General features: G+C 40.2%; 2 protein-coding genes across 5 annotated transcripts; one reads left to right on the top strand and one right to left on the bottom strand.

Annotated features, from left to right (window-relative positions):
• The first annotated feature begins 11,999 nt into the window (after positions 1–11,999).
• LOC127436555 (microsomal glutathione S-transferase 1-like) lies at positions 12,000–15,177 on the top strand. The gene is made up of 4 exons (XM_051690824.1): positions 12,000–12,125; positions 13,461–13,590; positions 14,079–14,176; positions 14,259–15,177. Exons 2-4 carry the CDS (start codon positions 13,474–13,476, stop codon positions 14,503–14,505), a joined length of 462 nt encoding a protein of 153 aa, XP_051546784.1. The 5' UTR covers positions 12,000–12,125; positions 13,461–13,473; the 3' UTR covers positions 14,506–15,177.
• Positions 15,178–74,870: 59,693 nt separating this feature from the next.
• Positions 74,871–131,963, bottom strand: LOC127436554 (LIM domain only protein 3). Of its 4 annotated transcripts, none has more exons than XM_051690822.1 (4): positions 131,778–131,963; positions 124,507–124,720; positions 88,968–89,093; positions 74,871–76,906 (listed from the first exon to the last, which is right to left on the bottom strand). In XM_051690822.1, the coding sequence occupies exons 2-4, from the start codon at positions 124,710–124,712 to the stop codon at positions 76,801–76,803; spliced, it is 438 nt and encodes a 145-aa protein (XP_051546782.1). In that variant the 5' UTR covers positions 124,713–124,720; positions 131,778–131,963; the 3' UTR covers positions 74,871–76,800. The 4 variants fall into 4 exon arrangements, with proteins under 4 accessions (XP_051546782.1, XP_051546783.1, XP_051546780.1 ...); XM_051690823.1 differs by lacking the exon at positions 131,778–131,963 and adding an exon at positions 128,526–128,665; XM_051690820.1 differs by lacking the exon at positions 131,778–131,963 and adding an exon at positions 127,593–127,899.
• Positions 131,964–144,179: the final 12,216 nt, after the last annotated feature.

Raw genomic sequence — 144,179 nt, 5'->3', positions numbered from 1 at the left:
TAATTTGGAGAATTGTGAAATTTCATTGGGTTTCGAAGAAATATAAAGTTGGGTATCGTCGGCATAACAGTGGAAACTTATTCCATAATTCCTGATAATATCTCCCAGGGGAAGCATATGTTAAGAGAAAAGCAGAGGCCCTCCGTTGGTTTTCTGTGTATGAGCCAAGGAGCTCTAAAAGCAGCAGGCTTCGACACAACACTGGCCCACACATTCACAAGTGCTGACATTTGAAGTGCACAGCACATGCAAATTATATATTTATCTCATTAAATCACAGCCTTTGCAGTTTAATAATCATGACAGACCTCGTCACAGTTGTTGTTGGTGCGTCCTACGATGTGAATAGTGGCCGATCCTCGAAGCACATGGCCGGCCACAGGTGTCGCACATAAACTGGCTAGATGTTGTTATTTTTAAGGTATTGAGCTTTCGGCGTCTTCGTTTGTCTACCGCAACGGTGATCCGGCTGGGCTCAAAGGAGTGTATGGCAGTATGGCACTGTGCTCCCCATGATGTTCTGTCTGCGACCATCTCTTCAATGTCATTTGGGTCCATGTTGCATAGACTCAAATTGGTTTGAGGCCATCCTTGTAACATTTGAGTTGCCCTCCTTGAGAGCGCATGCCGCTCTGGAGCTGGCCATAGAAAACCTGCTTCGGCAGGTGTGAATCTGCCATACGTACAACATGTCCAGACCAGTGAAACTGAGCAGTGAGCAGGAAGGCCTCAATACCAGTGATGCCACAGGTCTGGAGTACCTCAGTATTTGGGACTTTATCCTGCCATATGACATATGCAATATGACGGAGACAGCGCATATGGAACTGATTAAGTTTGGTTTTCTGCCGGCGATAAATGTTCCAGGACTCAGATCCATACAACAGAACTGTGAGGATGACTGCCTAATATACTGCCACCTTTGTGTCCAGCCAGATGCCGTGTTCATCCCATATTCTCTTGGACAGTCGACCGAAGGCAACACTAGCTTTTGCGATGTGGGCACTGATGTTGGAGTCCGCTGACGCATCAGCTGCAAGAATGCTACCGAGGTAGCAGAACTTGTTCACCGCTTGAAGCATGACTTCTGTCTTCTTTAGACTGACAGTGAGCCAAACCGGGAAGCTACAGTACTGAAATAATCTAATAGTATCTGAGCTTCGGTAAGAGTGTGCGCCATCAGTACACAGCCATCTGCATACTAGAGGTCACGCAGAATTGCGGAATGTGTCTTTGTGCGAGCCTGAAGCCTGCGTAGATTGAAGACACCGCCATCTGTATGGAACTGGATTGGAATGCCCATGTCGCAGTCCTTAAAAGCCACAGACAGCATCATGGAAAAGAAGATGCTGAATAACAGTGGGGTGAGCACACAGCCCTGTTTGGTGCCACTAGAGATGTCAAATGGGTCAGACAGCTCGCCATCGTCCAGCACCTGACCAAGCATGCCATCATGAAATGAACGGATGATGTTAAAGAATTTCGCTGGGCATCCGATCTTACACAGAATAAGATAGAGAAACTTGAGTCAAAGGCTTTCGTGAGGTCAGTAAAGATCATATAAAGATCACGGTGTTGTTCTCGGCACTTCTCTTGAATCTGCCTAATGTTAAACACCATGTCCATAGTACCACGGCCTGCACGAAATCCACACTGACTTTCCGGGATGATGTCACTGTCATAAATGTGTTGTTGGAGCCGGTTCAGCAGAATACGTTCCAACACTTTGCCTACAATGGAGAGCAACGAGATGCCGTGATGGTTGTCACAGCAGCCTCTGTCCCCCTTGCGCTTATATATGTAAACAATCAGCACATCTTTAAAGTCTTGAGGCACAGCTTCCTCGCTCCAAATTTTGCTGAATAATGCATTGAGTGCGGCGAGAAGAGATGGTCCACCTTCCTTCAGCATCTCACTTGAAATGCCATCAGAGCCCGGGGATTTACCAGAGGGCATCTGCTTAATGGCATGTGCAACTTCTTCCTGGATGGAATATCATCCAGGTCTGAGGCCATTGGCCGCTGCGCTATGTCGCTAAGCACTGATTTATCAAAGGCAGCTGGCTGGTTCAATACCAATTGAAAATGATCGACCCAGCGTCTGAGGATCTCAGCCTTGTCCGGAAGTAGGGTTCCATCAGTGGCACGTACAGGTGTAGAACCAGCTCTCGTGGGCCCATAGACTGCCTTAAGACCGTGGTAGAATGCCTTCATATCATATTGGTCTGCAGCAGACTGAATTTCCTCAGCTTTTGACTGCCACCATCTGTTCTTCATTTCACACAGGCGGGTCTGTGCTGCATTTCTTGCCTGAGTATATGCTGACTTCTTCGCAGTGCTGGATGTGAACTGCATGCATGGTGTTCAACAGGGTTTGTGCTTCAACATCCTGATTGTCAAACCAGTCCTTATGTTTAGATGTGGTGAAGCCGAGGACTGTTGTATGTGATATCCCTGATTTTGGACCATGTCTCCTCAACATTGATGGCAGTTTGATTGTCCAAGGTGCTGAGCCTGTCAGAAAGAGTCTGACAGAAGTTAATATGGCATGAGTCAACACGAAGCTTAGAAACATCCAGTCGCTTCCGCCTTTTGGCTCTATGTCGACGTGATGGAGCTAGGTCCAGAGACATCACACTACGCAGCTGTCGGTGGTCAGACCAACAGCTTATACCGCACATGGCTCTAGTTATATGGACCTCCCTGAGATGCTCCTGCCAGTGATGATGTAATCCAACACATGCCAGTGCTTTGAATGAGGATGTTGCCACGTGGTCTTGTACTTGTTCGCCTGCTGATAGAAGGAATTTGTGATCGCCAGCTCATGTTGTGCACATATCTCCAGCAGCAGAGTGCCATTTGTATTCTCATTTCCCACTGAGCGTTGCCTCAAGACTTTCGGCCATGCAATGATGTCATGTCCCACACACGCATTAAAGTCTCCCATGATGAAGAGCCGGTGTTTATGAGGCACTGAATGAAAGGCAGTGTTAAGGTGTTCATAGAAAGACTCCTTCCGGTCATCACTGGCAGTCATTGCGGGTGCATAGGCACTAATCAAGACAGCACTGTTACCACTCCTGAGCATCAGCTGCAAGGTCATCAGCCTTGGCGACAGGCCGCGCGGTTGCGCTTCTAGGAATGATAGCAATGATGTCTTCACAGCGAATCCAACTCCAGCCTGCCTTGGCTGACTTTCGGGCTGCCCAATGCAGAAGAATGTATATTCCGGCTATCAATGAATAATGACTCGTGCACTATATGAATTGGAATATAGTTAACAAGTCATATGCACTGCTTTTATGTGCATTAATGTTGTTGCAGCTGTGGTCACTAAGAATTGCCGTTTATGGCAAGAGCTGCATTTTTTCAAAAATGTCTATTTGTGTTCCACTGAAAAAATAACAGCATATGACTTTGGAGCACCATGAAGGTGAGCAAATAAAGACAAAATGTTATTTTTTGGGTGAACTATTTCTTTAAGAACATGCAAATGTTTGTATCAAATTCCCTATCTGAACACCACTATGCGTAAGATTGCCAGAAATGCAAGAAAGTTTTTTTTTTTCTAGTTTCTTTATTCATCTCTTTTTCTTCCTGACAGATAAATCTGCTGGGATTCTCTTTTATTTCTTACACAAGAACATCTCTAATTTCATCAGCTCTCCTGACTGACAAGCATCATTACGGATAAAATTATCTTGGTAATTATCCTGCCGAAAAGAGATTTATTTCCCTTTGTGAGGAGCAGAGTGGATCTGTGGGGCCACGCAGTGATGTACAGCGTGGAGACGCTTTGTTAAAATAAGCATCCTAATAAGTCGAGCCCTCCTGCGGAGCGCCAGGTCCAAGTGTTACACCTAGCATGAGCACCCGCTTTGTTCAGATGTGCATTAAGCACGAACATGGCATCGTCTGTGTTTGGAGGGCCACTTATCGAGGAATTCACAGTCCATAATTATCTTAATTTGCACCCTGGAGCCATATCCGATATGAGACCTTCCACCCATGACTGTTCTCACTTGTAGGCCCGTGCCATGGAAAGGTGTCAAGCTATTGTCGGGAATATGAGTAGATTAACAGAGAGTTCATTGACTGAGAGTATGTTCATGATAAGAGCAGATGAGATACTTAGTTTTTGCAAAAGTTTGCCTGTAGTTACTTACAGTAGTTGAAAATTGGAATAATAACTTGAATGTACCTGAATGCACAGTCTGGCTGTAGGTCATGTAGTTGTTGTACAAAGGAAAGTCTTATCTCTTGATTTGTCCAAGTAAGTTTAAGTTTGAAGTGACAAGGATAACAGCAATATGAATTTTCAAATGATTTATTACTGCAGTTGGCAGTACACAGCTGCAGTTCTTTCTGTTTAAAAAAACATCCCCTTTAACATTTACATTTATGCATTTGGCTAACACTTTATTTTGATCTCCTTTTTAAATGGAATGTATTATATATGCAGATTAACTAACTGAATTAATCGCATATATAAATATTTGCTGAGAAAAGCCCTCAAATAACAGTAATTTAATATATAATGATTAAATTATTATAAATAGTTATATTTAAATAATTATAATATATATTATAAATATAATTCAGATAATTTAAATGCATTACATTGTTGTGGCAGACGAGTGAAGCATTGATAAGACAAAACAAAAAGTGGCTTTAGAAGGAAATTCATTGTTTACTTCCATATTATTTTTGTAATTAAAATTTTTTATTGATTCAAAGAAAAAACCCAACAGAGAAAAACACAACACATACACACCGAATCAACATTTAACTTTTAACCCCCACTAATATCCCTCCCCAAACATCAACCCCACCCTAACCCACAACGAACACCCCTGTGGTCACATAAAATAATACTCACACAAACAAACAAACCAAAAATAAATAAATAAAATATATAATAAACATACATAAAAAACTTCTCTCTCCTCATCCCTTCCCTGAGGGTTCTCCAAAACCACCAAATACCTACCCCACTTTCTGAAAAACAAGTCCCCAAACCCCAGCCTTCTACCTGCCATCTCCTCAAAAGCTGCCACCCTCCCCATCTCCGCACACCACTTCGGAAATGATGGCGCTCCGTCCGACTTCCAACCCCTTATAAAATAATTTGTCTGCCAAACATAATACTAGTCAGAATCCAATTGTTTATATATTTGTCCCCCAAATGTATGACCGCCCCATCGCCCAAAATACAAAGTCTGGGGCAAAGTAAAATTTGAGCGCTCAAAACGTTACACAAATAACTCTGAACTTCAACCAAAAATCTTGGATCTTCACACACCCCCAAAAGACATGGGTTGTGTCTCCAACTTCTGATTGGCATCGCCAGCAGGTGGGTGTGTCTTTAAGACCAAGCCTATATAATCTAGAGGGGGTCTTACTTCCATATTAAACATTAACCCATCATTGGCCTACAGTCCACAGCAATCCATTTTGCAATTAAATTTGTCAATCCATCTGTGAGAGATTCATTATAAGGGATTTTCTAGGTACGCATCAATGTACTCGATTCAGACAGATACTTTTGGAGCGTCTCACTTTGGTCACGTTGCGTCATAATCACAGCATTTTTAGGTCATTTTGTTGAGTTTAAAACATGTCTTGAGATCTCTGCATTCAAAATTGTGCTCTGTCCAGCTGTGTTTGAACGCAAGAACGTGTCCATCCTCATCTTGTTCTTTCACTAGTTTCAAGCAAGCCTGAGTTTGGTTTGTTGCTTGTACAGCTGCGCAGTGGCAATACAGCTGGATTTTTGCTTCCTGCCCCCTGCTGAAAACAGGTGATACCTAAAGCTTGAATATCTCTAATGGTAGGGATATTCCTTATTACGGCCTGGGGACTTGATTAATTGCATAAATATTTTACACATTAAATTTGATAAAATTCATCACAATGAATTAACATGTTTAATTGACAGCTCTATTTATTCTATCAGTACGTGTGTTCCCTGGAAATCAAACCCATGACCTTGGTGTAGCTAATGCCATGCTGTAACAGTTCAGCTACATGAACAAACAAAAAAAACCCTAGAAGAAAAAAACATTTGACATTTCGATTAATATTGTTTTTTTTTAAATATGTAATAACTAAAATAAAAAAGTGCTTTCATGGTAGAAATGTTTCAGAATGACTTCTGAGGCTTATGTGTTCTATTTTCATAATAGATCATTAGCGCACAATTGTACAGGTTCACTAATTCTGTAATCAAACTAAAATGTTAGGTGAGGCTGAGCCATTTACGATCATGAACATTAGTTTTTGCCTTAATTAAGTGTAGAACAAGTGCCTTTTTTCATAATGGCTCTGCTTGTTAAGGGTCATTGTAGATGAATAGTTAAAGCCTACAGTATCTGCAGAACAACTTTCAAAGTATATAAGGCAGCTTTTACCTTGCAACATCCTTGAAAAATCGGTTGTATTACTCAGATTGGTGACATTGCCAATTGTTTGCAATTGCAGATGGAACTAGACTTACAAGTGGTGCCTGCCTTTGCACAACTTACCACCACAATTCTAGGGTGTTGTGGATGGTCACCAGAGCATTGCCATCCAGTTGATTAAGCCAGCGCCACACTAGCAGACTCCAAACAACTTGATTTTGGCTGAGGGTGTCATACATGCAGACTGTTTTGCTGAGATCTCGCTCTCTTCACTTGGAGGTATGACACCCTTGCAGATACAAAATGGCGTTGGGGTAACAAACATACCAACTCCTCGCAACTCTCTCGCTCGGATTCCCTGTCACGTGGAGCTCATGAGTAACACTGAGTGAGCATAAACAATTGTAATAGAATGATTTTGGTCATTGTCAGACCTGTTGCTTGCTTGATTTGTTCCAAAACAGCGGATTAAATAGTTACAATTTACTTCATGGTTAAGTTCGTTTTCACAAGGTAATATTTCAAAATGTTCCTGTACTCACGGTCACAGAGCTCTCTCTCTCGCCCTCTTGCACCCGCACACTTGCACACACACACACTTGTGCACACACACTTGCGCACACACACACATATACACAGAAAGAGAGAAGCCACGTTTTCATCTGTCAAAAAGTTGCTGACACCATTCTACCCGTGTCTGTTCTGCCGCTATCCAAAAGAGAGAAGCGATTGTGATGATCGACATATATTTAATATTTTGATGATGAATTACAGTGATTTCTTCTCTGTCCAGGTGGTCTCGGACCAATTCTTTTAGTGCGGATCCAAGTGCGATTGCTGAACCAAGGGAGAAAATGCACCAGGTTCCGAAACAAATGCTTCAATCAAGCCAGGTGTGAAAACGCCCTTTAGAAGCGATTCATTGAGTAACTTTACCTTGTGAAAGTGTGTGTTTGTGTATTTATCCCCTTGAGGCTTGAAATAGAACACGTATGTCCATATGCAACATTCAGTGAGTTAGAAATTTCATTCAATAAAACAGACTGTTGTGGCTACGCTTTCTTATTTTTGTGTAAGAAATAAAGGCAGGAAAAACGCTTGGTGACAGAATCATTATGGATTACAATCAGTGTTTGTGATGATATGCAGCTTAGTGTGATGAAAATGGACCAGAGTAAAAAAGATCAGCTTGATGTCAGGTCTTCAGTAAAAGAAGTACATTGGTCACTTGACGAGAACACAAGAGCCCGCCCCCGGAGACAAAGCGATTTTTTTCAAGCAAGCCTGATGTGCTTTTTCAGTTTTTGAAGCCATTAACTCAGCAGGCGTTCCAGATGGTCAAGTGATTAACGACCTCCCACTGGCAAACCTAATGCATGCTCCTACCCTGCCTGGCTGGCGTCTAGTTAATGAAGCTCACACCTGATTATCACTGGAAACATCGGCTAGTGTGGCGCAGGCTTAAGGTGTTCTGAGTGGTTTTTAGCATGATTTGTGGTTGCTAGGGTGTTCTGGGTGGTTGCCAAGGCATTGTTAGGTGGTTCCTTACTGGCCCAAGTCTAAAGAGCCCACCCCCAGTATGATATTCTGCCCTAGATTTGGCTTGGTTCCAGTAGGCAATCACCTAGCAATAGTTTAATACTTAATAGGGTTTTTTCAAATTGTACAGTATATGTATGAGCAATAGTAATGATGATACTTGCATAAGTCTCCACTACACTGTTTTCGGATCATTAGGCAGGGTGAAAAGTTGGCTCGTTATATGATTTTTTTATATGATACTAAATATTTTTAATATTATGAACAAAACAGAGTGTCCAAAGTGTTTTCTTGATTAAAATAAAACTGTCTTTCCAGTGCAAGACAAAGTTATTGATAATATTCCATAAACCTATTAATTGCTTTCAGGATGTCTACAGTATATAGACATCTTCATCATTCAACTTAGCCTCTATCCATAAGTTCTCAATCACTTATAAAAATGAGTCACCTCCAAACACTGATTGCTCAATGGGTAATTTATGGCGTATGCATTCACTAAGGCCATGTATTTGTACATACTCAGCATTCTGCCTTTGAATGCCCAGGCGCAGTGTATGTGACAGTGCAGGGAGTAAATGTAGACGCCGCCTTGGGTCGATAAAAAAATGTATGTGCTCGGAGCCTAGGAGGCATTCAGTAATGAAATCAATAGCTGTGCTTGGCTCCTAGTATTAAGATCATTGGTCTGGCTGTTATTTAGTCATCGTTGTCCTACAACCCGAGTGCAAGTTGGCTACCAGTGAAAAATCAATAAAATGACACCACAGCCGGGATCCCAATTACTGGTGAGACTGGTGAGAGATCAATTCATGTGTTGGCCATTAAGGGGTCCTTTTGGGAAATCATCCTGCATTATTTGTGTTTGTCTCTTGCTCGTAAAAGCTCTCTCTCTCTCTCCCTATGTCTCTCTAAAACAGAGTAAATTATACAAAAACAGTAAACAAGAGATTGTATGGCCAAACACATACCATAGTTATCTTGTTTTGCTTTGCCTTATGGGTCTAACATATCAATAGTCCAGCCGTAATGTGTATTATTAGGTTGTTAGTGATGTGTTTTGTACTAGATATGATGCATTTTTGAACTGTTGCCTTCTGGACGGCGCTACAGAGCACCAGAAACGTCAGGCACAGGAACAGTTTTTTTTCCCTCAGGCTATCCATCTCATGAACTGTTAAAACCGCCCCATTGAGCAATAATTATGTGCAATACACAGCTAGTCTATTTATATTCATCCAATATACCATACCTCTTCTGCCATACATTCCCTTGCATCTGTATATAACAGATTTGTATTTGGATATATATATATATATATATATATATATATATATATATATATATATATATATATATATATATATATATATATATATATATTCTTATTGTGTATTTCTATATATACTTATATTTTCTATTCACTTTTTATTTTTATTCTATTTTTTTTATTATTATCTCTGTTTTGTTGTTGTATTGTTTGTGCACTGGAAGCTTCTGTCACCAAGACAAATTCCTTGAATGTGTAAGCATACTTGGCAATAAAGCTAATTCTGATTCTGAAAACATAACAAGACACATATGAGAACATAAAGTAACATGCATGTTTTCTGTTCAGTAGAAGAAATTAAATGCTAGTTACAAAATGGATAGTTCCGACTCGAAATTCTGATTGCATGTACCATGTTCTAAGCCACTGTAAAATATATATGAATGTACATATGTGACTGCACAGTCTTTATTAATGCACCAGGTTGCTTGGTAACCGTAAGCAGCCTACAGTTATCCACATTTTGCATGACCAAACACTGGGCGGCACCATGATAATTGTATTATTGCCACTGGACTATTTTCTGGTTTCGGTCTCCATATGCAGCTATGTAAAAACTACAGAAATAAGTGATCCAGATGGAGAACAACAACAATTTTAACTGTTAATTGGAGCAAAAATTAGTTCAGGCTCAACTTGTGCTGTTGTTGGCTGCCATAACAACTCGAAGTAGTTAAAGCTATCAATGTAACTGACCTTGGCTTTATGTTATCTACACACTTTTTGAACAGTCATTGTGACTTTGTAAAGTATCGGCACTATGGAGCCACAAGTTTATTTGGCAATTTTTGTGTTTTCGCTAAAAACATAAGCCAATGCAAGTGAAATCACTGGAGACCGGAAAACGGAAACAGGCTTCTGTTATGAATCGTGGAACACTCCCATGTTGAGGAAAAAGGTGGACCAAACTATATTACTTGGCGAAACATTTGTTGATTTTGATTATTATCTATTAATGAATGTAACTATTGAACTATTGAACACTGGTGTTTTTTTAATCATATTTTAGTTATAAAAAGTTATAAAAATAGCATATGGCAAAGTAGCATATATATATATATTAGTATATATGTATATACAGTATATAACCCCAATTCCGAAAAGGTTGGGACAGTATGAAAAATGCTAATAAAAAAAAGGAGTGATTTGTAAATTATATTCACCCTTTGCTATATTGAAAGCGCTACAACTGTACATTATATTAAATTTTACCTTGTGAATTTCATTGTTTGTTTGAAAATGTCCACAGAACTGCCGCTCACTGGATGTTTTTTGTTTCCGGCACCATTCAGAGTAAATTCTAGAGACTGTTGTGCGTGAAAATCCCAGGAGATCAGCAGTTACAGAAATACTCAAACCAGCCCGTCTGGCACCAACAATCCAAATCATTGAGATCAAATTTTTTCCCCATTCTGATGGTTGATGTGAACATTAACTGAAGCTCCTGACCAGTTCTGTGGACGAAAAGGCCTTGTTGATGAGAGAGGTCAACAGAGAATGGCCAGACTGGTTCGAACTGACAAAGTCTACGGTAACTCAGATAACCACTCTGTACAATTGTGGTGAAAAGAATATAATCTCAGAATACTATTCTGAGATGCGGGTTGGCGCTGTTTTGGTGACACAAGGGGGAGCTACATAATATTAGGCAGGTGGATTTAATGTTGTGGCTGATTGGTGTGTGTGTGTGTGTGTGTGTGTATATATATATATATATATATATATATATATATATATATATATATATGCGCCAATTTGCCATAGTCCACTAATGAAAATGTTTTTTTTTTTTTTATCTAATGCAGTTTTTTTTTGTTTTTTTTATTACAGTATACTATCAGTATAACATTTTGAGAGAAAAGTTTATCTTAAAAACTTTACATGATTTATTTATTTTTAAAGAAATTTCTTCATTTTGCTTTAAATTAATGACAGCATGCAAAACCTGTTATTCTCCTCTTTGGATCTTTTTAGAATGGAGTTAACATTGTCAGTGTCACAAATGTGTGGGACTTAGAAAAAGCGCAGAATCTCTATGCATGCATTCTTATGCATTTTACATCGTAATGTTTCTTTGCTTTACAATTTTCAAAATTCTAAAAGATTATTTGTTTATTTCAAGGTTTAATTTAGTTTTTAAATCCCACATTTTAAATGTGGATTTAGATTTTGGAACCCCACTGTCTGAGAAGACAAAATTTACACTCCAACCTTTTAAGACTGCGCTCATTTGCAAAGTTTGGACAAGAGCACTACAGAAAAATAATTGGCCTCTGAGATTTTGAGATGGATCAGTATTGATTGCTTTGCTTGGGGAAAGGTGGGGCCACATGGGTAATTGCAAACATTCTTTCTGATAGTGTTGCAGTGACTCAGCAATATTCACATAAACACACCATATTACTGCCTGGGTAGAAGGCAGACAAGATGATATTCCAGATAAACTGTGGTTTGAATTTGTATTAAACTGCAAACCCCCCCTCTCTGCTGTGCTAAAGGTGACAAACAGGCTTGAGAAGTAACTTAACCATAAAAATGCATGCACTTGCCAGCAGTATTACTGTATGCATTTGTAGAAAAGGCAGTTATTGGGCTGTTTAATTTAGCTGTATAACCTTATTGTACGGATATAATTTAAGATTATTAATCCACAAGTTTACAAGATATTAAATGGTTAAACTGTCATAACTACAAGAAAAAGAGAGAGAAAGAAATCACTTGAAAGTTGAACGAACATGGAGAAATGCATTGGCTTTTGTCCAAGTAGGCTGTCATACACTTTAACTTACGCCATACACTGCTGAAATACCACGAGGGATTCACTAACACTTGTTATCCAAGAGAATCGTCTTCGAGGTAAGCATGCAGCAACATTTACTAAATTGCGCTGATTTAGATTTCTACATTTTGATTTGAAAGGTGATATGCAAAGCTCTGATCATAAATTAACTGCGCGCGCTGCATTATATTCGATATGCTCGCGTGCAGTGTAAACAGCTCCGTTGATTTGGGAGTGATTTAATTTCGCGTCGCGCAGCTCGGTATCAGTATCCGAATCTAGAGTAAAACGTATTAGAAAGTGAAAGAGGCAACAATGGACGACTGTGAGGAACTCGTATGGAAGTTTCTCGTCAAATAAGAGCATACAAATACTGTTATACCATTGCCAAAATGTGCATCGTTAATTAGCGTTTTGTTTATTATTTGTATATTAACTTATACGATGAAAATATAACCCTGAGCAAGTTCAATAAAGTGGCATTTCCTTTAGAAGGAAACTATTAACAAAACTACTGGTTACATTTCACTGATGACATTTAAAAGAATATTCCGGGTTCAGTACAAGTTAAGCTTAATCGACAGCATTTGTGGCATGTTGATTGATTACCACAAAAATTAATTTCGACTTGTTCCTCCTTTTCTTTAATAAATGCAAAAATTGAGGTTACAGTGAGACACTTCCAATGGAAATGAATGGGGCCAATTTTTGGAGGGTTTAAAGGCAGAAATGTAAAGCTTATAATAATAATAATTAAAAAAAAATTAATGTTGGCTTACATTAATTCTTCTGTTAAAACGGATGTATTATTTGAGCTGTAAATTTGTATAAAGCATGATTTTTACATTCATGTTAGGGTTTGTTGACATCGTCATGGCAACAAAGTTGTAAAATTGGCTATAACTTTACACAGAAAAGGTTAGTAAGTGATTTTATCACACTAAAATCATGTCTACATGCATATTGTTTATGAATTTTGGCTATACTTTTAAAAAAAGTGAGTATTTTAATGTTCAAACATTGGCCCCCATTCACTTCCATTGTAAGTGCCTCACTGTAACCTCAATTTTTGCTTTTATTAAAGAAAAGGAGGGATGAGTCGAAATTGTTTTTTTGTGGTAATCAACATTATGCCACAAATTCTGTTGACTGAGCTTAACTTGTATTGAACCCGGAATATTCCTTTAATAGGCTATATTGAATAAAACAGGATCCCCAACATTAAATGTGTATGTCTAGGCTGTAGGCCTATATGCATTTCTGAGATATCTTACTGCCTGTTGTGCTAATTTCTGCCATCTCTTTGTTATTGCTCATTATTCAAATTTTGCAAGCTTTTGGGGTTATTGTTTAATGGGTTTAGTTTACTTTTGTTTAGTAATCTTATATGTTGCCCTTGCATTCCTTTTCAGGAAAGTTTGGGAAATGGCCCATCTGATAAACAGTGATGTGTTCCTGGCCTTCTCCACATATGCCACCATTGTCATCCTCAAAATGATACTCATGTCCTTCCTGACTATATACTTCAGGATGACCAGAAAGGTGCACTCTGTTTAGAAAATTATATGCAAGAAGTGACTGATTCATTCTGCATATCAGTATTAACTTGTCCATTAAATGTAATGCAAGAATATAAATATAGCTTGTCTTATATAACTTGACACTTTTTCCCATACTCCTGTTTGGAAACAGTAATACTGCAATACTGTAAAAAAATGGTAGATTTGCCCTCTTGGCTTGTATAATAGTGATAAAAGACCCAGTCTGCCCCATTGATTATACAGTATGTGTTGCATTTTCGAAATTTTTTAAAACTGTCCATTTATTTTGTTAAAATTATGATAAACTTTAATTTATAGTATATTATATTCTCAATGTTATACCTTAATTGCTGTTCAAGACACATAATGACTAAACATTTTATTAAATAGTCAGTAAAAGGTCATAATTGCTAAAAATAAATTCATAAATCAGCATTGTACTGTATTTGAGGTAAGTCTTAACCAAAAGTCGTTCTGTTCATTATACAGGCCTTTTCAAATTGGGAGGACACCGCAGTGGGTAATAAGAATCCAGAGGAGAGAAAGAAGATGCTTCAGACCAATCCTGATGTAGAGCGTGTTCGAAGGTAATAGCAAAGGACCAGTCAAACCAGATTTAAACAGTCAAATGTGATATTTTCAGCTATTTTCACACCTCTTTTATCACAGATGCCATCAGAATGACCTGGAGAACATCATTCCTTTTGTGGTAATTGGTCTTCTGTATGCCCTCACGGGGCCGGATCTCTCCTCGGCTCTGTTGCATTTCCGGGTGTTTGTGGGCTCACGTATCATCCACACAGTGGTCTACGTGATGGCTCTGCCGCAGCCCAGTAGAGCTTTGGCCTGGATGGTGGGGCTATTCACAACTTTCTCTATGGCCTACAGGGTGCTCACCACTGCTCTCTTTCTCTGAAAGATAGCACTTACCTCTTTTGGAAACCTTTTGTTATTGTTTACATGCTTTTTGCAGTCTTGCGTGAAAGAAGAATCTAATTTTGTCTTTTTTTAAATTTTTTATTATTCAGCTTTTCATTAATCTGTTGGCTTTCTGTGCAACACTCCCAGCAATGTCCTTTATAGCAGATAGCAAATCTGAAACACCACTTTATACTGCTGGATAATCTTTAACAGCTCCTGGCATGCACAGTGGGATGAATCTAATTTGATGCTGTACATTGAACAGACATTTGTTTTGGTGTGTTTGTGTGTGTGTGTGTGTGTGTTACTTATTAATCACAAACTTTGAATAACTACTTCGGATTGTCTCAGATTAGTAATAATTAATACTATGAATAATTCATAACTAGGCCTATGTAAGTAACTGGAAACTACCTAAATTTGTGCAGATATTTAGCAGTTCTATTTCAGTAGTTAAGACATGCTTCAATGATATCATGAAGCTGTTTAATTTGTAGAAACTTCTTTCATGCAGTGTGTTAATGCTAATGAACACTAACATCATTAAAACTTGATAGTCATTGTCAAAAGATTTCAGTAATCTTTGTGTTTTTTTTTTTTTTTTTTTTTTTTTTGCATTTATTAAAGGATTGACTGGAGTAAATAAAAGGAAATGTTTCTGAAATGGGTTGCAAGGATCTTAAATGTGTTTAATGTTGCAAGTGTGAAAGAAAGCAGTGCGTGTTTTACCCACTAGAGGGAGCTATCTGAAAGCCCAAGTAGAAGCCTATTGATGTTTTATTAATGTTTGTCTTTTGCCAATTTTTAGAGGGTTAAAAAGAAGAAATGTGAAGCTTATACTTTTATAAAAGCACTTTAATTAAATCTAAAACTTGTGAATTATTTGAGCTTTAAAGTTTAAATCATAATTTTTCAGTCGTTTTAGGGTTTGTGGCGTCATGTTTTCATGTTAAGTAAGCTGCAAAATAGGATATAACTTTAAACAGAAAAGGTTAGTAAGCAATTTTATCACACTAAATACGTGTCAACGCATATTTTTGATGTCTTGCGGCTATACTTTTGAAACAATGAGTATTTTAAACGTTTGCGGATTAGCCCCATTTACTTCCATTGTAAGCGCCTCACTTTAACCCACATTTGTTTTGTTTTGTAAAGAATGGACAGACAATGAAATTACTTTTTGTGTTAATCAACATTATGCCACAAGTGCTATCAACCTGTTGAACCTAGAATATTCCTTTAATTAATATGAAACACATCCATAATTGTACCCAATACTTGTCATGCAAACACCTTTTCTACTTTGTTCAGTGTCTGATTGTATTCTCCCTCATCAGATAAATTAAACTATTTCAAATAGCCACAATACATCAGATAATGCTATACGCATTATCTTCAAGTTATCTTCAAAACACGCGCCAACAGACACCTAACAGACTATGGAATGATAATGTCATTTTCAAATTTAAATGAGTATTGCTTTTCTAAAGCACCATTAAAATATACTACATTTAATGCTTGACTTATTTTTTTACATTATCTTGATATGTTATGAATAGCTTTTACATGTTTTCCATGCCACTGCTTATGAACCGTCCAATCATTGTAGATCCATTGGATCTACAATGATTGTCCAGTGCATTCAGACCCCTTCATTTTTTTCCCAACATTTTGTTGTTGCAGCCTTATGCTAAAATGCTTTAAATAGTTTTTTTCCACATCAATTTACACTCCATACCCCATAATGACAAAGCAAAAACCAGATTTTTGATAACATATTCAAGTCTTTTGGGGAATGATGCGACAAGCTTTGCACACCTGGATTTGGGGATTTTCTGCCATTCTTCTCTGCAGATCCTCTCAAGCTCTGTAAGGTTGGATGGGGACCGTCGGTGGACACCCATTTTCAGGTCTCTCCAGAGATGTTAGATTGGGTTCAAGTCTGGGCTCTGGCTGGGCCGCTCAAGGACAACCACTATTGCGTTGTCTTGGCTGTGTGCTTAGGGTCATTGTCCTGTTAGAAGGTGAACCTTTGGCCCAGTCTGAGGTCCTGAGCACTCTGGACCAGGTTTTCATTAAGGATATCTCTGTATTTTGCTGCGTTCAGTTTTCCTTCAACCCTGACTAGTCCCCCAGTCCCTGCCACTGAAAAACACCCCCACAGCATGATGCTACCATCACCATGCTTCACCGTTGGGATGGTATTGCACAGGTGATGAGCGGTGCCTGGTTTCCTCTAGACATGACGCTTGGAATTGAGGCCAAACAGTTCAATCTGCATTTCATCAGACCAGAGAATCTTGTTTCTCACAGTCTGAGAGTCCTTTAGGTGCTTTTTTGCACATTCCAAGCAGGCTTTCATGTGTCTTGCACTGAGCAGAGGCTTCTCGTGGCCATTCTGCCATAAATCCCAGATCGGTGGAGTGTTGCAGTAAGGGTTGTCCTTCTGCAAGTTTTTCCCATCTCCACACATGATCTCTGGAGCTCAACAAGAGTGACCATCAGGTTCTTGGTCACCTCTCTTACCAAGGTCTTTCTCCCCCGAATGCTCAGTTTGGCTGGGCAGCCAGCTCTAGAAAAATTTCTATATGTTCCAGCTTCTTCCATTTAAGAATTATGGAGGCCACTGTGCTCTTGGGAACCTTCAATGCAGCCGAATGTTTTTTGTAGCCTTCCTCAGATCTGTGCCTTGACACAATCCTGTCTCTGAGCTCTGCAGGCAGTTCCTTTGACCTCATGGCTTGGTTTTTGCTCTGATATGCATTTTTAGCTGTGAGACAGGTGTGTGCCTTTCAAAATCATGTCCAATCAATTGAATTTGCCACAGATGGACTCCAGTCAAAGTGTAGAAACATCTTGTAACAGGTAAAGGACAGGCAAGGAGGAGGCGGGAACCGGCTGAACAGTAAACATAATGTTTAATGATAAAACTCAACATAAAACAAACATAAACGAACACAGACACACATGCAGCTTGGCCGCGTGCGTCTCTCTCTCTCTCTCTCCCAAACCTGCGTCTGCCCTTTATCTTGCTCTCCCACTGATCAGCTGATTCAGCGCTGGCTGTGCTTCATCATGGCCTGGCCAAGCCTTCCTCCTCGTCACACTCCTCCCCCGCCCGATTCAGGCTGGGGTGCCACCGGTCTGACCAACTCCACCCCCATCTCTGGAGGGGAGATGCTACCCTTTCGGCAGTTCTGTCAGCCGGTGGTCCACCCCGCCTCCTGTGAACCTGGGGGAGAGACGAGGGGAGGCATGGGGAGAGGGAATGGGCGAGCGGAGACATACAGAGAGAGTGAGAGAGAGGAGAGAGAGAAGAACTTGCTCGCCAGCTCCCGAACGTGCTGTCGCCCAGTCCACAACCGCTCCTCTGGCCCCTGGCAGACAGAAACACTCCTCCCCTTCTCGGCAGACGGCCGCGGTTCCTCCGGCTCTCGGCGGCTGGCAGCGACCCCTCCGTCCCCAGGCAGACGGCCACGGCTGCTGCCCTGGTGGATGGCAGTGGCGAGGACTCCGCGACAGCGCATCCCTCCTTCCTCCCAGGATTCAGCGCCACTGTAACAGGTAAAGGATGGGCAAGGAGGAGGCGGGAACCAGTTGAACAGTAAACATAATGATTAATGATAAAACTCAACATAAAGCAAGCACACACACACACACACACACACACACACACACACACACACACACACACACAGCAGCCGCCGCGTGTGTCTCTCTCTCAAACTGGTGCCTCCGGCTTGCCTTTATCCCCCTCCTGGCTGATTTGGACAATTCAGCACCAGGCGTGCATCCTCATTCAGGCCGGGGACCCTCCGGCTTGACGTACTCCCCTCCCCTCCCTTCCTGTAGGGGAGGTGTTGCCCTTCTGGCTGTTCTTCTGCCGGCAGGTCTTCCCCGCCTCTCTAGAGCCCTAGGAGAGATGAGGGGAGGGAGAGGGGAGAGGGAAAGAGCGAGGGGGAGAGACAGACAGAGAGAGAGAGAGAGAGGAGAGAGAGAGTAAAACTCACTCGCCGGTCCCAGGAGACGCCGTCGCCTGGTCCTCAGCCACTCCTCCACCCTCTGGCAGACGACAGCCGCTCCTCCCCTGGCGGGTGGCAGCGAGTCCTCCGACCTCTGGCGGACAGTAACGGATCCTCCCCTTCCTGGCGTACGGCAGCAGTTCCTCCGAAACCCGGCGGCCGGTAGCGGCGAGGACTCAACGACAGCGCATCCCTCCTCCTTCCTAGGTTTGGCACCAATGTAACGGGGGTTCACAGGATGGGCAAGGAGGAGGCAGAAAATGGCAGAATAGTCAACATAATTTTAATGACATAACTGAACTTAAACAAACATAAACACATAGACACACACACACAGCGGCCGCGTGTGTCTCTCTCTCTCTCTCTCTCAAACTGGCACCTCCGGCTCGTCTTTATCCCCCTCCTGGCTGATTAGGACAATTCAGTGCCAGGCGTGCCTCCTCACTGCCCGGCCACACCCTCCTCCTCATCACACATCTCAAACGTGATCCAGAGAATTGGGATGCACCTGAGATAAATTTCAAGTGTCACAGCAAAGGGTCTGACTACTTATGTCAATGTGATTGTAACACAACTTCACAGCAGAAGGGAAGGAGAACACAGGGAAGAGGGTTTTCCAGGCTCAGGTAAGACGTTTAATCGGCCACTTCAATGCTTTACAACTTCACAAACTCATCATCTTCACAGGCACGTAGTCACTTAAACACATCAGCTTCACAGGCATGTAGTTAGTTAGACACATCAGCTTCACAAACACAACAGATTAAACGCAACAGCTTAAGGAACACCGTGGCCTTCCTTGTGCCAGACTCTCTCTCTCTCCTCTGCTGATGGTGTGGCTGCTTATATGCCGCTCTCCCCATGCTCACTGGAATTAGAGACAGGTGTTAAACATAATCTAGCTCAGGTGCAAGTGCCCTTACCACTTTCTCTCTCTCCGGATGGATGCTTGACCACGCCCCCGCTGCCACATATCCCCACTGCCTTAGGCCAGGGAGACATCCGGCCTGTCTACCACTCCCCCCATTTCTGGAAAGGAAGTCGGTGACAGCCATCTGCGCTCCTGGTCTGTGGACCACCTTGAACTTAAACGGCTGAAGAGCCAGGTACCAACGGGTGATCCGCGCGTTGGTATCTTTCATGCGGTGGAGCCGTTGGAGTGGGGCGTGATCCGAGCAGAGAGTGAAGGTCCGCCCCAACAGGTAGTACTGGAGAGTGAGGACCGCCCACTTGATGGTGAGACACTCCTTTTCTACGGTGCTGTACTTAGTCTCCCTCAGCGAGAGCTTGCAGCTAATGTACAGCACCAGCCACTCCTCCTCCTCCACCACCTGTGAGAGTACGGCCCCCAGCCCTCTGTCTGAAGCGTCTGTCTGCAAGACAAAAGGGAGAGTGAAATCGGGTGAATGTAAAAGCGACCCCCCGCAAAGTGTGGCTTTAACCTGCGTGAACACCTGTTGACACTGCTCCGTCCACTGGACCGGGTCTGGAGCTCCCTTTTTAGTGAGATCAGTCAGCAGGCTGGTGAAATCTGAATAATTAGACACAAATCTCCTATAAAAGCCAGCTCCAGGAACTGTCTCACCCCCTTTTTTGTCTTGGGCCTCGGGCAGGTTGCAATCACCACAGTCTTGTCAATTTGGGGACGCACCTGCCCATGGTCCAAGTGGAACCCCAGATACTGTACCTCCACCTGCCCAATCGCACACTTCTTGGGGTTTGCTGTGAGTCCCGCTCGTCGCATGATCGCTGTATGTGCCACTGCCAATCATTGCTGAAAATGATGATGTCATCTAAATAGGCAGCGACGTAAGCCGAATGCAGTCTGAGGATTCGGTCCATGAGATGCTGAAACGTAGCCGGGGCTCCAAACAAACCGAACGGAAGCATCACAAATTGGTGTAATCCAAATGGTGTGGAGAAGGCTGTTTTTTCATGGGAAATTGGTGTCAAGAGGATCTGCCAATAACCCTTTGTCAAATCAAGTGTCGAATAAAATCGAGCAGTGCCCAACCGATCGAGCAACTCATCAATATGATGTGGGTACGCATCAAATTTAGACACCGCATTGACTTTTCTATAATCCACACAGAACCATACAGACCCGTCGCTCTTAGGAACTAGAACAACCGGGCTGGACCAATTGCTGTGGGATTCCTCTATAACACCCATATCGAGCATTGCATCCAATTCTTCTCAGACAATTTTGTTTTTGTGCTCGGGCAATCGGTAGGGACAGCTATGTACCACCACCCCCGGCTCGGTCTTGATGTGGTGCTGGATGAGGTTCGTATGACCCGGTAGAGGGGAAAACACATCTGCAAACTCCTGTTGCAACTTGGCAACCTCTGCGAGTTGATACGGTTAGAGGTGGTCTCCACGCAAGTGACCGGGGTGAAAAGATTGTGTTTTGTATTCACCTCCGGCTCGAGCTCTGCCCTCTCCGGAACAACCAAAGCCAACATCACAGGGACCACCTCCCTCCACAATTTCAGGAGGTTGAGGTGATATATTTGACGTGTACCCCCTCTATCGGTTCACTTAACCTCATAATCGAGATCCCCCACTCGTCATGTGACCTCAAAGGGTCCTTGCCACTTGGCGAGTAATTTGGAGCTTGATGTGGGGAGTAATACGAGTACCTTATCTCCTGGTGCAAATTCCCACAGCCGAGTTCCCCTGTCATTACAGTCGGCTCTGTCGTTCTTGAGCTTGGGGCAAATTCTCCTGTGTTAGTTTCCCCAGAGTGTGAAGTTTTGCTCTAAGACCAAGAACGTATTGAATTTCATTATTACTGTTTGAAGGTCCCTCTTCCCAAGCTTCGTGTATGACATCAAGCATGCCGTGCAGGCACTGCCCATACAGCAGCTTGAATGGGGAAAATGTCATGGTTACTGGTGTAACCTCCGTTCCCTGATGGAGGCAACGAGATGTTGGTGTCGATGTAGTGACACTAGGGGTCACTCTTGGGAGCCCGAGACACCTCTGGTCTTTGATAAAAGGCCAATGAAAATTGGCGAGTGGTATTTGCATGCCACTCCCCCGAACATACGGGTATAAAAGGAGCTGGTATGCAACCACTCATTCAGGTTTTACGCTGAGGAGCCGATATAAGGTCCGGCCATTTCAGCGGAAAGTTCAGCATTGTGGCAGGAGGGACCAACGTCTCGTTCCCTCCATCAGGGAACGGAGGTTACACTAGTAACCATGACGTTCCCTATCTGTCACTCATTCGATGTTGGTGTCGATGTAGTGACACTAGGGGTCCCTATACAAAACGCCACAAGGCTGAACTGTGTTACGTGAACTGGCGGTGTGTGGTGGGCAGACTTGCTGTGTGCCTCATAGCCAGCACACCAGGTTGACACGTAACCTCCCCCAACAGTGTCAAACGGCCCTTTTTGGGGACAAGTCGGCTACCCAAAGATAGAGACAGGCTTAACCCAGTCGTGGCCTCTTCTCCCCTTCTTTTTTTCCCACTCCCTAAAAAAGAAGGGGGATTATCTGACTGGGCCACCAGGTCTAGTCGGGGGGTGTCCCTCCCAAGGGGAGGACACCGCGGAGACCACACCTCGCCCCAAGAGAGGGGGGGATATTTAAGTGGAAGAATATGTCACATGGTCTTTCCAACCATATGAAGAGCCTAAAAGGTAGATCCTGCCCAATGGGGGAGGAGTTACAACAACATGGAGACTGGGGCAGAGGGGCTCTGCCCAAGGAAGACGCAGTTTGCCAGCAGGGAAACGAATTAGCGGAAGATATAGATCGCATGGGGTTAGCCTTACAGGGAACCGCCACGTGTGGAGCACCTACCCCAGAACCGGACTCTTAGTTAGCGCGTGTAAACTCGACTGCCACAGGGCTTGGAGGAAGTCAACCGGGGAACAAATTTTGTGAACATTACTGGGAATTAACAGTGCACGTCTTCAGCTCAAAAGGAGGTGGAAGGTGCTATGTGCAAGCGATACACCTGGCCGGCTATCCCGGGCTTATCCGCTTGTTGCGTGCCACTACCTGGGACGAAAACCGGTTCCACCCGGAGGTTGTAGAACCTTGCAAAGGTGTTGGGTGTTGCCCAGCCCACTGCTCTCCAAATGTCTGTTAGAGAAGCACCCCTGGCCAAGGCCCAAGAAGCCGCTACACCACGGGTAGAATGGGCTCGTAGCCCTACCAGGGGCGGCATGTTTTGGGCAAGATATGCCATAGTTATGGCGTCAACGAGCCAGTGGGCGATCCTCTGCTTGGAGACAGCGCTTCCTTTCCGCTGTGCACCAAAAGCAGACAAAGAGTTGCTCAGAGATTCTAAAGCTCTGCGTGCGATCCAAATAGATGCATAAAGCACGCACCGGACACAGCGATGACAGGGCTGGGTCTGCCTCCTCCTGGGGCAGCACTTGCAGGTTCACCACCTAGTCCCTAAAGGGGTGGTGGGAACCTTGGGCACATAGCCCGGTCGGGGTCTCAGGATCACGTGAGAGTAACCTGGACCAAACTCCAGGCACGTTTTGCTGACAGAGAACGCTTGCAGGTCACCTACCCTCTTGATGGAAGTGAGCGCAGACAGGAGGGCAGTCTTCAAAGAGAGTGCCTTAAGCTCGGCTGACTGCAAAGGCTCAGAGGGGGCTCTCTGTAGACCCTGAAGAACTACAGAGGTCCGATGAGGGAACGAGGCACGGCCTGGAGGGATTCAGCCTCCTGGTGCCTCTTAGGAACCTGATGATCAGGTCGTGCTTCCCTAAGGACTTACAGTCGACTGCGTCGTGGTGTGCTGCTATGGCAGCAACATACACCTTCAAGGTGGAAGGGGACAGCCTCCCTTCCAACCTCTCTTACAGGAAGGAAAGCCCTGATCTGACTGCACATCTCTGGGGGTCTTCCCGACAGGAAGAACACTACTTAGCGAACAGACACCACTTAAAGGCATACAGGGAGCCCTAGACTGAGTGATCGTGTCTACCATCACAGGTGGGAGACAGCTTAGGTCTTCCGCGTCCTGTCCAGGGGCCAGACATGGAGATTCCAGAGGTCTGGGTGCGGGTGCTGGATGGTGCCCCTTCCCTGAGAAAGAAGGCTTCCTCAGGGAAATTTGCCAGGGGGGAGCTGTCACGAGGACCATGAGGTCCGAGCACCACGTCTGGGTGGGCCAGTAGGGTGCTACCAGGACGACCTGCTCCTCGTCCTCCCTGACCTTGCACAGGGTCTGTGCAAGAAGGCTCACTGGGGGAAACGCATATTTGCGAATGCCAGGGGGCCAGCTGTGTGCCAGCGCATCTATGCCGAGGCTGGCAGTGGGGAGGATTCTTGGGAGGTGAACAGGTGCACCTGTGCCTGTTGAATCAACTCCAAATCAGCTGGACCACCTGAAGGTGGAGTCTCCACTCTCCCTTGAGGGTGACCTGTTGTGATGGCGCGTCCGCCGTAGTGTTGAGGTTCCCCGGGATGTGAGTGGCTCGCAGCGACTTGAGGTGCTGCTGACTCCTTTGGAGGAGACGGCGGATGAGTTGTGACATACAGCGGGAGCGCAGACCGCCTTGGTGGTTGACATATGCTACCGCTGCCGTGCTGTCCATCCGAACTAGCACGTGCTTGCCCTGGATCAATGGCCGGAACCTCCGCAGGGCGAGCAGAATTGCCAGTAACTCGAGGCAGTTGATGTGCCAACGCAGCTGCGGACCCGTCCAGAGGCCGGCGGCTGCGTGCCCGTTGCAAACAGCGCCCCAGCCCATTTTGGAGGCATCTGTCGTGACCACAACGTGCCTGGAGACCAGTTCTAGGGGAACACCTGCTCGTAGAAATGAGAGGTCGGTCCAAGGGCTGAAAAGACGGTGACAGATTGACGTAATGGCCACGCGGTAAGTCCCGTGGCGCCATGCCCGTCTCGGGACTCGAGTCTGGAGCCAGTGCTGAAGCGGCCTCATATGCATCAACCCGAGCGGGCTGGCCACCGCCGAGGATGCCATATGCCCCAGTAGCCTCTGAAAAAGTTTCAGTGGAACCGATGTTTTCTGTTTGAACGCCTTCAAACAGGCCAGCACCGACTGGGTGCGCTCATTCGTAAGGCGCGCCGTCAGGGAGACCGAGTCCAACTCCAAACCGAGAAAAGAGATGCTCTGAACCGGGAGGAACTTGCTCTTTTCCCAGTTGACCCGAAGCCCTAGTCGGCTGAGGTGTGAGAGCACCAGGTCCCTGTGTGCGCATAACACGTCTCGAGAGTGAGCTAAGATTAGCCAGTCGTCGAGATAGTTGAGAATGCGAATGCTCACCTCCCTTAACGGGGCAAGGGCAGCCTCTGCGATCTTCGTAAAGATGCGAGGAGACAGGGACAGGCCGAAAGGGAGGACTTTGTACTGATACGCCTGACCCTCGAATGCGAACCGCAGGAAGGGTCTGTGTCGAGGAAGGATCGAGACGTGAAAGTACGCATCCATTGGGTCTACCGCCACGAACCAATCTTGATGCCGGACGCTCACTAGAATGCGTCTTTGCGTCAGCATCTTGAACGGGAGTCTGTGTAAAGCCCGGTTCAGTACTCACAAGTCCAAGATTGGCCGCAACCCACCGCCTTTTTTCGGTACGATGAAGTAGAGGCTGTAAAACCCTTTCTTCATCTCGGCTGGAGGGACAGGTTCTATTGCATCCTTCCGTAGGAGGGTAGCGATCTCCGCGTAAGGTAGCAGCGTTTTCATCTTTCACCAAGGTAAAGTGGACACCGCTGAACCTGGGCGGATGCCCGGCGAAGTGAATCGCGCAGCCGAGTTGGACGGTCCAGACCAGCCCTCGTGACGGATTGGAAGGCGCAAGCCATGCGTCCAAGTTCCGCGCAAGGGGGACCAAAGGGACAATGTCATCGGATGTACCGGCAGGTGGGGCCTCGCGGCGGGGCGGAGCTCGAGGTGCCACACCACGTCGTGGCCGTGCTGAGTCTAAGGACATCGAAGCACTTACCTGGCTCCTTGTGACCACCCCCGGAACAGCCTGGGACAGGGGAGGAAGAGGCCTGTCCTCGTGACCCGTGGAGACTGTCACATCGGGGGCAGATTTGTGCCACAGCTGGGCGCTCAGGGGCAGGAGACCGCCGCTGGAGCGCCAACCTGCCAAATGGAGTGGTGGACGGTGGTCGTGATGCCAGCCATACACACCGGATACGTGACCCAGGGAACAAGGAAACCACTCTTGCTGAGCTCTTGAGTACTGCAGCCACTTGGGCATGCAGCGCAATTAAATGCAAAAGGTAACAAAAAGATGAAGATCTGCTTACCAGCTCCAGAGCAGCGGGTTTTGTTGTCCCTTGGTCGCCCATCTCAAGGGCGCTTTGAAGCCTTTCACGGGTTCTGGGCGGCCGTGAGACGGGTGGCGTCTACTTCCTGCGGTGGGCTCCACGCCGGGGCTGGGCCGAAGGGGTAGGCTGCGGCGGAGCCGGTGCAGTCACCGCAGGGGGACGCCCTTGGCGATGAGTAGACGGGGTGCGGGATCTTGAGCCGCGCCGGGGCAGGATATGCCGGCTAGCATCCATCTACTGCTCTACCATCGAGAACTGCTGGGCAAAGTCCTCGATGGTGTCGCCGAATAGGTCCGCCTGGGAAATGGGGGCAGCAAGGAATCGTGTCTTGTCGGCCTCACCCATCTCGACCAGGTTGAGCCAAAGGTGGCGCTCCTGGACCACTAGTGTGGCCATCGTCCGCCCGAGAGACCGCGCCGTGACCGCCGTCGCTCGGAGAGCGAGGTTAGTCGCCGAGCGCAGTTCCTGCATCAATCCCGGGGCGGAACTACCCTCATGCAGTTTCTTTAGCGCCTTGGCGGACTTGCAGGAGAGCCATGGCATGCAGGGTGGAGGCGGCTTGTCCAGCGGCACCGTAGGCCTTGGCCGTCAGAGACAATGTAAACCTACAGGCCTTGGACGGGGGCTTTGGGCACCCGCGCCAGGTGGCGGCGCTCTGCGGGCATAGGTGCACCGTGAGCACCTTTATCCACCGGGGGATTGCCAAATAACCCTTGGCCGCCCCACCATCGAGGGTAGTGAGGGCGGGGAAGCTGAAAAGATCGGGACCGGGCAGTAAAAAGTGCCTCCCGCGACCTTGTCAGCTCTTCATGCACTTCCGGGAAGAAAGGAACCGGGGCGGGGCGTGGCTTTGAGCGGCGCTGCGAGCCCAGGAACCAATGAGCTACGAGGGTTCAGGGAAGAGCAGTGAAATCCACTCTAACCGACGCTCGCGGAAGTTTGGAATGTACAGATTTTGCTGTTTCGGAAGGAAATTGGTACTTTAGTTCACCAAAGTGGCATTCAACTGATCACAAAGTATAGTCAGGACATTACTGATGTAAAAAACAGCTATTTCACTATTCATCACTATTTGAAAAAAGTCATTTTTGATCAAATCTAGACAGGCCACATTTCCAGCAGCTATCACTCCAACACCTTATCCTTGAGTAATCATGCAAAATTGCAAATTTTTGTAATAAAAAATCACTTACCATTATATCAAACACAACTGAAAGCTATTTGATTCGTTAAATGAAGCGTAACATTGTGTTTGTTTTTGAGTTGCCACAGTATGCAATAGACTGGTATGTCTTAAGGTCAATATTAGGTCAAAAATAGCAAAAAAGAAACAGCTTTCTCTAATCAATGTTTTGAGGAATGAAGGCTATAAAATGCTTCAAATTGCCAAAAAACTGAAGAATTCATACAAACGTGTAAACTACAGTCTTCAAAGAGTAAGGAAAACTGGCTCTAACAAGGACAGAAAGAGATGTGGAAGGCCCAGATATACAACTAAATAAGAGGATAAGTACATCAGAGTCTCTAGTTTGAGAAATAGACGCCTCACATGTCTTCAGCTGAATGCTTCATTGAATTCTTCCCACTCAACACCAGTTTCATGTACAACAGTAAAGAAAAAACTTTTGCAAAGAAAAAGCCACTTTTGATACAGAAAAAAGAAAGAAAGGGTTAGAGTGGGCAAAGAAACAGACATTGGACAACAGATTATTGGAAAAGAGTGTTATGGATCTTAACCCCATTGAGCTTTTGTGGGATCCGTTAGACTGTAAGGTGTGTGAGAAGCCACATCTATGGCAAGTGCTACAAGTGTGGGGTGAAATGTCACCTGAGTATCTGGACAAACTGACAGCTAGAATGCCAAGGATGTGCAAAGCTGTCATTGCTGCACGTGGAGGATTTTACCTTAATCCTGTGTATTGAATTAGCATCTGTCTTGAGACTGGGTGATAAATACGCATCCATCTCCACATCAAGGTGAGGAGTGACAGTTTTCAGCATCCTCCTGCTTTATCCCTCTCTTTACATGGGCCCTCTCTTGGTGACACAGTAAATACTAGTACTTAGCCCCAAGGTCGCCATGGCTGGCCATGCATACAGTATGCCCTGTAAAGGCTTTTTCTCATTTGTTTTGGGTCTGTGCCCAGCTTCAGGGTGTGCAATATTTCAGTCAAGCCAAGCATTTTACAATCTGGCCAGTTGAAGAACAACTAAACCTTGCTCTGTGATCAATAATGACTGATCCGCCCACAAGGCGCTCTTGGCTGGCAGTAGGGAAAAGCCCTGGCCTGGATGGGATGCTACTTAAAGCCTGCTTTTGTTTTTTTGTTTTGGGGGTGGCATCTCAAGGTTTTTGGAATCAATCTTGAAGCTGTTCCACACATGGACTTTTCTTTGAATTTCTGAAAACAGAGAGAAGACTCTGACTGTGCTTTTTCCAATTTGCACATATTCCTGAATCAACACCCTTGTTGGTCCTAAATCAACCAATAAGATTTTAGGGTTAAAGGGGGAGTTTACCCACAAATGAAAATTCTGTCATTATTTACTCACCCTCCTGTTGTTTTAAACCTGTATGACTTTCCTTGGACACAAAATCCCAAAGTATACTTCTTTTTTGACGTGAACGCTCAGTGCCTGCGTACAGTCGAACGCGAGCCTGTCAAAGTATACTCTATTTACTGTGTGCGCATACACAGGCGGTTGGCGCATGTGTGCTACGACTGCTATGAGACGCTGGACAATTTCTCTTCAGGAGTTTAGACCCTTAAAGATGTCTTTATATTCCTTCAGGCTCGAGTTATACAAATGCAAGTATCTCCTGACCTCCTCACACACACGCTCTTGACATGCACGTCTACTATTGTTGTTTTTACCTTCGTCTCCTTTGGTTTACTTGTGATTATGTCGTCTTCTAGCTTTTCTTTATGACAGTAATGGCTCAAATGTGAGTTTTGCCACCTTATGGATCAATTCCAGGTGCATGCGCATTTTGCGCGTTTAAAGATGCATGGTCAGAATTTTTATTTTTGGGTTTAATATTAGGTTTAGATTCTTATACACCATTCTTTTTAACCCATCACACCCTAATATTTAGGGGTATTTTATGGCTAGGACTATGTTTATTTGAAAGGAATGTTGTACCAGGACCAACAAAAGACACTGATCAAGGAATATCAAATTTACGGTGACCCAAGACTGACACAGGCTCAAAAAAGCCACCCGTGTTAGCGATGATGGTCTACATATACCGAAAGACACCTGCTCTCGCATTGCATCTTCATGTCTAATGGTGTATTCCACCCACACTGTTTGTATATTACAACAGACATCATATATTTCTTAGATCTTCCCAATACCTTATTGTAAGGCTCGTTAACTGTACAGGCTCTTAATTAGGCTGCACTTCAAAGTCATGGCGTGGGCCAGTATCAAGGTTTAGCAGAGATTTATATCACACAATGGCCCCATGTGTCCTGAAAAATTAATGAATGCTTAACAGGGATCCGACTTATGGGCGACAAGGCACAATATAAATCAATGTGAGTTTGAGCCTCGCTGTATCTGCAGGACTACACATTTTTAGAGCATTTTTGGAGGTGCATAGGTGGCTGATTGTGGATGCTGATGGTCTCTTTGTCATCACAGAAAGTTAGGTTGGGGGGGAAGATGTGAACGTGTGGTCTTGTAAGCCTTCTGCTATGATGACATGTGATCTCCACCACACACACATAACTTGTGAATTTATGTGAAGTGATTATGGGTGTAGAGATCAGCCGTAATCACGTTGATACGACATGATACATTATAGAACGCAGGTCAGGACCATGCAATCGACTGAGGACTGCTTTCTCAGTAGAACAGACTTGAGTGGAATGCGAATATATTAAGGATTAACTAATGCCTTTCGCATTGCTGCTCTCCCCTCTGCCCTTCATGTCCACCAAAGCCCATTACTGTGCTCACAGAATTGCATTTTTTATACTTGTCAGTGCCATTTATACACAGGAAGTCATATTATCTTATGTGGGGTAAAACTCACATTGAAATAGCCACTTGAAGGGGCAAATAAATCTACCTAAAATGCTCACCGAAGCAGATGCCTCAATGATTTAAACATAATTATCTCAACATATCGCCTTATACTGTAAATGGCCTGTGGAGCAAAAGGGGCAAAATCATTTACTTGCCCTCATGTTATTCCAAACCAGTATGACTTTCTTCCAGAACACAAACTGTGATGTTCAGCATAATGTTAGCCTGAGTCACCATTCACTTTCACTGTATGGAATAAAAAAAATGCAATGAAAGTGAATGGTGACTGAGGCTAACATTCTGCCTAACATCTCTTTTTGTTTTCTATGGATAAAAGAAAGAAATAGGGGGTTGAAACAACATGAAAGTGAGTAAATGATGACACAATTAACATTTTAGGGTGAACCCTCCTTTAAAAACACCTGTCTGCCTTTTTGTTAGTGCCCCTGGGCAGCTATTTTTTATGTACTGTAGGTAAAAAGTTCCTATGTACTTTTAAATAACATATGTCCAATCAGCAATAAAATCTGACAACAATGGTATTATAAATGTTGCTTCTTAAGCTCAAATAACACACACACACAAAAAAACCCCCTGCATTTTTAAGACTTGTCCATTTTATGAGCATAACAAACTATATCAGGGTCAGTCAGTGAAATCGGTGCCCTTTGTGTTTCCCTTATTAACAAATGTGTAAACAATGACTTTAACAATGAATTGCTGATGCCAACTTTTACATGTTATTTTAGGCAATTTTCTTAACACATCAGCAAAAATCCAGCAACTTTATTTTTTTGTGATTAACATTTTTTATTGATTCATACAGTAAACAAAGAAAAACAAAACATATATATATATATATATATATATATATATATATATATATATATATATATATATACACACAGAATCAACATTTAACCCCCACTATTACCCCTCACACACACACACACACACACACACACAAATAATAATAATAATCACACACATTTATAACTATACCTCTCTCTCCACTGCCCCTCCCCGAGAGCCTTCCAAGAATGCCAAATAATTGCCCCATTTCCCAACAAACAAATCCGAGATCCCCAGTCTTCTAGCTGACACTTCCTCGAAAGCCGCCACCCTCCCCATCTCCGTGCACCACTCCTGAAATGGGGGCGCTCCAGCCGACTTCCATCCCCTTAAAACAATTTATCTGGCGATCATAACACTTGTTAGGACCCAATTTTTTGTGTTTATTCCCAATATTGATGACCGCCCCATCACCTAAAATACAGAGTCTGGGGCAAAATTAAATCTGAGTGCCCAATACATCACACATAAAACTCTGAACCTTCAACCAAAATTCTTAGTGCTTAACACATGACCAAAAAACATGGGTTGTGTCTCCATCTTCTGATTGGCATCACCAGCAGGTGGGTGTGCCTTTAAGACAAAGCCTATACAATCTAGAGGGGGTCCAATAGAATCGATGCAAAATCTTGAATTGCACAAGGCGCACCATTGCATCTCTAGATGCAGAGTTGATGTTTTTTAGAATCCTAGCCCACACTCCCTCCTCCAATAACAAGTTTAAATATTTCTCCCATAATCTCTTGATAGAAGTTAAAGCTCTGTCCCCCAGACTCTAAATTAGCAGGGAGTAATACACTGATGCCTCATGACCTTTTCCAAAAGCAGTAATCACCACTTCCAGAGTATCTGCCACTTTAGAGGGGTGTATGCTACTCCCAGAAATAGTACAGAGCTGGTGGCGCAGCTGTAAAAACCTAAAGAACTGAGATCTGGGAATCCCAAAATGTTGAACCAAATTTTCAAAGGATCTCAACACTCCACTCTCATATAGGTCACCGAGTGTATTAACATCCCTCACAATCCACTCTCACCAGCAGAAAGGGGACTTATTAATACATAATTTTGGGTTCAACCATATGTTTGAAGCAACATTTAAATAAATGTCCAAATTAAACACTCTGGACACTTTTGTCCATACCGAGTGCAAATGCAAGATAACGGGGTGTAATTTAACTTCTCCGATTAGTTTGATAGAAAGGCTTTGCAATACGGGAAAGAACGTCCTGTTCAATACAAAACCAGGGAGGGGTTCTCTCAGGTGACCAATGAGCCAAATGTCTAGGACAGAATACATAATAATAAAACAAAATCTTGGGTAGGTCTAGCCCACCTTTGTCAATTGGCCTATGCAACTTACCGAAATGTAATTTAGGATGTTTACCATTCCAAATGAAGGACTTCACTATGCTATCAAATTGATTGAAATAAGAGAGGGGGACATCTATAGGGAGAGACTGTAGCAGGTAGTTGAACTTTGGAATACAATTCATTTTAATAACATTAACCTTCCCAATCATAGATAAATGTAATGAAGCCCACCTGCCAACATCACTCTCAAATCTTTATATTAAAGGGTCAAAAATAACTCTAACTAAATCACACAAATTTGCTGGGAATAAAACACCCAAATACTTAATGCCCTGTTTGGGCCACTGGAAGGCACCTGTCTGAAAAGCCGTTACCTGGCAGTATGCTGTCAGAGCCAGAGCTTCGGATTTAGACCAATTAACTCTGTATCCTGAGAACTTAGAAAAGGAATGAATAATTCTGTGGAGGTAAGGCATAGATCTAGTAGGGTCAGAGACGAATAATAAAATATCATCTGCATAAAGCAAAAGCTTATGTGCTACACCTCCTGCCACTACCCCTGGAAAATCATCCTCGTTTCTTATCGTGGCTGCTAATGGTTTCAGGGCAAGGCAAAACAATAATAGGGAAAGAGGGCAACCTGCCGGGTGCCCCATCCAGAGTAAAATAATCTGAAATTAATCCATTCGTTTGTACTGCCGCTACCGGGTGTCTATAAAGTAACTTAATACAACCAAAAAAAGTATTCCCGAACCTGTACATTTCCAAAATCTTAAAAAGATAATCCCATTCTACCATATCAAATGCCTTTTCAGCGTCAAGTGAGATGGCAGCTACCAGAGTCTGATCATTCGCCACTGACCACATGATATTGATGAAACGCCTAATGTTATCAGAAGAGCTACGGCCCCGAAGAAACCCCACCTGATCTTTATGTATAAGAGATATCATTTACAGAACTTTACTTAATCGGTTAGCCAAAATTTTTGACAATATTTTAACATCTAGCTGGATCAGGGAAATTGGACGGTAACTATTACACTCACTTGGATCTTTGTCCTTTTTAAGAATTAGACTGATCCGGGCTTGCATCATGGTTGGCGGAAGCTTTCCATTCTTTAATGATTCTGCATAAACTTCTAGCAAAATTGGAGCCAATTCTGTAGCATAAGATCTAAAAAACTCAGTGGAAAAGCCATCTGGCCCCGGAGCCTTGCATGTAGGCAAGGCCTTAATTACCTAACCAAGCTCCTTCAAGGTTATCTCAGAATTTTTATATATACAGATATATATATAGCCAGAATCACTGAGGGAATGGTAGAAAAAGGCTTTCTCTGTTTTATATATGTATATAGCCAGAGGTTTTCCTGCCTTGTCCCCTGACTCAAAGTATTTCTGTCTTTCCCTGAATAGCCAAAACTCCACCTTCCATGACAAAATAGTATTATAGCTGTATTTCAATCAGGTCAATTCTCTGAGGCCATCAGACGACATTTGGCGCTTGAGTTCTCGTGCTTTGGATTTTTTGGTGAATGAGGCATACTGTATGATCCAGCCCCTAAGAACCACCTTAAGTGCCTACCAAGCCATGACCACAGAGAATACTGAGGACCAGCTGGTCTCCATATATTTCAGGATTTTGCAAAAGGGATACATTAAAGTGCCAACGATAAGATTTCCTTTTCTCCATATGTGACAACACCTCTAAACTCACCAGGGCATGATCTGAAACTAAAATGTTTCCAATTGAGCAATCAACAACAAATGAAATGAGGGACTTAGATATACAGGTGCATCTCAATAAATTAGAATGTCATGGAAAAGTTAATTTATTTCAGTAATTCAACTCAAATTGTGAAACTCATGTATTAAATAAATTCAGTGCACACAGACTGAAGTAGTTTAAGTCTTTGGTTCTTTTAATTGTGATGATTTTGGCTCACATTTAACAAAAACCCACCAATTCACTATCTCAAAAAATTATAATACATCATAAAACCAATAAAAAAAACATTTTTAGTGAATTGTTGACCTTCTGGAAAGTATGTTCATTTACTGTATATGTACTCAATACTTGGTAGGGGCTCCTTTTGCTTTAATTACTGCCTCAATTCGGCGTGGCATGGAGGTAATCAGTTTGTGGCACTGCTGAGGTGGTATGGAAGCCCAGGTTTCTTTGACAGTGGCCTTCAGCTCATCTGCATTTTTTGGTCTCTTGTTTCTCATTTTCCTCTTGACAATACCCCATAGATTCTCTATGGGGTTCAGGTCTGGTGAGTTTGCTGGCCAGTCAAGCACAACAACACCATGGTCATTTAACCAACTTTTGGTGCTTTTGGCAGTGTGGGTAGGTGCCAAATCCTGCTGGAAAATGAAATCAGCATCTTTAAAAAGCTGGTCAGCAGAAGGAAGCATGAAGTGCTCCAAAATTTCTTGGTAAACGGGTGCAGTGACTTTGGTTTTCAAAAAACACAATGGACCAACACCAGCAGATGACATTGCACCCCAAATCATCACAGACTGTGGAAACTTAACACTGGACTTCAAGCAACTTGGGCTATGAGCTTCTCCACCCTTCCTCCAGACTCTAGGACCTTGGTTTCCAAATGAAATACAAAACTTGCTCTCATCTGAAAAGAGGACTTTGGACCACTGGGCAACAGTCCAGTTCTTATTCTCCTTAGCCCAGGTAAGACGCCTCTGACGTTGTCTGTGGTTCAGGAGTGGCTTAACAAGAGGAATACGACAACTGTAGCCAAATTCCTTGACATGTCTGTGTGTGGTGGCTCTTGATGCCTTGACCCCAGCCTCAGTCCATTCCTTGTGAAGTTCACCCAAATTCTTGAATCGATTTTGCTTGACAATCATAAGGCTGCGGTTCTCTCGGTTGGTTGTGCATCTTTTTCTTCCACACTTTTTCCTTCCACTCAACTTTCTGTTAACATGCTTGGATACAGCACTCTGTGAAAAGCCAGCTTCTTTGGCAATGAATGTTTGCGGCTTACCCTCCTTGTGAAGGGTGTCAATGATTGTCTTCTGGACAACTGTCAGATCAGCAGTCTTCCCCATGATTGTGTAGCCTAGTGAACCAAACTGAGAGACCATTTTGAAGGCTCGGGAAACCTTTGCAGGTGTTTTGAGTTGATTAGCTGATTGGCATGTCACCATATTCTAATTTTTTGAGATAGTGAATTGGTGGGTTTTTGTTAAATGTGAGCCAAAATCATCACAATTAAAAGAACCAAAGACTTAAACTACTTCAGTCTGTGTGCACTGAATTTATTTAATACACAAGTTTCACAATTTGAGTTGAATTACTGAAATAAATTAACTTTTCCACGACATTCTAATTTATTGAGATGCACCTGTATATAAAAAAAAATCTATTCTAGAATAAATCTTATGGACTGATGAAAAAAATGTATAGTCCCTACCAGATGGGTTCAAAAGTCTCCAAATATCTGTAAGACCAAGATTTTTACACATCCTGTGAAGCGTCAGTGTTGCTCTAGGGGGCTTGCACACTTTTGCTTCACTATGATCAAGGACTGAGTCCATCAAAAGATTAAAGTCTCCTCCCAATATTTTATCATGAGGGGTACCAGCGGCTTGCAACATCTCTTCAAGATCTATAAAAAAGCCCTGATCATCAACGTTAGGTGCGTAAATATTAGCCAAAATAAGACTTTGCCCCTGAATTTCTGCTAAAACAATAATGACTCTTCCTAATTTATCTTTAATCTGTTTGAGACATTTGAATTGTAGACGCTTATGTGGCACGAGGGGGGGACTGAGAGCTGAAGGAGAGAGATTCACTACTGTGAATGCAGCCAACTACGCCACCTAGGGACTCTCACCCAAGGATTTATACTAAAACAGACACTCCAGGCTCGTTATACCCAGTGAGGACTGAGACGGTTTAGAAAATCAACAATATAATATTTTTTTAATATAAAAGAAACAAAATCAACATAAAACATCAGGAGTCACAGATGAAACACTCAATACATTCCAATACTTTTCAATTACCTGCAAACTGATAGGCGAGAGCATTAAAAAAGGAAGGTCCCCAGACCAACCCAAAGAAAAAGAGGACCACGCCCTATACTCACACTAGTGCCCCACGCTACACAACCAAATAAACTTGTATTCAAAGGTGAATCTCACAGCACACCATGACGGGGGAGGGGGGCAAAATACCCTCTATTCAGCCTCCCTGGGGCAGACCCACAGCACTCCCTAAAAAGATGGATATTAAAAGTTATTGATTAATAACCTCACTCCAAAAACAAGCAAAAAAATAAATAAAATAAAATAAAATAATAATAATATTTTCACATTACCACCATCGGTGACTCCACAAACCAAACTGCTCCGTAAAAGCAGCAGAAAATTAAGCACTAAATATACAAAAACAATTCCACAATACCAAATTAATAACCATTATAAAACCAAATTCAAAACAAACATCATAAGACCACACAAATGGAAAACAAATAAACAAGAACAAACAAAACCCAACAAGGACAAAACAGCAGCGCAGCCCGGATCTGCGTTCCCTTGTCAGCACACGCTCACACCCTTCAAGGCTGAAGATGAACAGAGAAACACGCCCCTCCAACTTACACACACACCTGCCGCAACAGCATATAAACATTCAAACATAAACATTAAACCCAACACTGTGATTACAACACACCATATTAAACTCATACTTAACGGTGCCGGAGTAACACACACAAAAGGTCTGCATGCTCTGGAACACCATCACACTTCCAGCTACGGAACACAGGCTCACAGTTACGGACACAGAGATTTTACAAATATAGAGCGCATTCCCACTGCACACACACATAGATTGTGTATCAAAAACAAAATTATGACCACATTCCAACATTAGTGCAGCAATCAAACCCTGAACTTCCCCCAGACCCAAACAAACAGAAAAAGGAAAAACGTGCACATTAACCCCGCGCACGACAGCGCCAACTGGCGTCCATCCCTCTAAACTCAAACAGTCCATGTACACCTATGAGAGCCAGAATTACACAACAAAAGATAATCTATAAAACAAACTCCAGCCATTAGGCGGAATAAGCACAAAGAATGTGCAGATTCATCCACAAAACTGTCACAAAGGAGTGTTACTCCACAAAACAAATTCCAGCCGCTAGGTGGAACCAGCACAAAAAGAAACAAAAAAGGCGTTCAGTTTCCTCGAACAGTCAAGTGAATGAGCAGTGAGTCGGTCCACTTGGCTGCAATGTGAGTACCACTAAATAACTTACTCAATTGACTTTATGAAGGACATCGCTTGCTGGGGACAGGTGAATGTGAAAATCTGGCCAGGCACATCCTTGCAAAAGCGACCTTCCTTTGATGTAAGAGTTTCTTGCATTCGTTGAATCGATCACATTTCTCTCTTGTCGAGTTCGCAAAGTTTGGGAACAAGAAAATGCTGTGGTTCTTCCAAAAAATCCTTCCTTTTCTCCTCGCCTCTTTGTCGGATATCTCAGAAATTTGGCCAGAATTGATCAGGACCTGTCTCCCTCAGTGGATTGCCGAGCCGGAACCTTGTGAGCTCGCTCGATTTTCAGCATATGGCCTGTTATGTCAAGCAGATTTGGAAAGAGCCCGTCCAGGAATTTCACCATTTCCTGACCTCCTTCAGCCTCAGGAATTCCGATGATTCAGACGTTATTCCACGGCTACGGTTCTCCATGTCCTCCAACTTATCCCAGACATGCTCCAAATCCACCTTGGTCACTAGCGGATTAGCAGATAGTTCCCTCTCCGATGACTCCAGATAATCGATCCGTTTCTCGACATCTCCCACTCTTGTAACCACCTAAGTGAATTTCATCTCCATGGCAGTGATAGATCGATGTATTTCAGCAAGATCCTCCAAGTCAGCAATGACCTTCATCAGCATTGCCGACATATTCGTCATTTCTCGCCGAATTTCCCTCATTTCTCCAACCAAATCGACTCCCGGGCTTGGGGCTCGCTCAGGGGTGTCAGCTTGAGCACATAAGTGTCTTTTAATGTCTCCAGGGCCCGAAAATTTTGAATTCTTTGACATATTGTCCTCCTAGAACAGTTATGGAACAGAGTGTATTGAATCTCAACGGTTTATGTTATTAATAGTGTTAAAACTAGCAAAGTGTGCAGAGCTCGCCGTTCACACGTCCGAACCTCACATGGCATCACGTGACTCCCCAGTAACTTATTTTTAACTGTTTTCTTTTTTCATTTTCTCTCATTATGAGGATGTCTTTTGGCCTGTCCCCAGCCCTGTGCTTGCAACTTCTCCTTAGGTATTAGCAAATATGCACAATTTGATTGCATTTCTTTGTTGGGTTAATGTTACCATATGATTAAAATAATGTACAATTCCATAAATACACACATATACGTAAGTGTCTCCTAAATTTTTTCATTACTTTATCTTGTATTTTGTTAGGTTTGTTAGTAGGGGATAATCTTAAAATGTGTTCCCTATTACCATGATTTTGTACAGAAAACAACTAATAATTAAAATGTGACTGTAAAACTGTCAATCTGGTTACTTTTTCAAAGGCATAGCTGTATCGCAACATATAATTTTTTATTTTTTTTTATTTAGCTTGAGATGGCACAGTACAATGTATTAACACTTCAAGACATTCCTTGTCTGACAGAATGTTTAAAATTGTACAGAAATTTCTTTTAAAATCACCCTTTTGAAATGGAAAAAACACAAATTTCGCCTAAATGACACTTCTACAACAACAATGAGAGTTACAATTTCTCACAAACATTTTTCTATGAGTGGTACGTCTCTTCGTCCTTTAAACTGTCTCTGCTCGCACCTCATTCCTGAATCCCATTATAACTGCTACTAAGGCAACGCCCTGACCATATGTACTCAAAGCATTGGATAGCATGACCTTTATGCACGTGTTTCAGTAAGAGATTTTGAGAGTTGGAGCTCGGGGACTGTTAGACTTGGCTGGGGTCAGCAGATCTCTTATGCTGATCTTAGTGATTGGATCACAGGTGATTACCATAAGCAATTTAAATGATATTGATTTATCCTCCCGACTGCTGTAATTGAACACCACGACCAAGCCCCTGCACCCTCTCCTTCTCTCCACTGCTTGCCGTTCACCACCTTTTTCTCTTCTCTCGCATTATCCTCTAAAGTAAATGCATTTGGTAGCCTGAGGAGCATCCATAAAGAGGGGAGGATTGGGTCTTGAAGGGCCAATCAATTGGCAGTTTGCCACGGCAACAAGGGAATTGTTCAATTAATATCCTATCTCTGGTTAACTTAGCTGCTTAGCATCCTGGCTCTCCTCACATTATACACAGGGAACATTGAGGTAGCAGTGGGACCTCTCCTCCAATTTGGATGCAAACGTCCTTCTTGTTTCTCATATGGAAAAGAATAATAGAAGAAAATGCTGTTTCCTGAGAGCTCCCTGCTAGATAACCCCCCTAGTGTAATAACCTTGGGAGTTAATCAACTTCTTTTAAATCAAGCGGCTAATTTGGACGATAATTATAAATTGGCATTTAGATAACATTGACTAAGCACTTGATTGAGGCAACAGGACAAAAAACAGAGCTAATGGCAATTCTTCTAATGAAAGCACAGTTAAATACATTTCTGTATCTCCAATAGTCCACCATGCTCTTACATGGAGCTATATTTGGCGCTCAGATCAATTAATGAATGGAAAAAGTCCACCTGGGAGACTCGCTCGTGCATTTTCCATTTTTCACCCACCTTTCCAGCACCTCGGAAGAGTGTGCAAATTTCTTGTTTTAATATTTTAGCGCTCTGACTTAAGCTTCAGAGAACTCTGCAGGTAGCACACTAGATCATCCTGACATTTCAAAGTACTGAATCCTTTGGAATAAAGTGTTTTTTATTTCATTCTATTAACATAATTTATGTTTGTCAGAGAGCCCAACTCTGTGGAAGTCAAGTGGGGGGTGTTGCCATAATTCATCCTCACATAGCCACATGTGTGTGCACATTTGTGTGTGTTAGAGACATGATAACAGCAGTGCGTGAGACTTGAAGACATTCAACTTCATTACTCAGGTCTGAAACATTGATGAGGCAGAGAATAGTCTTCGCTCAAAGCCACCCATCACCATTTGGAGTCTGTTGTCGTGAAAAGGACAAGCACTTTTTTGCCTTCATACAGCACTGTCAGGGTTGATGTGATGTCATCTCGATTTAAGCCAATCAAAGTCAGGGACGCCTCAATAGAGTGCATTAGTCTAGTTCCAGAAGAGTCCCATTCATTGTTTCCATAGGGGAAATTGATCATCAGTGATAATACACTCACTGAGCACTTTATTAGGAACACTATACGAATACTGGGTAGGGCCTCCCTTTGCTCTCAAAACAGCCTCAATTCTTCATGGCATGTATTCCACAAGATGTTAGAAACATTCCTTTTAGATTCTAGTCCATGTTGACATGATTTCATCATGCAGTTTCTGCAGATTTGTCAGCTGTGTATTCATATGCACATTATCAGCAACAATACTCAAATAGGCTCAAATCAAGCGATGATTGATTGGTATTAACGGGCCCAAAGTGTGCCAAGAAAACATTCACCACACCATCACACCACCGCCACCAGCCTGGACTGTTGACACAAGGCAGGGTGGGTCCGTGGATTCATGCTGTTGGTGCCAAATTCTGACCCTACCATCTGTGTGCCTCAACAGAAATTGAGATTCATCAGACCAGGCTATGTTTTTCCAACTGTCCAGTTTTGGTGAGCCTGTGCCCACTGTAGCCTCTTTCTTTTCTTGGCTGACAGAAGCGGAACCCGACGTGGTCTTCTGCTGTTGTAGCCCATCTGCCTCAAGGTTCGACGTGTTGACCATTCTGAGATGTTGTTCTACTCACTACAATTGTACAGAATGGTTATCTGAGTTACCGTAGCCTTTCTGTCAGCTCAAACCAGTCTGGCGTTGTCGTCTTGGAATATGCCCGGGCCATCAGGGAAGAAAAAAATCCATTGATGGGATAACCTGGTCATTCAGTACATTCAGGTAGTCAGCTGACTTAATTTTATTGCTGCATAATGTTGCTGAGCCTAGACCTGACCAATTGAAGCAACCCCAGATCATAACACTGCCTCAAGAAGCTTGTACAGTGGGCACTATGCATGACGAGTGCATTGCCTCATGTGCTTCCCTTCTTACCCTGACGTGCCCATCGCTTTGGAATAGGGTAAATCTGGACTCATCAGACCACATGACATTTTTCCATTGCTCCACAGTCCAGTCTTTATGCACCCTATCAAATTGAAGTTGTTTTTTCTGATTTCTTGTGGCCACACAGCTGTTTAGTTCCAATCCTGTAAGTTCTCATCGTATTGTGCATGTGGAAATGCTCTTACTTTCACTATTAAACATAGCCGTGAATTCTACTGTCGATTTTTTACAATGTGACTTCAAGCATTTTAGTGATCTCAGATCACGATCATTCCAGATTGTTTTCCGACCACATTTCTTCCGTGAACCTGATGGTTCACCACTATCCTTCCAGGTTTTAATAATGTGTTGTACAGTTCTTATATATATATATATATATATACAGTATATTGATTCTAGTTTTATAATTAACAACTTTAAATCATTAATTTTATATTTCACTATAGTTTTTAATTAAATTACATCATTTGCAGTGCATCATGGGATTCCAGTTCATTCCCTCATTAAAGACGTTATGTACACAGTCTTGTACACAGTGACCAGCAGTGCTGGTCTTTTCAACAAGGTGCTAACTAGATTCAGCTGTACTCAGCTAACCTACAAACTTGACAGTCTTAATGTCAGCATGACGTTAAAAGTGTAGCACACGAATTACAAGCCTTTACATCAACAATTTCATCTCAAAACATTCAAAACTTCAATACTGTTGTATTGATTAGAGCAAGGGTGTCAAACTCAGTTCCTAGAGGGCCACAACCCTGCAGAGTTTAGTTCCAGCCCTGCTCCAAAATGTCTCCTTGTAATCTACAAGCACTCCTGAAGACCTTGATTAGCTGTTTCAGGTGTTTAATTAGGGTTGGAGCTAAACTCTGCAGGACTGTGGCCTTCCAGAAATGGAGTTTGACACCCCTGGATTAGAGCATATAGGTTCTTACCACAGTTTTGTTGCAGATCTATTCAGTTCTCTACTATGTGCAGCAGTGGACCTTCAATACACTTGTTTCATGACTCTGTTGGGCATACACACATCAGATTCGAGTCCTTGTGCCTCAACAATGGTAGATGATTCAAGTGATGTAGATTCTCTGCACACCAACAACTTAAAACACTTTAATGTGAATGTTTTTTAATGTGAGTTTCTCACCGAAATTGTAGCCTCTGCAGAACATTCTAGACTTTCTCATGTTTTGTGGCTCATTGCTTTAAACCTCTCAATTGTGCTCAAAGTTCTAGTGAGATGGTATAAACTGCAGCCTAGATGCAATGGGATTGTATCTCAGCATCAGAGTGGCTATCCTTCCATGCGGCCATGATCAGAGAGAAGGTGCTGAAGCCGTTCAAATGCCCCTGTTTGGAGCTCTGCTGCCTTTTGAGGGAAAATCAATAACCTGCAGGCAAGCTAATTAACTGAAAATCATTTAGCCCTGTTTTAGCAAAACATAAAAATGTGGCTGTTATGAGGAGCAGAGTTAATAATAGATAAATCTTCCCAGTTTTCTGAAAGAAATAAAAGCTGCTTCAGAGGCTGTGAGGTACCTGAGGGAGGCTGTTGGCAGCTCAATCACTCTTGAAATAGCATTCAAATCCTGTCAGAAAACTTCCTTTTGGAATAGTCGGTACTGGACACAGCTTGTACTAGATGTTTTAATGGACCTTAAACAAGGTAGACACATGTTTAAGTTTAAATGAAAATGTACCATATGATTATAGTTGTAAACCTTAATGTTGATCGTTCAGCCTATGCAACATTGAAATTTCCAAAGGATTTTGTCCAACTCTGTCAATTATAGCCTTGGACCATAACAGACTGTACTGTAGGTTACAAAGGTGTTGCAGCATTGTACTTACATTTTGGAAGCACACTCCACTCAAACTATTGAGTCTGGCAGAGAATACATTGTTCCAGTGTTGGAAAATAATTTCGACACCTTAAATTTTGAATCACAAATTAGATTTCTTCCTAATGTGACAAGTAATTGTGGTTTTAGCAAACCCCATTACAGTTAGAAGTCCAGGGAGTCGAAGGCACGGCCTAAAAATTCCAAACAGAGATTTATTTGGTCTTTGTGTACTATGCTTTTGCTCACCCTGTGGCACTCACCAATCAATAATTGAACAGACCGAGGATAATAGCTTCTACTCACACCACACTGTTTCTGAACATGCAGGAACACAAGAGAAACTCATCTGTAGGTGAAATAAATTGCTGCTTGAATTCCAAATGCAGCCTCTCTTTGAAGGATAGAGAACTTCAGAGCGACCTACACTTTGTAATGTTTGCCAGCACTACTTGAATACCTATGGCCAAATTCATTTCCTTGGATTCTAGTTTCTGTCCCCATACAAACACTCAAAAAATTCACTTTTCCTATTATTAGGTTTACAGAATCCTCCCCTTTACAAATGTGTAAAAGCAGTGATAATAACTTGGGTAATGATGGCAATAAAGGTGCTGTAAGTATTTTCAGCCATTTTGCTAACTCCCACTAGCCAATGATTTAGACTGCCTCCACCCCAACTACATGTGCTGTATCCAAAACTTCACCCTCCAAAGACACGTCAGCAACTAGGGTTGCCAACTGTACCGTATTAGTGGGTATGTCCTGTATTTTCGCCTAAATGAAGACATCCCATCCGTGATGCCTGTTGTCTTGTATTTAAAGGGATAGTTCACCCAAAAATGAAAATTCTCTCATAATTTACTCATCCTCATGCCATCCCAGGTGTGTATGACTTTCTTTATTCTGCAGAACACACTGGAAGAAAATAGAAAAATATCTCAGCTCAGTAGGTTCTTAAAATACAAATTCACAGACAGTGAGCCTAAACATCATCCATATGACTCCAGAAGTTAAATTAATGTTATCTAAAGTGATACAATCACTTTTGGTACGAAAACAATCAATATTTAAGTACTTTTTAACTATAAACCATCGTTTCCGATCAGCAGCAGAATACGAATTCACGAGAGAGTTGAATTCACATGGTTTCTCATGTAACAAATTCGTGTTAGCATGTTACGGATGTAATCTCATGTTTTTATCTCAGTTGAGACATCCAGGATAAGAACACAAACACGCCATTATGAATAAAGAAACAGATAAATACAGATCAAAACCAACTAAGCTTCTGTAGAGCTTTCCTCCTTCACAGTTGTTAACAGCGTTGCTCTTCCGGGTGTGTCCCACAAGCGGCAGTTCTCACGTGAACATGCCAATGCGATTATGTCACACGCGCTTACTGTTGCTGACCAGAAGCGATGGATGACGTTTATGCTGATTGTCTGTTCTTTTTGGAGCTTCAAAAGTCCACTTGCATTTTAAAGGTGCACTCAGTAAATTTTTCCCCATTAAAAAAGTTTTACTTCTATAGAAATTAATTGTAATTTTGAAACATATGTATAAAATCATGACCACTCACATAAAATGAGGACTCCAGTCAAATCAGTAATCTTATAAAAGCTCTTTTATACTACATGAGGCAGGGGCACCCTCATGGGGACTGTCATTTTAAAATCACATGACCAGCTGAATACTACTCCAGTAATCTCTTGTTATTGGACACTTACACTATTGGATTAAATTTATCATGGATGATTGTGAATAGTGAATTTCTACAACGGCATCTGTCTAGGTGTCACTGTAAGTCCAAGATGACACGAGCAAAAAGTTACTGAGTGCACCTTTAAGGACCTACCGTGCTAAGATATTTTTCTATTATTCTTCAAATGTGTTCTGCAGAAGAAAGAAAGTCATACACACCTGGGATGGCATGAGGGTGAGTAAATGATGAAATAATTTTCATTTTTGGGTGAACTATCCCTTTAAGCGGCGCCATTCCTGCCCTAGTCGGACAGTGCAATGTCCGGTATGGCTGTACTGAAGACATTGTGTTCCGTATTGAAGCGTATTGAATGTCCTCAAAGAGAACACCCCATCACTTCCAGTCAGACGCCAAAACGTTAAAACATTTTATCTAAACATTTTTTAAACAAAATATATTTACATTAGAAGGAATATTACATAAGATATTAAGGGGGGAATTTACTAAGAATAAATTGCACCTGGTAAAAGTGCAGTCTGCGCTGGTTTAGCACTGGTTATGCAAACGCGTCCATAAAATCTCTACTGAAAGCATTTTGCACGCACAATTCCGATGTTGATATTCCAATATAAAATGTACACAAACATCTCTTTTAAATAAAATGTAGTTACTAAAATATAGTAAAATTTGGTTAGTAATAGAACGGTGGAAATTGCAACTTTTGTGAATTTGCACCGTGCTCAGAGAAATCTAACAAAATTTTGTGTGGTTTACACTTAAAATGGGAAAAATGCCAATGGAAAACAAGTTTATTTTTCTTATCCCACTAGCAAATTAGCCAAAAAATTAAAATAAATAAATAAACAAATAAATAAATAAATAATAATAATAATAAAAAAAAATAAAAAAAATATATGTGGAGATGGGGGCATGGTCAATCGACCTTCTGTGGAGAGTGAGGAAGGCGGTAAAGATTGACACCTGGGGCAAATTATCTCTAACAGCTGTTTTGTGTTGCAGTGAGAGCTAGAGAGGAATATAAGGGCAGTCCAGACACTGGAGGGTAGAGAGAGCGACACACGAAGCCATCTTGTGTGTGTGTGTGTCATGGTCCTGTCACTTTGTCAGGTTGGGTTTCTGTCTGATGGGACTTTGGCATCATCATCCCCTGTCTGTCTCATGTTTCATGTACGTTCTTTGTGTGAGCGCACGGGTCCGGTTGTTGGTTACCACCGTGGGCTCTCCGGTGATGTCACGGTCCTGTCACCTGGTCAGGTTGGGTTTTGTCTGACGAGGACCGTAGCATCATCGTTCCCTGTTTGTTTTGTTCCAAGCGTGTTCACGTTTTTGCCCTCAAGTGTTTCAGGTGCTGCTGGCATGCGGAATCAGCATTTCCATTGGAAACCTGATTGTTTCCTAAGCTGATCATGCCAACTTTCTGCTGTGAGCGGCACCTGTCCCTTGTTTGTTCATGCCTATATTAATCCCCTCGTGTGTCATGTCCTTTGCAGGATTGTTAAATGTAGTTAGATGTTGAATGTTTAATGTTGCTCAGTGTTGACTGAGTTTTGAGCATTGTTGTTTGATGTTGAGTACTAACCTCACACTCTCTGCCTAGTTGGTCCTGTCTCGTGTATCTGTTGGTTGCCCGTGTTTCGGGTGTGTGGTTGCCCTCCATTTTTGCTGCGTGTCAGCTGGTCTTCCATGGAGGATACCTCGTCTCTGCCCACGTGTCGGGAGTTAAGATCGCCCATCTCTGCTGGCCGTTGTTCTGCACCTCACTGAGCTTCAGCAAAGGATTCTACGAATCTGTTCCTCAACCCAGTGACTGCTCATTATTGCTGTTAATAAATCCTTTGAACTGTTCCTCTGCTCTTGGGTCAGTTTGTTCTCATTATCGCTCATTACAGTGCTTTAAATGTTCTGCTGAAAAGCACTATTTTGTGTAATGCTGAAAAGTGTTGTCAATAAAAGACTCACATGGACTGTTCACCTGGCCCCCGCTTCCTACTTCATAAGTAAGAAAAGGGTACTTTCAAAAAGACAAATATACTGGGCCCTATTTTATGAGCACTAGCATTAAGCACAGCGCTATGCCATAAGTCATAAGCGCAAAGTCAGTGGGCATGGCCATTAAATTTTTGTATTTTCATGCAAGCATGCGCTAAGTCTTGTAGCAAGTAGGTTTGGCAAAATCGCCCGCGCAACGCACAAATGGGCTGAATTAAGTGCAATTGAATTCTGAGATTCTTCTCTGGGATTTCCACCGTCTGCATCGTACTATAGTCCATTCCCTGTCAAGCACCAGCGATATAAACAAAGACAGCACATAAGGAGTAGGTAGTGTAAATGGACTATGTTATGAATTAGAGGAATAGAAAATGTGCATTAACTGCATCCTTGATGAATGCCAGGCATATCTATGTCAGTGACATGCTCCTTTTATATGCATATAAAATGTGATTCTCTTCTGAATTTGGATGTACACTCTGTTAAATTATAAGGAATGTAAGTATTATTAATAATTTTCATCTACTGACACACAAATCATGGCTAGTATTAACGGTGATTGTATCCGCATGCACTTCACTTCTACCGGTCGATTTTGATTTAAAAAATGTATGTATTCAAACACTTAAAAAAATAAAACAAAAATATTTCTAAAGTCAAATTACACTTTAAACAAAACGAAAATATAATCAGAATAACGAAGTGGTACAAAAATCATACCGAATCCAAACATTTTAGTCTCCTCCTTCCACCGGCCCCTTTTGCAGTGGACTTTTACTTTTCCACCGGCCCCTCAACAACAGGTGGAAAATTACTAGTAGGCTACAAATTAAATCATAAATACAACTGTAAATATACAATTATAATAATACATATAAACATAACAATAAAAATAATAATAAAAATAATTGAAAAAATAAACCATGACCTCTAGAAAATTTTAATACAAAACTCAAGTGATTACCCCTGAATAATTGTGATCTTTATTACCACCTGCTGGTGGAATCTCCAAACTGCAAATGCAGGAACTGAATTTGAACTTTGCACCGAGTTAAGAAGTTGTATTGAAACATCTTAACACAACAACCTGTTTCTCAGAAAAATAGCATATTGCGCTTTGCTGCACTTCATTTACCTACAGTGTACCCACAGTTTGCGCACCTACACCCACAATAGCGCAGACACAAAAATAGAGCCCACAGTGTGAAACTCAAACACAAAAAAAGGCCTAGTGTGTTGTCTGATTCTCTAAGTTTTCTCATTGGCTAAGAAAGTGTGGGACACTCCCCTGACTCTTATTATGCTGTTTATAGAGCCAAGGCTTGCCAGAGATAGGTGCCATTTCTTAGGACATATATTTCAGTGATATCTGTCAGGTAGTAGACATTGTATGCATGACATTCTCAACAGGATCACAGTACATATGGTGGCTTGCTTGAGTTGTACTGAATGCAATACTATGGTAAAGATATGTTTTTGGAGATTGTGGTACAAACAATGACAGAAATCCTCCTGTAGACAAAAAGCGATGAACTCAGTGAGCAGGCAGGCAGGTGATAACTGGACACCATTAAGTGCACAGCCTGCAAAAACCACAGTGAGCTGCGAAAAAGCTCCATTACTTTAGGGTAAAGAGGGGTGAAACGCAGAAAGGCACTTTTCTGCCAGTAACAGGCCTTAATGTGGTGCAAATGTGCCAGCGTGCATTGTCACCTCTCAATTTGATGCACTACCATTTAGCTTGACAGACATGATACACTTATTGCCCATATGCACCTGCTTTGTTACCACTGACACTGAACAACGGCTCTAAAGAATGGATTGTGTAACATCCATCATTCCTTTCAAAAAAGCCTTTGGCGTGTTTGAGCTTTTTCCTAACATGGAACACAAATGGTGAATTGTTGAATCCTTTGCCATATTTTTTTTTTTTTTTCCCATGTAAATGTGGACTTGGACTGTCAAGCTCCAAAATGATTAAAAAAAAGTACCTATAAAGGAAAATCCAAATGATTTGCACATTATATTCCAAGACTTTGGCGCCCATATGATAGAGTTTGAGTCAAGAACAGACTAAAAAGTCATTATTAATTAAAAATAGTCCCCTCTAGTGGGCTTTTAACCGTTGCAGTCAAATATTTGAATCCGTAAATTGAACTTGATATACGGATCAGTCCGATTTGGTAAACAAATCATTTAGATTGATTTTGTAAACAGTATCAACCAATTCTATGACAAGATCAGACTCAAATTATCAAATAATTCACTCACAAATTGGACATCACTATTGTCATGAACTCGCCAAGGAGAGCTAGGGAGGATGTCAAGATTTACAGTGAATAACAACTTAAATTTCTCACACAACATTATTGTATGGTTTTAGAAGATTTGGAATATAGCAAATTTCGAATGTACCACTTTTATGATGCTTTCATGGTTCTTTATTTCCTTTGTAAAGCTTGAAGCCCAGTACAATTCTTCAAAATCCTCATTTGGTGTTCCACAGAAGTAAAAAGTCATAGGTGTTTGGAATGACATGAGGGTGAGTAAATAATGAGAGAATTTTCAATTTTGGGTGAACTATTCCTTTAAGCCTAACATACATTGTGTTGAGCGTTACAAAATAGTTGAGGACTGAAAGGAGAACTGGAAAAGAACCAGCAGAGAGAGAGAGAAAAGGTAGTTACATTCTGAGTGCTTATTACTTTACTTCTCTCGAACCTTGGCAGCGAGTCCCAGGCATAGGGTGGAAGATTAATTTTTGACGACACAATCGATCGAGAGAGATTTTTAGCCCCTTCCTCTCATCTCCCCAGCACAGACACATCTAATTTGTTGCTTATCTTATACAGAGTTTTGCGCATTGTTAAATCATACCTTTCAGCTGTTTAATATCGCCTGCTGCCTCTCCCACGTTCCATTCCGGCAAGTGTGTGCAAACACTTGATATTTTACCCACCTTTAAAAGTGAGATGGCAAATGAGGGATCAAGACTCACAGGGTGTGAACTGAATTGTTCTCATCTTAATATGGCCTCCACCTACTGCTCTAAGTCTCTTTCATGACAGAGGTGCTCGTATGAAATGTTGATGTGGAATCTCCGGCTTTCTTCGCACCAACACTCGTCTCGTTCTCCTTCTCCCTCAGGTCTTTATTCTCCCCCTCTTCCCCCGGCAATAGATCGGATCTCCTCAGGGGAAATCATTACATGGCATCATTACTATCCTAACACTTTCATCTACCAGCCCTTGTTTCCACCCCTCATCATTTGATTAAGTTTAGGGAGGAGAGTATTGTGGAAAAAATAAAAAGCTTTAAATGGCAAAGCTAATAAATAGCTCCTCAAAGACACTTTTTTTTTTTGATTGGGTGCTCATAGGGTATCAGTAGTTCAGTATTGTCCAGAGGGACACTCTTCCCCCACGTGGTTCTCGTTTAGAAGAGAAGTGTTGTGATTGTGGGCGGAGATTAGGCCTAGCAGATGTTCTGCGATTCCTTGCTCTAGTTGCAATGGAAATGAGTGTTGTGGGTTGCTTCAGGGAGGTCATTTGTGTCTAGTATTTCCAGTTACAGTAACTTTATTTCTTTAAAACTAAACAACAGATGATAAAATAAATTAGATTGCTAGCTTGTGCACACATCATCAGTAAGTCGTGGGTGGTTGCCAGGGTATTGCTTTGTGGTTGAAAAGGTGTACTGTGTGGTTTTTAGTTTAGTTTCTATGTAGTTGCTAGAGTTTTCTGAGAAGTTGCTAGGTTGTTACCTAGTGGCCAAAATCAAAAGACCCCCTCTTCTCCATCCACAGACTCTACACTAATACGTTTTCGGTTGCCACATTTAGAAAACGCTATCTATTACCACATACTTTAGAAAACGATGATGTTAGGAAACTAAAAACAAAGTTTTCAAATGTAAATGGTTTAGTTTGAATGTGGCCTAAAATGCTTGAGTTCCTTTCAATATAAGTCAGTGTGATTTCTTTTGCCCAGTTTATCGTCCACCAGGCAAAAATCATATCAAGTCTAGCATCAATAAAAGTTCTCAGCAAAGAACATAAGAGTTAAGCTCAATTTACAGCATTTGTGACATAATGTTGAATACAAAAAAATTATTTTCCACTAGTCCCTCTTTTTATAAAAAATCGAGGTTACAGTGAAGCACATACAATGGAAGTGAATAAGGTCTAGTTGTGGAGGGTTTAAAATCAGAAATTTTTAAACGGAGTGTCTATTTACACTAAGTGCAAATAGCCCATCTTGTTGGCAAAGGCTGTTTACACTAACTCCGCCCACCATTGCTGAGACCAAGCTCAAGACAGCCACGAAAAATGTCTTAGGGGTCAACTGCTGGTCAAATGAAGGCGGACATAATTTAATTTTTCACTATGGGGCAGAAATGTTGACCTGGTTAATGGGTTAGATGTTAAATGTGTTAAGAGAACAGAAAATGGAGTGACGATTTGTGCTCCAGTAGTCTGGTTGAAACAGATGTGTTTACATCAAACTGCACCCTCACATGTTGCTGTAGTAGCTCAAAGTTTTAAGACGGTGTGGGGATGTATTGTTATGCTGGTGATCCATGTTCAAATCCTGCCTTTTGTCATACTTTTCCCCCATGTCTCCACTCTTAATATTTCCTATAATACTACTTATGATAATAAATAAAAATGATTCCTCGCACTCTGAATAAACAATAAAAATGCTGCAGTGATGCCACTATACTGTATGTTAGTATTTAAACAGGGGTGTAATAGTATCTGCCATCTAACGCTATTTGCACTTAGTGCAATGAAGATGCTTTTTGTTGCTTTTTACACTTAGTGTAAATAGCATCTATTGCTATTTGCACTTAGTGAATAAAACTTACATAATTTATTCTGTTAAAACTGATGTTTTATTTGAGCAGTAAAGTTGTCTTAGTCATAGTTATAATGTCGTTTTAGGCTATGTCCATACTAATGCATTTTCATTTGAATTGCATCTTTTTCTCTACGTTTTGGCCTTCCGTACACATTGATACTGTGTTTTTGACAACGAAAACTGAGCTTTTTAAAAAGGCTCTTCCAAGTACATAAATTTGAAAATGCCGTCTTCACTTTGTAGTGTGGACAGGGAAAACGGAGACATTGGAAAATGATGACATATATGTTTTCATGTGACACAGTCATGTGATCCATTCAACCCAAAAAAATCAAGATGGTGGCCCATATTGTAGCGGCTTTGTTGTACCCGATATCCACTTTGATAGCCTTGTTAAAGATAAATGTTACTTTGTACAACCTTAACATAGCACTCCTTCAAAGGCGACGGGAAGTTTACTCGAAATTGGTGTCCGGCGGCGGAACTCCAGGATTATTGCATTTTAAACTGTACATGGAACAGCTATTTTCCGCATGAGCAGTAAGGGGAATTAAGCGTTTTCATACTTTCAGTGTGGACGAGTAACTTTTCGAAAATATTTGGAAACGGCAGTGTGGACGGAGAGCGTTTTGAAAAAGAAAATGCAGTTTTCACATTTATCCAGATTAATGTGGGCATAGATTTAGGTTTTATAGTGTTGCATCATCATTGCAACCAAGTTGTGAAATTGGATATAACTTTACCCAGAAAAGATTAGCAAGCAATTTTCACGTCATGTTTATGTCTTGTGGCTATACTTTTTTTTTTTACACTTTTTTTTATATATTTTTTTTATTCTTATTTTCTCCCTTTTTCTCCCTATTTGGAATGCCCAATTCACACTACTTAATAGGTCCTCATGGTGGCGCAGTTACTCACCTCAATTTGGATGGTGGAGGACAAGTCTCAGTTGCCTCTGCTTCTGAGACAGTCAGTCTCAGTCTTATCATGTGGCTTGCTGTGCATGACACAGCAGAGACTCACAGCACAGGAGGGTCATGCTAATCTCCGTGATCCACGCACAACTTACCACGTGCCCCATTGAGAGCGAGAACCACTAATTACGACCACGAGGAGGTTACCCCATGTGACTCTACACTCCCTAGCAACCGGGCCAGTTTGGTTGCTTAGGAGACCTGGCTGGAGTTACTCAGCATGCCCTGGATTCGAACTCGTGACTTACAATGGAAGTGAATGGGGCGACTCCAGGGGTGGTAATCAGCGTCAATAATTGCTGAGCTACCCAGGCCCCTTGTGGCTATACCTTTGAAACATTACATACTTTAACATTTACAAATTGGCCCCATTCACTTCCATTGTAAGTGCATCATTGATTATCATTTTTGTGGTAATCAACATTTTGCCACAAATGCTGTCGATTGAGCTGAGCTTGTATTGAACCCAGAATATTTCTTTATTAATAACTCTTAGTATGAGCAATAGTAAAAGTAATGCATGCTTGCTTTTGCCAACGACTCTAAAAAAGTGTCGGAACATTAAAAATAGATATGGGCAAATAGAATATTATACAATATTTGACATGGCTCCATTTGTTGAACACGTTACTGTGGTCTGTTGCAACAATTGTTGTGTCCAGGTACTGTGTGAATTGAACTTGTGCATAGTTTTGCTGAGAGGTGCTCAAAGGTGACGTCCAAAGACAGAAAATATCTTCAGCTTATTTTCTAAAGCCTGAAGTGTGCTGGCAATAGTAAAGCTTTCAGACAACCATCCAAGAACTAATCACTCACATTTAGAATTTGCTTGAAGGTTCAGAGTGAGCAACACTCACACAGCATCTTTCTAATGCTGTCTTTGCCCAGCCCACGTATCTGACCCAAGACCAGAATGCACAGCAGGAGTGTGGGCTGACTTTTCCAGCTTCATCCAGAAGTCACGGGTCACTAGTCGAGGAGGAAAACAGACGTCTTTTATCACATTACTAATATCAACACATTTAACTGACAAATAAACAAACAATAGTGTTGAGGGGAATGCAACGTCCTTTATTTTGCTGGACGCAAGCTATAAGAGAGTGATGCATAGTGACACTAAAATAAAATACATTTTAATAACTTATGTAATGAAAAAACCCTGCTTTGTTTATACATAAATCCAACATAAATTCAAAATTGAAAATATTTACTCTCTTATTTGACATTCCTAGTCTTACATGGAGCATTTCTTCAATGCATGTTATTCCCAGGAGAATATGTTTGTCTTCGTATTCTTTCATTAGAATAAAATAACTTGATCCGCATCTGAAACAACTTTCTTTTCGGCTGATGACACCATCCCCTTTTATTATTCTCCAAACACCTGTCAGATAGAGACCACTTTACGTTATACAATCACTTACTGATGGATAAAAACAAGTCCTGCCATACTTTTTTTTCTTCTCACTGAATATACTATTTTACTTACCACATATGTGAATGCTGTTTCATATTAATCTCAAACAGCACTATTGTTTTTGCAACTTGTTAGCTTAACTTTTGCCATCCCAGAACAAATGCTGTGTGCAGTCCAAAAAAATACAGAAGAAAATTAGCATTTTCAACCCATGGGTTCCCTCTGGAATTTCCAATGGGTTTTTTTAGAACAGGTCTGTAGTTAACATTTCTCGCAGAGAATTCCTCTTTTTGTTCTACAACATAAATTAAACATTAAGAGTCATATCTCAAATGTGAATTGTAAAGCAGCTGATTTTGTTATTAAAGTTGCAAAATAAGGACTATAACTACCACAAGCATGTGATTTTCCACGCTTGATGAATTAGACAACCGCTCTAGTTCTTATGTAGCAACTTGCTAGCAACGTACTTTTTTTTTTTTTTAAACACAGTGGCTTTCAAATTCACATTTGAGGTATGACGGTTTATCATGATTTATGCTGAAGAACAAAACGTGAAAGTCCCTTCAAGTAATTTTAACCACAAATCTTAATTCACAAACTCGAAAACCACTATTCTAACACATTGGAAATTTTCAAGGAAACCCATGGCAAATTAGTCTTCAGGGTTGGCATACAGTATATATAGACATCATCACTGATCAGTTCTATAGCGGAATGTTAGCTAAAACTTCTTTATTTCTTGATGCTAGCTCACAATCTATGATCAGTTAGTCATGGATCAGTGATTAGTCACCAGGTCCAGTGTCAAGCTAGCACCAGTCTCATCAGGTATTACAGCTGTCACAATTTATCGGTGGTCAGTAATTATATGGCTCCACTGCCCGGCGGAGATTCCTGTGTCAAAAAGGATGCTGTGGATCAGCAGGGTCCACTGGTCCATGGTCTCCTGAATGCCCATTATAAACGAGCTCACCAGTCTGATTAGCACACTATATTATTTTTTCCCCTAGCACACTAGTGTGGATAACGTCATGGTTACTTGCATAACCTCCGTTCCCTGATGGAGGGAATGAGACGTTGTGTCGATGTAGTGACACTAGGGGTCACTCTTGGGAGCCCGAGACACCTCTGGTCTTTGATAAAAGGCCAATGAAAATTGGCGAGTGGTATTTGCATGCTACTCCCCCGGACATGCAGGTATAAAAGGAGCTGGTATGCAACCACTCATTCAGATTTTATGCTGAGGAGACGAGACAAGGTCCAGCCATTTCAGCGGGTAGTTCAGCGTTGTGGCAGGAGGGACACAACGTCTTGTTCCCTCCATCAGGGAACGGAGGTTACGCAAGTAACCATGACGTTCCCTATCTGTCACTCACTCGACGTTGTGTCGATGTAGTGACACTAGGGGTCCATATACGAAACGCCACAACTGGCTGAACTGTGTTACGTGAACTCGCGGTGTGTGACGGGCAGACCACTGTGTGCCTCATAGCCAGCACACCAGGCCGACACGTAACCTCCCCCAACATAGTTATCAAACGGCCCTTTGGGGACAAGTCGACTACCCAAAAGATAGAGACAGGCTTACCCAGTCGTGGCCTCTTTTCCCCTTCTTTTTTTCCACTCCCTAAAAAAGAAGGGGGATTATCTGACTGGGCCGCCAGGTCTAGTCGGGGAGTGTCCCTCCCAAGGGGAGGACACCGCGGAGACCACACCTCACCCAAAGAGAGGGGGGCATATTTAAGTGGAAAAATACGTCACATGGTCTTGACGACCATGTGCAGAGTCTTCAAAGTTGATCCTGCCCAACGGGGTAGGAGTTACTACAAACATGGAGACTGCGGCAGAGGGGCTCTGCCCAAGGAAGACGCAGTTTGCCAACAGGGAAATGAATTAGCAGAAGATATACATCGCATGGGGTTTTACCTTACAGGGAACCGCCACATGCGGAGCACCTACCCCAGAACAGGGCTCTTAGTTAGCACGTGTACTGGGCCGGCAGCGAGTCTCTCTGAACACTCGACTGCCACAGGGCTCGGAGGAAGTCAACCAGGGAACATAGTTTGTGAACACTACTGGGAATTAATGGTGCACGTCTTCAGCTCAAAAGAGGTGGAAGGTGCTATGTGCAAGCGATACACCTGGCTGGCTATCCCGGGCTTATCCGCATGTATTGCATGCCACTACCTGGGACGAAACCGGTTCCACCTGGAGGTTGTAGAACCTTGCAAAGGTGTTGGGTGTTGCCTAGCCCGCTGCTCTGCAAATGTCTGTTAGAGAGGCACCCCTGGCCAGGGTCCAGGAGGCCGCTACACCCCTGGTAGAATGGGCTCATAGCTCTACCGGGGGCGGCATGTCCTGGGCGTGATATGCCATAGCTATGGTGTCAATGAGCCAGTGGGCGATCCTCTGCTTGGAGACAGCGCTTCCTTTCTGCTGTGCACCAAAGCAAACAAAGAGCTACTCAGAGATTCTAAAGCTCTGCGTGCGATCCAAATAGATGCGTAAATTGAGCACCGGACACAGCAACGATAGGGCTGGGTCTGCCTCCTCCTGGGGCAGCGCTCGCAGGCTCACCACCTGATCCCTAAAAGGGGTCGCGGGAACCTTGGGCACGTAGCCCGGTCAGGGTCTCAGGATCATGTGAGAGTAGCCCGGACCAAACTCCAGGCATGTTTTGCTGACAGAGAACGCTTGCAGTTCTCTTACCCTCTTGATGGAAGTGAGCGCAGTCAGGAGGGCAGTCTTTAAGGAGAGTGCCTTAAGCTCAGCTGACTGCAAAGGCTCAAAGGGGCTCTATGTAGACCCTGAAGAACTACAGAGAGGTCCCATGAGGGAACGAGGTGCGGTCTGGAGGGATTCAGCCTCCTGGCGCCTCTCAGGAACCTGATGATCAGGTCGTGCTTCCTTAAAGACTTACCGTCGACTGCGTCGTGGTGTGCTGCTATGGCGGCAACGTACACCTTCAAGGTGGAAGGGGACAGCCTCCCTTCCAACCTCTCCTGCAGGAAGGAAAGCACTGATCTGACTGCGCATCTCTGGGGGTCTTCCCATCGGGAAGAACACGACTTAGCGAACAGACACCATTTAAAGCATACAGGCACCTTGTAGAGGGGGCCCTAGCCTGAGTGATCGTGTCTATGTAGAATGCTTAGGTCTTCCGCGTCCCGTCCAGGGGCCAGACATGGAGATTCAAGAGGTCTGGTCGTGGGTGCCAGATGATGCCCTGTCCCTGATAAAGAAGGACCTTCCTCAGGGGAATTTGCCACGAGGAGTGTGAGGTCTGAGAACCACGTCTGGGTGGGCCAGTAGGGTGCTACCAGGATGACCTGCTCCTCATCCTCCCTGACTTTGCACAGGGTCTGTGCAAGTAGGCTCACTGGGGGAAACACATATTTGCGCAGGCCAGGGAGCCAGCTGTGTGCCAGCGCATCTATGCCAAGGGGGGCCTCGGTCAGGGTGTACCAGTGCGGGCAGTGGGAGGACTCTTGGGAGGCGAACAGGTCCGCCTCTGCCCGTCCGAATCGACTCCAAATAAGCTGGACCACCTGAGGGTGGAGTCTCCACTCTCCCCTGAGGGTAACCTACCGTGACAATGCGTCCACTGTAGTGTTGAGATTGCCCGGGATGTGAATGGCTCACAGCGACTTGAAGTGCTGCTGACTCCAGAGGAGGAGACGGCGGGCGAGTTGTGACATACAACGAGAGCGCAGACCACCTTGGCAGTTGACATATGCTACCATTGCCGTGTTGTCTGTCTGGGGGTTTTAATACAAGATGGCGCCGAGTATGGCTGCTGCGTTGCGAGCTCCGACACAACATGGTAGTGTTTTGTTTGTTTTGTTTACAATTCTTACGTTTTTTGTCTTGAATGTTGACTGTCTTATTGTCTATGACAGACAAACACTTTTGGACATTGGTTCAGCAATTACACACCGTAAACCGGACTTCACATTCCTCAATGCCGACCCGCTGTTTACAAACACGCAAGCAGAGCCCTTTGTCTGGGCAGCCTGGACGCAGAAACGCAAGAGGAAAAGGGGAAACAGAGCCGGTGTTCTCATCAGAGTAAGACGGCGCACAAATCGACCCCCGCTACCCAGTTTTCTACTGGCAAATATTCAGTCTCTGGATAACAAGCTCTGCAGCTGAAAGCGTGGATCTCTTTCCAACGAGTGACGAGGATTATCTGCCTTACGGAAACTTGGATGTCTGCTGAGATTCCAGACTCAGCCATTGAACCCACGGGGTTCTCCGTGCACCGAGCGGACAGAGCAAAAGACCTCTCAGGTAAAAGCAGAGGTGGTGGTGTATGTTTTATGATCAACAAATCCTGGTGTGATCAGAGGAACGTACATTCTATCAAGTCTTTCTGCTCTCCTGATCTGGAATTCCTCATGCTTCTGTGTTGACCATTCTGGCTACCGAGGGAATTCACAGCGGTCATTATCACTGCTGTGTCACAAGCCGACACAGACCGGACACTCAAGGAACTGTATGGGATTATAAGCAAACAGGAAACCACGCACCCTGAGGCTGCGTTCATTGTGACCGGGGACTTTAATAAAGCCAGTTTCAAATCAGTTGCACCAAAATACCACCAACACATTAGCTTCAACACACGAGGGGACCGGGTTTTGGACCATTGCTACTCTCCCTTCCGGGATGGCTACAAATCCCTCCCCCGCCCACCATTTGGCAAATCGGACCACACTTCCATTCTGCTTCTGCCCGCTTACAGGCAGAAACAGAAACAGGATGCACCCGCCCTCAGAACGATCCAGTGCTGGTCGGACCAATCAGACTCAACGTTACAAGACTGTTTTGATCACACGGACTGGGAGATGTTCCGGTCCGCCTCTGATGGCGACATCGATGTGTTTCATCAGAAAGTGCGTAGAGGACGTCGTTCCGACCAGAACAATACGGATCTATCCGAACCAGAAGCCATGGATAAATAGCGATGTTCACGTGGCACTTAATGTGCGGACCGCCGCTTTTAATTCCGGGAACGCGGAGGAGCATAAACAAGCCAGTTATGTCCTCCGAAATCAGAACAGCAAAACGCCAATACAGGAACAAGATTGAAGGACAGTTTAACACCACCAACTCTAGAAGCATGTGGCAGGGAATTAACATCATCACAGACTTTAAAGGGAATAAAAACTCCGCAATGAACACCGCTGCCTCTCTCCCGGATGAGCTAAATACTTTTTATGCTCGTTTTGAGGGAAATAACACCGCCCTTGCGGAGAGAGCTCTCGCGGCCGTAGCTACAGAGGTTAGTTCACTCTCCGTCTCTGTAGCGGATGTAACTTGATCCTTCCGATGGGTGAATATCCACAAAGCCGCGGGTCCAGACGGCATTCCGGGCTGCGTCATCAGAGCGTGCGTGAACCAGCTGGCTGGTGTTTTTACGGACATTTTCAACCTTTCCCTCTCTTTGTCTGTAGTCCCCACATGCTTTAAAACATCCACCATTGTGCCTGTTCCAAAGCAATCAAAAATCACTTGCTTAAATGACTGGTGTCCTGTTGCTCTGACCCCCATCATCAGCAAATGCTTTGAGAGACTAATCAGAGATTACATCTGCTCTGTGCTGCCTCTCTCTCTAGACCTATTGCAGTTTGCTTACCGCAACAACCGCTCCACTGATGATGCCATTGCATCTACAATATACACTGCTCTCTCTCCCACCTGGAAAAAAGAACACTTATGTGAGAATGTTGTTTGTAGACTACAGCGCAGCATTCAACACCATAGTGCCCTCTACCTCAATGTCAGTAAGACAAAGGAGCTTGTGGTGGACTTCAGAAGAAAAGACAGAGAACACAGTCCCATCACCATCAATGGAGCACCAGTGGAGAGAGTCAGCAGCTTCAAGTTCCTGGGTGTCCACATCACTGAGGAACTCACATGGTCCATCCACACTGAAGTCGTTGTGAAAAAGGCTCATCAGCGCCTCTTCTTCCTGAGACGGCTGAGGAAGTTTGGAATGAACCACCACATCCTCAAACGGTTCTACACCTGCACTGTAGAGAGCATCCTGACTGGCTGCATCTCCGCCTTGTATGGCAATAGCACAGCCCACAACCGCAAAGCACTGCAAAGGGTGGTGCGAACTGCCAGACACATCATCAGAGGTGAGCTTCCCTCCCTCCAGGACATATATACCAGGCGGTGTGTGAAAAAAGCTCGGAGGATCATCAGAGACTCCAGCCACCCGAGCCATTGGCTGTTCTCACTGCTACCATCAGGCAGGCGGTATCGCAGCATCAGGACCCGCACCAGCCGACTTCATGATAGCTTCTTCCCCCAAGCAATCAGACTTTTGAACTCTTGATCTCCCACAATCAAAATACATCAGCACTGCACTTTATTACTCTTACTCTTATATCTCACGGACTGTCATAAATTATATTATTATTATATTATATTCTTCTTAACAACTTACTATCAACCGACAGCCTGAATTTCAATACAGTACAATACAACCTACTTTACATTCTATATATACTATATATACTTTTTTTATTGAATAATGTGTATCTATATTGTGTGTATTTTATACTGTACAGTGTATGTTATTATTTGTATATTGTGTTGTGTGTAAATATGTGTATATTAGACTATAAATTGTGTTGTGTAAATTTGATGTTTACTGTAAACTGGTATATGTCTCATCACTGTCACGAATGCTATGTTGATCGGAACTGCACCCAAGAATTTCACACACCATTGCACTTGTGTATATGGCTGTGTGGCAATAAAAGTGTTTTGATTTGATTTTGATTTTGAACTAACATGTGCTTGCCCTGGATCAACGGCCGAAACCTCCGCAGGGCGTGCAGAATTGCCAACAACTCGAGGCAGTTGATGTGCCAATGCAGTCGCGGGCCCGTTGCAAACAGCACCCCAGCCCATTTTGGAGGTGTCTGTCGTGACCATGACGCGCCTGAAGACCAGTTCTAGGGGAACACCTGACCATAGAAATGAGAGGTCGGTCCAAGGGCTGAAAAGACGGTGACAGACTGGCATGATGACCATGCGATGTGTCCCGCGGCGCCATGCCCATCTCGGGACTCGAGTCTGAAGCCAGTGCTGAAGCGGTCTCATATGCATCAACCCGAGCGGGGTGGCCACCGCTGAGTATGCCATATGCCCCAGGAGCCTCTAAAAAAGTTTCAGTGGAACCGCTGTTTTCTGTTTGAATGCCTTCAAACACGCCAGCACCGACTGGGCGCGCTCGTAGTCCAACTCCAAACCGAGGAAAGAGATGCTCTGAACCGGGAGGAGCTTGCTCTTTTCCCAGTTGACCCGAAGCCCTAGTCGGCTGAGGTGTGAGAGCACCAAGTCCCTGTGTGCACACAACATGTCCCGAGAGTGAGCTAGGATTAGCCAGTCGTCGAGATAGTTGAGAATGCGAATGCCCACTTCCCTAAACGGGGCAAGGGCTGCCTCTGCGACCTTCGTGAAGACGCGAGGAGACAGCGACAGGCCAAAAGGGACCTTGTACTGATACGCCTGACCCTCGAATGCAAACCGCAGGAAGGGTCTGTGTCGAGGAAGGATCGAGATGTGGAAGTACGCGTCCTTCAGGTCTACTGCCGCGAACCAATCTTGATGCCGGACGCTCGCCAGAATGTGTTTTTGCATCAGCATCTTGAACGGGAGTCTGTGTAAGGCCCAGTTCAGTACTGGCAGGTCCAAGATTGGCCGCAACCCACCGCCTTTTTTCAGTATGATGAAGCTCATCATCTTTGCGGGCTCCGAACAAGAGGTCAGACTTGCCGTGAGATGAAAAACAAAAGACAGCGATCATGACCATCCGAAGTTGAGAGATAACGACTGCAACCAGGAATAACACACAATCGGAAAGGCATCTTTAAAAAGACGCATCTTTAAAAAGACGTTCCGTGTGTGCCGCTCTTTTAGAGAAATATACTCTTTTAGAGAAATAAACTCTTTCAGAAAATATACTCTATTTTTTCTGCCGAAGCACCCAGGGGCGTTCTCTGCAGTGCACCAGTGCAGAGGAGGGAGAAGCCACTGAAACGTGCCGTCAGATCCAGCAGAGGTGAATGAACAGTAGTAATTCAGCTCAGTGAGCATGACTGTTCGGCTCCGAAGAGAAAATCTGAATGAGTGGTTGCATACCAGCTCCTTTTATACCCATATGTCTGGGGGAGTGGCATGCAAATACCACTCGCCAATTTTCACTGGCCTTTAATCAAAGACCAGAGGTGTCTCGGGCTCCCAAGAGTGACCCCTAGTGTCACTACATCGACACAACGTCGAGTGAGTGACAGATAGGGAACAGTACTGGTATAGACAGCTTACTGTGTTTAGAGCTTGTGGTCATTGTTTTTTATACAGTTTTCACTCTTGGATCAATTGCTTGGATTGAACCCAAATTCAGCTCCACCCCATTCCCCTTGCACCTTCAGATTACTGTTCACATTGTATTATTTGGGTCTTTACTGCAATATGGAAAAACTGTAAGTCTGATCAGTTTGAAAAGACAGACCCACTATCTTTTAGGTGTCTTTAACTACTATGTACTTAATTTGATAGAATGGAATTATTATGTACATACATGTTGTTGCATTGTACTTACATTTAAAGTACATGAATTTAATTACATCTGTAATTACACTGTTAACATTAACACTAAACCTAACCCTACACCAACACTTACTCTAAAACCTGACCCTAACCTTACCCATACTTTTACTCCTAAACCTACCATACCTCAACCTCAGTAGCAGCAAGTGTAAATCTTGTGTGAATTTTGCAGAACGACATATAGGTACTAGGGCTGTTAATCGATGACAATTTATAATCGAATTAATTACATAACATGGTAATTAATTAATCGAATTAGTCACAATTAATCTAGTAGCTTAAGAACTCTCTCTATATTGTTTGTTTTATTCTCATATCATTGAACAAGGAGTTGACAGCAATCTGTTTTGCATTAAATTTGTCAATGTATCCAGTTCTCACAGTACGCATTCTTTTGTTCCATCTTCGCTAGTTTTAATTGTCGCTCAATGTAGACATGCCTCAGATGGATGCGTTTGGATTGCTCACTGGTATTCAGAGTCATAAATGCCACATTTTTAAGGATGCTGTGTCAACTAAAAAGTAGTGGAAACTTTGAAAATCACGTCTCAAGATACCTGTATTCTGTTGAGTTTTGCCCACCTTTTGTGCTTCCTCCTAAGTGAGAGGTTCTCATTCTGTGGCTGCACTGCTTGTGAGGTTTGTTGAGGCCCACTGCCGCTTATTGATGCGGCTCATAAAAACATATATACTTGAAGCTTGAATTGCTCTTATGGTAGGAAAATCTATACTTTTATTACGGATAAAAGTATGGGCATTTTTTAATTGCTCATTTTTTTTATGCTTATTTTTTTTATATAATTATTTGCACTAAATAAACGTGTTAAATTGACATCCCTAGTAGTTACACAATAAAAAACATTGTATTGTATGTATTTAATGTTAGTAAATAGTAGTTAAAGACACCTAATGTAAAGTGGGACTGAAAAGATATAGCACACTATGTTAGAACAGTCTGAAGGTCTGTGCCAAATTTGGTATGCTTTAAATTTTGGTAGCTTTAAAGCTAAGATGCCTTACAGTTAGAAATTTTGGTCTTCATTTAGGGATTTTGGAAAAACCCTTTGTCAAGCCAAGATAATGTGTGTCTGTGAGTATGCAAAGATGCTAAATATATGTTAAAATTAGGACAGATTGCTTTCATACCCACTGGGAACTGAATTGACCACCTTTTTAGCAAACTCGGATGCGGTTTGCTAGTGCACACCCTAGTGCGTAAAACCGATTTCACACCAACCAATTGTCAAATGCACGTGGGTCCACACCAAAATCCCTATTGTGAATGCATCCTCAGTGTTGACTTCATGCTTTTAGAGTCAACTTCAGTCACATAAATGTAGTCCTACATGGGCTCAAATCACACTAGTGAAATCCTTGGCTGCAAACATAACTTTCACAGATGTGGTTGCACACAAGCACTCCCCCTCTAAATACGGCCATAAAAGCCAGGAGTCCTCTTACGCACCTGAAATAAAGCTCTCGTCCACCGAAGGCTTCAGCTCGACACTCAAGGCCACACGTATACGCTGGTCTAGGTCTTCAAGCTCTAATGCCTATCAGATCAACATTCTTCTCATATTGCTCATCTGGTCTTTCACTGTGTTCTCCTCTAATCACAAGCCCATCTCCCACAAATAAGTCTCAGAGGAGACTTTGCACTTGTTTCTGTTGCTGATAAAGATGAGGTAGTGCTGTTCTTATCTCACTGGACCTCAGTTTAACAGGCTTTAGCCGGTTCCCATAGAAGTGCTGCAATGTTTGATTACTCTTAAATCACAGAACTCAGACCTCAGCTCTCCCTGTTACCTCAGCCATTTCAGTCCAGCAAAATAAGATGTTTCAAGTCGTTATGCCTGTCCAAAAACACGCAGGCTTGAGGAAGGAACGGTAGAAAATTGCCTCAAATAATCTCAAATATTTGCTTTGAAAGGGTGTTGTGAGGGAGTTGTCAGGAGTTACGTGTGACTCGCACCCCCTGCCGAATACAATCAACTCTCCAATGTAGTATAAATTAGGTAAAATGGGAATTGCCCATCATAAACGGCTAGAGCTATACTCCATTCCAGCTGAGTAGCTTTACTTGAAAGCGGGTGTTAACCACGGAACTGAAATAGCCATTAGTGGTGCTCTGCATGGGTGCATCACTTGTAATCCTTATTCATTGTCCACAAATATAGATATTTATCTGTATATCTGAAGGTTAGCATAGTATGTGCTGACATGATGACATGCTAAGAGTGATGTGTAGATCTGGGCTATGTTCCGAATGGAATACTAGCATAATGTTTACTGCATATTATGCAGTATACATTGAAAACCGTCTGCTATGCTACAGTAAATGTCTTCAGGATCCCTTGAAATTTCTTGACGAGTTCAGTTTTCTGTCATGTGTTGATATATTTCCTATTGAAACAGGAAGTTTGGGTGGTATCTGTTGAAGGGCTCATCCATTTTGTTAAATAGCCAGTAGCTTTTAGTTTATGTCACAGCCATGAGTCGTGATGTGGTACTTGCTATTGCTAGTCAGAAGGTGGTGTTATTAGGGGGAGGGAACAACAGGCATGGACTAAAAGCAACAAAACCTTTAAGTATTGACAGAATTATTTAATTATCTCTTAAGAAAAAGATATTAAAAACTTTAGCTGATATACTTCTGGTTCATTCATTACACTAGAAATGGAAGGTCAAGTTAAGCACATTGTATTGTATTCTGCACCATGTTTTCTGTTGTCGAAGGTCATCTAGGTATTCCATGCAAAATTGCACATGCTGTGCACAGTAAACACACTTTATACTGCAAATAGTAGTGTGCGTGGAACTTAAATTTGGCTCTTTGTGTAATTATATTTGTGTGCATGCATCTGTATCCTTATATCTGTGGCTGTTTCTCTGGCATGTGCATTTCGGTGTCATTGCTGGGTCTCTATGGCGTACCAGTAGTGGTCCATCTGGTATAGGTTAGCATGCCACATCAAAAGAGAGAACTTCACAAGGCTTTCGGACTCTAAATCTCACTCCGTCGTTTGTCGGTGCTTTGCTATCCAGAGCACATTACTGATAATGGCAGACTGCCTTTGCAGATCCGTCTCTTTCGATAACACGTCTTGCATTCTTTAAATAACAGATCACAGATCAGCTGAATGAGCCGCATGGAATAAATTGCCAGTGACATTTAAGTGTGCTTAAGGTGAAATAACTAGCATTCTTGCCGCCTAACAGGGTATGATGTGAGCCACTTATGTGCATCTGCAGAGTTGAGATTGACGCAAGGATGGAGACAGAAGCATTTGGCACATTCAAACCTTCTTAGATTATTAAATCAAATAGATTTTGTAATGAAACTTCCAAAAAGTGTCTTTAATTTGCACAATTATTGTAGTAAAATTTTTTTTTGTTTAGAATGCTTAGGGATCAGTGTCATGCTCAGTAGCAATTTTGCTTGATTAAAAAAAAAAATACATACAAATTTAAAATAATTTTATTTTTTTTATAGATTATATTATTTTCATATTTATATGCTGTATTTTTTAAATATATATATATATATATATATATATATATATATATATATATATATATATATATATATATATATATATGTATATACGGTATGCCAGTCCTGGAGCAAAAATTTAAGCAGCTCGGCTTTGTTTGATGGCTTGTAACCATCCATCTTCCTCTTGATCACATTCCAGAGGTTTTCAATGGGGTTCAGGTCTGGAGATTGGGCTGGCCATAACAGGGTCTTGATCCGGTGCTCCTCCATCCACACCTTGATTGACCTGGCTGTGTGGCATGGAGCATTGTCCTGCTGGAAAAAACAATCCTTGGAGTTGGGGAACATTATCAGAGCAGAAGGTAGCAAGTATTCTTCCAAAATAATCTTGTACGTGGCTTGATTTGATGCATCCTTCACAAAATCGAATCTGCCCGATTCCAGCCTTGCTGAAGCACCCCCAGATCACTGGTCCTCCACCAAATTTCAGAGTGGGTGCAAGACAATGTGGCTTGAAGGCCTCTCCAGATCACCGTCTAACCATTAGATGACCAGGTGGAGGATCGTCATTTTCTGCAAATAAATGCTCTAAATGACAATATTTTTATTTAGAATTTGGGAGAAATGTTGTCAGTACTTTATAGAATAAAACTAAATATTTCATTTTACTCAAACACATACCTATAAATAGTAAATCAGATAATAAATGTAATGGTTAACTTTAATTTAAATTGTAATTTTAATGATAATTTTAATGGTCTCTTTTTGTGGTCTCTTAATTTTTCCCAAAGCTGTAGTAAATATACACAAGTATATATATACTGATCAGCCACAACATTAAAACCACCTGCCTAAATATTGTGTAGGTCCCCCTCGTGTCACCAAAACAGCGCCAACCCACATCTTAGCATTCTGAGATGCTATTCTTCTCACCACAGTTGTACAGAGTGGTTATCTGAGTTACCATAGACTTTGTCAGTTCAAGCCAGTCTGGCCATTCTCTGTTGACCTCTCTCATCAACAAGGCGTTTCCGTCCACAGAACTGCCGCTCACTGGATGTTTTTTGTTTTTGGCACCATTCTGAGTAAATTCTAGAGACTGTTGTGTGTGAAAATCCCAGGAAATCAGCAGTTATAGAAATACTCAAACCAGCCCGTCTGGCACCAACAATCATCCTTGCGATTATCTAATCAGCCAATCGTGTGGCAACAGTAAAGTGCATAAAATCATACAGATACGGGTCAGGAGCATCAGTTAATGTTCACATCAACCATCAGAATGGGGAAAAAAATTTGATCTCAGTGATTTGAAGTGTGGCATGATTGTTGATGCCAGACGGGCTGGTTTGGGTATTTCTGTAACTGCTGATCTCCTGGAATTTTCACGCACAACAGTCTCTAGAATTTACTCAGAATGGTGCCAAAAACATCCAGTTAGCGGCAGTTCTGCGGATGGAAATGCCTTGTTGATGAGAGAGGTCAACAGAGAATGGCCAGACTGGTTCGAACTGACAAAGTCTACGGTAACTCAGCTCTGTACAATTATGGTGAGAAGAATAGCATCTCAGAATGCCATTCTGAGATGCAGGTTTGCACCACGAGGGGGACCTACAAAATATTAGGCAGGTGGTTTTAATGTTGTGGCTGAATGTTAATGTTTTGGATGAAACATCCATCATGATCTATAACTCTGCATAAAATTGAATAGCATCAACACTAATATTATTTTTTTGTTTCCATGTCTCAACCTTGGGATTATATCCCGAGGTTACCAGAGCCAGCCAGATCCAGCTCCTTTCCTGCTTGGTGTCGGACTCCACTGCTACACTACCCGTCAAAGGTTTTGAAACACTTACTCAATCTTCATTATAATTTTTTTTCCTTCACATTTTAGAATAATAGTAAAGTCATTAAAACTATGGAATAACAAAAATGTAACTATGGGAATTATGTTGTAACTAAACAAAATCCAAAATAAATAAAGCATCTTCAAAGTAGTCACCGTTTGCCTAGAATTTGCAGACATGTACTCTTGACATTTTCACAACCAACTTCTTGAGGTATCACCCTGGGATGCATTTAAACAGTATTGAAGGAGTTCCCATCTATGTTGGGCACTTATTGGCTGCTTTTCTTTATTATTTGGTCCAAGTCATCAATTTCAAAAACATTTTTTTTTTTTTTTTTTTTTAATACAATTTTAGATTAATAATGAAACAAATTGATATGTTGGCACAATTATATTTTTGTCTACAAAACTAATTTCAAACATTTAAGCATACGCCTTCAGATCAAAAGATTTTTAAGATCATGAGAAACATTTCGGTCAAGTGTTTCAAAACTTTTGACCGGTAGTGTATGTGTCGCTGAAAGATGACGACAAACTATAGCCGGTGCTAGCCAAACATCACTTCAGTCTTTTGACTTCAGAGGATGAACTGATGCCAACTCCAACTGTAAGACATCGGATACTTCATATGCCACTGCCTGAACTTTGGATTTAGGATGGACCCCACCGAACCTCACCGAAATGACCTGCAGTTTGAACTGCGATGCACCTCATTAATCTCTGCCTGCATCACCTTTGTTAGTTGGCTGATGAAGGCATTGCTGGCATTTAAATGATAGTCTGTGTATTCCATTTCAAGAGTGTAGTACATCAATAGACAAAGGACAATGCATCTATGTGAACTTCTGCAGTTAATCCAGGATGGACTTCAAAAAGACATTAGTCATTAATCTTAAAGTTCAAACAAAATCATTTTTTAAATTAAAAAAAAATAAATTTAAACAATGGACCTTAATGCTTAATTTACAAATTTAAAACCATGACTTGCACTGCACATAAATAAGTAATACTGGCATTAATTTCATGTTGTTTAGCCAGAGGGGAACTGGCCCCCACAGTGAGCCTGGTTTCTTCCAAGTTTTTTTTTCTCCATTAACCAACATCTTATGGAGTTTTGTGTTCCTTGCCACAGTCACCTTCAGCTTGCTCACAGGGGTTCTAAATACAATTATTATTTAATTATTTAATTTTTATACACAATTTACAATCATATTTAATCAAACTACACAATGATCACTCTAAGACTTTATAGATATTTCAGTTAAATCTTTTGTTAATGAATGATTTCCTGTAAAGCTACTTTGAAACGATGTGTGTTGTGAAAGCGCTATACAAATAAAAATTTGACTTGAGTTGATATATATATATATATCATATCATATACGGTATAGTGCTGTATATATATTGAGGACGAAACCTGCAAAAACAAAAAATAAATACAAACACAAATAAATAAATAAATCTGCATATTCATGCATAAATAAATATATAAATAATTAAATGTGCTAGGAGATATACAAATAAATAAATAAATGCACTAATCAATGCAAAAATAATACAATATAAAACATAAATGAATGGTTGGGGAAATGCAAACTGTTACAGGAAATGCAAAACTGAAAGTTGATTTTTATTCCACATTTCTAGATTTATTTAATCATACATTTATTTCTGTTTGCTGTTGTGTATTTACTTTTCCTTTGCACAACATGCTAATGAGAGGATGTCAACAGCTGTTCAGGCATCACAGTCAAACTATCGATACCAGGTGAAATGGTTTTTGGTGGGAGTTTGCAGTTTCACCATGGTGAAGAGAAAGTCGATAGCAGAGTTGCTCCGCGAGGCAGCGAATAGTTTGGAAAATCATAAAAGCAAGATCCTTTACTTTTATTAATTTATTGATTGTGAAAATTGTCCTTATTAATGTTATAGTTAAGTGAAGCACTTTTACAATGATCAGCCAATGGTGTCATAAAGTCCGCCTACTGATGTTTGATTGACTTAATCTCATTAGCACATTGCACGAAGGAAAAATAAATACAGAAATAAAAGAATGATTAAAGAAATATAGAATTAAAAATCAACTTTCAATTTTACATTTCCTTTAACATTTTTGCATTTCCTCAGCCGTTTTATACTGCATTATTTAGCATTAATGGGTGCATTTATTTATTTATTTATGCATGTATTTATGTAATTATTTTTATTTATATATTTATTTATGCACAAATATATGGATTTATTTACATATTTATATGTGTATTTGTGTATTTATTTATTTTTGCATGTTTGTCCTCCATATATATAAAGTACATACAGTATACTATATATATATATATATATATATATATATATATATATATATATATATATATATATATATATATATATATGATACTTACATTTATTAGGAGATCTTGTGAAAAAGTATTTTTTTTTTTTTTTACTTATTTTGCCTAGGGCACTAAGGGAGCCAGGATTGCCACTGGTGCCCCCTCTAGAAAAAAAGTGATGCTCCTGGGTGGCGAGGCGTGTGTGGTGTGTGTGTGTGTGTGAGGTTAGGTGTGGAGTTTTCATGGTGTGTGCATCTTAATTACGGCCCCTGAAAGGTCTTTAATCTTGTACCATGTGTAGTTTGTTGTGTTAATGATGATGGTAATGGCATAAGCAGTGATAACTGAATCAATGTATCGTGGCAAAAGTCCCCACAAATGGCTCCTCTAATCTAATCTACGAGGCTTGCTCAAGCTAGATTAGTAAATATGATGTTTGATTTAGGGAGATTTATAATTCAGGTTCATTTCCAAGGACTTGCAGGGTAGAAACAGGGAGGTCTGTAATACCTGGAGAAAGCTATAGAGTTAGCATTCCCATTAATCTCAATGGCAGTTTGGCTAGTGCATAAGGTAAGTGATTTGAAATTTACCATCTTTGCTCATGGGCACTCCGCATCTAGGTTTTTTTTTGCCAGTCATCTGAGCTATAAATGTCATGTGACTAATCACTCTGTAGCCACAGGTAAATTACATCATGACAACGCTGATTGGCTACTGGCACCATAAGAACACACAGTCCTTAGCCCTTCGCTAGCGACTATCCTGAGTTTTGATGTGAAAGTCACTGGCAAATCATGTACTATAATAAAATGAAATATTTATGATTTGTTTGTTGCGTGCAAGATTTTTATTTTGTGAGAATACACAACTACTTTTGACCATTACCCCCCAACCCCCGCCCCACTGGTCATGTCCAGTCCCTGTATACACTGGCATGATCAGTGTTTTTTTGTTGAAGATAAAATTGTGTTTTGCCAATACCAGCTAATGATCTTCTAATCTGGAATGGAAAACAGATCCTTGAGTTCCTTACCGGCTGCTGAGTAATCACTCTGTGGGCTGTTTTCCACTGGGTAGCACAAACTCGATTTCTACCCAAAATTCTTAAGTCCATTATCGCTGCAAAAAAGAACTAATGACCCAACGACGGGAAAATATATTTGCCGTGGCACCCATCTCTACGAAGAGACCGAAGGATAAGGAGTCATTAAGACAGCATTATCTGGTCCAGATAGCATTGGCATGTCTACGCAGATCATTATTTTCGCCCCTGGAGCCGTTTGCCAAACGAGAAGAGCCGTGCGAGCAGAGCGGGCGCTTAAAAATCGGCGGTCTGCTGCGGTGTGTGTGGGGGAGAGCGGCCTGGCAGCTTATCCTCTTTCTAAATACCCCTAATGACTATTTTATAAAAGACACTTGCTTTTAATTTTAAGTTTTCTTTAGTCCAATTGCACAGACCTTTAACAAACACCCTTGTGAAAAGCACTGATAAAACAATAACAGTGTGTTAAATAAGGCACAGTTTGTGCTATGCTTTCAGAGAGTGATCTTAAGATCAGGTCTCTAAGCATTAAAAGAGCTGATGAAGGACTTTTTAGGAGAATAAAGACTAGAATTTAGTGCTGTGGAATCTCCTTTGAGTTTTTATAACAGTAGGTTGTACACCGTGCATTCCTATGAGGTCTTTTCAATATACAAGTTATACATTTTATTGGCCAGTTGATGCTCTTTCATGGCTTAGGAGAATTAATGTTGGTGTCAGACATGTTTTGTTAAATTATCAACTTTGTCTTGGATGTTTTTCCTAAAATGCCTTATAAGAGAAACAAAAAGACAAGAATGACACACAGTATGTGTATAGAACTATACGATTACAGTTAATGGCATAGCTCAGATAATGTGTACTTGGAAATATTGATGAGAAATGTCTGAGTTCATATTGAGATCTCTGACTTTTGATTGAATGCCTTGGCAAATCTGAGATGGAGACAACATTGAGATCTCCTCTGAAACTCTAGAGGAGACATGTGTGAGATTATTGAGATTTTTTCCCCTCAAGAGACAAACCTGATATTCAATAAACTTGGGCATTGAATTTTGAGTTAAATTGATTTTTAATGCTGGAAGGATTGGAGAGATATTGGAGAGAAAAACAAGAATTTTCACAATTATTGTGGGTAAAAGAAAAACAGACTGACTGTCATGTTCAGAATTTGCTGTTTATTATAACAGTAAAATAATAATAAGTGTTTATTTATTTATATTAATATAATATATATATTTTTTAATTATATTATGACTTATGGTTTATATATTTTGATTTCTTACCATTAATATAATTATATTTTTATATATATTTTATAATTTGTCATATTATATACAGTACGTCAGACTGTGATCCTAGGTCCCCTGCACGCTTATCAAAAATGTAAACCCTGAAACTTTAAGAGACACATGAGATTATAGGGATTTCTGAGGGGGAGACTTGGGATTTTGTTCTCCATTTAATCTCATTGCTGTCTAGGAGAAACAACTGAGCTATTTTACATTCAACATTTTTTCCAAAAAAATTTTCCTACACTTTCAAAATATGTTTTTTAATTGCATGTATGCATCATTTCCCCCAAACAGTTCCTGTGAGACTATTCTAAATTATCTTTCAGTAATCAGGAAATGGCAGAGTGAATATTATTTCACAGTCACATCACTCTAAATCCAGGAAAAAGGTGTTACAGCTAACAGTGTGATTTCATCATATCTTTCTTCAAACACCTCAATATATGAGATAATTACTGTAAATTAGTGAAGTAGATTCTCCTGTTCCAGACTGGATTGTTATCTATTGAGGTTTCAGAGCAGTTTCTGCTTTTTATCTAAGGATTTAACAGCTTGAGTCTAATCAAAGACATTTTTCCTTCTGTGTTTCAGGCTAAAGAAATTCAATTAGTTTAATTGGTCTGCTAATTATAGGCTGTAATGTGATGTGAGTGCTGCTGTTGTCAAACTTCACAGGCCATTTTAAACAGCCTTCTTAATTACAGGGAGAACTTTAATCTCAATGTTTCAGTTGTACAGGTGATGAGGATATTCAAGCAATATTCTGGCTTTGTTTGCAAAGCAAGCTACAAAAGGTTTTAAATGGTTTGAGTGGGGGCCTAAGTGAGAGAGTGGAGGTCCGTGTTTAGGTTTATTGGTAAGAGATATTCCATGCTTTAGTCGTTCATATGTACCATAAGAGATTTTATTTTCCATGAACGTGTAAATGTTAAAGGGATGACTTTCTTTTATTCATTCTACTTAAAAGGGGACATTGAATGTTTGTGACACTGTTTTCTGTATACAATGAAAGTGGAGGATGATTTTTACTGCTAAGCTCCAAGAAGGCAGAATAGCACCACAAATTATGTCATCATGGCATCTGAGATATACAGTATTCTAAGTTTTCTGAAGCCGTTGTTTGAGGAACAGACTTTAAGTTGTTAAAGTCTTTACATTTTTTACATTTAAGTAGTTATTCACTGATATTTTTCCCTTCGCCCTGTACCTTACTGCAGCCTCAATTTTTGCTTTCTTAAAGAAAATGAGGTTCTAAATTAATTTTGTGGTAATCAACATTATGCCACAAATGCTGTTTTGAGCTTAACTTGTTTTGAATCCTGAATATTCCTTTAAGAGCTCCTGAAACAAACACTTAAACACTCAGTATTTCTCAGCAGGACTCGTAGATCTATTTCTTTCCCTCTTGCCCTTTTTCCCTACCTGTAGACTAAAGGGGTGGGAATTTTTTGAAAATGGCTGACAAAATGACAAATTGCATTTATGATCAATCATGGAGCCGGAAGTACAGTATGGTCTGGTGGATGGGCTAATGGAGTGGAGACCGTAAGGTTCACCACTGGCTGCCCGGCATCTACAGTGCTGCCCTTGAGCGAGGCACTTAACCCAAATTGCTTCAGTAAACACTCCGTCGTAGAAATGGTTTCAAAATTTTACATTGGCAATCTTCAAGTGGTGACCCAAGTGGCTTATCATATAAAAGTAAACAAAAATGTTCTTAAATATTGAAAATTATTATTATTTTATGAATTTATTAAGCCAATCATTTTATGAACAAAACACATTGTGGTTGTCACTAACCATGTATATCCTTATTGCAAGCACACTCGGACTAAATGTCTGGTTTCTTTTGATTGGAATAGTGTCACACAACCTATCCATGGCATCTTTCAAATTTGTCTAGTGGCAGAAGAATGCACGGCCTTTGATATCACCAACAAAAGATATAGGAAGTGCTTGCTTCTTGCTTTTAAAATTTTTATAAACTATTTAATTTACCATTTGATTATAACACTACGAACGATTATATCATTAAAGCATTTTATAATTTTGCATTTAGCATTTTTTTTTTTTTTTAGAACAGACCTGTGACCAGTTTTAGGTCACGGCCCACCAATCGAGAACCACTGCTATACCCTCTTTTTGTGGGGGGGAACAAAACAAAACAAAACAAAAGTCACCACACAGTTCTAACACAATAAAACTGTATTACATTTGTCCTTAAAATGATTACAGTACAGTATTTACAGTCCTAAAAATAAACATCTCATGCTGGATAACACATAAAAAGAAAATCCATATACAATAGCAAGCAAAAAGGATTTTTTTTTTTTTTTTGTTTTTTTATATGTACAACCAACATTTACAAATTAAGTTTGTCCTCATATTTTCTCTAGGCTATGCCCTCAGTTTCAAAAGGGTAAACACAGCAAATAAAAGGATTATCAAGGAATAACGCCTCAATGTATTAGGTTACAGTGGTGATTTTCTTGCGCTTGAGTGTCACCTTGTAAACAAAACCTGGAAAAGATCAGGCATTCAGGTGTTCTGTTGTTGCCTACAGTTTATGCAACCTGACTGTGTTTTAAAGAGGATTATGCAAGCTGATCAACATGAGCCGCACAAAAAATACGACATTCAGAAACTGACACTCGTCACATCTGGAGAGAAGATGGTTGGTGACTGAGCAGTGATTAAATTTAGGTATAAACATGTGAGGGATAGAGCCTTGGAATTACGCGCAATGCAAAAAGCCTATTAAATAAATACAGTGAAGAAAGTAACAACCCCCCTTGTTTTTCAAGCCCACCAAACCCTGTCACATATGTGCCAAACCCAAATGTTTTAGTGTTCTCTTTTGATCCCTAGGGTCTTTTAGGTATAAAACAGGGTGATAAAGTTTTGCAAAGTTTGAACAATTTCACTAATGAAATCACATCACTAGATGTTGATGATGTTCCGGTCAGAAACTGGGTTCCCACACCTTTTGACCAATGATATGCCATATTTTACCATTAATTTTCCAATCATTTGTGATTAGTAGATAATAATAATAATACAAAATATTTGGTAGCACTTAACAATAAGGTTCTATTTGTAAAGATTAGTTAATGCATTAGGTAATGTATCATGAACTAACGATGAACAATTTTTTTTTTTTCAGCACCTGTTAATCTTGGTAAGTTAATTTATGAAAATACAATTGTTCGTTGTTAATTCATGTTCATATTGCATTAACTAATGTCAATGTATTCAACTGCCATAAAAGTATTTCATTGTTATTAATGTTAACAAATGTTGTTAGCTAATGTTATGAAACACAACATTATTATTAAGTGTTTCCAAAGACATTAGACTCGAATAGATCAATTTCTAGCCAAATAAATAATTTAGAACTGTGAATAACTATTAAAATCTATATTAACAGAGACATTTCCATGACTTTTCCAGGCCTGGAAAACACACTTTAAAATTCCCTGATATTTCCAGGTTTTCCATAAATGTGGTAAGAGTTAAGTCTGGAGAGCTGAACACTGCCTTAAAAATTAAAGTGTAAGGATGGCTGGCTCTGGCTGTTCTGAGAAAGGAAAAAAGTATGGAAAATAGTGATAGAAAGAAAATGAGGAACCCCATTCAACCTGAGATCTTGCATTGACATGGCTCCCTTTCTCCTTACAAACTTGTTCATGCCTTTTCACCATTAAATATCTAGATTGATTTCTATCTTTTTATAAACTCTGCGGTCCTCACCCTGTATAGGAAGTTGAAATGGCATCATTGTGATTTGGACAGGGGTTTTGGAGTAGGGCTGTATTTGTCTGTGTGTGTGTGTGTGTATGTTCACAAAAGTTGGGTCTTCATAAGGCCATCAGGCAGCGTCATTAAGACCACAGTCAAGGTCCGTGACCACTTTTTCGAGGGCTCCTAAACTTTCTCCCACAAAAAAACATCTCTATGTCTAATCTGTACAGTATCATCCCTTATCAGGGTCTTCATATATACAATGTGATTGGGGACAGGGGCTGGAGAGGACACTAGTGCTTTTTGTGTCTGATTGCATGTCCCCTTCAGGTCCTCTCTCAGCTCTCTCCCCTCATATGCCAGGGTCGAAGCGGGGTCAGCGGACTTGCGGCGCATAGCCCTCCTTCATCAGCCCTTCCTCGTAGTCTGTCTGGCACAAGATCATGTTGTTCTTCAGGAAGAACTTGTCTCCAACACAAAACCTGCATGGGCAAAACAAGGAAAAAGGCAGTTAATTTAAGGATGTTTTGTTAACTACATGCACTTTTATGCAGTGTTGGATGTAATCTGATTACAAAATTATTAGGTACTATAATCTAATATTCAAAAGTAAAAAAGTAGTGTAACACATTAGATTAAAAAACAAAATTGTAATAAGATTACAGTTACTGACTTTTAATTATTTTTACATATATTTCCAAAATAATTTGTATAATACATGTAAATATGAATTCATATGTTTGTGTTTCTGTGCAACAATGAACAAGGAGGAAATATAGACATTATTTTATATATTTTATTGTTTTACCCATCTTCCTAACCCAGACTTTTAATCTTAAAAGATAATTAAAATATTAGAATTTTAAATCTGATAATCTTAACAAAGAGTGAAATCAACATTAACCATTTCAATATTTAATGAGTGAAATGACAAATGTCAGTAAAGAGCATTCTTGAGATGAAATATGAGACGTGATGTGTTAAAAAAACAAAAAACAAACAAAAAAAAAAACTGGAAAATCAAGGTAAAAAGCTACAATTTTTTTATTGTGCATCACAATTTAATTTCGTCAAATTATGAAAAAAGTACAAACACTATTAAATTGTGTGTAATTTGTGTGTATACATGAACAAATTTTATCAATGAAAATATATAATTTGAGATGTGGTGGAAATGACATTTGTTGGTTCAGACAAATTATAAAAAGACAGAATTCTGCTGTGATGCATGTTATGTCCACTGTTGGACATTGTTAGAACATATATTTAACTAGTGTGAGTGTGAAAACTGAACTGTTTTAATGAGTTTTCTATAAATCCACAAGGCCAAAAGTGCCAATAGTTAAAGAAACAACCGTAACACGAGAGGTAAAAAGAAGTACTCATTATTACCGAACGTTGTAGTCCTCCCCATAGACCGATGAAGACATGCTATTGCTAACTCTCCATATCCCACCCCCTCAATATTAGTATGTGTCTTGTCCTGAGGACACATGGCTTGGATAGAGTATCTATAGAGTGTATCATAAGAGTACACAGCATCTTTTTCACCTGCAGTGGTTTCATAAATAAACCCCATAGACGGAGCGCAGACTCCACTGCTTTAGCGCTGCCCAACGGGCCACTGTCTCACTTGACCTTTTGGAAAGAAGATTATGTTGGTCAGGCAGAAGAGAAAGACAAAAAGAACAGCGGAGCAAGGGAACGAGAGTGAGAGTGCATTTAGTGTGTCGAGTTGTCCCGAGGGCTGCTTATCTTGCTCGCAGTGAGAGTTCGACAAGGTCGGCGTGCCAGCGAGTGCTTATGTTTACTGGTGTGGATGGCCATTGTTCCCAACCCAATCCCTCTCTCCCTGATTTATCTTATGGAGGACTGAGAAAAGAAAGTGTTTGAGTGTGCCTGCTGGTGCCTAAGAGTCCATCATCACAATTTTAACTCGGATTGAAAGTCTATGATGGAGGCTGTATGTAAAATGCAATTTTTCAGCAAACAACACAGAGATATACAACCCCCTTAAAAGTCCCAATCTATCACCAATTAGGAACTTTAAAACAGTGAGTGAATTACGCAATGACTTTCAGGGTGGTGGACATTTTATAAGGGTTTACCTAAATTTTCATCTCTGCACAGTTACTGTAGCTAAACATCAACTTATTATTATTATTATTATTATTATTATTTTTAAAAAATAAAACAATTACATTTTCTGAAGACAATGGAAAAGGACAAAAAGTCCTTTTATTGATTCCCCCCCCACCCTTACTTTTTAAGATTACTCCTCATAATTTGCACCCTACTTTTAAACCGTGTTTCAAAAAGTTTAGAACTCATCTAAGAACTATTACCCTTTCCATCATTCTTGAATATAATGAGTGAGCGAGAGAATACTTCGTAAACGGCTCTCTTCTTTCTTCCTCCCTCCCTCACAAAAAAACAAAACAAAACAAAAAAAAAACATGAAAAACGTTCTATTCGTTACACATGGCAATGTCAAGCAGGAAGGCACAGCCATTAGTTTGGAGCAAGTATCAACAAGTAATATCCATTAATCGCGCTTGCTGACATGGAGATTAACACAAAGCAGAGGTGTGCTTAATGTAATGGTGTCATTCACTCCAATAAAAACGTCCTGTTTAAATGACACATTCTTGCTAAGAATCCATTAGTGTCTCTCTTCTGTGACATGCTGCCCCTCTCCACCTCCTCTTCTGAGCACCTCCATCTCGCTCGTCCTTTCGTTTTCTGTCTCCCTCTCTCTCTCTCTCTAGGCTAATAGGATCTTTCTATGTTTATTTACAGCCCGTGTTTTCTGTTCCCTCTTAGCCTTGTCGCCGCCCTGTTTCACAACGCCCAAATTGTTTCTGCTTGGTGAAATGTCAACAGCGTTTGTGACATCTGTGTGCCAATTATGACGAGGATATTGCAGTCAGCCCATCAGAGGTAGCAGTAATAAATGCCCTTGTTCTGCCCTCCGTCTTTCTGCGTGTGCAGTCATTACCGATCACCACATGTTCCGAACACCTACATTACCCTTAGCTTGATGCATCCCCCCTTGCCCTCCCCGTTCAATCTCTCCTCCCTGATGAGGTCAACTTCAGATTGCTTTAATTGCTTTTTAGTATTTTCCATCAAGTGGAGGGGAAAAAAGTAAATGTGCCTGATATAAAGAGTTTGTCAGGTATGACCATTTTCAACCATTTTTATGTGTTTTCACAATTAACTATAGGGCTGTGCAGGTACATACAATTGGGTCCACTTTGGGAGTCCACATGGATTTGGAATTCAAAATCTAATATAAACCTGGAAATAAACAAAGTTTTGGGATTTTAAAAAATGTAACAAACAGAAGCTTTATGATGTAAAATGAATAAGAAATATTTAATATTATGACCTAATCACTAAGTCACTAATCGAATAAGCAAATCTGTAACATTTACCAAGTTAACACCTTTGTACAAAAGGTCAGATTTCCTTGCAACCACTGAAGCACACAAGATGCTCTTTGAAACATTCTCAAATCATACTGGAATAGCATGGATTTTCACTCAGATTGCTATGCTGACAATATAATTTTTTAACACACACAAAAAAAGGTATTAGCTAAGAAGAATGCAAAATGCAGGAATTTTCACTAGTGGTCTCAGACTTCTGGACCCCACTGTATCAATATATTGTGATTCTTTTCCCTCACAATATTGTTTCAATAATTTAGATCCTCGCATTGACATGATATGATGTGCATTCATATTTCCTAAAGTTCAGCTAATGAAAGAATAGGTTTCATTTGTGATTCTATCATGCTATTATGATGTATTGAATTGTGACACATGTATCGCATCATGAGGTAGTTGTTGATACCTACAGTAGCATTAATTAACAATGCCTCTTCGTTCTCCCAGACTCTCTTTCTTTTCTTTCTTTGACGTTCCCCCATTTATACCTCGCTGACTCTGTCTCTCTCTCACTCACTCTTTCTACTTTTCCTCAGGTGTGACAGTAATGATAAATATGTCTATTGAGACCCATCTTGTTAAAGAAAAGATGGCTTCCAAGTCAGTGGACTTAATGATGTATGGCTTCATCAGCTATTTGCCTCTGAGGTCTGTGTTAACTAGAGTAGTAACATTCCTCTTCTGTGAAATAACATGCTGGAGCTGAGTGGCCGTGAGAGCACTAGAAAGAGTGAGTGAAAAAGAGAGAGAGGAAATTAATCAAGAAGGGAGGTCTATAGATAGAGAGATAAGAACAAGACATTATAGGACAGAACAGAATGGAATAGAATGGAACTGAATGCGGAAGCTCAAAAAATGGAATGCAGAGACTGTATAATGGAGGAGGAGACCACTCATAGGACTTTACAGCCATCATGGCTGTAAGAATGGAAGTCCCACCTTTCAGTAAAAAGAGCCAATCACCTTTTTGATATAGGCATTATCTTTGTTTGTTTACTCTAGAATGCACATGTGCATTAGTTTTGCTAGCATGATTTGAGCTTAAGAGGCTAAATTTATGATACAATTAATGTCCAAATTTATTGCTAATTTAAAAGATATTATCAAAATGCATCTTGACAATTTTGGAGAATTCGGTCTTTCAGTTCAAATAGGTAGGAGCTGTACTTGTATGCCTATCATCTAGATAGAAAATCAAGATGGACGCAGAGTGAGCTGACTCGCCTTAAATACTTGCCCATGAAATGGCTTGGCGAGTGCAATTTTTTTTTCCTGTTTTGACATTCCAATTAAATCAGGTAGTTTGAGCAGGAAATATTGATGTGCTTGTACTTTTTTTTTTTTTTTTAAATAGGCTTACGTCACAGCCATGAACCTTGATTTGCTACCTGCTATTCAGATGCAGGTAGTGTTATGGGATGGGATTGAAAGGGAGGTTTAAATACGTAAATCTATATGTGAATTTTGCCAATGTTTAGGAGTACACTAGCATATAGTGGATAGACATGGACTAAAAGCCACAAAACTTTGGGACGCAATGGCATGGTTTCTTCAAATGAGTGAAGACTAGAACTGAGGTACACTGAACCCTCTGAGAGACCACTGTCTATGGTGTACAGGCCGAAACTGCAGTCCTTGAGCATGCGTGGCCCAATTTGGTTCGAGTTCTCCAGACACTTCGACAAGGACAGTGACCTGTACTAGTGACCTCTCTACCCTGCCACTCAGGCCCTGGCCTTCTGTGCATCTCCTGGGAGGTCTCTGAGCAGTGCAACCCAGGCTCATCACCAGGAACTGGGACTTCTGAGGCTGGCTGATGAGGCCCGAGCGGACGACAGGCTAACGATTAGCTGTCCCCCCAGGGTTGATCTGTGGCTAACAGCTGATTAGAGTCTCAAGACCACACAAACATGCCACTGTGGCAGTAACCCCAATCCCTGTTAACCAAGCTGAAGGTGTGACCACCAGTCAGGTGAGCAGATTCATATTCAACTTACAAGTACTAATGGGAAACTCCAAACTGGAACGTAATTTTCAATGCGGAGTGAGTGATTAAAACCAAAACGAAACTACTTTGGCAATCCATTTTACTTCCCTAATGTGATGTATTTCAAAGTGAAACAGGCTATTAAGTGAGATTTTTTTATTTTTATAATTTCACTGTGGTTTGATTGGATTGTGAAACGTGGGTTTCCATACTAGGTGGCTGGAGTGGAGGAGTTGTAATATAATGACAACTTCATGACATCGGCTGAAAAAGAAAGCCGTTTCAGTGGAGCAAGTTATTACATATAGATGAGAGATTACGAAGACAAGCATTTTTTTTCTTCTTCTTTGGAATGACTTCGACGCTATATCATACACAATAAGACCAGAAATATGTAATAAGGTGCACTAATAAATGTTTTCCTCATTAAAAAAGTTGTACTCCTTAAGAAATGAACTGCAATTTTGAAACATATTTATAAAATCATGACCATTCACATGAGATGAAGACTCCAGTCATGTTAGTAACCTTATAAAATCTGTTTTATTCTACATGGAGAGGGTCCCCTCATGGGGGCTGACATGTTAGGATCACATAACCAGCTGAATACTACTCGCTTAATCACAGTAACCACCATGTTATTGGACACTTTCACTAGTAGATTAATTTAATCATGACTGACTGTGAATAGACAATTTCTACATTTCAGCCATTGACCAGGAAAATAAAAATGGCACTCCATGACAAAAAGGTTGCCGACCCCTGTACTAGATGTTAGTTTAAGTCCAAAACAACATATACACACACACACACACACACACACACACACATATATATATATATATATATATATATATATATATATATATATATATATATATATAAACTACTGAGTGCACCTTTAAAGTAAATAGGGTCTTTTTGATTTCATGTTGACTTACACCTTTAGTATCTAATATGATGTACACCAGTATATGAAAGTTTGTCTTTTAGTTTATGGTTTTCAGATTTAAAAACAGAGCTAAAACTAGTTCAACATCCTCTTTGTTAAAATCAAGCTAATCACGGCTTGTGTTTAACATTTTCTTGTCTTAACTGTGCATTTGTGTGGGCTGTCCTGACTAATGAACCTGCTCTAGAGGAGCTGATGGGTTTGCTTATGTGTGTGGGAAAAGCGGGGTGGCCCTGCTGTATAAAAGCTTGATTGTAATCATTTAAGCATCAAACGCCAATGTCGGGCCATTTCTGACCCTCATGGAAGAGAATAATTATACGGTGTGACCTCTACTGGCCCAATAGCCTGCTCTCAGCATCAGAATGTCTATTCGACATCATTGATGCCGAGCAGAGCATTTTGCCGAGCATTTGGTAAAATGGATTAGATGGCTCTTTTAAAGGCCACGACCTCTTTAATAATGTTTAAGGGAGGGAAATGAGAATGCAGAGTGCAGAGATGGGATGTATATGAAAAAAGACAGAGGGGGAACAGAAGACAAAAGCAACTTCAAGGCAATCTAAGTTGCACACACAAAAAAAATTTATTTAAAGGAATAGTTCACCAAAATTTTTTATTTTTCTATCATTGACTCACCAGTATGTTGTGCACAATACAAAAGAAACAAAACCCAAAAATTAAACCTGTATTTGGCTCAACTGGCTCTTCAAAAATAAATTATAAAAAAAAAAAAAAAATAGCGACTAATATTGTATTTCCCTAAAATATCTTCTACCATCAAAGGTTCTTGTTGTTTGTGTTGATGTTTATCAAAGAGCATCACAGTGATCACTGCACTGGTCTGAGCTTGTATTCGACTAATGTTCAAAGCTGTCACAATGATGGACGCATCATGAAAAGCCCTGCTGTTCCTCAATCGTCCTTTTCTCTTTTCGAGGAGTCCATCAAAATTTGCGAGGCTTTCTCAAAAAGCACTGGCAGAAAAACAAAGTGTCTGAGACACGTCGGGTGGCATGTGTCTATGGAGATAATGTCTCATCAGCTTGTTGACAAAGGAATTTGCTCTTTGTCAAATGAGGGGTATTTGCATATCAGACTGTTGATGCGCTGCTCTCTCGGGTAATGCTGAATCAGTCGAGATCTGATGTTGATTCTCTTCTTGACAATTAAAAATTCACTAACGGTTCTAAAGCACCAGGTTTAGTCAAGGGAAACATAAGGTGGTTTGTTTATTGTATGTACAGTGGCACCAAAAAATATTTGGACACTTAAAGGGGCATTCAGTAGTTCTCTAGCTAGCGTTAGCATTGCTCTTCTTCATGTACTTTAAATACCAATGTGACAGTGGTGTTAGATGCTGTACTGCCATCTATCGATGTGGATAAGCATGATCATCTCTGCTGCACCCGCCAGCTTTGGAATATCATTTGCATCTGGATAATTTCGGAGTTTAAGGTAATTTCTAAAGTTATTTATTACTACTATAATATAATTGCTTTGCCTAAAAACAAACGTCAGAATTCAAGTAAACAGACTTCTATGGTTAAGGACAGATTATTATTGTCCCTCATATTAATAATCTTTGGAGACTCCCTACCTTTCACGTTATTTCTAAAGACAGTTATTACCTTTATTAAAGAACTGCTTAGCGTGAAATAAACCCCAATTATCTAGCGATTCAGAATGTTATGGTAAAGGAAAGATTAGAATTGTTTTTGATGATCAAATTTAACATGTCCATGCATACTGTATTTGAAGAACTCGTTTTGTTTCCAAGCAAACCAACGTCAATCGCTGTGCCAAGCTAATTAACGAATGAAGACGTATGCCGTTTCACAGAGGTGGAGGTAGATGGGCCCCCCTTACTATAGCTGTGATAACAAAGAAAATCAATTACATGTTGCTTTCCAGTTGCGTTTGTAAACACTGCTGAAAACTGTCCATTACTAACATACGTTGACTACACACATAATTTTAAAAAGATCGAGGGAAACTTGTATGAGTTTTCTGTGAATTCCACTGATACTATTTTAGAGAGTGGTCTAAACAATTAATAATGTCTTACTTGGGGGGCCTGGGTAGCTCAGCGAGTAAAGATGATGACTACCACACCTGGGGTCACAAGCTCGAATCCAGGGCGTGCTGAGTGACTCCACCCAGGTCTCCTATGCAACCAAATTGGCCTGGTTGCTAGGGAGGGTAACATCACATGGGGTAACCTCCTCATGGTCGCTATAATGTGGTTCGCTCTCGGTGGGGCACGTAGTGAGTTGTGCATGGATCGTGGAGTTTAACATGAGCCTCCACATGCTGGGAGTCTCCATGGTGTCATGCACAGTGAGCCACGTGATAAGATGCACAGATTGACGGTCTCAGAAGCAGAGGAAACTAAGATTTGTCCTCCACCACCCTGTAACGCTGTTGCTGGCAATGATGAAGACGATGATGTGTGATGAACCCAAGTGCAGTTTTATTTACAAACGTGATATCCAAAAAAAAACATAACTCCAAACGTGAACAAAAACATGAACTTGACTAAACTTGACTTGAACAAAACATAAACATGAACATGAACTTGACTTAACATGACTAGACTATGAACTTGGCATAAACAATAACATGACATTACACAAACAATACCTGACACTGAACAATGGCAAACATGAGGGTATAAATACATGGCCAAGTGTAACAAGACAGCCAATGAACAGACAGAACTAATAAAGAGATAACAAGACAATGAACCAATGAAAACAAGACACATGAACATGAACATGGAGGAGAACAGGATATCACATGACCAGGAACACATGAGGAAACAGGAAATCACATGACATGAAACCACATGACATGAACAGGAAAAGGAACTAAACTTTAAAATAAAAGACATGAAAACAAGAACAAAACACATAAAACCATGACACACCCGGATTGAGGTGAGTAACTGCGCCACCACGAGGACCTACTAAAGTAGTGGGAATTGGGCATTCCAACATTGGGAGAAAAAAAAAAAAAAACAGCATTGTATATCTACTCAGGTTTTTCTCCGTTATCAAATCTTTCCAATTTGTGTATGCCGTACCGATGTTTACTCTAGATTTTTGCCTTTGCCGGTCTTTGACTTCTTGCTTTGGACCTTTGGACAGCTACTGAATCTCCTGTTGTCTTCGCTACTAAAACACGATAATAAATCTGTCCCATTGTATTCTTTTTGCTCTTCGCTTCACCATACAACACTGTTCTAAGCATAGCCAAGTGTATCTACATAGGCGGCAGCCGATGAGCGCGAAGATTCTCTTCTTCAACGTTTAGTGAAACACTGCGGGTCATGTCCGTTCAACATGGCGAAACACATTGAAGGGGTAACCTGCACCATAAATAATAACAACACTTTTTATAGAAAACTATTATGAGAACAGTCTTCATCTCATGTGAGTGTACACCATTCAGATCACTCTTCACAAAAACATTCATGTGCCAATTCATTTGTTAATGTGTAAAACTTTTTTGCACCTTTAAGCGACACTTAAATATGTCTGAATGTCATTACATTACATACACAATATCAAACAAAGTAGCATCTGCAAACAAATTATTCTTTTCTCAGAACTAATCACACTTTTCTAAGTCATTTTTGCAATTACTTTTGATCAACTGGTGCCAAGGCAATTTTTATTGGATGTATCCTGTCGTTAGTCTGAGCTTCTTTATTGGAAGCTCAGACTAACGACAGGTGTATGTACATTAACTATATACATGTTCTGCTAACTTTAAACAACCACAAAGTGTCCAAATTCTTTTTTTGTCTAATTTGAAACCGTATATCTGTTGTGTTATAATTTAAGACCTAACAAATGTCTTTTTGTGAAACATTTTGTTTTAAAGGTGTGCTTATTTTCATAAAAATAAATGCCATGTGGTTTGATATTTGTTATGCAATGAAATTCATACATTTAAGTGTGGTTAAAGTGTCCAAGTACTTTTTGGGACTACTGTATTTCTGTTGTGTCAAATCTGTGCCAAAGGTCTTCAGAGGACACCAAAGTAAATCCATCATTCCACCAAAACATCCAAAATTGTCAATAAACCGACAGAATGTTCAAGTCCCAGTCTGAGATATAGGCAATTACGTTGTAGCACAAGCACCATGCCATAAATCTTGTGGTGAACACCAGTGAAATTGTGATGGGTAGATGAAAGATGCAGCGAGGCCTCGTCAGAATAATGACAGATTTATTAAACAGTTGATTGGCTGGCCTAATGTAAAAAGAAAGATTTTGCCTGAGTCTAAATGGGCTTTAATGCTGCCCAAGTGGGTAGACCTGTCTGATGAAGATTAGCTGACTTCTTAGATTAGGTGAGCTTGGTTCGTGCAGTCAAGTGAAGTGGCAAGACAATAACCCGTTGCTAATTGAGCGTAACCGGATCCTGCAATATGCCCCTCTTATGTGTACTGCCCTCTGGCACCTGTGTGTTTGCCTTTTTGTGTATTAAACCTGTGTATGAGTTTTCATCTTTATTTGGCATTACTTTACAAGGACTTCTGCAGATTCTAAGACAAATGGCCTTTTTTTTTCTTATAGTGAATGAGGACAAACAACGCAATTTGCCCAATGTGATGAAGTCAACAAATCACACAATGATAAAACTGCAGAACATATAATATTCAAAGTATTGTATTGCTATTCTGTAGGTATTGAAAAAATGGGTTCCAGGTTTGTTTAAAGGATACATAGTTATCTTTAATATATGTAGCTAATTTTTCCAGGTTGGAGTGCATTGTTATCAAATTGAGCCACTGATTTATTAAAAGTTTTGTTATAACTTTCTAGTAAAGTATCTTGTTTTTTTCAGTCAAAGAAATAAAAAGGAATGGTTTGAGATACTTAGAAATATTTAATGCAGACAGATCTCCAAGTAGAACTATTGTGGGTCACTCAGGGATGGTGAGGCCAAGAGTCTCTGAAAGCCAATGTCAATGATCCATTGTAGGGTTGGAGCTGCTATATATTTGTCTGTGGATATTGTACTTTTATATAATAGAGACAGAAATTTCTTTGGTTTTAACAATGCAAGAGCTTGATAGGAGGGTTATCATTTTCCAAGGTTCTGGAGCCAGCTGGTTTTCTTGTAACTTCTTTTAATTGTAAGTATTGAAAATTAGCATGATTGGGTATGTTGTATTTTTACTGAATAAGGTCAGAGGTCATGAACAGGCCTTTTTAACATACTTTTTAAGCCTAGAATGAATCAGCAGTGGTAGTAGCTCAGTGGTTAAAGTTATCCCAAAGTTATTAGTTCCAATCCTGAAAGAGGCAATTCATCAATTGGAGGGTTATTTTGTGTTCTCAAACAATTCATGTTGCTTGAAGGTCACTTCTCCAATAGAAGATGTATTTAAGCTGTTTTGGATAAAAAAGTTATTTATTTTGGTGGTAAGGTGGTTGTTGCACAAAGAATTTTTGGTCCATTGGTCGTTGGCTCAAATCACCAGAAAGAGCAGTTCATTACAGAGTTGGTGGGATTTACTTTGGCCATTGTGCCCTGGAGTAAACTGCACTAAACCCCTCTGGACAAACAAGAATGTGCCATACACCACCTTTTGAATGTGCCAGCAATCCAGTGGTAGCCGTTTCAAGCCCCATTGGGGTGATTCATGAACCGGAGAGTTAGCCCCTATCACGGCTATGCCCTTGAGCAATGATTTTGCTCTAGGGGGGCTGTAGTACTTATACCATTGTAATTTCAGATGCTTTGGATAAGAAAATGGCAGCCAAAACCACCTTTTGGTGGTGAAGTTGTTGTTGAACAACAGGGCTCGTAATCTGAAAGTCATTTCTCAAACCCCAGAATGGGCAATTTGTGAACTGGAGAGATACTGGGATTCCCTATCAGCATTGTGCCCTCGAACAAGAAACAAAAGGAGTGCTAAAGGGATTGTCCATGTAATACATATACTGTAAGATGCTATAGATAAAAAAACGGTCATATCCAAATTACAATTGAGCTTTGAGTTGTTCTTTAAATTCCACAAATCTTTCCACAAATATTAAGTACAGTTTTATTTTTTTTACTTGCAAAAATACTGTAGAATGTGATCAAGACTTCAGAGTCCCCAGATATGAAAAACATGGGTTGGCAGGACTTACCTCTGGTTACACAGCTGGCAGGCAAAGCAGTCCAGGTGATAGACATTTTCCTTGGCTCTCATGACCATCTCAAATGCTGGGATGAGTTTACTGCACGCTGCACAGTTCCCCGTCACACCAAACAACCTGGTAGATTTAAAAAGAGTTTTAGCCTTCACCCTGAAATCATCTGACCATCCATATCTATGCTGAGGTCAAACGGCATTACTATAGGTTGCAGGGGCATACTTTCCTAGTTTTTAGGGCTTACACATGGCCTCTTCACTCTTTCATGATGCATCCTTATCAGTGTAGGTGAAGAACCAACTAAAAGTAGTGACACTACTGACTTAACTACATTTTTCAGAAGTGAGACAGTATCTCTGCTGTTTTCAAAATAGGGTAGGTTTTGACTCAGCTACCCCACTATAATTATGTTATAAAGTTTAATGCCATCACCTAAAGATAAATTAGATAATCTCTTAGTTATACATTTAAAGATATTAAATAGCTTCAATGTAGTTAGCTACATTTTGTAAGTAACTTTTAAGGGTCTAAGTATAAGAAATGTTCCGAATTTTAAAAAAAAGTAAGCTCAATCAACAGTATTTGTGGCATAATGTTCATTACCACCTAAATTCATTTTGACTCGTCCCTCACTTGTTTAAAAAAAGAAGAAAAAAAAAAAGAGCCAGAATCATGGTTAAAGTAAGGCACTTACAATGAAAGTGAATGGGGCCAGTCCATAAACATTAAAATACACACTGTTTTAAAGTTTAGGAACAAGATTTAGGAACACTCATTTATAAAAAAAAATAAAAATAAAAAAGAAGCAAAGTCAAGGTTACAGTAAGGCACTTACAATGGAAGTGAATGGGGCCAATCCATAAGCGTTAAAATACACATTGCTTCTAAAGTATAGCCACAAGACGTAAAAAAAAAAAAAAAAAAAATGTAACATTTACCGATGTTACAAGGTTTTACCCAATTACAGGGTTTTATTCACGTTATGTCGTCATGACAACAAAGTTGTCATATTGGAAATAAATTTACACAAATAAGATTAGTAAGTGAATTTATCACACTAAAAATCATGTTAACACATACTATTTTTACGTCTTGTGGCTATACTTTAGAAGCAATGTGTATTTTAATGTTTATGGATTGGCCCCATTCATTTCCATTGTAAGTGCCTTACTGTAACCCAGACTTTGCTTATTGTTTTTTAATATTTTTATAAATGAGTGGCCACAACTGCTGTTGATTGAGCTCAAGTTTTATTGAACCCGGAACATTCCTTAAATTGCTTTATAAGTAGCTTGTAGCTTGGAAATCTACAGTACAATTTCAAAGTAGCTTCCATAAAACTGATGCTTACATGATTTCTGGGAGTAAGGTTAGAAATGACTAGTCAATTGCAATGGTAATATCACAGAGATGACTGGGCTAAGTAAGGTTAGCATCACAGAGCAAGAGATTCAACGCAACAGTAGTCACTGCCCAGGGACGACCCTATTATTTTCTAGCCTGCTCGCGGAACATTAGAGAGAGGATTCATTAGGGATTCATGGCTATTACTCCACTGCGACCTAGAGTGAGTAAAAGGGGGAAAGGGAAAAAGAAATATCTGATAACGAAATCATATAAGAAAATAACCTATTAGGCGGACTTCTTCGGGCACTTTTACCCGTCGTTGTTAAAATGATAAAACTACATGCCACTCTCTGGCTCTGTAAGAGATCGCAATCTGATAAATGATCTTGGGGCATGGGATATGCAGGGTTGTTTATTAACCTTCAGAAACTATGTTTCCCACAGGCAAATATAAAAAAGAGAGAAGCAGATAGATTGTGCCCTCATGAATACCTACAAAATTAAGGGCTACTGTCAACACACCTTCAGACAATGAAGGATATCTCCTATTGCGTTCTAAGTAACGGGGAAGGAGGAAACAAGACTTCTTTCCATGGATTGGTGCCGATTTAATTAAAGGAATTATGTAGTTTCCTTTGAGCTGTCTAAATATACTGTAGACACATTTGTGTTATCTCGTCTTCAGTATTTTCAGTGGAAAAAGTGCATAGCCAGAAGGCCTCAGTATGAAATGGGACAAATTTTACTCCCATCTTGCACTTGATCTAAAAGATCTAAACATAAATATAAGATGATAGATTAATTGTAAGATAACTCTTCAACTGACTTGCATAAATAATGAATTTAAAAAATGAGTATGCTGTGGGTATTAAATACTTTAAAACTCTTCTTGTAAGAAAGACTGGTTTAGAGTAGCATTAAAGTGCACTAAAGCTTTCAGCTAATGAATGATAGATGATATCCATATGAAAAAATGATGCTTGAAGGTCTTTTTGTTATCAGGTTGAATCAAAGCAGCATTGCTTTTGCCACTCTAGCAAGATGTGAGCTCAGACTTTTCATTATGTGCAAATTTAAAGTAACCAATACCATTCTTTGAATAGGACAGTCATGCTTTTTTGCTTTGAGTATTTGGTCATGCAGGATTTTACACAAACAATTCTACAACAAAACTTTGATTCAATGCAACTTGAATTCTGCAAATGACAATCATGAGAAGTACAGATGTCTGAAGGGTGACACTTTCTTACATGGTTATTAAACCAGCAATAAGTTGAAGATCTTGATACACAATGGTGATCTTTTGGGGATTTATTTCCCAACTTCTTTCATGCAGAATTTAACTATTCCCATGTTTCAAAAACGGATTCACTTCTGGTCAGTATTTTCACACATTACATTCCTTTATTATTGAGAAAACGTCTTGGCACTTCACTAAAATGGTTTTGCCATCCAACTGATACAAAACATATCTTCAGTCTTCGTGATTACGAAGAGTAACACATGCACTGGGCATCTTGTATAAAACACTAGATGTTGAATCAGGTACAGTAAAGGAATGTTCCAGATTCCATAAAAGTTGAGCTTTATTAACCGCCTTTCTGGCAAAATATTGATTCCTAAAGAAAATATTTTGACTTACACTTACACAGGAAATGAACTGCTTTTGGAGCATTTAAAAGCTGAAATGTGCAGCTAGTATTTTTGTTAAAGCAGTTACATTAATTATTCAGTTAAATCCTGTTTATTATTTAAGCTGTAAAGTTGTCTAAATTGTCTAAATCTTCTAGGATTTGAGGTGGGAATACTTTTCTAGGTGGTTGAACTTCTTGTACAGTCTTGTGGTTATTTATAACTTGTAATACCAGCCTGGTTTCATGAAATTTACTTGAGCATTGCAATGCTTTTGCAAAACTGAAATTACGTGCTTCATTACACATTTGACTGCAGTTTCCAAGTGAAATATCCAGTGGGGGGCACCAAAACTGAGCAAAATGTGGTTGTAATAGATACATGAGAGTTTAACAAAACATACATCCTGACCCTTAACCAACACCTAACCCTAACTGATATTGTTTTAACATACAAAAAGCAACCATATCCTTTCGTGTCGCTTCTATGCCATTATCACTGTTGTGCATCTTTGACTAGACTCAAACCATGGTTGTCAAATCCAAAGTCCAACGCTCTAGAAGGTGAGCTACCAAGCAAGCTAATGATGAAGGTATAAGTGTGTAAATGTAGGTGGGTCTGTAATACAAGTGTTAAAATGTTTCGGTTTTCAAATCCTGGTCACAGTAAAAGTGTTTTGATATCATAACATAGTGGGGGTGAAATAGAGTGAAAAATACATTGTTATAAAGTCATAATCGGCAATTGTCCTCGTGATTTGTGTGACAATGCTTAAACCACACAGTTGTTGTAGCACCTCTAATGTTCATTTCACCAGGAAAAGCAGAAAAAAATGTATGAAGCGGCACTTAAATGTCAGTTTGCAAAAATGTATATAGAGTAATGTTCATTCTATGAGACCAGGTTCTGTATTACTACAGGTATGTGTATTTGCTCCGTGGACTTCCATTATAAGTTCATGTGACCACAAAAAAAAATAAATAAATAAATAAAATAAAAAAAAAAACCCTGAAGGACAATAATCATAATTTTCTGTGGTAATTATTGAACATTATGCCACAAGTGCTGTCAATAGAGCTTAACTTGTAATGAACCTGGAACGTTTCTTTAACCTTCAGAGACCCAGCGTAGCAGAATTGTACCTTTTTTTTTTTATTACAGGCTATTTTTTATTTTATTTTATAAAAATGGTAAAACACACACACACACACACACACACACACACATAACAGTAACATAATACTCTGATCTTTATCACAACAACTGTTTTGGTGGAAACAAATCTCTATGCTTGGGTCCCTGGGTTAAGAAGGTAGGAAAGGTGGTGGTAGACTTCCACAGATATTAGAAAGAGCAGCTGCAGCTACAATCAGGGGACTGTGTCCTAAACACCTAACGACACTTTCAGAGAGGTCTGTTTCTAGCCCAACAGGAAAAGGGGAGGGACAGGAAGATGGATGAAGCCCTACCTGCCACTTGTCTTTCATCGGTCTGCCAGTTTGATGCTGCAGACACTAATGGCTCTCAAGGGAGGCGGCAAATTAAGCGTGCTTGGCTTGTAATGAATTCAGAGATACGTGTTCTCTAAATGTTTTGTTCTTCTTGGTTCAATCGAGTTCATAGCTCAGTCCAGTTTTCATTCAGTGGTCAGAGGCTGTCTAATATAAGTAAAACATTATGAAGGAAATCACATTGCATTCGACATTAAGGCTGACAAAATGGCATGTATATTTCAACAGGCTGTAGAAGTGGCGTGAACTTAAAATTCATCACGGCTCGGATTCGTAAGTTAAAAGAGAATGCACAATCAGTAGCACCTGTTTGGACTCAAAAAGTGTTGGAGGTGCACAGCGGCTTTTCACAGTCGAATGGCACCTATTTGATGAGAGGAAAAGAGACACCAATTAAATTATTCCACAAGGCTTTATCCTAGTGGTCGCAGTAGCGAGGCACAAGCGTGCAGCTTTACTGTAATCATTAGACAGTGCCCCACTGGAAATGCATGAGAGATGTCACCTCAATCTCCTCATCGAGCTACAAAACCCTGGTAAATTACTCCCCATTAAACTAGACCCCTCTGGGATTCTAATATGTGAGTAACTCAGATAAGCCAAAAAAATGTGGCCCAAACTGTATAATTTTAGATTCCCTAATACAGAAAGTGAATCCGCGAGAGTGTTAACAAGCATAACACTAACACTGACAACTATTAAAAAACAGTACTGTGTATTTCCCTTGTCTTGACATCAAAACCTAAACAGTGACAATAAAGGAGTTTACATGCAAAGCAAAATCAGGGTAACCGGACAAAAATCCCAGTCTCAGTCACTATTCACTTTCATTGCATCTTATATCTACTACAACAGTGAACTAAGGCTGTCACTCTGCATAACTCTCCTTTTGTGTTCTACGAAAAAAAAAAAAAGCCATACGTGTTTGGAACAACATGACGGTATGTAAATGACAAATTAAATTTTTGGGTGAAATATCCCATTAGGTGTCCACATGACCTTATGCATGATCGTCTTGTTTAGCATCAGTGTAAGATTGTGCATGTTCACGCATTTCAAACAAAACAAATCATTTATCTGAATTGACAGGCCTGTATTTGTTTCACTATGTTTGCTTGGGCATTTTCTTTTTTTTTCCCCAATTTGGAATGCCCAATTCCCAATGTGCTCTAAGTCCTTGTGGTGGCATAGTGACTCGCCTCAATCCGGGTGGCAGAGGATGAATCTCAGTTGCCTCTGTGTCTGAGACATCAATCCGTGCATCTTATCACGTGGCTTGTTGAACGCATTACCGCGGAAACGCAGAGGCTTCACGCTATTCTCTGTGGCATCCATGCACAACTCACCACGTGCCCCACCGAGAGCAAGAACCACATTATAGCGACCACGAGGAGGTTACCCCATGTGACTCTACCATCCCTAGCAACCAGGCCAATTTGGTTGCTTAGGAGACCTGGCTGGAGTCACTCAGCACGCCCTGGATTCGAACTCGTGACTCCAGGGGTGGTAGTCAGCGTCTTTACTCGCTGAGCTACCCAGGCCCCCTTACTTATTTGGGCATTTTCTGAAAATCAAGGGCAACAAATTAAGCATTACTTTTTCCTTTCCTTTTTTTTCTGTTTTTATTTAAGGGGAAAAAAGAAGAATGATAACACTGCCACCTCCAGAAGCATTTGAAATTCTGACAGCGGCTCCCTCTTCCCCCTCTCTCCCTCCGCCACCCCCGCGTCTGCTTCGGCTTCAGCGTGCATTCATCAGCTGCCGAATTAGAATTTGTTTCCTCACAAACCATTGATCATAGGCCTATTACCAGGCAAATGACAGTTAATTACCCACTACATTAACCACCGGGACCCAGGGACCGGCCGCCTGTGCCATCAGTCACCGTGATGAATGTGGCAAGTTCAGTAATGCACGGCCATTCTTGCGTCCGCCTGCCACACTGAGAGCAACCCCTGGATCTCACTTCTCAGCACCCAGGGAAAATCTATGGCAATCTGCATAATTACAGGCTCAGGGTTAATAACAGACAAATGATTTGTTGCGTCTCAAACAGCAGACTCTCTCACTGCTAACGTGTGGCACTGTGTCTGCAGCTAGTGTCACCGCAAACTTTTAACATCAATGTTTACTATGGAGGGGGGTAGGGAGGAAAGTGTGGTGTTCATGTTGCTGGAGAGACTAAAAAAGTAGAGATGGGTGGATTAATCCTGAAATATTAATACTTCAGATTAGTGTTGTCAAAAGTACCGGTACTTCGGTACCAAGTCGAAACTAAACTAAAAAATATGTAACAATACCAGTGTTTCTGCAGTACTGGTAGTACCGAGCACTGACTCTATTTGGTACCAGCGTGCAATATGACTGACACACGACTGGTTTAAAATGCTCACAGGCTTATTTTGAATGCGTGCTCTGTTACTCCTTGTACACTGAAATGGACAATTAATCAAATTAAAAGTTTGACATGTCCTTGTGTGATTTATTAAACCACTAAAGGCTGCAATCTTACTGTGGACGAGCTGCGTACTTTAAATAAATCCGACCGCTCATCCGCTAGAAACTCCACAGACATTGAGAATCATTCACGTTGTTTGAGATGACAGAAAGAGCAGAGCACTAATTCATTGTGAATCATCTAAAATATATATTTGTATAATTAAAATCACAGCATCTGCGCTTTAATCTCAGCTCAGCTTTATTTATATTGCATTTAAAACAACAGAGTTGACCAAAGTGCTTCGCAGTAATACAATGTAAAACATTGCAACATTTAAAAATGACCACATACACAAACACCAGTAATCTAAAATACAAACACTCCAAAACTGTGTCCTACATTTCATTTGTCAGACTCAAAGGCCAGTGTAAAGAGATGAGATTTCAGACGTGACTTAAGTCTTCAGTGATCACACTGAGCAGTGTTGCGAACTGTTTATCTGGAAAAGTAAAGCTTCCGGCAAAAAACACACGTCATAATAAAAGCACGATTCAAAATAAAAGCTAGATGCCTCAAATTGAATACAAATATATTACAACTGTATAGTAGACTATTCACTGTAATAATAATAATAATAATAATAATAATAATAATAATAATAATAATTAAAGTATCACAAGCAAGACATCTGTTGAATAAAATTTTATGGGGGAAAAAAATGCAATGACTTGTTGAAAAGTTCTATTTTCACTTGTTAAAAGTTTATAGAATTTATTGATTAGATGCCATTTTGATGATGAAATTAAATTAAACTTCTGAAAAGTTCTGGAAAATAATAATAATTATTAAACTATAATTGTTTTTTTGTTATTAACTTTTTTTGATTCCATCCACAAAAACAAATAAACACAACATAAAATACAGAATCAGTTATAGAAATTAACCCCCCCCCCCCCACCCCCCACCTAATACAAACACGCATTACAGTGGTCACTTACAATTATAACAAAAAAATTAAAAACACACAAAAAAAAATATATATACTTTCAAAAAACAAGTGCACATACACATCAAACTAAAAATTTAAAATCAAAAATCCCTCTTCACTGCCCCTCCCCGAGAACCCTCCAAAAAATCTAAATATCCACCCCACTTCCTATTAAACAAATCCCACTTTCCCAACCTTCTATGAATCACCTCACCCATCTCCCCGCACCACTCCCGAAACGAGGGTGATCCAGCCGTCTTCCACCCCCTGAGAATGATTCACCTGGCAACCATAACTCCGGCCAAGACCCAACCTTTCAAGTGGCTATCCCCAAAAATAATGACCTCCCCATCACCCAAAATGCAGAGTCTGGGGCAACATGAAAATTGTGTTTCCAACACATCACACATAATTATTTGAATCTTCAACCAAAATTCCTGTATCTTTACACATCCCCAAAAAACATGGGTTGTGTCCCCGTCTTCTGATTGGCATCACCAGCAGGTGGGTGTGTCTTTAAGACCAAGTCTATACAATCTAGAGGGTGTCCAATATAATTGATTCAAAATCTTAAATTGCATCAGACGCACCCTTGAATCTCTAGATGTAGACTTGACGTTTTTTAGAATCCTAGCCCACACTCCCTCCTCCAATACCAAGTTTAAATCTCTCTCCCATAATCTATTGAGATAAGTTGAAGCTCCATCCCCCAGACTCTGAATTAACAGGGAGAAATACACTGATGCCTCATGACCTTTTCCAAAAGCAGTAATCACCACTTCTAGAGTATCTGCCCTTTTAGTTTGGTGTATCTACTCTCAAAAATAGTACAGAGCAGGTGGTGCAGCTGTAAGTACCTGAAGAACTGAGATCTGGGAATCTTGAAATGTTGGACCAAATTTTCAAACTATCTCAACCCACCACTCTCATATTGGTCACTGAGCATATTTACACCCCTCACAATCCACTCCGACTAGCAGAAAGGGGACTCACCAATATGCAACTTTGGCTTTAGCCATATGCGAGGCAACATTTAAATAAATGTCTGAATTAAACACTCTGGACAATTTTGTCCATATTGCGTGCAGATGCGAGATAACGGGGTGCAACTTAACTTCTCCTATTAGTTTAATAGAAAGGCTTTGCAATAGTAAAATAGGGGCAAGAACTTCGTTCAATTCCAAACCAGGGAGGGGCTATCTCAGGTGGAAGTGACCAATGAGCCAAATGTCTGAGACCGAATGCATAATAATAAAACAAAATCTTGGGTAGGCCTAGCTCACCTTTGTCAACCGGCCTATGTAACTTATTGAAATGTAACCTGGGATGCTTTCCATTCCAAATGAAGGATTTCGCTATGCTATCAAATTGCTTGAAATAAGAGAGGGGGACATCTACAGGGAGAGACTGTAGTAGGTAGTTGAATTTTGGAATACAATTCATTTTTATAACATTAACCTTTCCAATCTTCAATAAATGTAATGAAGCCCACCTATTCTCATCACTCGAAAAACTTTTTATTAAAGGGTCAAAATTATCTCTAAATCAGACAAATTTTCTAGGAATAAAATGCCCAGATACTTAATGCCCTGTTTGGGCCACTAGAAGGCGCCCGGCTGAAAATCTGTTACTGGGCAGTACGCTGTCAGAGCCAAAGCTTTGGATTTAGACTAATTGACTCTATAACCTGAGAACTTAGAAAAATGAATTAATAATTCTGTGGAGGCAAGGCATAGATCTAGTGGGGTCAGAGACGAATAACAATATATCATCTGCGTAAAGCAAAAGCTTATGTACCATACCTCCTGCCATCACCCCTGGAAAATCCTTCTCCTTTCTTATCGCATCTGCTAATGGTTCCAGGGCAAGACAGAACAATAATGGGGAAATAGGGCAATCCTGCCAGGGTGCCCCTGTCCAGACTAAAATAGTCTGAAATTAATCCATTTGTTTGTACCGCCACTATCGGGTGTCTATAAAGTAACTTAATCCATCCAATAAAAGTCTTCCTGAACCCGTATATTTCCAACATCTTAAAAAGATAATCCCATTCTACCATATCAAACGCCTTTTTGGCGTCAAGTGAAATGGCCGCGACCGGAGTCTGATCATTCGCCAGCGACCACATGATATTGATGAAACGCCTAATGTTATCAGAAGAGCTGCAGCCCCGAATAAACCCCACCTGATCTATATGTATAAGAGATGTCATAACTTTACTTAATCGGTTAGCCAAAATATTTGACAACATTTTTATGTCTAGCTGGATCAGCGAAATTGGACGGTAACTCTTACACTCACTTGGATCTTTGTCCTTTTTAAGGATCAGACTGATCCGGGCTTGTGTCATGGTTGGCGGAAGCTTTCCATTCTTTAGTGATTCCGTATAAACTTCTAACAAAAATGGAGCCAGTTCTGTAGCATAAGATCTAAACAATTCAGCAGCAAAGCCATCTGGCCCCGGAGCCTTGTCTGTAGGCAAGGCCTTAATTACCTCGCCTAAACTATAATTGTTATAATAATTATTAAATAATAAAAAATAACTAAATTGGTGTGTTCAATAGCACATTAGCATTTTAGCACATTTTTGCTGTGGCATCAAAATTGGTATCGAGACCTGTGAAATTTCACTGGTATCGGTACCGACTACCGAAATTTTGTTACCGTGACAACACTACTTCAGATACTGTTTTATCGAGAGCATTGATCCTCACTTAAATATATTCACAATCACATAAAAATATAATACGTAACATTGTTTTGATTCCTAATTTAAAGGGACTGCCTTCTTGTCTGAACAGTTACAGAAGGGGGGAGTGTTCAGGAAACCTGTTTGAAAACAATCATTAGGTCTGTTCCAAATCCAAGTGAACGTCCTCCAGAGGAAGCATAGGTGCGCTCCCAACGTGAAGGCTGTTCCAAAAGGTAGGTATCTTAATTATGCTGTTTTGGCCAAATTCTAAGGTAGCATCATTTGTATTCTTCTCCCGGTAGGTGATACCAGAATGCACCGTGATGAGCTCGGTCAAAAAATAAATCCAAGATGGCAGACGAAGCGAGAGAAATTTCGATTAGAAATATGCTTATAATCCATTCAATACTGAAAAATATCAATAAATAACAGTTTAATATAATACAAAAATCGACTATTTTACCCAAAATGTTTGTGTGCGTATTTATGTTCATTAGAGGAAGGCGTTGTTTCTCTCACGACACCTGTATTGAAATCAGTCGAGAGTCGAGTCTCCCATGTGCTGCGCGTGCGGAGCGCTTACCGCTATTTGAATAATGTGAGGAGTTGTAAAGCATTTCAAATAGGTCCCTTATGAGGCATCATTTTAGGTAGGATGCTGCCATAGAAGACAGCTGCCTATGTAAGCAGGAGACAGTAAGGCAGCTCACTAAGTTTTCGAACAGACCCATTATGTTGGTTTGAAAAATCCATCCATCCATCCGACAATCTTAATTTCATAATAATTATAATTATTATTAATAATTATAATTATTATAGCCTAATAATAATTATTAATATTTAATTATATTATTGATATATTCTTTATTTTTCTCAATAGATGAAGCTGGATGTTGGTTTCATTAACAGTGGAATGTGTTTTTAACTTTGGTTTCTCCTGGTATTTCTGACATTAATATCTGCTGAAACAGAATTTTCGTTTAGCCTAGTCTGTGTAGTGTGCAAGTATAACAATGTTATTCTGGAGGCACGAGGTGTCAAGCAATTGCGAAAGGTCAAGCACACATTTTGCAGCGAATATTAAATAGCCTACAAATACAAACATTAAAAGAAATTAGATTTTTTTTTTTTTTTTTTTTAAGTCTATAAACAGGTGAAAGCACCATAAATCTATATCAGAAGGTTTTATGGTAGGCTACACTGTGTGCACAAATTTTAACAATGTGGAGGACATAATTATTTAGTTAAATTACATGTGCAGAATTAACGAAATGCAGTGGAATAAATAGCATGAGTGAGCCTCTATATTTCTAGAAGAGAAAAGCGGAAAAAAACGCATGTTTTGGTTTCTCCGCAATCCTCTAGGTGCAGGAATATTCTGAATAGATTTACAAGTATTTAAACCTCTTTGGGGCATTTAAAATTTTTGAGGATAAAGACTAAACCATGCAATTACCTTCATTGGCAATATGGATGCAAATGTAATCAGCTTTAAGAGATGGGCAGATGAGCTCCGCTATAAAGTCATAATGTCTCTGGTCAGGAATTCAACATCGCGCTCAGGTTGGTTTATGAATCCTTATGTTTGAATTGTGAGAAACATTTGGTGTTTATGTATTTACAGGCATTTTAAAAAGTGGAAAATGTATATAATATTAACGTATCTTCGTTAACGTTACTCATGACAAGATTAGATTTCTGAGATGCGCACAATTAATGGAGACGAGTCTGCGGTTATCCGATGAACTTGAAATAACAGTGCATATTTTTATTCATAAGGTTTACACTGTAGTAATATTGGCTTCACAGACTCATCATTGTTTTGTAATTTTTGATATGTTTATTTAAATTATCGCTTAATTCATTGGACTAATATTTTTCCTATTATTCGGATTAATTCATTATTCATTTTGAAGTCATTATTTGTGCCTTTCCGATTAAGGTATTCCGCTTAGGGTACATCCCTACTATCTAGTTATTTTTGCAATTCTGTGTGGTGACACTTCACCTTTAAGAACTTGCTGGTGGTTTTATTATCTATTTAGCATTAAAAATGAACGCATTCCACAAGCTTGGATATGAAAAACAGGAAAAAAGAAAAAGAGCAACATCTGGAGTGATGTCACTTCCACTAAATAATGACCAAGCTAAATGTGACTTTTATTATAGGTTAGTACTGCAGATTTTTAGAAGTTGTAAATTGATGGATCATATTCTACAATTGTCATTAATAAATGGAAAACAAAAATGGAGTCTGATAATTTAATGTTAAATGGCTCTAATTACTGTACCTGTTTTATACTCAGAAATCATCAAAGCTTTCAATGATAGAGGTATTGGTATAGATTTTGGTCTTGATAGTACTTGGTTTCGGATTGAAAAGAGAAAAAAGTAGCCCATCATTGTAAAAAATTAGGAAAAGGAGGGGCTGGTTGGAAACAGAGAGCAGACGTTGGTTGGCAGAAGGGATCAGATGTGTACTTTCTTCAGTCAAGTGCCTAAATGTGTGATTTTCGAAGATTAAACAACTCTTGGGGCAAAATTATTTCAATTACAGTGGGCGTGACCTGGGAATTGTCTGTGGGATAAGATTTTCCTCCTTGAGTGCCCTGACTTGCCTGGCTGCTTGCTCAATCAGTTCTAATCTGCACCTGGACTCTGATATCCTAATGATGAATTATGGGCCTCTCTGCTTTCTACTGCAGGGCACATAGAAGAGCTTTCCACTGACCTGTCAGCTTGCTTAGGCTGAGGCAAAGACCCACAATAATTACCTAGAAAGACCATGTGCATGGTTAAAACTCATGAGCATCACATGAACATCATTCACTCATTAGGCCTTTCAATCTGTCTATGCCTCTCTTCCCTCAGTTAAACCACAGCAGAGACAATTTTATGCACAGAAATGCTCCCTCTTAAAGGAATAGCTCATCCAAAAATGAAAATTCTGTCATAATTTACTCACCCTTTTATGTTGTTCAAAACTCATATGACTTTCTTTCCTCCATGGAACACAAAAGGTGACGTTAGCCTAATTATATTATTTTGTGTTTCACAGAAGAGAGAAAGTCATATGGATTCTTAAGAACATAAAGGGTGAGTAAACAAGTAACAAAAATAACAGAATTTTCATTTTTGGGTGAACTGTCCATTTTAAGTAGAGTATGATTGTCTACTGACATCTAAAGTTCCTGCTTCTGTCTGCCTCTACAGGGTAATTACTGTAAACAACCCTCTAAGAAGGCAATAACTTAAGGAACTGACTTTAGAAACTTCTTTTATGAGATAATAATGTAGACAAGCATACCGGGAGATAAAACACTGACATTAATTGACTCCTGAAAAACAATGGTGGTCAAATATATTCTTGCATCTGTGTATTCAATAAACAGCTGAGATGAAAGGTTCACAGCCTCTTTTTTTAAACACTTTCAAGGGAAAATCATAGTGAAACAAAAATAATTATGCCTTCACAAACTACAAACATCCAAAAGCTTTGGAGGGCTTTTCAGCAAGAGAATCTGGCATGAGTGTACGGGGATTCAGAGAGGGTATTTTGAAGAGGGGTGTGATGAAAGTTTTCAACCCCCGCAGGGTCCAGATGTGCACTTTGATAGGCACTTCTCAGTGCCAACCCACCTGCAGTTGCAAGCTGGGCACCGGGGTCTGCCACGCAAGCCCTGCAATTATCTGCACCAAACATGTGCAGTCCCACGAGTCATTGCTCTTCACAGCTAATTAAGCTAATCATAACTGGAGGGAACCATCCAAAAACATAATGTGTCCAGGCGACTGATCTCAAAAGTGTTAAGCTTAAATGGAAATGCCAGCATTGTGAGCTTTTTACGTTTTTGAAAAAACAAAACAAAATGTGAACAAGGGTGGCTCGCAGAGAGGAGAGTTCTGTGTAGGTATACTGTGTGTGTGTGTGTGTGTGTATATATATATATATATATATATATATATATATATATATATATATATATATATATACACACTGTATATGGGGTGCAACTCTTTGTTTATCTATTGTGACTCACAACTGTGATAAATTACAATATTTTACTAACTCGTTTTTCATTTATCTTTATTGAAGTTCAGTGATTTTTGCCGAACTTCCTGCTTTACTTTATCATAGAGCCACAGAAGTACAGTAAAGCACAGGCAAGTCAGTGTCGCTAAAAAACGCAACTTGAGGGAGAGACGTGACCTGTACCATCAAATTTTCAGCCTGATTCTGACCCCAACAAAATGCAGGTGTCTGGAGATGCATTTTTAAAAATTAAAATTTTTGACACAGTGTCAAAAACGTGGTAGTTGTGCACGAGATGCTGAAAAAACTGTGAGATACGCCGCAAGGGTCAAATATGTCCATCCAACACGTTTACATAGAAAAGCAACCAAAAAGCAGTGCAGACTTGTGCAGCCCACAGCCCACTTGTTCATGCAGTTTTACATTAATTACAAAACCTGACCCGAACCCGGCCAGAAACCCTATGGTTTGTAGGGTCCCTTTGGTTTTGGGTCGGGTATCAGACATGTAATTCTGACATTATTATTTTAAGCTGGTTCTGAGGTTGCATTTTGGTCAACTAGAAATAATTGATGGTTCTTTAATTAATGTTAATGGTAAAATTTAATTGAAAACATTGTTTCTTGGCATTAGAAAATCGACAGTATTGTGAGGTTTTCCCTCACCTCTAAAGCTGTGGAGCTGTCACATTTGTGTAGCTGTTGGCACATTAAATGGATTGTTCTAAAGGTCTAACTTTACGCACTATGTTGGAAAGATGCATTGCAGTGCATGTAGCCTTCAGTGAATGATAGTTACGGCTACATGAAATTCTGTTGAGAATACATTGTACAGCAAAGAATGTCATTTTAAGAGAGGTAGCAAAGTTACTTTTACAGCTTTTCGATACTCTTATTCCGATCCACTTGAAAGATTATGTCTTTTCAAATAAAAGATGTCCTTAAGTTAAAAGAGCTGTCAAAAAAAATGGCCCATTCTTCTTTTTGCCACAAAACTTATTTTCCACCAAGGACTGGAAAGAGAGAGAGAAAACAACGCCGTCCTACCTCTGACCCCTTCGCTGAATCCCTGACCTTCCCATCAAGACAATTTAGTGTGGAAGAAAAATAGAACATTAAGTACTTGCACCTCTACTTCAAATTCGATCGATGGTGATTACGAGTGCTCATTTTGACCCCTCTGCAATTTCAGATTACATGTGAAAAGCCCAATTTAATTACAGGAAGTCAAGAACACACACTCGCAAGAATGGAGCATTATTGACTACGTAATTGCTAGACATGTGAAGTGAATTGTTTTGAGAGGTTAATGGTGGCAAAGCTTTTTTTCCAAGCACAACATAGCAATTACAGGACGCCTTCAAAGCTTTCAACATCTCCACGCCATCTCATTTAACACAAAATAGAGGCGAAAGGGGACGCTGGATTTCTTTGTTCCGTATCTTTATCTATTAATTTATTTTCTAAGGATGCAAGACTTAATTCTCATCTGGAGAACAGATGGTTTTGTTCATAATACGGAGGCCTCTTGTTAGAGGAATTTTTTGAAATGTCACAAACCACAAGAAACTGTGAGAAAAAGGAGCAAAATGAATACAAGAATATCTTGGGCCACATTCAAGGATCACAATCATAGTTTGGGACTGTCAGAAAAGTAATGACTGAACATAGTGTGTGCATTATGTTTAAATCCAAGCTTAATATGCAGAGACAACTATAAGCCATTTTTAGGTTGGTTTCTTCAAAAACTGTAAACACTGTCTCCGTGATGCTATTAAAAATTTTTGAGTATCCCGACCAGGGCTGTGTTTCCCGAAAGCATCATAAGCCTAAGTAGATCGTAGAAACCATTGGCGCCAGTGGTCTCTACGATCAACTTAAGCTTGCAATGCTTTTGGGAAAGCAGCCCTGGCCGACACAGCAACATTGGCTCAACCAATAGTGTGAGTTTAGGGCAGCAATATCAGTTTTTCCAACCAATGACAGACAGAGGGTTTGATTGGAGAACCAGTTTGAAAACGTTATTTTTGTCATTCCATTGATGTTGTTAGAAGCACAGAAATAACACGCATTCCCTTTAAAGCCTAAGAAGATAACAGTATTTTGATTTTATAGCAATCTGTATGTCTCTTCATGGAATAGATGATAGCATTTATATTCTTAACCTTTTTGAATAAAAAATCTTAATAATTATTATATGTATATACAGTACATTAGGTAATTTGTCAATGTAGCTTGTTGGCTAATCTATTGTTTGCACAGAAATAACTTTGATTAAAATGTCATAAACATCTTTGACACTGTCAAACTGTCACTCGATTCACAGATTGTATAAAAAAAATTAAAATGGGATTTAAAAAATAAAGAGCAAAAGTTCAAACGCAGAAAATGCCAAAGAACTGACATCATGCCAATTAACATTTGACCTTTGTTTTTATGCAGTAGTGATTTTTGCATCTTCGGTTATCATAGCAAATGATGGGTAGGATTGCTATCCCCTGCATTATATTCAGTTCTCAAAAGACTAATATCATGTGTCAGTGCAGAATTTTTGGATAGCAGGATATTTAATACATTCTGTATCATCTTACAGATATTTCTAAATGAATAGCATCAGGTTAGATGTTTATAGGTTTTAAAATAGGTTTGAATCATTTTTCAAACTGTAGTGTGATAGTCAGTCCAGGTTGTTTTCAGTTAACCCTGTTGATAACAGAGATTTTTTTAAAAATGTCTAATCAAAGAAAAGTTTTCCCACTTCGATTGCAATTCCTTTATGTATGGTAACTGCTCAAGGTTTGTAAATTTATTAGTAATAACCAGAGTTTTAAACCAATAAAATGTATAAAACAACATCATTGTTAACTATACAGAGTCTGTCATAGCTCTGTAGAAAAGGGGAAAATCAATAACAGCCCCATATTGTTTCAGGACTAGATTTACAGATCCCATCTGTGAAAAGGTCTTCAAAATCAACCTGATTAATTTCCCTTTACTTTCTCTTCATGGAAAAGATAATTAAGAAATATTTAATGTAGGATTTTAATTAGACAGAATTCTGAATGCTGCCCCACATCGCGCTTGAGGGGTGTTTTTGTGGATCCAATGATTGAAATGTTTTAATCACTGATAAAATTGATTGGATGTATTTTTTTTCCAGGAATTCCCACTGGCAGATCAAATGAAAACCACCTTGATATTATTCAGAGTAAAGTAATTAATAGAATGAAGATAAAGCCAAATGAATTCATGATCAATACTGTAACCGGCGTCCTCTCTCTCCACCCACCTCTCTCTTTTGAAAATCAAATTAATAATATGCACTCCTCTCAGTATCAAAACCCTCTGCTGCTTTGTGCCAGGGACATATGGGTATCAGAGTAATGCATTACGGACAGCAGCACCTACACTTCCCGCAGTGATGCCTCTTTTTTTTATGCAGATTTGTGGTAGAGAGAAGCAAATCAGGGCAAATGATCTTGCTATCCAAGCCTGACAATGGAGAGGTCTCTAACAAACAGACTAAGGGCAGGCTGTTTTTTCTAATGAGAGCTTACAAACACCTTGGGTCTCATCAAATTCAGAGATCTGGAACCGGTAGAATGCGGGAATGGTAAAAGCTGCAGTAACTTTGATTGGAGGGAAGATACCCAACTATTTTACAGGCTGCTTTTCTAGTTATGTTCTTTTTTTCTGTTAACATTAATGTTTTCAAAACTAAGTCTGATCAATGCTACAGTTGGTCAGTGCTACAGAACAGTGTTAAAACCACATGAAGAGCCCAAGACTCTGCAGTTCTGTTCTGGACTCTGTCTTCTCCGTGGTGTCAAATTAGCCAGTTGGTGATAGCATTTAGCACAGAAAGTGTTAAGAATGCTAGCACACTCTCAGGCAGAGCTGCCATTAAGGAGAAAACCGGTGTGAGTGCGATTGATCAGGACACACGGGGCTAATGCAGAGGAGCTAGGCTGAGAAATCACCGGCGCTGACGTGCACAGATGCCAGGCCTTCAACATGCATGCATAATGTAGACTTCCTTTGATTGCCTCTTTAGCATTGGAGAGAGATTAAAAGTATATGGAAAAGTGGCAGAGATTCAGCACAATCAATGTGATGGCAGCAGTAGTGATGGCCTCGTCTCTATTTTCTCCCTCCCTCTCAGTCATACACACACATACAGTTAAAATAATCCCTTAATGTCTTGTTTTCTGCATGGTCAGATAAACGTTTAATGTAGAGTCTCAGTGTGATTCTAGGAATGCATTGATTAAATAAGCAAGAGGCAATATTCAAAAAGCAAATCTGTATTGTAACGAAGGCTCATATTGATCACAAATATCTATTTATATTATTAAATATCTGTTATGGTTGCATGATTATGACAATAATTGACAATTACTTCTTTATTTACATCAAAATATTTATTTAGAGTGGATCAGACAATATCCAAAACAAGCTGTGAACTGTGTTCCTGAATTACATTTTTTGCTGTTTTAAACATCAGTTTAGTTGCCTAAATGGTCAACTTCACTTTGGAAGCATAAAAAGCTTAGCTGTTATTCATATTTTGAATCAATTATACACAAAGTGAGCAACGGACTTGTCTATGATTGGTTACGATTCTCAACAGCTTCAAAACACAAATTAAATAGAAAAATAAAAATAAAAATTTGACACATGAGCAGGCCTACATGGACTGCTATAATTGACACTTTTCACGATTAGTTAATTGTGGCAGCTGTAATTGAAATCTTGATTATTTAGGAAAGAAAGAGAGAAAGAAAAGAAAAAAGGAAGGAAAGATGAAGAAGAGAAAGAAAGAAAACAAACAACAAGGAAAAATTCAAGTCTAAACATTTTCTCTTTAAAAGGGAACGTTCAAGTGAAGTGAGCTGAACAGCTCTTCTAGAGTTGAAATACAGTTACACAGTAAGAACCCGCCACACTTACATGAAAGCTATTGTCAGATGATTCAATAAAGTTGTTAATTCTTTTGGTGAGATGGACATATTTGTGGATGTGTCCGGTTCAAGGGCAAACCTGAGCGCCTCATTTGCATTTTTCCTTTTCTTTTGGCTCTCCCATGAATAAATCAGGGCATTAAAACGGCTGCATTTACATCTCATTTTACACAAGCACAGTTCAGCAACTAGGTCTGACTGGTCTCTCCCACACCATTAATAGAGAGAAAAAAAGATACTTTGTAATACCAATTCAAGTGATCATTCATCGAAAAATGGAAATTCTATTATATGGCAGAATGTTAGCCTCAGTCACCATTTACTTTTATTACATCTTATACTTTCATTGGTGACTGAGGCCATAACATTCAGTCTAACATCTCCTTTTGTGTTCAGTGAAGGATAAAAAAATCATATGGGTTTGGAACGACCTGTTAATTTTTCAGTTAACTATCCCTTTAAATATAAGGATGAGTACTGCATTTTGATTATAGCAATTATAGTCCTAATAATCAAATGATTTTTGAAAAGTCAACCATTTGGAAGAGTCTTGTTGGTAGTGCTCTTCGAGTAATGCATCTGAATTTACCAACACTGAAAAAAATTGTTAAGTGCCTGGTGCACTTTTCAGTCAGGCTACGCTTTGGCCTGCTGCTCTCGATAGAAGCATGTGCATTGATGTAACATCCACAGTAAAATAAGCCTGACTATGTGATCATATGTGATATTTTGGCAGATGCTGTGTGCCTGGAGCCGAACGGTTGAGGTGAGGAGCATCCATTGGCATCTCACAGTTCCGCTAGGCAGCACACTAATTGAGAAGTCGCTCAGGGGTTGAGCGCAGGGGGCTCGATGCATTGCGCTCCCTATCCAAATCAAGCTCCTGTAAGTGGGACTGACATGGACCAATCACCATCTGGCTGGAGGTTCCTCAACTAAACCCCCACTACTTCCTGACTACCATGAAAGAAACTGCTGCTATCCTCCCTCTTTTTCATCTCCATAAGGGCTCATTACAAAATGGGCATGACTGAGGGTTTGATGGCAAGCCCATCCTAAAGAACTGAGGTTTAATTGTCAGCTAGCGTATCTGACTGCTGTGTGGTACATTGATGAGGTCTGTAGAGCTGACATTCATACACTCAGTAGATTGATAGATGTGGAATTACAGAGTGAGCTTTGTTAGGAGAGAGTTCTTTACCTGGCTAACACATACAGACTAACAGAGCCTAAAGCAAGCATTTTAGAGAAATTTCATGGTTTGATTTGGAGGATGCTTTGTTCTGGTTGGTTGTTAAACTTGTATGTGAGAGACGCAGTGGCCGATACTCAAGTTATATATTGTGAGGCATTGTGGTCTTTTGAAAGCTACTAAGTTATCACTGAGTACATTTTCTAAAACAAAAATGTTGTAGTGTTCTTCAGCTTACCAAAAAAACAAAAAAAAAACAATGTAAGAAACCAGACACCTTGGCCTGCTCAGCCAATCAAAATAACATTTTGTGCTTGCATCTGATCCTACAACAACATGGCAGTCTTTGTGACTGTGCACAATTTGCCATGAATAGTTAAAAAGCTACCAGGCCGTGCGAGGTGATGTTTCAGAGGAGAATGTTTTTTTCGGGCTCCCTCTCAGGGCTGGGAATCCATCTTGTTTGCTGGATTGGGACTTTTTCTTTATCACAGGTAAAAGAGGAGTTGGTTTTGGAGGGATTGTACCAGCAGGTTGGAGAATGAGCTATGAGATTTTCAAATGGCTGTGTTGTAAGCCAAGATGGCGGCAGCTTCCAGGCGTAGAACTCAGAAACAAAAGCCGATCAGTTTCTGCCAAAGCTCTGGGGGCGGCAGAGGGGCTTGCATATCTAACCATGTCAAGCGACAAGGCTGGTTATCACACGGTCACATGCCGGCAGAGAAGTGATGCCAGCCAAGGATGGAGTGGCGCCCCCCCTCCCATGGCCTCGCACAAACACAACTGTGCCAAACGAGTCAATGCTTCTTTTAAAAGAGCAACTGCCTTAAACTTGAAATTAAAATTGAAAATTAAAAAAAGAAAACATGCCTTTTTGAGTACTACATGATACTTTTGCACCCTTTTTGAAGCGTAAACGTTCCAGTCCCCAGTCACTGTATATTATTGTCATTCCATGGAAAACAGTACAATCTTCAAAAATTTTCCTTTTATGTTGCACGGAGGAAAGAACATCACACAAGATTGGACGACATGAGGGTGAGTACTGTAAATATGAAATTGTTTGGATGAACTATTCATTTAATAGTGCAAATCTCTCACAGATTCCTCAGCTAACAGTCAGTGCAGCCTCTCTAAGATCTTCAAGATTTTTCCTTCCACAGTAGATCAAATATGTGCCTGATATTCTTCAATCGCACCTCCAGCTTAATCTGTAAATCCGAGCAGATCATGGACACACTAGAAGCAAAAAGGAGCTAAAATGTGGTAATATATGCATGGAAATGACCTACGGCAATCCTTACAAAGAGGGAGCTAAGAAAGGTCAAATAGCTTCCAAACTGTGCTCAAGTTTAATTAAAAAGACAAAGAAGAGCGGGAAGCTTCATGCGTTCAACCCAGATTACGGATTCTCGCGTAGGAGAGCCCAGGCCTAGGCTCTTTCTGGAAGCCCCAAGACCTCTTCCTAGCTGGCCTTGCGCCATATTCCCGTTCCTTTGATGTCAACATAGACCATTTATTAAGGGCACAAAGGTTAATCTCTAAGGAGCAAGAATATCAATTGGTTTGAAGGGGGAAGAAAAATAAATCTGTTGAAGAAAGTTAAGTTTGGTTTTCCGAGTACAGCCCATTGAGTCTAGTCAGCAGGTGCAGGATTTAATTTCATCATTAAGCGTCGGCCACACTTTCTGAAAATTAATGTAATGACAAGAGCATGGGGGAAAATGAAGCACCCATATGCTCGTAATGCCTGTGGAAGTGCTTTTGACAACGAGATGTATCGCAACAACTATTTCGGGAAAATTATCTCATCAGAAATGATACCCATAGGTAATGGGTGATTCAAACCCAATATAACCTTGTACAAGCATTTAGGGGCTCAAACAGAAATAAGACTCCTGACTTAATGGGGAGGAGAGAATGGATGAAGATCACCCTGGTATTAAAACACCTACAGTACTTTACATCAAATCTTGTCATTACGATACATTTACACGTCAATGTCATGAATATCTTTAGCAGCCTTGCTCTGCAGTATCTGCGTTGTTGATCGAAGAATTCAAACCTTAGAAAACTGTAGGCATATATAAATGCCCCAAAAAGTATGTGGACACTAAAATCACTCTTACAATTGTCAGTGTGATTTCAAAAGATATCCATATCATTCCATATTGAAATTCCAAAATATCAGACTAAGTGGCATCTGTAAACAAATGAAACTAGAGCTTTTCTCAGAACTAGAACCTAAACCTAACCTTGCTATAAATTGTAAAGACATTCATACATTTTAGTAAGTGCCCAAAACATTTTTGGGCCATTGTGCAAAGAAAAAGGAAAAACAGAGAAGAAAATCCCATAATAATACAAATCAATACAGCTGAATGTACAGGAATAGAAAGCTGCAGAAAAACAATTCCTGTTACAATGATAACAGATAATATCACACTCAGCAGGCAGTTAGAGTATGTGTTCCTCTTCTAGCATGGAGTTATTCCACGGCCGAAAATTTTTAACTGTAGCAGTCTTACACAGTATCACCTGCTATCGTCAGGTGTCGTGAATACAAAATGATGGCTCAAACATATATTCAAAGCCAATTGTTTAATACATTGTGATTGTCCATCTTGAGCACGACTGTCCGGCTAATTTCACTCTGTGTAATGTACCCAATAATTTGGCAGGTGCAAACAACAACTAGAATAAACGATGCATAAAATCTCATTATAACAATCACATATAACTTTCTTTAGGGGAACAGGAGGAAAAGGTGATGTTAATTGGAATGATACCCGCAGTCATCATTCACTTTCTTTGCATCCTTCTTTCCATACAATGTAAGTAAATAGAGATGGAGAATGCCTCAACATCCTGTCTAACATCTAATTTTGTGCTCAGTAAAAGACTATGGGTTTGGAACAACATGAGGCTGAGTAAATGACAGACTTTTCATTATTGTGGGTGAACTATCCGTTTTCAAAGAGGTTTGGGGAAACAGCGGTTGTCCATGACAATAAATCCACAGACATCCCTATATCTCCTCTAGACCAAATCAAAACCCTCTGAAGGCTCTGGGTGGCCCTTTCTGGCCAAAGTTGACATTTAATCTAGACTCATCTCATGGAGTCTGTCTACTCATGACACAAAGCTATCCAAAATTTTGCTTCCCATAAATCCACAAAACAAATAGGACTTGAAACAGGGTCATCTCTCTCTCTCTCTCTCTCTCTCTCTCTCTCTCTCTCTCTTTCCCCTTGCTATCCCAGCTTATTACAAGTTTCCCATACATACCCACAAGAGTATGGCAGTGCCTGGAAAAGGCAGGGCAGATTAGGTCTTTATAGTCCTCTCCCAGATTAGATGGAAATCATAACACAGACCAATGTGCTGAACTCTGACCCCTCCAAAACCAATTTCATTGGAGTGATGTAACTGGATGTCTATGTGCTATAGTGGAGAGAATTAAAGCAGGATTCGTAATGCATTCAAAGTGCGAGTACACGGGAGAGGAGGTGAGCACAAATAAATTGCTGTCACTACCCTCCCACACACATCTCCGGTCGGCAACCTGTTTCAGTTATAACATTCATTTTAATGGAAACTTGTTGGATTAGAGGTGGTGAAGGGAGATTGGAGGAACACTTATTTGGAATTGCTCTGGCAACAGCAATGCAGCTATGCACAGAATGACAACATCTGCTGTTTTAAAAAAAAGCCTTGGTCAAGACAAAAAGTGAATGAAGATCTAAAATGTGGCTACTTCAACTACAAGCTAAAGCCTTCTTTCTTAGTGTAATTGGCAAATACATACTGTACAGTGGGGTCAAAAAAAAAAAAAAACATACTGTAAAGGCACTACAACAACTATGCCTTTTATTCACTTTCACACAAATCACGACTAAAATGGCTGACTATGACTTTATAAACACGTTACTCACACATCATTTGAAAAATGACACATTTTAAGGCTTGCATTGCAGACCCACCTACATTTACACACTTATTCCAATGTGATAAAGTGTTTCATGAACACTTCCAAAGTGTTAGACTTCAGACTCGGAAGACTGCAGATCAAGCCCAGCCAAACAAGCAAGCTGACACGTTAGACAAACGTGTCATAGAAAGGACATGAAATTAAGGGGTTGCTTCAGAAAATTAGCTTTTTCCAAACTATTGGTTCGGTTTAGGGTAAATATGCTTTGTTTACCTCTCATTTGCTTTTAGAACACTACTGGTTAAATTAAGGTTTAGGTTAGGTTAAGCTTTAGGTTAGAGAGGTAGGCCTACTTTTTACTCATTGAAACCTCCATCTAATATTCACCTTAAAAACCTCATCTGATTACGACACCATTTCACTCACTTTTGGCACCCCCTGCTGGACATTTCACTAGGAACGTGCGCGTAACGTATAATGAAGCACGTAAATTAATTTAGCAAAAATGTTGCCACGGTCACATAACGTTCATGAGTTCATGCATTTTTCATTTATACCAGGATTTTGAAAAATTTCAAATAAATTAAAGGTATTTTGTAAAATAAGGAAAAAATATTGAAGAATCTACACTACACCTTTCTGGGTCACTAATGAAATGTAAGAAAAATTTGTGACATTGACCATGTTAATTCCTATGTACAAAAAGTCAGATTTCATTCTAAAATAATGCTGGAATAACATGGATAATTGGGTTTTGCACAAACTTGTGGAGTCTATGCCAGCTCTAGTGCATGCTGTCATTAAAGCAAAAGAGGGACATACCAAATATTAAGAAATTATACATTTGTGTTAATTTTTTTATGTAACTTTTCACTCAAATTGTTATGCTGATATAATGTGTAATTAAAATTTTGCATTAAATTAGAAAGATGCAAACTGAACCATTTTCACAAGTAGTCTCAGACTTTTGGACCCCACTGTAGCATTGGAAGTCTTCATATTCAGTATGCACAGTCATAATCAAGCTACAACAGATTTTTGCATAGCTGAGCTACAGTCTTAATCTGTCTGACAAAGTATACATGACACAATGTGTAACCGAATACATGAATGAAGGATGTCAGCTGAGAAATTGACGGAAATAAATTCTGCGCATCTTTCAGAGCAAGCGAACAACGGCGATGGCAATTGTGATTCAATTAAAATGTATACATGCTGTAAGAAATCAAGCTACAATCGTATTATCTAGCTCTGTTAGTACAACTTCGCAAAAATCGATTTCCGTGGCGTTTACATGGATTCATTGTTTTAGTCCAAATGAAATCAAACTTTTAAAGTGCATGCAAAGGTACTGACTGATTACAACAAGGCTCACCACATTTTTTTCACTTCAACAAAACACTAAACTTTGATGCGAGTGCAGAATAGGGTGTGGAGAGGGGTGAGAATGGGGGAGGGGGTATGGTTACAGGAGGTTGTGAGGAGACATTCAAACGTACTGCCTTTGCCCTGTCCTGTTCAAATAGATAGCTTCGTGCTTTGGCAAAAGGTATGCTTAACAGTGCCAGGTGGTGACATCTTAATTTTTCACGGCTGGAAACATGGCCATGCCCTACTCCCCAATCGCTCCCATGCATTATTCCTGCCTTAAGCACTCATCCTCTGGAGAGGCAAGCCAGGGGGAGGGGGGCATTGTTTTACAATGCGCACAGCTGCGGCCTAGTTGCCTTGCCCTGGGTTCTTTTCAAGGAGTTGTCGTGGGTGACCCCCTCTGGCTGACAGTTATTAATAATAACGCACAGCGGGGAATAGTTCACCTTGTGGCGGTGGAATGGCCGCTGCTGTTTAGACGCTCACTGTGCAGCCTCCAGGGGGAGAAATCATACACCACACCATGGGGGAACAAATAATACAAGAATGGGCAAGCGAGGAAAGAGATGGCAAAAATTCTTAAACTTTATTTGGATTCATTATCGTAGATTAGATTTATAATATCCCTTGATTACACTGTTACATTTCACTAACTCCCTGGTGCTTACTTGGGAGTTTGAAAACAAAATTTTACATTTAAATGTAAATGAATCTCATCACCACTGCAAAATTTGCAAGCGTCCCAATTTCAGGCGCAAGGCATTTTCAACACCATAAAGGAGCATTTCACCCAAAAATGAAAATTCTGTCATCATTTACTCACCATAATGGCATTCCAAACATGTATGACTTTCTTCCATGAAACATAAAAGGAGAATTTTTTTCTCATGAACTACTTTCATGACGTATCCTTTTTTAAGCTTGAAAGCCCCCAGTCCCTATTCATTGCAATTGCACGGAAAAAGCGACTTGTACAAAATTTCTCCTTATGTGTTCCATGGAAGAGAGTAAGTCAAACAGGTTAGGAACAACATTAAGGAGGAGTAAATTATTTAAAAAAAAATTTGGGGGGGGGGGGGGGGATTTTTCTTTAAAGAATAGCAGCCATTCTTTATGACAAAACAAACTTGCAGTTGAGTGACAACAAAACCTGGTGGGCATAAATTTGGTCATTACAAGGCTGCAATATATACAGAGCACTTTCAAAGACCAAAGCTCAGCAGAAAGGAAGAGAAGATGGCGAGGGGCTGTCTAATGAGACGGAGGGGATAAGGAGGTAAAGTGTCCAGAGCCGCAAGGCCATTAAAATCTTCACTAGGAGAGCCCCTTTTGTACACACTGAGTGCTCTGTTGTAACAAGCGCCATTGAGACACAACACTATCCTGGGCTGAGAGAAACAGCACACCCGCTAAATCCACACCTCAAGTACCTGTGATCCAGCAATACTAAGTAGCACTATTGGAGCACCTCTCTATAAGGATTTACCTCCTTGAAGTCATTAATATTTCCTCTTTACAAATCTGGTTGTCCAAATTAATTTAATGGTGGGGCAAATCAAACTCTAAAATGAGTGCTGATTGGTGTCTGCAATGGGAGTATAGTTTGAGTATATTGAAAAAAAATATATAATAATAATAATAATAATAATAATAATAATAAAGTTGTGACATACTGTAAAATGATGAAGAATATTTAAGATTTCTAGATCAGTTAATCAAATGTAAGCAAATTTGTGACATTGGCCAAGTTGACTCCTACAAAATCTGATTTCCTTTTCAAACCATGCTGGAATAACATGGATCATCATGTTTTATGAAAACTTGCATGCTGGCTCGAGTGTATGCTTTTTTCTTGATTAAAAAAACTTGATGATAGGGTAAATCGATCTCTCCAATGAGTACCAGTTGGAGTCTGCAGTGGTAGGCCTACATAACGAAGATTCGTCCTGTTGATATAGACAAATGTTTTCTTGGTTAATTAGAGGTAGAGTGTCTAGCACCTTTTTAAAGCCATCAACAGATTAACTGTCGATGGGAAAAGTCTTTAAGCTTGCAACAACCACAATAAGACTTTAAAACAATAAACACATATTGAATAATTACCTTTTTTTCTTTCTTTCTTTTTTTTTTTTAAAGCCATTCTTTAACAGACAGAAGAGTAAAAAACAATTACAGCCCAGGTGCACCCACAGAAAACAGCTTCATGTTGTTTGCAGCATGTTTGAAAAGCTGACCTTGCAGATGCATCCCTCGAGACAGATATTTGTCAGCTTGAGATGTCACTGCCAACAGAAGTAGTATGGGCTGCTTATTAAGAATCTTAATGTTTAAAATTCAAATCATTAATGTAAAGTTGCTCATCTGTCTACTGATATGTTTCTTATGTGTGTCCTTAAAGGGTGTCACTTTATCGCAGGTCTTTAGACAGCATTTCTCACCACACATTTCATATGTTTATCATTGCTATACAGTCTGAAATGGTCTGTGCATGAATATCCTTTTTAAACTATTTTTAAACGAAGACTGATGCAAAGCCCAGATAATTTATGCACAGCAGCTACCCTGTTAAAGTGTGCAGTTCGTTTTCAAAAACCTGAAAGACATCAAGGCATTTTTAGTTTGTTTGTTCGTTGTGATATATATATATTTCAACTATTTTTCTTACCCTACTGGCAAATTGTTTTTTCTTGTTATAAGCATAATCATTAATACATTTTGTTATATTGCTCTGCAAACAAGACACAATATTTTATCATTTTGCTACTCAAATTGATCTTGTTTTAAGAATGTTTACACATTATTACAGCAAAACAAGAAAAAAATTTTTATAAGTAAAAAAATGGTCAGGAAACTTGAAGAATTGTGGTAACATCTAAATTAACATGTTTTATTCAAGTTAAAATATTATTTACTTCAGATTTATAGGGATAGTGCTCATTAACAAACAGTTCTGTAAATGTTCCGGTTTTATTATGGTTAATTTTCAACTGTAGTCCATGGGAAAACATTACAAAAAATTTAGAATGACTGAATCAACCTGACTTTATTAGGTTACACCAACAAAAGTAATGTTTAAGGGTTATATCAAGTAGTAATAACTATTTTATGGTAACAACTCCACCAGTGTAGTGGACTTTATGTCTGTAGAAAAATGGAAAATACCGAGTCCTGCTTACTCCCCTTCAGAGGCAGAGAGCACTTGCACAGTTTGCAAACATCTGCACTGGTCATTAGAACAAGAGATGGCCTCAATCTTTCAGCTAGCTTCAAAAACACTGTGAGGAATACACATGACAAACTACGCCGGCCTGCACTATACCAGTCCCGGCAGACAGACCATGCTAACCTTTAACAGACAACACAGCTGCAACTGTGTTACTTTATTGTCATGTCATCACACAATAAATGTAAGTTCATATTTGAGAATTATTGCTCTAATACGTTTAGGGCATTAACTAGAGCATGACAACTTCTGAACTAACAAGTTCACTTCTACGTTTTTGAACTCTTTGCGATAACAATGAGACTGTTAGCAGGACCCTTAGACTTAAATGAGTATTGCCCACCTGCACAACCTCCAAAACATAGATTAAAATAAAATAGCTGATTGGACACAGATTCTGTGGAGGTCCACATACAGCAATTTTTGTAATAATTTTTCTCTGTCTTCATAGGTGGTGTCTCTTTGGACTAATGTTTGGCAGCGAGCCAAGTATGATGCTTCCATATTAATGTTTTCAAGGGTGATAGGTCCTTTAAATGGAGGTGAAGATCAACGATTGCATCCAAGGGACACTTCTGCTTTTTTAAAGCATACAAGAAATCTGCAGTTTTTAGTACAGTTCATTATTTTATATATTGCACAATCTTCTCTTTCAAAGAAACTTGTTCCTCTAGAAACTTAGTTATAACTTTGCATATCAGAAATGTACAAGCAGAATGAAGCACAAAAGAATCTCAAAACAAGATTCTGTTCAGACTTCAAAGCAATTTGCTGTAGTTCCTGACTTTCAAGATTACATGTTTTGTTGACCTACATTATGACAGATCAACAAATGGCACAAACATAAATGCATACAATCTATGATCTGACAGCAGTATGACAATGCAAATATGAAAAAGTGAAAGATACATTTTTATGGTTCATTTCTGAAAGTTTATACAGCACAACGAATATGTAGACCACAAAGTGGTTTCTGAATGAGGAGAGGGAAAAAAATACAAGTTATTACAACCAAACCATGCTTTACATGTTGGTTATCTTTCACTGATAGCCAGCTTTCCATAACGGTAATAAATCCAGTCATGTTGACGGTTCTGTGAGTTTGCTTGCATTTACAATCTTAGTAAAACCACTGTAGAGGAAAATTGAAGTTGGATTAAAAAAATGAATGAATAGATAGATAAATAAATAAGTGGTCACCCTGTGCTGTCTTTAAAATGGATGCCTGAAATTTACAGTTTTCCATTAACTGATGCCTAACAGCTTTCCTCTCCCTGCTTGCATCCTGGGCTTTCCTGTCTGTTGCTACTTTCTGTAGGCAGTGTTAGGATTCATTTTTGCTGGTTTCTCAACTCAAATGTGTCAGTCCCTTTTTTGTCTGGGCCTTTTAACTTTATCGCTCCCTGCTATGAAATGTATCCTTGGCATAAACACTGCTGTGGCAGTTATTACCTTTATCATCAATGGAGATGTCTGCACAGTATCAAAAGAATCATTTGTTGATATGACAGGCCAATACCATTTACCCATATTTTGAGTGCAATACAAGCAATGAGCCGGGCCCGATAACGCTTTCCGTCAATAATTACCATCTCGATCCTTTGAATATGAATTGAATGATATTCTCTCCCCACTAGCTGACAGCTGAAGACCAAACAATTCCTGCATCTCCCGTCTACTACAAAAAAAACCCACATCATATTTGATAATACGTACTAAAGGAGACAGGTCTGGTAAGGCATAAATCTTTTTTTTTCCTTATTTAATTTGTTTTTGTGTGTGTTGCGATAGGCATTATTATTTCTCAGCTGGTGGGATCACATCGCTCATGGTTGTAGACCCCCGAAGAATTCTATTAACCCTGGTTATGTCAGCCTTAATAACATGCCATTCTGCTAAACAGAACTGGATTGATTCTGTGAGGATGGTGGGGGTGGGAAATCTTGTATAATAAATCCAAGCATAATTTACTTGGAATAAGAATGGTGAAATAGAACACAGAACAAAGAGGAAGGGATTAAGTCTATCTCTTATCTCGGTGGGCTGATTCCGGCACTAACTTAAGAAAATAAATAGGCAAACGATCCAATCGAGGGGAGAGTGTGTTGAGGGTGCTTTGTAGGAGTGGCAATTGATTGGCTCATCAATGAAGACTGCTTTTCTTTTGTTGCATTGCAGTTGTGATTTGTGGAACTGGGGCTGTGCCATATTTGCCCCTAATTTGTTGTTCGTAAGGGGATGTCAAGCTAGAGGCACAGGAAGACCATTCGTGTGATAGCCAGGATCAAATCAATTCAGTCACCTTGAACTTTGAAGATGAAAGAATCAGGCAAGGTTGGTCTGTCGCTTCACTTATGAGTAGGGATGGGAATTGTAAGGAATTGAATTTCAATTCTGGTTCCTCTTAAAGGAATATTCCAGGTTCAAGACAAGTTAAGCTCAAACGATGCTTAATGTTGATTACCACAAAAATGAACTTTGACTCGCCCCTCCTTTTCTTTATAAAAAGCAAAAATTGAGGTTACAGTGAGGCACTTAAAATGAAAGTGAATAGGGCCAATTTTTGGATGTTTAACAGGCAGAAATTTGAAGCTCATAATTTTATAAAAAGCTTATTAAATTAATTAAACTCTAAAGTTGTTTAAATCATACTTTCTACGGTTGTTTAAGGGTTTACAGTGTAAAATTGGATATAACTTCACACAGAAAAGGTTAATAAGAGATTTTATAACACTAAATGACAAAATGCATATTGTCTTGTTGCTATACTTTTGAAACAGTGAGTAATTTAAAGTTGTGGATTGGCTCCATTCACTTCCATTGTTAGTGCCTCACTGAACCCAGAATATTCCTTTAATAATCCCAGAGTTTCAGAGTATTTTAGGCAATGACCACATTAATAGGTTTTCGTTTGAAAACACATTGATTTTGCTACGTTTGCGCCTCTCATCCACACTGGATCAGCATTTTTCTCCACCGAAAACGGATACTTTCAAAAACACTCTCCATAACAGTGGAAAATGACGATATTAGGAAACTGAAAATGGAGTTTTAAGGCAAAAACTGATTAGTGTGCATGTGACCTTTATGCTGCATTCACTTTCTGTCAAAACTGCTGTAATTACGAGATGAAACTCAGAGATTCTACTCTGAGCAGTTCATGTCCTCGGACTGAGAACTTTTCAGTTTCTTTGGTAATGATCATAAAGCCAAAATAAAACAATTTGTGGTTTTGTTGTTGATGACAAGAATAATATTGAATCAATATATTAAATCACTACATCACTCCAGGTAACAGTGACTTTAAAAAATGGCATATCAAACAAAAATATATATATGTAAACTACTTTTAATTAAAAAGTCTAAGTTTTCATAGAATTTATAGAGTTCTACGAAGATGTGAGTGTTTTTTACAATTCAGAAACTTATAATTATGATAATCTCGACATGACGTAAATGCACCATTTGTACAGTGTTCTGTCTAGATTGGAAGCAGAATGAACATTCTAGGGCCTCTACTGGAAACAAATTTTGAAAATCGTTCTTTTTTTTTTTTTTTTATCAGTATTGTTTAAAAAAATGTTTTATTATTATTATTATTATTAACTAGTTCTCAATTCCAAACCCTAATCATAAGCAGTGAGGTGTGTTCAGAAAACTATTCTAAATATAATTTTTATTTGAAAAATAGTATGCACAAGAAAACAATCACTCAGAAATGTAGCCCAGGACTAGGGGTAGAAACAATTTAAAATTCTTATCTGTTGCAACTGAGACAAACTGTTGCCATAGCTCTTCGCTGTTCTACTGAAGACAGATATAAACGATTCAAAGTGCCATCTTTTAATGACACATCAAGTGTCATCTATTTCATTGCCGCTGTTGTTTCAGGCACAAACTTGTGAGTGTTGTCGTGAATGAAGATGCAGTTTAGCAGGGCACAGTCAATGAGGCTTACTGTGAGATGGTAATCTCAGTCTGCCTCTGGCCCTCTGGCAATGCTTTACAGTCGCGTTTTCCCTGAAGCCTGCTTGTGTACTGCACCTAATGGAGACTCGCTCATCGCCCATGCCAAAATTAAATGAACTGTGCCATTTCAAAGTGCCTCCTGCCTACTGTAGCTTCTAGCATGCTCACAAAGACGTGACTCCCTGGAGCGTCCCGTTGAGCATTTATATAATTTTATATACATAGTACACACAGACGCACACGTGTACATGGGTTTCCTAACATAAGTATGTGTAACTACAACTGAGACACTGGTAGGCAAAAGAAATGTGACATGCGCTGCTTTCTAGACCTGTCATGCAAGAGAGTAGCGTTCATGCATTCTTTCATTTTTACTCATTAGGAGAAAGCAAGTGAAGCTGTTAGATAGAGTTTTGTGGGTGACCAACCAGGCCAAACATTAAGTAGAGTCAAATTTGTCCAATGTATCATAGTGACATTGCCGAAACTGAATCTTGGGAGGCCGTGTTCTTGCTGTGTTTTGGACCTTAGAGGTCTACGTGAATACACATACATATCTGAATATAAAAAACAGACTGAGTTCAGTCTTTAGGCAACTGTACACATCAAATGTGAAATATACATAAAAACTATTACTCTTTGCTAAATGGCGCGATGTGCAAGTTGAATTAATAGAGTGCAGCAGACCCACCCCCACCCCCCCATTTTTTCAGCCAATAAAATAATTCTAATAAAAATAAAAATTCCAAGCCATGAACCAAATCAACCAGCTTCGAGGTGAATTACAACATTACAAATGTTAAATTTGAAACAAAAAGGTTTTAAAAGTTGGACGAAACGACAAAGGCACAAGACGGTGTGCTTAACATTTTTAATGAGGGAATTAACTACAATCCCACGAAGTATTGCGAATGACATAGTAGGATTAAGTTGTTAAGTTGTTGATAATAAGTATATAAAGAAAATATTGGAATATCATTGCAAAATATCCAGATATATGCAAATATATAAGTAGTTTGAGAGTGCAGTCAGACCGACTCAACTGTTTTTGTGCGTTTTGTTCTCAACGATTCTCTGATTGGTGAATTGTTTCCCTTCTGGACCATGGGTAATGTAGTTCTTTCCCTTAAATTATTATTATTATTATTTTTATTTTTTTTTTTTTTAAAGCAGATAAAATAACACAGACTGATGGCTTCAACGGAAGCATAAACCATTGATTAACAACTTCAAAGCTCACGGTGTGTCTGTCTTTAATGTGTATAAGTTATCATAAAAAAATCAATTAGTCTATGGAGAAAATGAATGTGATTATTACTTCTGGAACCAAGCTGTTGCAATGGTGACCAGGCCTACCATAAGATATTAAACAGGCCTATTGTGTTGTCTAAGTAGAATTAAAAAATTTCTATATTTTGATGGTGCTATTGCCGAAACTGAATACTGGTTGGATTTGGGAGGTTGGGTTTCTAAGGAAACCCTTCCATCAGTGGACAAAGGTAAGCTGATTGAACAAGAACCAGGGTGGTCCTTGCTAAACAATGCCCCTCTATCAAGGCTCAGTGTGCTGATTGGATTCAACAAGTGAATTCATTGAAATCTCACAGAAATGGCAGCAGTTTATAGGCTCATAAAGGTCCCCTTTGAGCTCCTTTTCTATTACAGAGAGCAAAGGATACCTAACAGCATGGGAGAACTCTGGGCGTTAAGGGCAGCCATAAAAGCCAGTGTTAAAGGCAATATGGCTTTATGTGGCACTTGCTGTGTTTGGACATGGTATTTGAAGCAAGGGCCTTAGAGGTCTCTTGTGAATATGGTACAGATTTAACTATTTTGTGGTTCAGGCTTAATTTGTTCATTCTTTAGGCAGAAGTAATCATCTAATGTGGTTGTAATTGTTAAATGCCTTAAAAGGGCTAATTCACCCAAAAATGAAAATTCTATCATCATTTACTCATCCTCATATCATTTCAAACCTGAATGACTTTCTTTTCCCCATGAAAAATGTTTTGATGAATGTTAAATACTGTTCTTTCCCATTCAGTGAAAGCGAATGGTGACTGAGGTTGTTATTCCCTGACATTCTGCGTCACTTCTCATAAATTATACATGTTTGGAACAAGATTTTTGGGTGAACTATCCCTCTTATTACATAAAAGAGCTAATATGCAACAATTACACGTCTGTGCTTTTGCATAGAGGCATGTGTCACAATACAAAGAGCAAAGGGTGATTTCTCCTTACCGTAGGTAGTCTCTCCGACAGAGGATGAGATTGGCTTTGGTGTAGAGCGTGGAGCCCACCTCGCCAAGTCTACAGTCGCAGCAGGCACACTTGAGGCAGTCTTCGTGCCAGTACTTGTCCAAGGCCTTCAGCAGGTAGCGGTCCTTGATTTTCCGGTTGCAGCCGGCACAGCCCTTTGGCTTGGTGTCCGGCTGGACGGAGAGCATTTGTATACCTGTAAAGGAAAGCGACAAGATGTAACATCATGAGAACTAGGTTTACAGGAGATATGTATGACTTATAATATGTGTTGTACTGCATTTCATTGAAGAGATCCACAAGGACACAGACACTTCCTTATCCACAATAACAAGTAGCCATCAACAGATAGGGTTTTTTCAATGCTGACATATATAATGTAAAAAAAACAACAACAAAAAAACACATATTTAACACAATATTTATTGATGTTGACAAGGCTGTCGGTAGATTTGAAACTCATGTAGAGGAATAGTTCACCCAAAAATTCTAATTCTGTCATAATTTACTCTCAACCCCTCATGTTGTTTCATACCCATATGACTTTCTTTCTTCCATGGAATACAAAAGGAGATATTTAGCAGAAATTTAGACCATTCACTTTTAATGCATATTTTTTATTCATAAAATAAAAGTGAATGTTGACTGCCAGTCCCTAACATTCTGCCTCCTTTTTTGTTACACAGAAGAAAGTTAGTCACACAGGTTTGGATCAACATCCAGGGTGAGTAAATGATGACAGATTTACCACAATCACTAACAAGAAGCCAAACTAGCTAACATCCTCGTCATCTTTCTGACTCCCTCTTCTGTAACGCCCTCTCTTCCCCCTCTTAAAGGGAGGAGCTAGGGAAAGCTTGCCCCATTGCAGGCATTGTGTAGCCCTATCCAGGGCATGAAAGGGCTTTGTTGGGTGGAAAGGGAACAATGTGGGCTCATGCTGAAGGCCTGTAATTAGTATTCTCCTTCCATACAGAGGAGAGTCAGCGCTACCCCTCTCCAGCACTCCAGCCCCCTCTTTTGTACCAGCCCAAAAAGTTTTTGTCCTACATTACAAGTACGACTGATTCTGCCCCGTTGTCCTGCCACTATGACAGTCCCCATTTCTCACCTTGTGCAGCAGAAGCTGTCAGAGCCATAGATTCCACCTAATGTATATGCCGCTCTTGGAAGGGTGCGAGCGCAAGCGGTGAGAAATTGCGAACTTTGAGTGAGAGGGTCACCGCGAGTTTTCTCTGTTGTGGTAAATTGAGTGTCTCTGTCTGAATTGAGGACCTCCCTCGGGATAGTTATAATGTGCTCGTCGCCGTGATGCGTTGTCCAGGCAATCTCGCTGAAATACATTCATAGAGGAATATGAGATTACAAAGTCTTGTTTGGACTGCATGACATGTAGTGAAAGTTTGTGAATTGATATCATGAGGTATGCAGTGTGAGATTCGGTGGAATTCCAATAAATGTCTACACATTTGGAGAACGTTAGGACTTTGCCCTACCTCTACACACACACAAAAAAAAGGGTGTCTTTCTTGCTATTTTTTTTTTTTTTACGTGCAGCCTTGATGATAATTACTTTCAAAAATAATTTGCCCAAAGCATGGCAGTTGGCCCTCACCGAAAATAAACAATACAGTGCACCAATTAGCAAGACTGAGGACAGGTGTGAAATTGTTTCAATTCAACTGAGCATTACAATGCAGGGAAAGGAACAGCAGGTTGCCTATCCCTCTAGGGTCATAATTATAGCCTAGAGCAAATATCTGATGCAGTACCACAGGTTTAGACAGTGGAACAACTTCTTTCTGCTGTAGGGCCATGCTCATTAAGATGTAGGAACATTCAATGAAAAAGGGCGAAACGGATAATATTGATATAATAAATATTCTTTCTGAGCCCACCACGGATTCCTTCGACCTCTCCGTCCTTTTTATTACTCTTTATTTGGAGTTTATTCAAAAGGAGAGGTTTGATGAGGGGGAAAACAGCAAGGAGGCACATCAGACAGGTAGTGCGGTAATGAGCTAGCCCTAGTTTGTCCCATTACGTTTAAGCAGTTGAGCTTTTAATTGGCTGGATGGGAGTGTGAGAGGAGCGCACGGCTGATTGCCTCCGCTATGTGTCCTTATTCTGTCTCACTCATCCGCACCGTCCCAGCTCGCCTGGTTAACACAACAAAGTCACCGCCTCTCATTACCAAGCCAAAGAAGTAAGAGTTTCGGCCACCCCCCCTCTGTCCGCAATCAGGTTTAGCCCTAAATGAATCGCTTGTGCAATGGCACAAACTAACTATCCCTTCTATTCCAAAGCTCGGACCTGCGTGGCAAGAATTTAGCCTCTTCGATTTGTCCTAAGGCGAACGGTGAACAAAAGATTCATTTTCCACAGGATAAATAAAACGCTATCCGTAAATGGGGCCTGGGTCATGGGTGTCTGTTTTTTTGTCTTTGCTCGCTCATTCAAATATTTTATTATGTGCCGTTCACATAGCGATAGGATGCTCTTTATGCTCTTCGCTATTCGCGTTTGTTAGATACTGATGGGGACATTTCTGGCGTCGCGAGCATACACCGGGCGCAAAGTACCAATTTGATTTCCCCTTTCAAGCACATCAGAGCTGCGCGAGCCGGAGATGCTGACATTTCACCCTCTTATCAGTTTAATTACTGTTGCCATGGCAGCGTAGCGCACGGAAAAGGCCAATAAGATTCGCCACAGAGCAGCTAATTTTCGAGGCAGCTTGCAAAACGACGAAATGAAACCATTAACTGAAAAGACTATTAGCGTGTTGGAAATGATGATACGCGACGGCTCACCAAAATAACGTTATTTACAATTTCCCACGCGAAAATCACAAGCGTGTAATTAAAACGCGCAGGGAAATGGGGGAAATGCACACTGAAGCGCCGCTTCAGTTTAAAGCAGCTGTACTGGGTTGAAGAAAATTCGCATGCGTTGCGCTAAACTGCCGCTGATACCCACAGAAACATTACAACTATTCAGGCACACATTTAAACATGCTACCCTCACGCTGATATTGTGCAAAGCAGGACACAAAACGTTGCTCTTACCGAAACTTTTCTCCCTTTTCTGCATTGGTTGACCCGCTTCGGCTCCCAGGAACACCATGCAAGAGACGAGGCGCGAGCCAAAGATGCGCGTGAAGTGAGCAGCTGTATGCGCGCGAGGGTGGTTCGCTTTTGTTACAAGTAACAATCCAGCTCGCTTCGCCAGGAAAGAGTGAACACGAGGAAAAAACCAATCAACAAAACACGGGAGAATGAAAGAAAGAGCGAGCCGCGGCGCGCTATCGCTCAGCGCCACACGCTGTGAAGACTGCGTTTGTCACAACAGTGCTCGACTATGAAATTAGATCGACCAGCAGCCGTGGCACGGCAAGTGACGGCGAACAAATGACAGCGGATGACAAAGGCATATGATTTACCCCTTCGCGCGCGCCGTAATCTTATAATCCCGTGCCTCGCGCTATTCGCCTATTCGAGGCGTTTCAGTGTAATGAACAGCAAAATGATCGAAGTTAGATATACGCAAAGGACAACATTCAAAACTGACTATTTATAACAAATGCATTTATATTTACTAACTATTGCTGGAGCCAGGAATTTTCATTTGTTTTGACGCATTCCGTATTTTTAGAACCAAACACAAATGCAATCCTCTTTGTAGCTATATCCAAATCCTTTTACGAGCTTTTTCAAGCTGTCAAGAAGTGCAGTAAATGGATCAACTCTTAATTAAGCCTTGTAGGATACAATACCAGTGATACCACGTTGATTACACGATGTATAAATAATCACCAAGCGTGAATCTTAAATTAAACTCTGTATTTGCATTAAACATCAAAGACAGCATCGATTGATTAAGCAAGTAGTTTTGCACTATGGCAGTAATAACGACTCAACCCAGAGCAGAGACTATAGATATAGACAAAAAACAAGTTCGTTGTCTTCTCAGAAAACACAATTAAAGCGCAATCCACTCACCTTCTTGAGCAAGTTATGCAGAAGGTTAATTTAGGATAGAGCACCGTCGTGCAGACTCCAACTCAGTATTCCACGGAGCAAAAGTTCACGAATCTGACATTGCACCGCGGATAAGAGTGATCTTCAGGTTGAAAATAATGAGGTCCACATGGATCATCTACGCGTAGTTGTTCGCACCAAAAGCTACAGGTGTTCTCGCGCGATCCGTCATATAGTGGGTATTCTGAGAGGGCTCGGAACAACTTGCCTATCTGTGAGTGAGGAACGAGGAATAGTGAAGCCTAGCTTTATTATCTTCAAACCCAATTCCTCACCAGTGAGACATTACACGAGGAGGAAAAGGTCATTCAGTTATTACCGACAGCCGGAGTAACGGAGCTCAAGCATGCGAGCGCGCGCTCCCCAAGACAAACTTAATGCTCGCCTCACTGAGACGCGCGCACAAACAATGAGCTTTATACTACACATTTTGAACTCTCTCTCTCTCTCTCTCTCTTTGTTTCAGCAGCTGGGTAGAATAGAATGAAACATCCAGGTATGCATAGCGTTATATAACAAAAAGAGTTGATGCAGTGTAATTTATGATACACATTTCATGTAAGGTCATACAGGTGTCTGTAATCCAGGAATGTTGGCATAGCTACTGAGAACGTTAATTTAGGAACTTTGGAAGTATTATGTATAAATAACATTGTTTAGGTGTAGCACCTCTGAGTAGGTCAGGTGTACATCAGTTTTGAAATTCACGAAAGTTGACAATTTTGTTCCCTTATTAAACCAACATACCTGATTTCACCCACTATACCAACTATAATGATATAACTGATTCATTTAATCATTTATGTAAGTTTGTCATATAAGCCAAAAAGGTTAAATCAAACAAAAAGGTGTGCTAATACAAGGTGATCAAAGAGGACTATTCTTTTAGGCTACATCACTAATCATTCACAGAAGAAAAAACAAAACAACGTAACAGGACAGGGGATAATGCAATGTAAGAAAACATGAGGCCTGTACAGTCCTGTCTTTAAGTCAAGTGTAATCAACTATGAAATATTTAAAAATACCCTTTATATTGTCAATGTTAAAAAGCAGATCTAAAAGACCTCTTTTGCATTAATGTAGCACTTTATTTGATATTAGTTTGATATGTGTCATTGCAACATTCAACTTGTCTGAATGCATTATAAATTTATTAGCCACATCAAGTCATCATATTACCCCAGGACACACTGTAAATATTTTCCCTTATTGATCATAATGCTTTCATGCATCAGGTATGTGACTCTGCACCTGCAACTTCAAAGGCTATTGCATTCTGGACAAAGAGTTTGAGAGAAACAGTAGGCCTACAAAATTTCCCCGTGCTTTTATTTTTCTTCCAGATATTGCTCTTTTTGTGCACACATTTGATCCTCTGTGCTTCTAAAGCTATTCCTCACCCATTGGTTACACATATTCGCTCTAATAGACCTTTTTCACACTCTGAGTTTTGGAATGTGGAAGTAAACAATTGCAGGGTAAACTTCGACAGCGGTGAATGGGAGTGAATGGGAGATCACAGCAAATATTATTTTCACTTACCCATTTGCTCCAAGAGCAAAAGAAAAAAAAAAAAAAAAAAAAATCAACTATTACATTTGAATGACTTTCCAGAAGAACAAAAAAAATAAAATAGAGAGCGGTGGATTAAGACAGTCAGATGGGAGAAGACGCCAAATTTACTGTCACTCTCATAGCAACTGTCATCAAAACCGTCTCGCAGCTGTAGTAATTCATTTTTTAAAACTGATTCCAGGATAATATAACACAAAGCATAATGTTATAAAATTACACTCGATATTTAAAAAAATGATCATATAAAAAGTTTGCTAGATTTACGCTGCTAAATAAGGCGGAAATGAGTCATCACAGTCTGTGAAAAAGGTTTATTAGCACTGCTTGATGCCCATGTTGCCGAGGATGAATCACAGGCCTTCAGTGCCACCACTCCCCACACACAAACACAGAAAAAGAAAAGGTGTATACACTCACTATTGAGTTTATTTTCATTCATGGTCATCATAGCCCAAAAGTAGTCATTTACTGTATCTTGAGTTTGGAAGTAAAGGCGAATATGGAGAGAACTCATTTTAACAGTTGGGTAGTGGTAAGATTGCGGCCCCACGCCAATCACTCTCCGCTTAAAATACAGCGGTAATGAGATGGGTCATAAAATGCACCTCGCTTCCATTATGAGTGATGAGATGCATTAAAGCTGACAGGGTATTACCTGCCAGTAATTAGGTTTTGTCATGGATTGAATTATTTCAATGCGGGCTATCTTGGTAATCATGCAATTTGCGGGGGAGACGCTTTAAGCTGAGTAAAAGAGAAAGAGAGGGAGAGAGTAGAGGGGGACGCTGCAACCCCTTCTTCCTCTCTACTCTCCCGCCATCACTTCATCTCACCCATTATCACGTCAATTATTCTCCGAAGGTATCTGAATTATTGGGGGTGATGAGAGAGTGCCATCATCAAACTGTGCCGCGCGACGTGAACTCAGCCGTCCGTCAAATTACATGATGCTCAATGTGCAAAATAGTCCAGCAGCCAGTGTGGCGGGAATGTCACTGTGAACGGACATCTTTAAAATGAAGAGCTGCGTATTATTTCGCCCTTCTCTCTCACTTTCTCTCTTAATCAGACAGATGCAGTGTAACGTCAGCGAAGAGAGAGATATATCCGACAGACGACCATTCAACTTCATCTGACGGACGCATTTGAGCATGAGGAATGCAGGTTCATGTGTTTGTGAAAGAAATGAAAGCGGAGTTTAATTACCAGGCTTTACAGAGAAAATCTTTTCGGGGAGGATTGGAGTGAAAAGATATTTCCTGGTACTCTTACCCTGGTTTAAGCCTCCTTTGAGCATCTCCAGCGACCATTCATTTCATGGAAGCTTCAACTTAATCCCAGTTTTAAACCTCTGCTGCTACTGTACAGAAAATCTAATACTCTCGTGCACCCACCACAGCCACACATGTTATAATGAAGGTAACCCACTCTAACTGTTCAGTTTGTTTCCTGATTTAGGAAAGAAAAATATTAGTTGACAAATTATCCAGAGATCCTTTATCTTAACCTTAATGTGAACAAAAGATGTTCACCATTTCCTCCAGTTTAGGGTTAAATTGAAATATTGTTTCCAGGCTTCTTAATGAGGCTGCTGATCAGAATAGTATAGCAAAATCTGATTGAAAGATACTGTACCAAGGAAAAGTGCTGCGTAAGATGAGTTGGTAGCTCAAATATAGCCCGTTCCCTTTCCAAGTTCCAGACGACTGGGTAAAATGCACAGCCCGCCTCAGTGCAACTCCTTTCCCGCTTGCTCTCAGTCTCACTCCCACTCTACAGTGAAAGACTCCCCTGCTTCTCTCCAAAACGGCTGTTTCTTCGCTCTCAGTCTCGTTCTCTTCCTGTCAGCAAAGCAAAACAGACCTGAGCCGGCCCGCACGTCTCCTCGCCTATTTAAGCACCTTCACCTTGTCCCTAGTTAGCAGCACACTCCAGCTCATCCAAGAAGCTGACAAGCACCGTTAGGGAAGGCAGCGCATGTTGCTCTAATGGACCTCATTAAGTTCTACTTACAGATGTTCTCTTAACATAATTGATCTGCAGCGAGTTGAGAGGACGGCAACCTATTCCCTAGCCCCCAATTATGGCCCGGTAATTAGATCCCCAACCTCCAGTTCTCCACATTCACCCTTCTAACATTCCGAAATATCAAAGTATCTCTTTCTCTCAAAGCAAACCCTCCTGCCTCCCCCAACACCTAACCTTCGTGTCTCCACCTCCTTTGCTCCCTCCCCTCCCTAAGACTCCATTCCTCTGACAGTATTGACAGTCAGATCTGCTAACCTTTGTAGTGAAGCCAGACTTAGTAGTGCACTCACTCCAATTGACAGAGCTCAGTGTCTCTTTTTTCTTTCTCTTTTCCCTCTCTTTTTTCGCACCCTCTCTCTCACTTGCAGAAATACCCAGGGAAAGAGTGAAGGATGGAGCGTGAGACACATATGGAGGCTGGTGGTGGTGGTGGTGGGGGGGGGGGGGGGTTGATAAAAAAAACAAGTTTGCACTTTTTGATAAAAGGTTGTAATGATGATATCTGTCAGGGGAAGATCTCTTTTTTCCACTATGCCTTTTTATCTTGAATAATTCCTCTGATGGTAACTTAGAGCTAGAGTGCAGATGGAAAAAAGCAGGTGGTGTGAACGGTGAGTAGTGATGGCACAGTGTTTATAATGCCAATCAGAGCCACTCCCTCCTCTCGCTTAATTATCCATCATGCTAAAATACAGAGCACTTTAGGGAAATGAGAATGTCACACTTCCTTACTTAAAAGACGAGACTGTTTCGTCACAGAGGGGAGAGGAGGAAGCTGGGGTGGGTGCACTCTGTGTCAATCATCGCTGGGCAAATTTTCTAGATCATCCACAGTTTGTGATATGTGATATGAGTGTTTAAAAATGTAAACGTGTAGGCAACAGATCGTGACATAAGCTTTGTGAGACAGCAAATACTGCAATATGTAAATTTTAGTTCAATTGCACGCTTTTTTACATACACTTTGTTTTCACAGTTTGTGTCTTTCATTCTGCATGTGTTTCTGCTGTGGTTGATGGCATAAGCATGGGAAATTCATTTAGACACCGCAATATGACGATAGGACATGATGGCACGCTTAAGGGCTTCTAGTTTTAATAAATAAAATATATAAAAAATAATATTATATTCATAAAATACACAAACTACTCACTTTCCTGCACCAATAAATACATGCAATTTTGAACCTTTGTTTTGAGCCAATAGGTCAGTATGTGACGTTTCTATCTTCTATCGGTCACACGTCTTCTCGTCATACAAATTTGCAGGTTAGAGTTTGCCAAACTTGAACTTTGGGATGCAGCGGAATGCAGAATTTCTTTGCATGAGCTTGCATTTCCGGTCTGGGGAGTGAATGGAGTGCAAAGTGTAGTGTGACTGCTGCTTCAGGGTGTTTAAAATGTAGTCTCTGCAGTTGTCTTACAGCACGTGTTAGTTTCAAGGTGCCTTGACATGTGGCGCTTTATGTATATCCTTATTTTACTGTCACTGCTTAGCTGTTACCCCATTGAGATTTTAAAGCAGGCCTGTGGGCCATCTTTATGTTCTCATCCTAGCTCGTCTTATCTTTACCTAAAACTTTTTAAAATTCCAAACTTAGTTATCCCCAACTGCACACACTAGGCTTCTACAATCCAGAAAGCACACACAGACTCTGGTAGAGATTCACACTCATTCTAATCCAACATACTCTCCCACAGTTCTCTGCTCCCAACAGACACAGAGGGACACATGTGACTTTGCACTAATGACCACAAAAGCCTCTCCTTAAAGAGACACCCAATAATTGCTTCAGGAAGGTGACCCTCATCTAGGGTCAAGAAATGCCTTGCTTTTAATGACAACTTTCGTTCTCCTTCCACGTGCCCTGTAGACCAATTTTAGTTTTTGTCTGCGAGACATCTAAAGCAAATAATAGAGATTCTTCTTAGCAAAGTCTAAAGAATCACCTTCAGTAATGGGCCTGAGGGGACACCTCTGAAATTAAAAGAATACCCGGACCAGAAGATAGTGGCCCTATTCTATTGTCGCTGAGGGAATCGATTGAGATTACTTAATTCAACCAGCAATTAATTTGTTACAGCCAATCTGAAAGCTAGAATATCTAAGTGCAATGTGACAATATTGCAAAAGTCATTTCAGAAGTGGAGCAAGTTATTACAGTTTGATGAAAGATTACAAAGATAAACTTTTTCTTTCGGAATAATGAGCACCGATGAATTGTGCACTATAAGACCCAGAACATGTCTTAAGAAAGTGATTAGGGTCAAATTTTGTGTCACAAAATGACTTTTTCGAATTAAAAAACTATGCTAATATGACTGCCAGCATTTTAAAAACAACTACTAATAACAAAGTGGCCCCCTTTTAAAGGGTAATATTAGATATCTATACATTTTAAAATCACTACCCTTATGCTCTTGATTTTGCTGTAGATTTTATGGAGTATGCAAATGTGAATGTATCATGCACAAGCAAAGAGTGCTGGGACAGCTATCTGCCCTTCACAAAATGTGCTTCTGTTATTTTGCCTGAATTCAAGTAACATACATCCCACAATTAAACATTTTGTGATTAAATATCTATCATGATGAATGTTTCATTGTTATTTGACACTTGATTTTCTAGGTCACTTTGGAGTTTTGGAGGTCACGTTTACGCTTTCCAATTAAATCTTCCATCACTATGGAGCCTTTACAGTCAATAAACCAGTCAGTGCCTTGTGAGTGTTAGACCTAACACAAAATCACACACACTTTCAAAACCACAAAAAGATGAACCTTAGAATAATATGTCCACAAGCATTTAATGATAACCTTGAGCAATACTGGTACCTGCTACATAATATCTATTGATTCTATCCAGCATGATTTCCTTGAGTAGCTCGGCTGAAATGACTTGTGTGTTTGGAACTAAGCATTTCAAACAGACTGCTGTATACCTCTGCGGCAATCAATCAGCCTTAATCCAAAACCAATTTACTCCGCCTGAAGAGGAAAATATCTTTTAATCTCTTGCCGACAATCCCTGATTGCAGTGCCGAGCATCAGTTGACAGTAAAATGGAGGCTTGTTTGCGGTGGAACCTCTAGTTGATGTACTTCACAAAACTTGTGACAAGACTTGCTATTGCTATCCGTACACATTAGGCAAAGATATGCTAGTAGTCATGAAGCTAGTTCTAGTTTAATTAAGTTCAACACAAGATTTTTGGCTGCTCCGAAGCAATGCAATTATTGATGCATATGTGCTGTGTAGATTTTTTTAGGGGTAAGATGTATTTATTCAGTTCAAGATTTATCTTTGAAAACTTGCCTGTAAATAATTAACATCAAGCACAACCACCAGTGTGAAATGAACAGAAACAATACATTTTTCCAACTCCTACCCAGCCCAATCAATAACATTTAGTGAACTACAACTAAAATAACTATTATTCCACTTTGTCGGGGCATTCATTTTTTTGCCACAGCCCTAAATATAAAATTGCAATCTCTTAAATATTCATATCAACTAGCAACAAGCCATCTGTTGTGTACAATATTTAAGGACAGAAAACACACTCCAAATTGATCTGCAACTTAAATAATTAAATATTAAGGGCATATGCACTTAAAATCACCTTTTTTTTGCAACTGTAAGGCATCAGTTACTGCCAGTCAAATCTAGATGCATGCGTGGAAATAGCTTGTTCATCACCAAAGCTTAGTACAGCACAAAACTGAAATTGAAGCCATGGTGCAATTTTTGACACTTTGGCCAATTAAACCGGCCTAATAGTGTCTACTTTGTCTTGATTGCAAATAAAATGAGATTAAAATATGTAATTTGGTCTCAGTGAATGACACCACAGGCCCAGGAACAAAACAAGACATCTTGTTGTAAAGTTTTGGTGCTGCTGATGCTGTTTTGGGGGCTGGGGGGTTGATCTCAGAGTCTGTCTGCCAGTTAGATGAGCCTCTGATTTTCATCTGTGTGTATATCTGGGAGCACTAATTGGCAAGATGAAGCGATGATTGATGTCACTGATGTTCTCCTGTGCCCTTGCCACAATTTTCCCACCCACACGTGTCACTCAGTGTAATGACATGGCATTGCTACTGTAAAAGTTGCCCTTTTACATTGATCTGAGATCAGCGCTGTGCCATTTCTTAAAATAATTAAGCCTGTGATTCAAGGAGGGGGAGATTGATCAGGACATAAGAGGCAATGACATAACGCCCCATCCTCCATCTACTTTGACTTTGTACAGTCTCTCCCTTTATTTAAAACACTGAAGAACATCACCTCTCTGTTTAGTACCATTAGCCTCTAGCTCATTCTCTTCCCCAACTCTAATTGACTCAAAAACACACAAGGTGAGGTCCCCGGGATGAAATAAAAGCATGCACAGACAGAGCTTACAAAGGCCTCATTACAAAAATGAGATGGAATAGAGTGTGGTAAGTGTGCAAACTCTTGTTGGCCATGGGGATGGAAGCATTTGCGCTTTGGTAAGCTTTTCAAAACATACTTAGCATGACATTAATTTTCTGCACGTCAGTTGAATGCATTCTAAACTCTTGCACCTCTGTAATTTGAATGAGAGGCATTAACCTTCACCTTCAACGAGGCCTACGAATTTGGCAGATTCCAAAACTCATAGACATCAAACATAAACTCAAGAGACATAGTCAAAGCAATACACTTGTTTCCATGCAATTGAGTGCTCTCAAGGTAAGGCTACATAGGTAAGATTGAAAAGAAAATCAGCTGAAGTGGCTTTTAGATGTCATTATTTGACTAATATTTTGGACCCTGACAACGAATCTCTCTGAGCCTTGACTAACTTTACATCCTTTCAGTAGTAAATCAGGATTCAAAGACGATTGCTTCCTCTTCACCATAATCGATCCTCAGAGAACAAGTTTCCATCATGCAGAGAAGGCCTGAGCGGGAGACGACAGCTAATTAAGATGGCTAATCGCCAAATTTCACAGTGGCTAGAACAACTGTCACTCTTTACAATCCACTCAGTGGGTGCTGCACAAACCTGTAAAATCATAAAATGGCACCAAATAGGCAGCTGTTTACTCCCCCCGCCTCACCTTCTCATAAAATTCTCATAAGTTTCAGAATACTTCTGAGAAGCCCTTAGCCTGAATGGTTTTAGCGGCTTTAGAAAACACAGGGTGGTCCAGAGTCATGCTTTCTCCTAATGAGTGGTTTCGCCTCTCCAATGGCACTCGCTAATTATATAATGGTCTCTGATAGGTGGGCCTTAATTATTTATAAGAATTGTAGAAATCCCAGGAAGAATCAGCTAAAGAAAGCAAGGAAACTCATCAGAAAAATAAAAAAGGGCATGGTAAACATCCGACAGATGTGACACATTTGTTCCTGTTTTTTATTTTATTTATTTATTTTTTTTTTGGTTTCTCATGTCACAACCCCTGTGAGCTTGATGGGAATGTGTTCTGGCATAAAGCTGCAAATTAGCCATGTAGTTCAAGCTTCCTTTGGTGGTTCAAAGTCACCCAGGATTGGGGCTTTTTTCCCTGATTCAAATGGTACACAGCGACGAAAACGGGGTTGATGTACACACAAACTGAGAATCTTTACATGTCACTCCTGCCTTTTCGTCTCCCTCTCTCTCCCTATCCCTTATTTCTCTCCCATGTTTTTTTTTTTTTTTATGTAGGCGTGTAAGAGTCACCTCCTTCATGTTTTAATTGGCTGTTCTCTTTGCATGTCAGGGGACCCAGTGGAATATTTACTAAATCCTCCAGTGATGATCAGACCAGATCCCATTCTCGGGAGGGATGGTGAAACCGGCGTTTCAGACTCCCTCCTCTCACATCAAGCCCCACTGTATTTCAAATGGCTCTGACGCCATCTTCATTGTAACCCAATCTAAACACAGAAGGAGGTGCAGAATTATCCCTTATAAAAATCAATTGGAATGAAAAGCAGAGCAGCCACAAGCTTTAGAAATCTAGTCTCTTCAGGCACTGTGGTATCTTTGACAAGAAATGTAAAGATTCTAATGGCAGATGAACAGAAAGGAAGTTGTGTCTCAGATGTTGCGGTTGCACTATACTCTAATTACTCGGCCATCTAATGTATGAACTTTCGAAGTGTATAATAGTATTAAATGGTACACTACATGTGATTTGTGTGTGTGTGTTTTTTGAACTATTCAGAAGGATTTGCCATTTTTTAGTTTAGGGCAATGGTGCTCCAAATGCCCTTGATGTGTTGCCGCTAGTTTTAGCACGTTAGCCAAAGTGAGTCCAATACTTACCCCAAGTGCAACTTTGGGGGCTGCTCAAAATTATGCAGCGCCACTGACACAGCTTTCCGTTAAATTACATTAAATTCGACCCAAATCTTTATGAAGGGACATACATTATCGAACTACATGGTGCTTTTTGTCCGGTGTGTGACCCGCTTTGTGTCTCAAAAGATGAACAGCTTCACACAAAGTGTGGTGATGGTAAAGCCTTAAACTCACAATTGTAATGTGCTGTTTTCGCTAGAGAAGTTTTGGTAATTGCCATGTCCGGCATTATAAAAAATATTTTAGTCCAGCATTGTGGCCTGATAACCCCGCCCCTTACATGTGTTCAACATACAACGCTCTTTTTTTGGGGGGAGGGGGGGTTGAAGAAGTACATCATCTGCATACTTTTTAGTGTGAACACATTAATCACACTGCTTATACTGCAAAGTGATGTGAAATAGTGCAGAAGTATGCAAATTGGGATGAAGGTATTGATTTAAAACAGGGAGTAGTCATTTTGTGTAGTGGGACTATACAGGCCAGGTAGTTAAACATTCCTTGCACAAAGCCTTAGCTTGGCCCATTATTTTCCAATATGAGGCTCTGTGTCTTTGAGGATACTCCTTGGTCTTGATAGGAGTAGCAATATTGAAAATGGGAATGGAAGCACATCTGAGGCATTGGGCCCACCGAAATGAAGGCAGGAGACAGAGGCCTATGAGCTGGCGTCTCATCAAATGGCTCACGAGGCCTTAAAATTTTTTTCCTACTAAAGCGATTTGCGCATCCTCTGCGCAGAGATGAACACCAACCTGGCTAAGCCCTGACAAGTGCTTATAAGAGAAAACTGTTTGGGAGTGATTTCCCATCTGGATTCAGCTCAGATAAGCAGTTTTAAATTGCAGTAGGACTTATACCATTGACTACATTACTGAGTCTGCCAGGCCGCAATATTGCATCACTTGCTCATTGTCTGATCTCAGTATACAGCTAAGGTAAAAAAAATAAAATAAATAAGGATGGCAAGTAGCGGATGTACCCATTTCAAAAGAGTACAAAGTACAGTATATCACAAACTGGACATTGTACTTGAGGGTGAGGTTTTCCAGATTTGGTACTGAAACATTCAATGAAAGTGGTATAATCACAAAAGGTCTGATTGATCTTTTTACTTTGGGAATATCATCTAGTTGAAGCCATTGTGATGTTCTTTGAGTTTTTGGCTCTCTCATATACTAGCTGAGTGATTTTCTCTAATATATCCCAGTCATGAGGGAGGGAGAAACAGACATTTATGTGCAGCTAGAGATCAAGTGTTGTATTCCACAAATTTTTAAAGTTAAGACAAAAATAAAGTCAAACTATAGTGCCACTCGTTTTTGTAGTGTGATTGGGCCTTCTGTTTCACTTCATAATGCCGGTTATTTAGCCTGTGTATTGTAAATATTCTAAGCATGTAGTCTTATGTCATGCAGTTGTACTAAAGGTACTGCCACATTTACCTTTGCACAGCGAAATTCCACAGGCAAAGAAGACGTGGGCAGATGTGATGCAAGTGTGAAACCCGCAAAAATGGCTTGCCAAGTAGCCTCTTTTTTTATGCGCAAAGGTAAATGTGACCGAGCTTTAGTAGACAATTTTGTACATTTTAAAGTTAAATGTATCAGTCTGGTGCACTTTGAAAGCAAAATTAAGAGGCTAGATCTATGAAGAACTTTGTGCTCTTGTAAACAGTTTTGTGCTCTAGTAGTAATTTAATCATAAACATGCTGGTAGTACAGATATGAATGGTGATGACACGGCAAAAAAGCCACACCCACAAAGCATAAATGAGACAGAGTTTAACGCAGTTCACAAATGGTCAAAACACAAAATCGACTAGAGCATATAATTGAGCCAGCGTTAGACATTAAGCATTGTCATGTGCTTGTCCTCCGGACAAGTAAATTGGTCATTCACTTGTCCAATACTTGTCCGGAGAGAAAAAAAAGGATATTTAAGTTACATGCTCAAATGTTTGTTGTATATTTTTCTAAAATTATGAACGATGCCCAACCTAATAGTGTACCTATGCAATCAACTACGGCTAATAATTGTCATATGGTAAATATTTTATGTTACGTATGGTAGTCCAATAAAGAAAAGCCTCCATCGCCATCATTTACAGCAGGGATGCTCATAGTTCTACGGAATGAAATCTACTTTTTCATCATGTTATTGCAGCAAGATCTACCAAAATACAAGTTAAGAAAATTCAGTGCTTTTTTAACAGCTTTAAATGATTTTAACAGCAGTATCAAGTATTCAAGTAAACATTCAGAATGAAATGCAACATAAAACAACTACTGGTCTTTACTGTATGATTATAATTATACATCTTTATAATATGTCAACATTATTAACTCTTTTTGACTAGACTATATGGGGGGTGGAGAATAAATTCCTAACGTTCTAAGAATGTTCTCTTTAGGTTCTCTAATGGTTATTTTTAGGTTTTATTTTTATAACCATACATTAACGTTGCCAGAACGTTGCAGGGTGGTTTTGTGGGATAACCTAAACCGTTTTTAGGTTTTATATTTCATTCACATGTCTTTTCATAATATTTGATTATTTTTCAGACTGACATAAGTGCAGTACAGCCAGGTGTAAAGTAAAAGTAAGATAACGGAATATGGGAATTGAACACATTATGTGTTCATGTGGAAAGTATATAATATATGCAATATCTGCGTCGAATACATGCACGCGCATTTCGGGCATCTGCCAAATAGCTTTTTTGCACCCTCGAAATGCAACTCGAAAGGTCGTTCAAAATTAAAGTTCGAAAATATTTAGGAATACCGTTAGTGAAGAGTACATTCATACCGTAATGCCATGCTTCCTAATATATATATATATATATAGAGAGAGAGAGAGAGAGAGAGAGAGAGAGAGAGAGAGAGAGAGAGAGAGAGTGTCTCTTTGTTGTGCAGGGCCAGCTCCATACCATAGCATGTTATACTGTTATAGATTGACTGTAACCCCTTGACTGGCCTTTTCTTGATGTTATACATTATCAAAGGCCTAGATACAGTACCTGCTTAAAATGGATATCAGTTTCTAGATATACTTGGAAATCTGAAAAAACATTTTAAATTCATCCATCAAAATATTTTTTCTCAAGCACCCCTAGTGGTGTGTAAACATAACTGGAGTCAGAACTGTGCAAAGACTTATTCCACAGTGGGACATCCTATGCACTAATGCCTCAGTGCAGTAGAAGACATATGATCACCGTCTTTGAGCTCTTCAATCTCCATTTTGATGTGAATGCCAACACAGCTGACTCAGATTCTTCCTTTTCAATATTGTTTTCTCTCTCTTTCTCTCTCTCTCTCTCTCTCTCTCTCTTTTGCAATGTTCTATTAAAAATGGATTGCTTCAATCCTGTGCTTCTGAATACTGAAAACTGGAGGCGCTACCATAAGTTGACACCAGGGTACATCAAGCACTTGTTTGTGGGTCTCCATGCCTCAGTGAAATGAGTTCCATCCTCCTCTCCCGTTCCTTGTGTCCTTCAGTCAAAATGCATTCTCCTCTAAACACGGCATAATCTTCCCGTTTGTGAGGGCAATGCTCAACTCCAAAAAGGGGTCGCCTCAAAATAATTGCCTCAAATAAATGAGCTCTTAAAGGTCCATTAGCCCAGCCTCTTTCTTGGCTAATAGCGTTTAGTGATATCAAAGATTGCTGGAAGGGGCCTTGCCACGGAACAGATGGGGCCATCCTCTCCTAGCTGTAAATGAGAATTCTGAATGGATCCCAGGCCTTCATCATTACCTGGGCCTCCTGATAAAAAAGGAATCTAAACCTCTCAGATTATGTCACGCTTCACAAAAAAGTAAATGCCCTTCACATGGTTCAGTCAATCGTTTCAGTACATTTAGGTGTAATTGCATGCACAAGAGGAGGGAGGGAAAGGGTCTTTAACTGTTTCTAGGAGTGCACAGGTGCAACCAAAAAGTTCTTGCAACACACTTAAAGGGGTAGCTCACCAAAAAATTAATACACAGAATGCATCTCCTTCCTGAGCGGTATAATGGCTGCATGGTCCCATGGTGTTTATACTTGCGTACTTGTACAGATGAACATGGTACCTTCAGGTGTTTGGAAATTGCTCCCAAGGTTGAACCAGACTTGTGGAGGTCCACAAATTTTTTTTGTTGGCTGATTTCTTTCGATTTTCCCATAATGTCAAGTAAAGAGGCACTGAGTTTGAAGGTAGGCCTTAAAATACATCCACAGGTACACCTCCAATTCAGTACACCTCCTATCAGAAGCTAATTGGCTAACTGCCTAAAGGCTTGGCATCATTTTCTGGAATTTTCCAAGCTGCTTAAAGACATAGTTAACTTCTGACCCACTGGAATTGTGATATAGTCAATTAAAAGTGAAACAATCTGTCTGTTAACAATTGCTGGAAAATTACTCATGTCATGCACAAAGCAGATGTCCTAAATGATTTGCCAAAACTATAGTTTGCTAATATGAAATCTGTGGAATGGTTACAAAATGAGTTTTAATGACTTCAATCTAAGTAAACTTCTGACATCAACTGTATATATATATATATATATATATATATATATATATATATATATATATATATATATATATACACACACACACACACACACACACTCTACCGGTCAAAAGTTTTGAAACACTTGACTGAAATGTTTCTCATGATCTTAAAAATCTTTTGAACTGACGGCATATACTTAAATGTTTGAAATTAGTTTTGTAGACAAAAATATAATTGTGCCACCATATTAATTTATTTCATTATAAAACTAAAATTTAATAAAAATAAAAAAAAAACATTTTTTTTTTTTAAATTGATGAATTGGACCAAATAAAGAAAAGCAGCCAATAAGTGCCCAACATAGATGGGAACACCTTCAATACTGTTTAAATACATCCCAGGGTGATACCTCAAGAAGTTGGTTGAAAAAATGTCAAGAGTGCATGTCTGCAAATTCTAGGCAAAGGGTGACTACTTTGAAGATGCTAAAATATAACAAAGTTTTGATTTATTTTGGATTTTGTTTAGTCACAACATAATTCCCATAGTTCAATTTATGTTATTCCATAGTTTTGATGACTTTACTATTATTCTAAAAAATATTCTCTCTCTCTCTCTCTCTCTCTCTCTCTCTCTCTCTCTCTCTCTCTCTCTCTATATATATATAGATAGATAGATAGATAGATAGATAGATAGATAGATAGATAGATGTAATGAAAGTGAATGGTGACTGAGACTAGCATACTGCCTAACATCTCTTTTTGTATTCCACAGAAGAAAGTCATTCGAGTTTGGAACAACATGAGGGTGAGTAAATTATGACAGAGTTTTCATGCTTGGGTGAACTATCCCTTTAACAAATAGAATTTTTCCAGAAGGACAAAACCCTTAAAAAAATCCATTCCTTACCAGAGAGGATGCAATTTATTTAACCTCTGACAGATTTGGATCACTTTAGAAGAGAGGCAGAAAAAAATCTTAATTTTTGAAGGAATGCATTTTTCATTTGCCACATTTGTGTTGCATTTATAAATACAACCAAATCATTTGCATGTTCAAGCCATTGTCAGACTGGTAGAACATCACTCAGCCTCTCAAGTGACCAATAAATTCCTTTGGGCATCTTCTCCCTAATCAGAATTTGATCTGTTAGCTGGTCCATTCCTCCCCCTTAAGTGTGT

Source organism: Myxocyprinus asiaticus, chromosome 47, assembly GCF_019703515.2.
Source record: "Myxocyprinus asiaticus isolate MX2 ecotype Aquarium Trade chromosome 47, UBuf_Myxa_2, whole genome shotgun sequence".
Classification (NCBI taxonomy): domain Eukaryota; kingdom Metazoa; phylum Chordata; class Actinopteri; order Cypriniformes; family Catostomidae; genus Myxocyprinus; species Myxocyprinus asiaticus.
This window is presented reverse-complemented; position numbering and strand designations above follow the sequence as displayed.

Bases quoted from the DNA above. Each gene is read 5' to 3' on its own strand.
- LOC127436554 (XM_051690820.1), bottom strand. From the start codon at position 127,650: ATGGTGTTCCTGGGAGCCGAAGCGGGTCAACCAATGCAGAAAAGGGAG. The intron at 124,721-127,592 runs GTAAGAGCAACG...TTTCCTTTACAG, and splicing joins GAAAAGGGAGAAAAGTTTCG to GTATACAAATGCTCTCCGTC. The intron at 89,094-124,506 runs GTAAGGAGAAAT...TAAATCTACCAG, and splicing joins TGTCGGAGAGACTACCTACG to GTTGTTTGGTGTGACGGGGA.
- LOC127436555 (XM_051690824.1), top strand. From the start codon at position 13,474: ATGGCCCATCTGATAAACAGTGATGTGTTCCTGGCCTTCTCCACATAT. The intron at 13,591-14,078 runs GTGCACTCTGTT...TTCATTATACAG, and splicing joins ACTTCAGGATGACCAGAAAG to GCCTTTTCAAATTGGGAGGA. The intron at 14,177-14,258 runs GTAATAGCAAAG...CTTTTATCACAG, and splicing joins GATGTAGAGCGTGTTCGAAG to ATGCCATCAGAATGACCTGG.